Source organism: Eleginops maclovinus, chromosome 4, assembly GCF_036324505.1.
Source record: "Eleginops maclovinus isolate JMC-PN-2008 ecotype Puerto Natales chromosome 4, JC_Emac_rtc_rv5, whole genome shotgun sequence".
In the NCBI taxonomy this organism is placed as follows: domain Eukaryota; kingdom Metazoa; phylum Chordata; class Actinopteri; order Perciformes; family Eleginopidae; genus Eleginops; species Eleginops maclovinus.
This window is the reverse complement of record NC_086352.1, coordinates 23,237,363-23,357,603: the sequence shown is the minus strand read 5'-3', so window position 1 is coordinate 23,357,603 and position 120,241 is coordinate 23,237,363. Positions and strand designations below refer to the sequence as shown.

Below are 120,241 nucleotides of genomic sequence, written 5' to 3'. Positions count from 1 at the left end.
AAATAATCACTATGGAAATCAAGTTATAAACCTTGGTAGCTTGGTTACATGTAGCCACAAGATGGTGCTCTCAGTCTTAACAAGAACTTATTGCTCTACAGCCAACAGCAAATTATGTTTTTTGGATTAAGCAACTACTCTCTTGGCTAATTTTCTTAAGTTTTAAAACTTAAAAATATGTTTATTTGTTTTTTTAATTCCTCTAGAAAAATGTATGTGTATGGTGACATATACATCTAATCTCAAACCACTGATACAACGACATCCTGCTTTTTGTTGTGTTTTGGTGTTCTAGAAACATATGTGTCAGAAAGAGCAGTGACAATGACTGGAAGTAAACAGCTTATAATAATTGCTGCAACACTTCTCCCTCAGTTTTCAGCAGCCTGTCACTTGCAGATTTTGCTGAAGTAAAAGATGACTGTGTGCTGAAAGTATGCAGCTGACTGTTTTCGGGCTGTGGCCCTCAGAGTCCTCTGAGAGGCTTGGAGGGTCTCGCCCACATTAATCACCCTCAGCGCTGCTTGTTGGGATCAGAGAACCTCTGGCAGCTGATGGGGAAAGGAGCTGCTCTGCAGAACACTGATAGAGTATCTAAGAAAAACTACACTTCAGCCTTTCTGTTCAGATAAGTCAAATGTAATCACAGATCTCACAGAAATTCCCACAATTCCTAGATTTTCGGGAGTCAAAAATTGGCTTATCTGACTAGTTACAAAGAGCAGGAAATGAACATGTCTGACATGTTATCTCTGCTCTTTCCTACACACGTTGTGCACAAGTTAATATGATAATGATATCTCCATCTTATCTGATTGAGTCAGTAAACACACAAACACACACTTAAAGTGTCTCTCCTTTAAACCAAAAGTCAGATAGCTTTCGCGACAGCTATCACAAGTGTGAAATTAAGTGATTCTTTAACCGAGTGAAGGGATTTTCTGCTTCTATTACGCTCCCCTGGATTTTCTCTGAGTCACACTGACCTCGCCCAAAAACAACTCACCAGGGAAAGCAATGACATGGTGTGTGATGCCATTCTTTCAGACCTGTGAGGCCTGCTGATGTTCAAATGCGTCACATCTGTGAAGTCACTGTTTGACCTCCGACCCCTCATTCATGTCAAGCAGCCGGTTACCTGTGTGGTGTTACTGTATGGGCAGATACAGGCTGTGCCCATTTTCGAGCAATTATGCTTGAAAAGTAATTAAAAACAATATCAACAATGTCTTTAAAATTAGATAATAAATAGATGAACTCGTCTGAAGAGTATCTTCAATTATTTTGTAGTTGACCGAAGAAAGTGTATATTCTTCTAAAGTCATTTTTAAGCAAACTTGAAAAAGATGAACGAAGTATTGTTGTATGTATGTATGTTACTCAGTGTGTTTCCTCTCCTTTGTAAAACACTGCACATATTTGTGTCTTGGGCTGACGATTAGATAACATTCATTAGAATCAGGTTTATTGTAGTCACATACAAGAGACTTTTTCTTTGTTTAGATTCATTACAAATTGAAAAACCTAAGTTTACCTAAGTTAGGAGAAAATTGTGACGTACAATTATTTATATTTTGAATTGTTAGCATACTCAGCTGATTCATCGTTTATTAAATCAATCATACGTTTAGCCTTACTAACAACATGTATTACAACTCCATTAGGTTTGTCATCAGATCAAGACCTTAATTAATCCCTGAGGGGAGATTCAGTTTTTTACTCTGGTGTAATGTGTTACAATTACACACATAGGCCCGTGATACACACACACACACACACACACACACACACACACACACACACACACACACACACACACACACACACACACACACACACACACACACACACACACACACACACACACACACACACACACACACACACACACACACATGCACAAACAGGACCTATTGACATGCACTAATGAAGAGGTGGCAGAGCAAGTGTTCCAGTGCTGTGAAGCAGTTGGGGGTTCAGGGTTGTGCTCAAGGACACCCCGTTGTTGCCAGGGAAGTTTAAAGGAGTAGAGCTGGCACCTCTCCAGCTACCATTCCACACTCAGTAATGTAGTCCCATCAGGATTTGAACCGGCAACCCTTTGGTTCCCAAGCCAAGTCCCTACTACTGCCACCCTCATCACGCTAAAACGAATCCCACAGTATAATGTCCAGTAACTGCCACTGTGCCACCTGTAACATGTTTTTCTGATTATCCAAATGAACATATTACCGTTAAAGTCATCAGCACCAGTAATAGATGCAGAGAGTATTACACCGAAATTCAAGATTAGACATTGAGAGGTATTAAGCTTTAAGGATTTACATCATTTTGCCAGCAGGTTAATTATAGAGGCCCTGAGAGATAAAAAGTCAGCATCTGAAACTACAGTAGACACATTATCTTAATCTGTGCAACCACATGCTGTTTTCATTTGTTAGTACATGTGTGTGCATTCCTTGAACCCAGCCACTGACATGACATGACTCTGAAACAGGAAATGATAAACATTCAGCATAATCTCCAGGTTCTGTGGCTTTGGTTCAGATCCAGTGCATTAAAAAGCCTGAACTCTTTGAATTCCATTATAAAATAAACTTGAGTGCTGATGAGCTTGAGGGCATTAACTTTACACACACACACACACACACACACACACACACACACACACACACACACACACACACACACACACACACACACACACACACACACACACACACACACACACACACACACACACACACACACACACATACACAGATTGCGCATGTGACAAAGCATTCCTAGACCCCAAAGCGCCTTAATGGAACAATTAAAGTCATAAAAAGTGCCCAGAGTACGAGAGCATGAAATTGTTCCTCATTTCAATGTTATCAGAGTCATACAGAGTTCAAATCTGGGAGGAAACAAAACAAGACTTGGCCACTGACTGGGCCGTGTTGCAGCAGTTTCTGGCATGCCAATATCTACACGTATGTTCCTCCGGAGACGACGCATAGGAGGAGACGAGTGAGTCTTATGAGCTTCGCAAACAAATGCTCACAAACAAAGAGACGGGCTAGTTTTTGAGCCTGGTTCTGTTTCCTGTCGCCACAAGTCAGAAACCAGTGAGGGCATGTTGTTCAGAGGAGCGAGTCTAAAGTGTTTGTTAAATGAGCATACAGTAAGTTTCTGTTGGCCAGAGGCAGTGCAGAATAGATGAGTGTGTATGTAACCCCCAAAGTTATCGTCTCACTCCTCAGTAGTGCTTTTACCTCCCTTTACTCTCAGACCTCAGCCCTCTAACCCGGCTTAGCATGACGGCTGGTCTCTGAAGCTCGGATGGGTGTGTGGACTGTTGGCTGTTGGCAGGCCTCTCTGAGCAGGAAAACACACACACACACACACACACACACACACACACACACACACACACACACACACACACACACACACACACACACACACACACACACACACACACACACACACACAAACACCAATGCACGTCCTCAAGCACAAAATCCCTGCAGTTTCTTTACCTCTTCCAAATCATCTCCTTCCTCTCCCTCTCGCTCATTGCCCCTTTCAAAACTAGGTCATTGTCAGTTCATGCCATTAGTTTATGACTTTGTGTGTATGTGTGTGTCTGCGCTAGTTTGTGCACGTGTGCATGTGTGTTTGCATGCTCATGTTCAGTAAGCATTAATGCTTATCTTGCCACTTGGCTTAAGAACTTCCTCCTTACTGTTTGTTTTCATGCTCTGTGCCGGTGGATTGGAATCGAGTCTGCATTTGTGTAAATGTGTGTGTGTGTGTGTATCTATGTATGTGTGAGTGTGTGTGTGTGTGTGTGTGTGTGTGTGTGTGTGTGTGTGTGTGTGTGTGTGTGTGTGTGTGTGTGTGTGTGTGTGTGTGTGTGTGTGTGTGTGTGTGTGTGTGTGTGACACGATGATGATTAGGGGGTGGGGGATTCCAGGATTCTTGCACGAGGCAGCAGGCAGATGTGGGAGAGTTGAATCAAAACTTTGAATCAAAACTTTTCTGTTGGCCAACTTCAAAAGGCTACTTTCCCTCCAGTGTAGGTCTCTCTTCGCTCTCCATTCCTCTGCTGTTTCCTCATGCTTTGGCCGGCATCGAACACTTCTCCCTTGGATTTCAAGCAGAGGCTGAGAACAAAAATTTGTCATGCTGAGACTTTCTGTTGATTTTTTTCCTAGAGAACCTGTGGCGTCTTTAACAGCTCAGAAAAATACTCTATTGTTTTTATCACCCTGATATTTTTTGCTCATAAATGTGTTTTCAAACCAATGACATGTTTCAAAGGCTACTTAAATAACACATTATTATTTAATGTGCAAAAACTTTTTTTATGTGCCTTACTCTTCCCAAAGTGTTTGGATTTCTGGTATTTGATTGTTTACAAAACAGAGTCTGACCCTAAACATTAACATCGCTTTGTATGATAGTGTACTGTTCATTTATTTGACTCTGAATGAATTTTTGTCAAATAAATGGAATACATACTGTACTTGTTCATGCATAGCCAAACATGACATATAAAGCCAGATAAATGTTCCTTGTTAGATGTAATAACATTGCTTTGTGGTCATTTCCTTTGTGTTCATTGAATGTGATGTGAATTTGTGTTAAAGGGAAGGGTTACAACTTCTATAATTCTTTACATATGGGTTTTAAGGTCACGAGAATAAACGTTTAGAAAAGTTTGGGCATTTAAAAATTATTATTAACCTACCGCCTGATGGCAATGTAGCTCAGTTGTCATTTGCTCCAACACTTTGTCCTCTGATTCATCTCAATTATGAAATTGATTTGAATTTTGTTGAGACATTCATTGCTTCCAGAGGATCTTAATATTACCTACTTAATGAAGCCTTTACTTTTCAGTAAGTGCTCTCAGCAGGTTAACACTGTTAAATTGTATCTAACATCTTGTACCAGCACATTTTATACAGGCATTCAAGCCACCTTGAGGATCAATTCTAATAATGTTGGTAAACCTCTGACCTGTAACTATGCACGATCTTCGGCCCAAAATTTCAGTTTGTCTAATGCTTTAACAAACACCTGCAAAAAAGAATGACTTTGCTATCAGCTGCACATTGTGTAGGTAAAAGATGGTGAACCCGCAAAATATGAAAATGTTACCTGCTTAACGTCAGTATGTAAGCAGTGTCCTTGTGACTGCATCTTATTATGCTGATATTAGGATTTAGCTTGAAGCAGTGAAGTGTGTTTCTCTCATCCTCCTCACTTCCCCTTCTGTTCTCCCCTTTGTTATATACATTGAAGAAAGAAAAGTGTGTCAGCATTGTTGACCCAGTGTAAATCAATGACATTAAAACGTAAGTAGGCCGTGTATTAGTATACATTTCTATATGTCTATTTGCATGGAGTGTGTGTATAGCTCTCTTTACATCTATGCTGAGTCTCTTACAGATGGTGGCGGCGAACCCTCAGCGAGAAAACTCAACAGGGAATGTTTTCCATCCCTAAGATGGTCAGATTTGTGAGGGGGGACACTGACTCTGCATAAATCACATGTGGAGGGGAGATAAGTGGGCGGTATACCAGCCTGGATGGATGGCTCAAGCCAAAAATAAAATCCACTGTGCCCAACGTGGGACAGACCCTAAATAAATCTGTGTGTAACTCTGTGTATTGTGAACAAAATGACACATAATATTAAAATTCAATACAACACAAAAAGTATATTTGTGGTTACAGGCTACCTACCAATGGGGATATTGCAAGTAATGTGATTAATCAGCCTGATTCTTACATTTTGTTATTTTGCATGATAGCCTGAATTTGATGGTGAACACAAACTGAATAAAGTTATCTCTGTAAACCTTTTGCCCACCTCGATTACGGCTCTTGTGTGAATGGAGGTGCACAAACAGAGTGATTGTAACACCAGCTTCTTACTAATTACTAATATAATTAACTTCAGATTATGTCAAGGGGAAAATAGCACACTGAACTAAAAATCAATAGGTTATCACCAAAAACCATATTTTTACACTACTTTTTTGCTTTATACTGGGGTTAGCTATATGCCCCTGCTAGCAATTGTTATGCTATGCTAAACTGCTGCTGCTTGCTTTAGCTTAATGTTTAACAGATTAGACTGACGTACTTAAACGTGCGTGCATACACCTGTGTGTACCCCTTCATATTTAAGAGTGCTTATTGCTTACATTGACGATCTGGGATGTGAGGGGCTTTCACAATAATTTTCTCCATTCATGGGGGGTGTTTTAATTCAGTCACCTGTTTTCTGGAACAGGAGTGATGCTAGAGCAGTACAGCCGAACATTAAGGGTGAGTACACCAGCTATTAAACTCTGCTCCCAGGACACTTAGAGATGACTCATACTGTCGGCCCTGCGTGCCTCCTGTCCTCCTCCTCAAAGCTATGGCTTAAAGGAGGCATCCTCACCATGAAAAGGACCTCTTACAAGATTATGTGAACCGGAATATTCTGTACTGTTCTTCTAAGGAAACAAATTTTAAGGAAAATAAGTTCATGCAGTGCCTAGGTACACCCTAGGAAAATGATCCATTTGGAAGGGAAAAGGGATTCCTGAAAGTTATTTTGTGGTTATGTATGATTTTTTTTACTGCAGCAGTGCACTGTATATGTGTAGCGTGTGTTTAAGTGAAAGAGCCCATATGGGATAATAGAGGGCCAAGCCCAAACAGTTGATGGAATTCTATCATTACATTATCCTCATGACGAAAAAGCAACAGGCCAAACTCCAGATTCAGACCCCATTACAGAGAGAAAGAGAGAGTGAGCAGGGGGAGATGGGGGAACTCATTTCTGCTGCAGCTCATTTTCTTGAAATATTTCACATGAATATTGGCAGCTGTTGTGCTGCAGAAGACAAAAGGAAATGAACCGTGGCCGCTGGAGCCAAAGACAACACACAGTGTGAGAAAGTCTCGCTACAGTTACTGCTCGCAGCACAGCGAGAGACAATCTCAATCTAAACTTTTAAAAACGGCTTTGGGTATATGAAACACATGAACACAAAAAACGAGTTGGTGAAAGATGTGACGTAGCCAGAGAAGAATTACCTTTTGTCGTGGTGAATGTTACAGCAAGAGACAAGGCAATTATACTACACAAGTTCTGTTGTTATTAGATGATAATAAACAAGTTGCCTCATGTTTGGTATTGAAATACTCCACGGAAAAACATCAGACTTCACTCTTTAAAATGTTTATCCAAACTCTGTTTCAGTCTTGCTATTTCAGGCTTTTAGTTCAGCCATTTCAGGCAAGAGGAGTAAACATTCCCCAAAATGAAACCCACGCTCAGTTACTAACAGTAAGGGGATTAACCGAGAAAACGATGGAATGAGACGCAGAGGTGGGTGGGGGCAAGGAGGAAATGTGGGTTGGGAGAGTTGGTGTGTTACTGTAAATGACACCTCTTCTCTGTTGAGGAAGAGCAGAGGGTGACCCTGCTCTGCTGGGCATCAGTTTTCTCCCACACTACATCATGTTGACGAGAACCATAATTCAAAGCTTCGGAGAAACAAACTGGTGTTATCTTTGCCTTGTCATCCAAAGTGTTAGGCCTTAAAATATTTGCTTCTTATTACCAGTGTGTTAAAGGGCACTCCATCCATTTCAAACACAAACACTTACTAGGTTACTACTCAACATATAATGTTATATACTTCACTGCAGTAATCTCAGTTTGAATTTGGAGGCAGCACAAATAACCCAAAGTCTTGGTTCAATGTTGAGGTAAAAAGTCTGACATTTTTTAGTATTTATAAAATTATCATTATGACAAGGCTGACTATAGCTGTCAGGTAAATGTCATATTCCATCATAAATGTACTGTAATGATAAATAGCATTAAACAATAATTACTTAAGAAAAACGGTACTTACTGTAAGGAATAAGTTAGACATGAACATCATCAGTTTAACTCAAAGGCTAGAAAGAGGCGGTGTGGATCCCTTCAAAGGTTAAAAAAAAAATCTGATTTCCAGCATGTCTCAAACTCACGGATTAACATGTTGTATCACAAACCTGTAAAACTGACATGACATTTTTACACCTTGGTTTTTGTAAGCCAGCTGTCTCCTTGCTGCAGCTTCTTATGAAAGGGACAGCGGTTTATCTTCTCATTTATGTCTCGGCAAGTAAGCAAATAAATGTAATTTCAAAGTTTTACTGCGATAAATCCTACTGATGAAGTAATGGCTTGTTGTGATACTGTATAATTACAGGGCGGTGGTGGGACTTGGCCTGTGAATTGGAAGGCCAAGTGCTACCGTGGTGTCCCTGAGCAAGGCACCGTTCCCTACACTGCTCCCCCGGCGCTGTGCATAATGGCAGCCCACTGCTCCTAACACTAGGATGGGTCAAATGCAGAATTCTGTAATTTACCCACAGGGATTAATACAAGTACGTCTTTCTTTCTTTCTTAATTACAATGGAACAAATACGACCTTTTATATATTATGAAATTAAACTTTCTATGCACATAGTGTTGATTCAACTGGATTGCAATTCTTAAGGCTGTACTTTGTGTCACTGAATAGCATGGCATTAGGTGTTTGTGCATTTCTGCACACATAGAGATAATTGGCTGCTTTCCTTAGCCTACTATTGAGTATAAAAACATGAGAGGGGTTTCTTTTTTTTCTAACTCAAAGCAAACAGAGCACATGAGCATATTCACTAGCATGTGAAACTCTTTCTTTAAGTACATTACTTGAATATACTTATCTGCAAGGCTGCTTGGAAGTATGTTAATGCCAAACCTCAAGGGTATAAAATCCAGTGAGCTGTGACTCCCACCAACACACCACAAACCACTTTGCACTCTCACCTCAGCCCCTCACACCCAGGACTTGCTATGTTTCAGAGACTGATAAGAGCCTCCTTTAGAGAGAAAAGGTTGCAGCTCGAACACAACCAGGGAGAGGCTGTTTTACTCAAAACTATCCAATCAAAAGTGACCACTTCTGCCCTCTGCCACTCCCTCTGACTCTCTCATTCCTCACCTCAAGGCATTTTATCTTTCCTCTAGACCTTTGTCTCTTCTGCCCAGTCTGGTCTTCTCATACCATTTTATAGTAACTGATCTTATCTGACAAGTCCAGTATGAAGGTAAGTTACAGTTCTCATTTACAATATTTGACACCAAACTTACCTACCAGTTCTTTAAGTCATATATTCTTTAAATTATAAAGAGAACACTAATGTGGGTCCGAATAATTACTGCTACAATATGTATCATATTCGGATATCTGAGAAACTTTCCTGTGACAGAGCATTACATCCAAAGAAATAAGTCAGTAGTGGAGGTTTGATGAATCATAGATATATTTTGATGACATACACAAGTAGTGTCTGGTTGAGCCACTCTGATTTCATAAATTATGAATAACAGATGGTGGCAGTCATCGAGAGTCGAGTCAAATTTTATTTATAAATAATTCAAATGTTAAAATACATACATTGATTGTTTCAAACACTAATAATGAAGTAATTAAAGTGATAACAGACGTCCGGAGAAAAAAATGACTAAATTATGTGAATATTTGGATCATATATAAAGTTCTTTGTCATCAGTATACATAAATGGAAGTATTTACACAGTCAGATGAAAATGTAAATGTATTTCCTCATTATACAGCTAGCAAAAAGATGAATTGAGAACTTGGCAACCCTATAACCAGGAGAGTTGCAGGGCCAGCAGAAAGTTTGGATCATGACATGAAGATATGGAAGCAACAAGCATCATCATTTCATCACATACAGAAGGTCATGAGAAGGGAGGGGGAAAGGGAGTTTACAGAGGGAGTCAATTGAGAAACCAATGAAACTGAAGATAGTGCGGCCTCCAATATTTTGGTGGATTGGTTTATGGTTTACAGGTGATGTTTTGGGAGAAAAAGCTGCAGTAGCCTAAACAGGACATAGTAACTATATAAAATGAGGATACTTTTCAAGGTGACTGATTAGAAAATGTAGTATTGGATGGGGGTTATTAAAAGCAAATCTGCAGGCTTCTAACCTAGTTGCACTCTGGGTGCTGCTTGACAGTTGGTTGTCTGGAGGCAGACATAGCCTCTTGGCAGTAGGTTCAGGAGTAAACGTGGTCTTGTCAGCAGTGATGGAGAGGCCTTGCAGAGGGCAGGACTTTCCAGGGGAAAAAAAGCAGAGCAGTATTGTTGAGACTAAGTTTGAGTTGGTGGGCAGGCATCCAACTGGAGATGTCAGTGAGGCTAGTGGAGATGCGTGCCTCAACCTGAGTGTCAGGGGATGGAAAAGAGAAGTTGTGGCATATAATGATATATATACTACCCTGTGCACCAGATGAAATAATACAAGTAAGACGCCTGTTAAAGCAGCTTACAGGTCACCGCCATTTTCTTTACAGAAGAGGTGCAGAAAGGGACTGAGTGTTGCATCTTAAAAGTACAGTGGTGTGGATCAACAACAAGAGAAAATAAATTGTCTCAACCGTGCACATGCTACATCCTGTGATCATGTTTTGTGTAACGTTGGTCTTGATCAAAACGTGAAACTCTAATGAGCAACATCAACACATATGGTATGGATAAGTGCAGGTTGAGGTAGTGTTGAGTGGTAATGTGTAGGAAGAGAATGTGTATAATAATAAGGGAAGAAAAAAGGAAAACATCTGATAGTGGAAACGAATGCTGTTGAATATACAGTGTCAAGAGTTTTTAGAGTGATAGCATACTGGAGAACGCAGCCAAGCTGACTCTATATTTGCTGGGTGTGGCTGCAGACATGAAGCAGTGTGTGTGTGAAATATATCACTGCACTGGACAACATTCCTCATAATATACAGTGGGCGCAGACAAAATATGTGTAAGATATTATTCAATACTAAATGAATAGGAATCAGACCGTTTAAAAATATGTATTTATTCAGAGAAGACTGAGCTTTTGTAGATTAAAGTATATCTATCAAGATGTCCCTTTAGCTATAATTCCCTTTAGAATGCATTTTGGTACCTCTTTCTACAGTAAACAAACAGTTTGTAAATCATTCATCAACACTTATAAAGTTCTTAGTTGCAATGCATTCCCTTTCCTTGTTAGCAGCTGTTAGCAAGCCACAATATACAGTAAATAGTGAACAGGTGCATTTAAAAAAGAAACGAAACCATACAACAGATCTCATAGTCTATTATTTAGGATCACACTTTGACACAGATCCAACAGAGTTTTATAACCTCTGTCTTCTTCTTTCAAACTTCTCTGGGTTTATTAAAATGTAACCGTTAGATATCAAGCTAAAGGTCTACAGCTTTTCTTGTGCAATTTTGTTCTCCAGCTTTTGTATCGCGAGAGCAGGGGAAGAAAGGAGAAAAAAAGTTTGGGGGAAAGTTGATCAGAGCAAGGATGAGGAAAGCACTGTGAGAGAGCCACAGTGAGTTCTGCCATTCTCATCCTCAGGAATGCATCAGCTCCTATAACTTATCTGTGCAGAGGCAACACACAACTGGATGCGCAAGAGCAGACACCAAAACTTACGATGCGCATCTATTTATAGAAACTTAGCGAAAGGTTTTAGTAACTCTTCTTTTTCTCCACTGTTTTCTTCTAAACGTTTATTCAGCAGTATCTGCAGGAAAGAGTAAAGACGTCCTCTGTCGGGTCTGAGGCGAATCTCCTTTTCGGGAGACAAGGTAAAGTAACGACTCTCATGCGCAATTTTGTACGTTTTTCATTTTTTTTTTACACTGTATGTTTTTGCAACTACCAGCTTCTTACCTAATAACAGTATAAGTCAGAGAAAGAGTCGTTTTTCTTTTGTGCGCAGCATCTCATGCACTCCCCTTTTGCGTCTTTTCCAAACTTTTTTGTATTGTTTTGCAGCTTTGACTCCAGACTGCAGAGGTCGACGAGGCTACGAAACGAGTTTAGGAGACTTTTATTCTACCGAGGGCTGGAGTTGTATACACTTGAGAGTGGATATGCCGGACAGTAAGTGTCGAGGACGGCTGCTGCAGTTGGCCGTGGCTCTGGTGGCTTTGCTGTCCCTCTGCGCCGAGCTTGGACACGCTGCAGAGGTGGTGGAGACCGAGGACAGCGAGCCGATGGCCAAGCAGACCGACTCCAGAGCCAGCAGGGCTAAGAGGAGGGGAGGGTCGGACGTCCTCAGAGGGTAATGTGACTATGATAATCCCACTAAATCCAATTGTGGAACATTTTTCCTTTTCTTCATTGTCCTGCATGCCAGTTTCCCTTCAAACTTTGAATATAAGTGAGCGTCTAACTGTTTGTGTACAGTAAGAGCAGGTGTCTATTCTCACGTAGGACTTGCTGTTCCTTCAACAACAAAAAAAAGTGTAAAAGGCATACTAAGACCCATGGGTGACATTGTCAGTGATGGGAAGCTTGGAGCAACGTTTAGTAATTAAATACTGGCAAGAATATCACATTCCTGCTCACTGCAATAATAAATTAAATCCAAACAAAGGAGGCCATTGGTCGTGTGTGGCTGTGGCAGAGAGAGGGAGAGAGAGAGACTAACAGCCTAATCCTCTTTCTGGCCAAAAACACCACACCCCAGTTATGGATAAATCACATCTGCAGCTGTACACAGTGGGTCACTGCTGGAGAGGTTGTGTGTGTGTGTGTGTGTGTGTGTGTGTGTGTGTGTGTGTGTGTGTGTGTGTGTGTGTGTGTGTGTGTGTGTGTGTGTGTGTGTGTGTGTGTGTGTGTGTGTGTGTGTGCGAGTGCGAGTGCAGAAAGGGAGAGAGGGAGACAGAGAGAAAGAAGAAGAGAAAGGATGTCTGTGTCCACTGATGACAGCAAACAGCTGATGAAGGTCACACAGTAGACAGCTCAATGAGCATTCTCCACAGGCATTTTTATTTGACATGCTTTAAGTTAATTTATCAGAACATCTGGGTTTGGAGGCAGGAAGTGCATACAGGCTGCATACTGTGTCACGCTGACTTACCAGTAACAAGAATGTTTCAGAGATCCAACAGGCTTCATTATTCTCCGCCTAGTTCTGTGTAGAGTTACACTGTACAGTATATACTCTGACCTCCGGGTCAACACATGCTCAGTGGGTGGTTACACATTCACATATGTAGGCCTGTCACAGACCTGTAGGTGGCAGGATGGCCCAGGCGTTCATTTCCATGTCAGATGGAATGCTTTTTTTCACAGGTGCATCACCTTTCTTCAAACACCTTGTGCAGCATAATATTCTCATCCATCACCATATTTTTTTTTATTGGGAAGTGCCAAGTGCTGCATGCCGGGCCACGTCTGACAGTAGCAGTAGCACTAGCACACCAAAGTGTAACATATTTTAGTCCACTGGTTTCCAACCCAAGGGTCAAGATCCAAGGAGGGATCAAAGGAGGAATCTAGGAAGTCACTAGATATGTCAACACTCTATAGTTTATTTTTAAACTCCTTTATTGTGAAATGCTAGTTAAGCTTGATCAATACCAGTTCATCATATCCAATGCCAAAACCGACTTTAACAACTAAGATGTTAATAATATGTTTGAATGCTTACGTTTAGCTTGGTCTAGACTTCTTCTCTGGAATATGATCCAGTGATTTTTGGCAAATGTGGACAAATAACGATATTGAGTTTCTGGCTGGTGCCTCTTATCTTAAAAGGAAGGAAACAAATCACTTTTGATTACGTTTCTCACTACTCATGACACCCATGATGATGGGTCATACGTAAGTCTGGCTTCACACTATGTTGTCAAAAGGGAAAAACGTTGACTGTAGTGTTGTTACACAGGATGATTTCAGAAATGCATTTATGTGCTTTTTTAGAGGGCTGGGAAATCTTAATTTCAGTCACTTGGGAGAAGCTGTGTGTTATCGTGCTTATTATAGAAATTGGACAGAAGATTGTCATCTTTCAGTATGTGGATCAGTAATCTAGGGTCTAAGGACAGAGAGTGTTGCATGTTGTACAGATTGTAAAGCCCTCAAAAATACATAGTTGATTATGCTCTGTATGAATAGAATTAACTTGACTTGAGAGTAATTTGAACTGTGTGACAAGGATAATTGACCCTTGATGCTGCATTTTCCACAGACCCAATGTTTGTGGCTCAAGGAACAATGCTTACTGCTGCCCTGGCTGGAAGACCTTGACTGGAGGAAACCAGTGCATTGTTCGTAAGTATCACTAATTTCTCCTCTACTGTTGTAAATTCAGCTCAGGTAGAACTTGGAGCTCTTCATCGTTGTCACTGGTGGTAGTTTAAACAGTCCAGCTGTGTTTAATGGCGCCATCCAGTCATAGTATTATATGATTGGGATGGAAAGTGAGTGCATGTTTCATTTTCTGAAAATATCTTCTTTGGTGCAGATAACATCCAACAGGAATGTGATTCTTGCAAACCAGTCTTGAATATGTATTGATTGACCGCATAAGAAATTAATTTATCTCCATTTTTGAACTGAGCTAAATACCAACCATTTACAGATTTCTTTTATGCATTCAGATGGTTCAACAACAGGTACAAAAGTAAACACAGGAATTATTTCATTATTGTAATTAAAATAACCCTCAGTGTATATGAAAAATGTACTTTCAAATATTTCCCAATAAATGTACATCGGTATGAGTTAATGCTGCTAAGAGAGCTCTTAACATGACATAAAATAATTGGGAATTTGGTAATTAATTGTGGTCCATTTCCTCTGGCATTCTGGCAGTGGTTGTTCCTTTTCTCTCTCCCCCCTCTCCCCCTGGTAGACAGGAAAGTCTGAGAGGCTGTAGATTTGTGTGATTGCAGTCTGGCTGGTCGGCTGGACAAATGCCTGTTGCGGCTCTAATGACATTGTTTAGCAGTGGGGTTCGGGGAATAGGGGTCACTTGCTGGACTCTACCTGATGGGAGCAAGGGGCGGGGACCATGCCAACATTAGTCTGTGGGAAAGAGAACTACTGAGCGAAAAACATCTAGCGCCAACTCAAAACATACACTGGTACACAATAATAGCAAGGAAACTCACGGAAGAAAAGGCTGTTTGAAAATTGTGTGTTTTTTTTTTAGTAGTGGCCATTCTGTATGAGTTCTAAAATATGATACACTAGAGTTAAGTAAGCAACAGATACACAACATAGAATTTCTATTACGCACAATCAAGACAAACCGTGGCACAATAGAGTCAGAATTGGACTGCTGATTAATCTTGTACCTGACAAACAACGTTTTTTATGTTGTTTTACCAAATGTTCATCTTTACAGCGATCTGCCGAAGTTCATGTGGAGACGGTTTCTGCTCCAGACCCAACATGTGCACCTGCCCCACTGGCCAGATCTCCCCAGCCTGTGGATCCAAATCAGGTCATTCATCTGCACGTCCACTTTCCCAAGGAAAACTCTTTTGAAGCTTGCTCGATGGCTTTATAATATAGTGTACATAGATAAGGGAGTTAACTGGTATTTGACTTGATTGATGATGTATGTAAATAAGATTGTATGTCAGAACTAGGTGTTTCTTGAAAGTACGGCGTTGTCCACCTCCCTGGCTTTGCTTTTTGTTTTAAAGGAGTTTTAATCTGGAGAAAAACATTTATTGCAGGAACAACAATGAGAAGCACTGACAGATGTTGAAAACCATGCAATCGTAAATATGTAGCTTTCCTCTGTAGTATATGAAAAAGATTATCTAATTGGCTCAGATTATTTTTGTTCAAACCGCAATATGGCTTTTGCATTTTTCTCCTACGTTTCCGTCTCCTCATCAGGAGTAATGAGCACTAACTAGCATGGTATTTAAATATGAGATACTATGCCAAAAAACTTCCTGAAAAAATAACCTTGAAACTGCTTTAAGCAATCGATATATTGTGTGTTGCAATCACGTTCTTGAAAATACCGGTCAATTTCTTAGATTGTTTGTGTGTGTGTGTGTGTGTGTGCTTTGGAAATGATCCATAGTCAACATCTCCTCATTGTTGCTCTTCTTGCAGCTCACAGCGTGTCAACCCAATGTGCTCATCTGTTTGCACACCATAAATTGCTGTGAAATGATATCCCAGCATGGCTTTCAGAGTTCAGAGAGGATTATGTTTATGTTGTAAATCTAATATGCAGCATATGTTTGTGAACTCTGAATGTAACTTTTAACATAACCCTGTGTGTGTGTAATTCTGTTGTTGTGCCCACAGTCCAGAACTGCAATATTCGGTGTATGAACGGGGGAACATGCGCTGAGGACAACTGCCAGTGTCAGAAAGGCTACGTGGGGAACCACTGTGGGCAACGTAAGGATCTTTTTTTTAGCTAGTGTCCATTTCTAATTAGCAAATGTTAGCATGCTATCAAGCTCCCTGAGCCTGTTCACATTGTCATGGCATGTTCCTGTGAAAGCACTAGCATAAAAGTCAAGCTGGCTGGCCAAAGATCAGCCCCCCTAGTTTTGGCCATCCTTCCTATAAGATATAAGAACTTTGTACTTACCAAGATACTTGATGATGAAAAACACAGTGTCTCCAAAATGTCTCATGTCATCATTTGATGTTATAAACCATTTGTGTGAAATTGTCCTAAATACCATATTAATCTTTTAGGTACAGTCAAAAATGTGTTTGTGAGGTCACAGTGACCTTTGTGCCATTGATTGTTTTTCTCTCTTTTCTTCTCCAGCGGTTTGTGAGAATGGCTGCCTTAATGGAGGAAGGTGTGTGGCCCCCAACAAATGTGTGTGTACCTACGGCTTCACCGGGGCTCAGTGTGAGAGAGGTAAAGAGCGCCACACTCACATCTTACATCACACATGCAGTTCCTGTACTCTACGCTCACTACTTACTACTGCGGAAGTGGTTTTCAAAGAGTATGATGTGCTGCTTCTGCGAAAATGTGACTCTGAGCTGAATGGCTGTGGTTTTTTGTGACGAAAGACAATTCCTGCTTAGTCCTGCCACCGGCTCCATGAATGTGGTTTGTTGTGGAACATTTGCATGTCAAGCTTGGTCTACGAAATGACCAATTTTTCCACATCTGCTCTGAAGCACCGTTCAGGGGAATGTGATGTCTTTGTTAGCTGAAGACCTCCCAACCTCCTGTGGTTGCTCTCTTGCACATGTGAACAAAATATTCAAGGTATACAAGCACATACAAAGCCTGCTCTTTGCACTTTGTGTGAAACTTGTTCATGTGCAGACAAATGTTTGTGCAATTGATGTGTGTGTTTGGGGTCTGTGGTGGTGATGACTTGAAAAGGTCAAAGGGGTGACCTTGTAAAGCTAATATTTGGATTAGCAGCAGAGATCCTAATTAGTAATATCCCTTTTAATGAAGCCATGCTGGAAAGGCCTGTCAGTTGGGTGTGGATTGGTCCTTTTTTCACTTTAGTGCTTTCTTCAATCTTGCAACGAATAGGACAATATCTGGTTGTCTGGTGGGTAAGCGCCCTCGCTTATCTGCTGAAGCACAATTCTACATGCTGTGACTTTGGTTTTCACTCTTTCCTGTGGAAGCTTGGCCAAAGGGTTTGTGAGACTCATGAGGAATTCAAATCAAGAACACAGTATCTTGTGGATGTTTACAACGAACCTCTTAAACTCTCTGCTGTTGGTGTCTCTTGTTTAATTTATCTGATTAATAAATTATGAATGGAAAAAGATTTAACCCCATCTATTTTAATACTTTGATTTCCCACTTATGGTGAAGAGCATGCAAACTGCCACCAACTGTCCATTGCTTTATGAATGGTGTTTACTTGTTTGCTTGTGATAATGACTTCATAGTAAAACAGGCTTACCTTTTGACGCTCGTATCACAGTATCTATAAAATATTGGAACCAAAATGTTTTCAATGTTGGTACTTGTTAAGCTCTTAAGGTTTATTTAGAAAAGAATGCCTCATATTGTCGTCTTACTAATCATACAAGTTGGATCAATAATGAACAATATAATATTTTGTGTCCTGTGAATTGATCAGTTATTTGGTCCTTCATCTTGCATTTGGTTGCACTAATAGAGGTAAGGAAAGTAGGCCAACGGTTACAGTCATGTTTTGGGTTAAGTTACTTTCACTGGAATTTCCTTGGCTAGTATCCATCACCACCTCCCAAGGGAAAGCCATTGTGCTCTCACACAAACATGAGCACATGCACAACCCCACACTATTGTTAATGCAATTTACAGAACCGTGCCTCAATTATAGCTTGATCTTATCACTTTAGCAAGAACACAAGGTTTTCAACAAACACATGCTCTGACCAGGGGAGAGGTAGCTGCACTCAGGACTCAGGGGGTTTCTTTGGATGTGGAAAGATCCTGGAGCAATCAGAGCTCAATATTAATACACCACCACTGCAGAGCTGTATCCTGCCAAGTGATTGGTGATCTGCTGGCCAGTGGCCCATACACCAGGCACAGCTTACTGCAGTGAACATGCAGCCTGGTATATCAACGCGCTCTTTGTTGGTTACAAATGTGATTTAGGTTGGAATGTGGGATTGGTGAGATCCAGCCACGCTGCTGCTGATTGCTCCTGCTTTAGCTATGGAGTTCTAAGGTCGAGCTTGTAAGATCAACACACAACTAAACTGAATGTGTTTGTGTATGCATGTGTGTGCATTTGTGTGCACGCTTGACTTGTAAATCCTGAGAGGATGGAGAAATCTGCTGACTGGCCAAGTAGGAAGGCCCCACCCAGATATTAGACATGCGTGGAACCACACACAAACATACGGATGCATGTGCACACTTTACACATACAGTATGTTAAGGCATGTAAGGACCATCTGCCAGACGATTTTTGTGTGTGTTTTTGTGTAGTGTGTGTACAAACATTTTAGAGTTAATCAGGAAACCCTTCCCCACGGCTTCCCTGCTGTTCACACTGAGGAGTTGTGAACAGGATTCACTGGTCATTGAGGAGTCCGACCTTGTGTTTCCTCTGCAAAGACAAGAAATCACCTGCTAATGAGAGTCAAAAGAAACTATCCGCCCTCCGTCAGATGCATGTTTTTTTAAAGCAGCTACCAGGAAGCAGCAAAAACAAGTGCAGCATTTTTGTAAGTTTTGCTCTGTTTTGAGATCATCTCTGGCTAGACTGCGGATGAGGGGCTGGGACTTTGGCTGAAGTTCAGTGTGTGTGTGTTGGAGTGCATTTGTGTGTGAAAACATTTGATTGCTCCCAGATGTACAGGACATGGGTGGATCCCCCAGCTGTATGCAGTTCACAGAGAGACAGTGAGATGACAGATTAAATGACACCATTTTCTTCCTACAGCTGTCCGCCTCTCCCTGTTTACGTCAGCTGACTGTTTAAGTGCTGCGCTTGTCTTTGTTCTATTTCATGCTCAGATCTTTTAGTTTTTTAAGAGTTTGCGCTCCTCTGTAATGAGCAGGTATTATGTTATATGGATTATGTGTGGCAGCCTGACAGTAATGACACAAACTTTTTTCTGATGAAAAGAGAAACTTGGGTTATTTACACTGTCTGCTTATACGGGCGCCATGTACTGTAGAAACTTTCCATAGCTCCTGTAATTGCTTTTTCCTATAAAAGGTGTATAGTTTTCTTGTTGTAGGTAAGGTACGTAATGTAGGCTTTAAGTAGATGGTTGGGTTTATTTGTCTTAAAGCTGAATGTCATTGAAAGCAACAGTTGAATAAGTACTCATATCCCTTACTTAAGTAAAATATTCTTAAAATATTGCACTACAGGTACTGTGTTTAAGTAAAAAAACGTCCAAGTCCAAGTGAAGTCAAGAGTCATTGGTTTCAAGGGCTGAGTCGAGTTCGAGGTCTTTTTGGATTTTGCCTGGTCTAGAAAAAAGAATTTAAAAAATGTTGGCGTTGTTTTGAGCTCAAGTCATGTGATATATTTATATACATAGTTAGGCTACAAAGCATCATATTATCTGATTTGATCTTGTGATAAGCATGCAACTTAATCTTCAAAGTAGCAATTACTCACTTCTAGCTAGCTCTCAAACTAATATAGGTGATTCAGAAGTACAACGTTTCTATCAGAAATGTTGTGATGAGGAGGTTGCCCCAAAATGGAAATACTCAAGTAATTAAAAAGTACCTCAAAACTGTACTTGAGTAAATGTCCTTAATTCCTTTCTACTGCTGGGTGGATGGAGACAAAGAATCAACATAATTTGGTATCCTGTAGAGGCTGAGCAGGAGGGAGTGAGAAAGAAGGAGAGATGACCCAGTTCTGTTTCACTCTGGTGCCAGAGGCGGAGAGACCGTGGAGGCTGTGGTGCACGTGACGGGTCTAGGCTGGGCCCCGGTCCGCACGGGAAACGCACAATGTCTCGTTTGTTTTAAATGACTGCGCTGTTGGAACCGTTCTCCCTCTTTCCTCTCCCCTGTCTGTTGTCTGCCGTGAAATGTGGAAATGATTTTTGCTTTTGGATCTGGGCCAGATTCTTTTGGGAGGGATGAGTTTTTCACCCTTTCTTTCTCTCCGTCCCTATCTTTGTTCGCCATCTTACAATTTTTCACCTGATTAGATTCAGTGATATTTTTATATCAGTGAGGAGTATGCAACTAACGAGTGGTGTTTGGAGAGAGTGGATTGGAAGGTGGATGCATGCAAGCAGTGGGATCAAGGGAATGAATACTAAACCAGTTTGAAGGGGAGGAGAGGTGAAGAAATCTGGACGGAGGTACTTTCTTCACACTTTTGAGCTCATATTTATTAAAGCTGTTCAGTTTTAACTCTAGGCTGCTGTAGCAGTGTGGAAATCACCTACTGTGTTTCATAGACACGCCCAGCCTCTGCCGGCCTTAGGGATGATGACCTATTCCACCTATTGGGAATAATAATTAAAGCTAAAAAACACACTACAAGGTGAATGATATTATATACACATATATCATATTGCCTTAAAACTTACTACATGTTACTGAAGAATTGGTGATCATATAAAATGTGCACTAGACTGATTTTTCATTGTCTGTGTCTCCTTGCTTATTCTAGCTCGTTTCGATTACTTTCCACAGCCGCCCACACAACTCTAAAAGGTTTTCCAGACCCATTCCCTATCTCTGCTTTTCAGACACACACACACACACACACACACACACACACACACACACACACACACACACACACACACACACACACACACACACACACACACACACACACACACACACACACACACACACACACACACACACACATAAACGTACAATGCACCTGAGAGCCAGACTGATTAAAATGCCAGGAAAAGACAATGCTTTCTTTATGGTGTGTGTTACGGTCCACTCTGGCATCACTCATAATGTAAGTGAGTTGTAGACAAGCTACATTTCATTCAGTTTTAGCCTTTCTGTTTGTTTAACGTTTTTAACTCACAGAATCAAGTCAATGTTTGAGGTTTTATCAGTTTTGGCTTTAGCTCTCAAATGCATTGTTTAAACTAGTTTTGAAACTAAAAGACTTAAACCAATATAAGTAATTGATAGGGGCTGGAATGGCTATCATATTTGCAAATTAGCATTGTGTTTGAACTCAAAATGAAGAAACTAAGTAAAGTTTCCAACACAAACTCCTGCTTTGGCTTTGTAGATTACCGCACCGGGCCGTGCTTCGCTTCGGTGCACAACCAGATGTGCCAGGGCCAGCTCACAGGCATTGTGTGCACAAAGACATTGTGCTGCGCCACAGTGGGACGAGCATGGGGTCACCCCTGCGAGATGTGCCCAGCCCAGCCTCACCCCTGCCGACGAGGGTTCATACCAAATCACCGCACCGGGGCGTGCCAAGGTAAAGTCTGTTCCTCAGATTCTGTCTTTTTTTCAGTTTTCTGTCTGTGTTTTTCTCTGTTACCCCCCCTCCTCTCTCCTTCAGCTAGAAAAGTGCTGCTTCTATCCTTTTTGCCCGCTTTAACTCCTTCCCCCTCCTTGTCTGCATTCACCCCTCTTCCTCTGTCGTTCCCTCATCTCTACCCATCATCCCTTCTCCAGAGGATTAGTTCTAATTGGGTTGAATTGGGGTGGGTGGCAGTGCCTCCCACATGTGTATGGAATGCCCGCAGACACACACTGTGGCGGGACTGTCAGAGTCAGTAACACGGGTCAGTGGCAGTGCCACGTGGGAGAGCTCATTCCTGGTAACACGGCCCTCTGCCTGTCTGCCTCAGACCCAACAACATCAGAACCTCTGCAGGGGAGGCAGATCGGAGCCAGGACCCAGAGGAACATGCAGTGGTCTGACTGCATCAGGTCACAGCCTCCTGGGGAGACCCACATTTTTATCTGTCAAATACATTAATTTCATTTCATTTGATCATGAAATTTGTTTTTTCCCAAAAGTTTCCAAAACCTAGTGCTCAATTCCCTGATGACATATCGAACCTTCTTGCAACAAATCTTCATACACAAACGTCATTGTTTATGATCACAACTGTAACCTTCTGTTTGACGGTAGACCTTTCCTTTCTTTATTTCCATCTCTTCCTTGGTCGACTTGGCTTTAATTTCTGTTTCTCCTGCAGGAGACATTCCTCTCTCTCCCTTTTCTTTTCCCTTGTCACTCTGTTGATCGCAGGAAAGTCAGAGCCAGACTGTTAAAACAGACCCAATTTAAATCCATGCTTATCCAGGCGTATGCAGATTTCTATGTTAAAGTTGCTCTCCTGCCCCTGTACTGAGTTGCATTACCATCTCTGTGTCATTTTCCTTTTTTTGTACATTACACGAATCTGTGATCCCATGTTTGTGTTAGAGTGTGAAATAATTGTATACTTTGTATGTACAGATGTGGATGAGTGCCAGGCCATCCCTGGCATCTGTCAAGGAGGAAACTGTATCAACACAGTGGGATCCTTTGAATGTAAATGCCCCGCTGGGCACAAGTTCAACGAGGTCTCACAGAAATGTGATGGTAAGAATTAACCTAGCAGCCATCACAATAAACTTTGAAATGTCTGACTTTCAGTGTAAGCTTGAATTAAAGAGTAGGCTGGAATAAATCAATTTAAAAGTTTTTAATTAATATTGTGAAAATTCACATCCATCTATTTATGGTTAACCTTACCTCAGTTGTGGTATTCTGATTATTACTTTGTGGGGAAAGACCACACATACGCCACTTTGCCCTCCCATTGAAACAGGTTTAATTTAACCAAAATGCACCATTGCTAAATTCAATTCACTCAGGGGCTTTGCTGCTACAACCCTACTCGGTCTGGTATGCCCAGTGGCTTATGGAGGCTAATGCTAGCTAATGCTAGTACACATAAGTATTACCATATAATACATTTTACTCTTTGTCACTTTGTGTGACTATTTGGCATTTTAGCTAGCTAACATGATCGCTTTGAATCAGATTCTTGGTCAGGTAAGACAGAAAAAAAGTTGTTTTTGACTCAGTTGTGGATCCTGATTATTAACCTTAGACTGACTAGAGATCTGATTATCAACCAAGACTTCCTAATGTTTTCTTACTTGCATTTCGAATCAAAAACACACTTTTGAATGTGTCAGGTGTCAAAGAATCTGATCTAAATTCTTCCTCTCTGCATCACCTTAGTTCCTCCACACTTAAAAAATATTTGCTATGGAGACCTGAAAATTACAATTTCCAGACGAAGCTCAACTCTAGTGTAACAGACTGAACAGGCTATTGTAGAAACTCATTTGCAGACTCAGTGTGCTACTTTATGGCCAGAAATAATTGGTGGAAAACGTCTTGACTGTGTATAACGCATTTTAAACAGGTCTAAGTTACAGTTCCTTAACAGACTTGGTGCAATGGTGCTAACAGAAGAGCAGCTACGGAGGCCCCTGGATTTAATATCCTGTTACAATGCCTTATTTCCATTGTCATTGCCAACATGTGTTTTAGTCACTCTTGAAGACATTCATATTTCAGTTTAATCGTTTTCACCAACAGTTATGATTTCTGTGCAGTTTTTAACGAACAGGAAGCAATCCTCAAGTGTTTGGAAAAAATTATGTTTTCGTTTTTTGTCTTTTCCTCCGCTCTCTGTAGATCTGGACGAGTGTGCAAACATCCAAGGTCTCTGTGGTGTAGGTGAATGCTCTAATACTGTTGGCAGCTACTTCTGCAAGTGTCCCCAGGGATATTACACGTCTTTGGATGGATCCAAGTGTATAGGTGAGCCATCTGTCACACTAGCTGTCACACCTCTGCATAGTATAATCAACTGCATTGTATTTGCTTTGGTTCATTGTTACTAGGGTAGAGGAAATTTGAGACAAAGAAGTTGAGTGAAAAAGGGGGCGCCTATTTCTTTTTTACTTCTTCCACCCCATTTTGGTTCTTCTCCCTTCATGCCTGTGACTAAGAGCAGAATGAGCTGAAATCAGTCCAACGTTCCAGCTGGTAGGATTTAGGTCAGTAGTCACTTGTTTCTAGCTTCACAACAATGAACTATATTCTCTTTAAACTGAGGAGGACATGTGAAGAGTAAAGTAAACTCCAAAGTCTAACTCCTTAGACTTTGTTTTTTGACACACAGTTGGAAGAAGTGAAATATGCTTGTGTCTGTCAGTCTGTGTGAACAGTGAATAGAGTGTCTCACACACACATGCACACACAATCACCAAAAAAGGCTGCAAAGCTCTTAAGTTCAGCTCAGTTTTGACCAAAAACAGACCTACTTTACGGAGGAATTTGAGTCAGAATAGTCCAGTAGATATACACACACATACTCACATGCGCATGCATACACACTTGGATTACACACAAACATATGCAAACACACGCTCACATTACCCCCCGAGGAGAGGATGTTTGTGAGGAAGGAATGTCTGAGTCTATTGCTCCAGCAGCACAGTCCACTCCAACTCTTACAGGGCCCAACTGTTTTTCTTCCAACCAACTCTTCGCTTGCCTGTCATCTTGTCGAACTTAACCAAGCAATCAGTGGTATAGGCAGTCAGTTTCTCCATGTGAATGCGCTGGATGGGTTGGGTGTGAAACACGACATGATATATTTATGTTAATGGGGAACCTGAGTGTTAGTCATGCTGTTGCACAGTGCCAGAAACTGCAGGATGTAGGAAAGGTTCTCATAAATATGAATTGATGGCTATTGGAAATGGCTTCCATCGTCCAAATGATGGAAAATCTGAAGCAACCACCACTGCTTTTGATTGTTCTCCTGCCAATTTGCTCAACATGCAGACAACACATGCCATATTCCATACAGGACGGTTAGTTTAACTACCTGCTGTGCTGTTTCCCACAGATTCTCGTGGTGGGTACTGCTACGCTAGCGTGCTGAATGGGCGCTGCGCCAACCAAAACTCACAGCTGTTGACCAAAATTCAGTGTTGCTGTGATAGTGGACGGTGTTGGTCTGACGGATCCGCCCCTGAAATGTGCCCCATTCGTGGATCAGGTGGGGTAATTTACCATCACACATTGCTTTAAATGTCTTGTTCTCAGCTATCTGTCTCCATGTCTCAACACGGTGCTTACCTCCTATTGGTTTTTGTCATTTTAGAAGAGTACCAGAAACTGTGCATCCAAATACCTGATGGGACTGGTGGAGGTCAGATTCCTGGTCGTGTCCCAGGGAGTCCTGACCTCCCTGGCATTTACCCACTTCCATATCCTGGTCATACTCCTGGCCAAGTTCCCATTTATCCTGGTCAAATTCCCATCCAGGGCCCTGGCCAAGGACCGGGTCAAATTCCTGGACCAATTCCAGGGCAATTCCCCTTTCCAGGACAACTACCTTTACAGCCGCCACCAGGTACGCTTCTGCTGTCTTTTGTTGAATTCACATTCATGACGTGTGACAAGTGTGTGCCTAGGTAGTTTATTATTCTGGTCTTACTGAATGGATGTCTAATAATTAACCTGGAACTGCTCTTTTGTTGTTGTGTTCAAAATTCAATTTTTGAGCACGCACAACCCTCTAGCTAACCAGCTAGATGAAAAACTTTCACTGCTTCTTATAACTTCTGGGTATTTCAGTAAATATTGGGATTAAATATGTGCAGAAAATGTCCTATCTAAACAAACATTTTGGCGAAATCTTCCGCAATAACGTAATAGGATCTAAACCAAGTGAGTTTGGCACAGTTTTGTCGTTTCTTAAGAAGATCAAACAACTAAGAGCTTTCTTGCCCCAATGAGAATGGTATTGCTTTACTTCTGGATGCCATTGTTTTTTCAAGCACTTGGGATCTTACATTATTCTGTAATATTTTTCTAATTACCTAAGCTCCTTCAAAATGAATATCACAAAAAAAATCTAAACTTACTAAAACAAAAACTGTAAATTCGTCCTTATTTTTACGTGAATTATGTTATCAGGAAGTGGGGTTATCCTTACGCAGAACATCACCAACATGTGCCAGGCCTTCCGTAACCTCTGCCTGAATGGCAGGTGTATTCCCATGCCGAGCATTGGATATCGTTGTGAGTGCAACATGGGCTTTAGGTTGGATGGAAGAGGAGAATGCTTGGGTAAGTTCCTGATAGAATAGGGAACACGTTTCTAAACTGGACGAAGATGAAGGTGAAGAAGGTTTATAAGCTTTATGTTATTTCTCCAGATGATGACGAATGCGAGAGAAGCCCATGTGCACACGGAGAATGTGTGAACACCCCTGGGTCTTACATCTGTCAGTGTCCCGCTGGATTCCAGACTACTGCAACCAGGACAGAGTGCAGAGGTTACACACCACACACACACACAAACACACACACACACACACACACACACACACACACACACACACACACACACACACACACACACACACACACACACACACACATGCACAGCCAATCACAGCCAAAGATGTATGTGTTAACTGTACAATCTGTTTGTTTCTGCCAGATCTAGATGAGTGTGTTGCGAACGGTCGCATCTGCAATAACGGCCGCTGTGTGAACACTGTGGGCAGCTTCCATTGTGTCTGCAATGCTGGATTTGAGATTACATCTGACGGCAAAAACTGTCAAGGTTTGTAAAGTACTGATATCACATTTATTGACTTGAGACATGGGTACTTCTCTGTAATTAATACAGTAAATGTAATATTTACATTTAATAGACTGTGAATTTGTTAGGGGTCGTTTTAATACCAATGCCTGTAGGAGGCATGAGTGCAATAAATTATCATGGTATTGCTTTTATGTGTTTAAGCCCATTAACTACAAAATATGATCATTTTATATTACTACCAACCTTTTTCCATATTATTTTTATGTTAGATTTGTTTATTTATTTGTGCTTACCTTGCAGGCATTCATTTGTTTCCATTCATTTTAGTGTGCTGTTAAGTTTTGCAAATCTTGCAAACTTGCTTTAGAGTATCATCATTAGATCATCATCCATCACAGGAATACTTTTTTTCTTTTTAAGGGCCAAATAGCTTAGGAAGGTACTTTATAAATAGCTTCCAAAAACTAAAAATGTGCTGCGGTATCAAAGATTTTACCAGCCTTCCAATGTGGCGTTAGGAACAGTTATAAATATTAGTCAAATCTCACACATCAGTCAGATTATATTATTTACACATGAGAATTAAGTTGTATGAAATGAAGTGTATTCCTAATCATGCCTGTTGTTTTTGTCAAGCATGCTCCAAAATCCATAATTATAGAGTTTGGTTCTCAAAAGCAAAAAGACATTGTTCAAATGTCTTGTTTTTTAAGTATGTTGTGAAGAGACTACACCCCAATTGTGACTTTAACCACTACATTTCCATTTGTTTCCATTTATCCACAGACCAGGATGAGTGTCTAATCAGGAACATGTGCCTCAATGGTCTGTGTATCAATGATGATGGTAGCTTCAAATGCATCTGTAAACCTGGATTCCTGCTTGACGGCAGTGGACGCATGTGTATAGGTGAGTTGTCTGAAGGCACAACAGATTATTACCAACACATCTCAAAATTCTTATATACCAGGCTTCAACACTAGAAGATATTTGAAGTTATTAAACTTTTAACAAAGCTTGCAGATGGTTACCTCTCTTGCATGTTAGTGGCTCTTAGCAAACAAGCCAAAAATCCCCCTACAAGCATTGGAAAAGTCCCCCAGCATCCCGGCAGGCCAGCTGGACATGCATTTTTGGGCCCCGCCTATTTTTAGTTCTAGCAGACGGATCACCTTAAACTTGTTCAGTGCAAACTTGTCACATAACAATTTATTCACCATTTTGTCAGATATTACAATGATATGTGGAACCTTAGATGCAACAAAGTTTAAATGAATATAATGTACTGTAAAACTACAAAAACATTTCCGTTGAAAACTAGTATTTCTTTGCAGCCGTTTTGCTCCACATGGCTTCAGATGCAGACGTTTGATCTCTGAGACACTGACCCGGTTAAGTCATAGCCGAATAAATAAATAGGAGAGTAGGGAGTCGGTGAAGTGTCCTGATGTATCCAGTCATTAATGAAATGTGTAGTCTAAAGGGGCCCAGGGGCCTCATCATTTACATCTACAGTCTTTTCCACAACAGACCCAGACAGAACACACACACACCGTTATGCGTGCATGCAATATCATTGTTTATGCTCATTATGAAAATTATTGTAATACCCAGATGGGATCAAGGGGAAAGAAAATTATGTTTTCTTAGTTGAGGTCATAAAACTGAAACTGTGCAGACGTTCTGGTTCAATCTTTTTCTAAATGAATCAAGCACCTGAGGACTTTAATAATGTTTCAGCAGGAAATTGTAAATTTCCTCTTACCATTTATTTTGTAAAGAGAAGTTATTTTTTCTGCATCTGTTTTCTAGACATTGATGAGTGTGAGACTCCAGGCATGTGTATGAATGGCCACTGCATCAACACAGAGGGCTCCTTCCGCTGTGAGTGTATGGCGGGGATGGCAGTGGGCCTGGATGGACGGGTCTGTGTTGGTGAGTAAATGTTTTGTTTTCAGGAATATATTCATTTTTGAGACCATGGCAAACAGTAATCTTATAGGCAAGACAAACAAACTTCTTTTAGTATCCAGCATGTTTCTTCCTGTTTAAGTCAGAAGTCTGGCTGAAACTTCAGGAAAAGTTCTCCTTTGCTGCACAGAAAAGATACAACTTACTTTCGAGTTTTATTTTGTACTATTTCTCTGTCTTATAAAAGTAATTTGTACTACTGGTCATTGGAAAAGTTTTTGTCAAAATTATCACTCTTTTTCAAGCAACTAAAACCTCATAGTTCCCAAATGATTGTATGATCACACTGTTATATACTTTACCAACAGCTTATCCAACACACACTCACTATCATTAATGAGCATTGATGTGTTGATGAATGTTTTCCGGCCTGCTCGTGTTCCCATTTCCTGGACTGGCACTAGTAGAGCAGACCTGACAATGTTTTATTCTAAACATTGCTATTTCCCCCAAATTACACTGTGTATTGTGTTAAGTGTTGAAATACTGTGGTCTGGCCTGGGTGAGTTTTTCGTCAGAACAATTTCAGCACAGGAGGGTGCGTCAAATCACTGGGGGAGAGCAACAGTTTGTTTTGCCAGTGTTGTTGTTTATTAGAGCTGTTGACTCCCGCCTCTCGTTTCTCTCTGCTTTGCTCTTTTTCTAGCTTCTTTCCAGATCTCTTTGCGTCATCTTTGATTCTCACACACACTTGTCTTTTTTTGTCCCGAAACAGATACACATATGCGCAGTTCTTGTTATGGTGGCTACAAGCGAGGGCAGTGTGTTAGACCATTATTTGGAGCTGTTACCAAGTCGGAGTGCTGCTGTGCCAGCACCGGGTACGCCTACGGAGAGCCCTGCCAACCCTGCCCACCACAAAGCTCTGGTGCGGATATTCAAATCACTCCACCCTTTACACATATGGAGCAACCTCCTGGCACCTACACACACACACACACACACACACACACACACACACACACACACACACACACACACACACACACACACACACACACACACACACACACACACACATACATAGCTTAAGTTTAATTTAAAACGCACCCGTCAAAGTCAGGATGACCAGAAAAAAAGTGTCCTCCTCTCTGACACACCAGCTTAGATGTTATAAACACACACACACACACACACACACACACACACACACACACACACACACACACACACACACACACACACACACACACACACACACACACACACACACACACACACACACACACACACACACACACACACACACACACACACACACATACACACACACACATACACCATCCAGTGACTTCTTATTAGTCCTGCCAATTAAAGTTTCTATATCAAAAGACGCCAGAGCCACACCACATTAAGGAGAGGGCTTTTATATACATATAGGCTAAATGAGAAAGCGTAGAAATGGATAATGACAAGGTATTAAATGGTCTGCTTTGAGATTTCTTGGATTGTAAAATGTTCTCAAACACTGTTATTTCTTCTTTTTGTCAACCTAACTTTTGCTGTTTGTGCGTTTTGTTGCAGCTGAGTTCCTGGCTCTGTGCCCCAGTGGCCCTGGCATAAGTGGCGATGGAAGAGGTAACCAACGCAATCTCTCTATGTGTGTTTCCTTACAACAGAGTGCATAACCAAACAGAGCCAGAGATAATAAAATGTGGTTTGATGTTGAACAGTTTATTCTTTTCCTTCTCAGATATTAACGAGTGTGCCCTCGACCCTGATATCTGCCAGAACGGGGTGTGTGAGAATATGTTGAGGACATACAAATGCACCTGCGATGTAGGCTTTGAAATAGACCTGACGGGCAAAAACTGTGTCGGTAGGTTCACTGCTCTGTAATGTCCTTGTCTTTACAATTGTACAGCCCTGGTATGAAGAGCAAGTGTGATGAATTTCATGATGTCTCTCTGTTTCCTCAGATATTGATGAGTGTCTGATGAACAGGATGCTGTGTGATAACGGTCAGTGCAGGAACACACCAGGCAGTTTCACCTGCCAGTGTCACAAAGGATTCGTCTTCTCTCCCGAAACAGACGTCTGTGAGGGTCAGAGACTCTCTTTTTTTTCACAGCACAAAGCTACTACATCACTGCAAGAACTGTGTTCTATATCAGATTGACAATAATTTGCTGTTGTTGTGTATCCGACAGATGTGGATGAGTGTCAGTCTAGCCCCTGTATTAATGGAGACTGTAAGAACAGCCTGGGGTCCTTTGTGTGTTTGTGTTCAACGGGCAGTTCACTGGATACCACTGGGTTGGAGTGTATAGGTAAGGGTTCCCATTTTATATAACGTGCTCTTAAATTGTTATTTATTCAACATAAAAAAGAAAAAATGAAATGAAAAGTAAACATTATCTAACATTATAAAGTATTCAAAAATTGTTTGATTTGGTTTTAAAAAGAAGAACCTTTCTCACTTTTTATTGCAGAAAAAGCTGACTAGTCTCAAGTTTAACATTAACATTAAACATTGCAGCTGCTCAGTTAATAAAACGTTAAGTTACTATAATGTTTGTTCCATATAAACAGAGACTACTAAGAGCACCTGCTGGCTGAAGATAGTCAATAATCGCTGTGAGGTCAACATCAACGGGGCAACACTGAAGTCCCACTGCTGTGCCACACTTGGAGAAGCCTGGAACAGCCCGTGTGCCAAATGTGAAAAAGGTGAGGTGACATTTTGCACCATTTTAGTGAAGCACATACCTGCATTGACTGACAATGTGTGTCCTTCTTTGTCAGATCCAATCTGTGGTAAAGGGCTTGCTAGGGTCAAAGGAAATCTCTGTGAAGGTAAGGTCTGCTTTGATTGCTTTGTAGACGCAGCAATTCATTTGAGTATTGAGAAACATTGGACCTGTTGTTGATGATGCTCTGTTTGCAGATGTCGATGAGTGTCAAGAGTTTCCAGGATTGTGTATCAATGGAAAGTGCATCAACACACCAGGCTCCTTTTTCTGCCAGTGCCCTCCAGGAATGACTGTTGATGTCAGCGGCAGGATGTGCATTGGTAGGTATTGTGTGTGTGTGTGTGTGTGTGTGTGTGTGTGTGTGTGTGTGTGTGTGTGTGTGTGTGTGTGTGTGTGTGTGTGTGTGTGTGTGTGTGTGTGTGTGTGTGTGTGTGTGTGTGTGTATTTCAGCAAAGCCATGAAACGTCATATGAGCAGTAGTCACATTGCAGGCCGTTCAATGTCAGATAAGGCAAATTAAATTGTCATGCTACAAATTCTTTGTACTTTATGCAAACAAAAAACTTGTATGCCTCTCATTTTCCATGAATAATCTACAAGGGCGTCTGTCTGCTAAAACATTTACTCAGATTTATGAGAGGATGGATGCAACCTCTCTCTCATGGTTTGTTGTGTAATACATTGTGAGAGAAAAAACAATATTGTCAGGATTTTTCTGATTTTGTGCAGACCTTGCCTACATGTAGTGGTATTGAATTCATTTGACTGTTCATATGTCACTGTTAGATGTTTAATGAATATCACATAATAAAACATATATATTCTGATATGAAATGCATGCAACATGTGATTCCAGACCTGCGTATGGAGCACTGTTATCTCGCACATGAGGACGAGCGCTGTGCGGCTCCTGTCTCAGGGAAGCAGCGTGTGGACGCCTGCTGCTGCTCCTTGGGTGTAGCCTGGGGCCCTGAGTGTGACGAATGTCCGGAGAAAGGAACTCCAGATTACAACCAGCTCTGTCCTCGGGGACCAGGCTTCTCGCACAAGGGCGACTTCATCAACGGCAGACCCTTCCTCAAAGGTACTGTGCCCTCCTCAAACTGTATGACTGCCTGTGGAGTTTCATGAATGCTCTCTAATTCAGCTTTATCTGTGTGCTCTATACTTTAGATATAAATGAATGCAGAATGATTAACACGCTGTGCTCAAATGGAAGGTGTAGAAACACCATTGGCAGCTTCCGCTGTCGCTGTGATAACGGCTATGCTCTGGACTCTGATGAGAGGAACTGCACTGGTAAGTTGTACTATAGAAATCAGCTAAATAGCTATACCCTTAACAACAACAGTTTGATGGTTGATCCAAATGAAAAGGTAACAAAACTGCTGGCTCAAGCATCTCAAAATCCTCTGTTCAATACCACTGTAAATGGAATATAGGAGTATTTTGCCTACTGATGGTTCTAGAAAATCGTGACTGGCATAGTGCACTATTTTCTGACATTTTAGAAACCATATCATATTGATATGATTGAAAAGACTTTTTAATTGATTTATCTTCCTTAAATACCTATAAAAAATCCTCAAGGAATTAGGTATTCACGTACAATGTTGATAATATTGTAAGCTTACATATATGTTCCTGAGTTTCTGGGCTAGAATATTTGCTTTATATCTCAGCTCCACTGTATTCTTAATTCTTCATCAGTCTCTCTTTCTGAATCTCTCTGCCAACACTAATTACAGTAAAGTGGTGTAAAGCCATAGCCTACTTTGAGCTCTTTCAGTCTAATGGGAGTCTGGCTTCCTTTGACTTGTTGGAGCGGGTCCCTGTAGTCTGGTTAGCTACGTATCTGCTCTGCTTAAATGTGCACATTTTAGATTGAAACGCCAGTTCATTGGCTTTATTCTTAAATAATTTATAGGCTCTGAGTAAGTAAATTATATCTGGGACCTTTTAACCCCATATGAGTGAGATCCCAGTCTCTGTGTTAAGTGTTTCAAAATGTGGATTAAATTTGGGGATCATGGTTTTAGCTTTAGAACAATCTGCTTGAAGAGCTAAGTCCGTCTAAATCATCCGTAAATTCCCCTTTAATCTACTTTTATAGCCTTTCTTTCATGTAGTAACATATAAAATATTTAATGCTTTGTCTGCCTTACAGTTATATTTGTATTTGAGCCTCAATGATTTTTCTAGGGATCTTATCAGTCCCTGTCTTCTGTGTTAAATTAGTTTGTAACTGAGAGTGAAATCTCATGTTTCACGGCAACATGTTTTTAATAAGGTTCCTTTAATTGTATCCTTCTACTGCATGCATGAATGTTTGGGCTGTTTTAACAGAAGTTTTTTATCCTTCTTTTCCTTTAGACATCGACGAGTGCCGCATCTCTCCAGACTTGTGTGGACAGGGCAAGTGTGTAAACACAGCCGGAGATTTTGAATGCGAGTGCTTCGAAGGATACGAGAGTGGCTTTATGATGATGAAAAACTGCATGGGTGAGTGACAAATCCTCACACACCAAAAACACATACATTGAACCCTAGCGTTAGATTATTTGGTACAGTTACATCCAGAGACAGCTTGCCTAAAAAGAAACTATTTAGTCTTTGAGAACCTGATTGAAAATCTTGGTCTCCTTAACAATTCTTTCACACGCTCGGTTAAAGTTGCAGCATCTTAGACCAGAGGTTTGCTGACCTCTAAATCTCTTCAATTATGGGAAAGAGCATCCAGACTAACGCTGCTCTAATCTCAACCCAGCCCTATCCTCACACTCCCTCCTGGGCCGTAAACTCTGGATGAGGTGCTTAGGCTTACATGCCGAACCTGGGACTCACTGTTTAGACGGCTGATGTCATCTGAAATGTAATATGTGTGTGTGTGTGTGTGTGTGTGTGTGTGTGTGTGTGTGTGTGTGTGTGTGTGTGTGTGTGTGTGTGTGTATGTGTGTGTGTGTGTTTGTGAATATCTTTAAGTTTGTAAAGGGTCCAGTCTTTGCAGCTCAAGTGTCCTCACACTGCTCCAATGCAAAACTGCTCCATGAAGTCCCAAAAGATAATTGTTCTTTATGACATGTGAGAGACACCATCAGCTGCCCAGCAATTTGTTTTTTTTTTATGTCTAGCTATAAGACGTAATGTTCTGCCATCTGTGAAAATACTTTATGCACTATTTCTGTTCTGCCTTTGACACCATTTGATTAATTCTTGGGAAAAATACTACACTCAAAATGGAGAGTCTCAATACTTTTGTTGGCCTAAAGCTGCAATTAGACCAAAATTGGCAAAATAATTACTTTCAGGCTGTGGCAAAAACTGCAGAGCTGCAGTCAGTGGGCTAGCAACCCTTTTTGTTTGTCATTGGCAGTTCTTAACATTACTTCCAGCTTTGAAGCTGCTGCTCGTATTTTTCCACCGTGCAATTTTTTTAAAACAGCGATAAAATACCTTCTATGTTCTCCCACAGTCACTTCTAAATTGGAGTCTCACTATTGTGCAAGTCAACGTTTAACACAAATATCTACTGGTTGTCATCAGAAATTAATGACAAAACATTTACGAAACATATACAGAAACAGAACTTCCATCTTTTTACGCTGTTCTTCCACAGACATCGATGAGTGTGAGAGGAACCCTCTGCTGTGCCGCGGAGGTGAGTGTGTGAACAATGAGGGCAGCTTCCAGTGTGTGTGCCCCGATGGACATGAGATCGCACCCGACGGGTCAGCCTGTCTAGGTGAGTGATGAGGTCATCAGAGTGGAGAACCGAGCAAACGTTTTAAATTTCTGACTAATTTTTCTATTTATATCTTAAATACTAATCGTATTACCTTAGTTTTAATTATGTACCAGTAGGTTTTACAATAATGTAACCTTGTGCTTTTATTCAGATTTTTGTTGTGTTTTTTTTGGGGGTGCATTATCCTTCTTTCTAGCTCTCATGGGATAGTTGACAAATATTCTGCAATCTTGTGTAAACATAGGCAGCTTTTTGCATTTTCTTTAAAGTTTCCTTATAAAGTCTCAGCACTGTGCAGAAGAACAAGCAGGCTCCTCAAGTTACAATTGTGGTCAGTTAAGCACCTATTTGACTTGACTTGTGATTACAGAACTTTCTTCCTACAAGAACAAGACTCTTCCCATGCTTTGTATAGTTTCACAGCTCCCATGTTTAGTTTATAGAGTTGAGCTGATTATGCATTATTCACTGTGTGTCATTCTCATGACCTAATGCAGTGTGTGGAGGTTGCAGTCCATGACTTAATAGCACTTAATTAGCCCTTTACACTCATTTACTTTCTTTATTACCACCCAAAGTAATAAAAACAATGAAAGCATTACTGACACCTGCCCACCTCATCCCTTCTGAGACAATGGTCTTCATTATCTCTGATGAAGTAACAGGTGCTCAAATGGTGACAATAATTGGGTGGGACATATTGTGCTTAATTATTTCAAATTTCTTGTTGGTAATGTCCTATTACCTATCACTTTAAAGCACTTAATCCTTTGAAAAGCAGAGGATTTATCAATAATGAAAATAATTAGTGACAGCAATGGCCTGGCTCAATGGCACTTTCAAGGGCACTTGATTAGATTTAGGAGTATGTGACTTACCTAATTTACTCCAGCTAAATTTCCAAACATCATACTTGTGCCCTCAGCTTTATATGTTGGTTATCATTATTGATTTATACATGCCATTGTTCTTTCGCAGATATCAATGAATGTGACTTGAGTGACAGGCTGTGTAGGAATGGACAATGTGTCAATATGATCGGTCGCTACCAGTGCACCTGTGACACTGGATACAAATCAACCGAGAACAGAGTGGAGTGTGTTGGTGAGTGTCGAACATTTCACAGATTATTTCCTTCTGTTGTCAATGTGGTTATCTGAAGAATAAATGTTAGCTGTATGTTACAGCCTGTGTATTTCTGCCTCTCAGACATCGACGAGTGTACCATTGAGTATGGTGGCTGTGAGACTTTCTGCACCAACTCTGAGGGGAGTTATGAGTGCAGCTGCCACAGTGGATACGCCCTGATGCCTGATCTGAGAAGCTGCACTGGTTAGTAGCTTCAAATCCGTCTGTCACACTTAAACTTAGTTGGCTTTGACATGTAGTTTTAACACATTTTACTAAAGAAAACTGATTTACAATGATAGGTTTAACTAGTCAGAACATTTTCCAAAGATTGCACATGTGGTAGAAGCGAAGTTACTCCAAGGTTGTGTTTAGAGAGATTTAAGAGGAGGAACAGAGAGAGAATCACTGCTGTGATTTGACTGGCACATGTTCAAAGAAAACATACGTTGGACGTTAGAGAAATAGGTTTAGGTTAAATCTGATGATTGATCGTTTGGTGTTAGATCCAAAATGCTGTCAAATAATGGTAGAAAGTATTTTTTATCAATCATGATATTTCTTCCTTGTAGGGTAGTCACGTTTAATCATCACAGTCGGCTTTCCTGTATGTATTTACCGACTCCTGTGATGCATATTCCTTTAATTACCAGGCTCTGTACCACAGTGTGTAGATTCAGACAGAGAGCAAGGCAGCACACGGGTAATTTCAGTGTAGTTTAAAAAAACGTTACCATTGCTCAGCATAATGCTCACTTTATACCGTAAGCTATGTCCTGAATTCACCTAATTAATTTTTGAGTGACAAAGTAAATGATAGGTACAAATGCCCATAACTTAGCATTTTTTATATAATCTTAATGTGTTCTTTTAAAATAATTCTAGGTTAAATAAAACATCAACTTACAATCTTGGATAAATACTACTAGGAACATATTTTTCTGTCCTCTGCACTTTGTCTGCTCTCTATTCTCTTTTTTTTTTTACTCTCCCTTTTCAACCTCCAGATATTGATGAGTGTGAGGAGAGCCCAGACATCTGTGATGGAGGCCAGTGTACCAACACCCCAGGGACGTTCCAGTGTCTGTGCTTTGACGGTTTCATGTCATCTGAGGATATGAAGACCTGCCTGGGTAATGGATGCACATTTTTTGTTCAAAACACTGCAGAAGCTATATCTGTCTGCAGCTCAGGCCTTACAGGATCCAGAGTGTTTTCTAAAATATACAAAAAACGCTAAGCTCATTCGAAAGGTTATACAAGACATGAGTCATGAGAACAAGACTTTATGACTCATATATATTTAGTGTTTGTGAGAGAGAATACAGGGTAATGTTGTTGTTGTTGTTGATTTACAAGACAGTGAACATTGTGTTAGTAGGGTTGAGCAGGAAGGAATGCGTGACATTAGGCGTCTGGTTCCACTGAGTGAGAAAACAAAAACCTGCCATCTATGATGTTTTAAGGACTTTTAAATGGGTCTGCACAAACACATCCTCTCTTATTGGTGTATTTATGAAAAGTAAATGCATTTTAAAGCTCAATATATTTAATGATGTAATTCTTTTGTGACTCATGTGCATACAGCTTAACCAAAACCTGTTTGGCACGCCTGAACCAACAAAACGTAATTCATTGTCATGAACTTTTCCCTTATTGTATTTGTGTCCAGCAAATCAAAATTCTTGCTATTTCCCTGTACCAATCTTCTTTTCCCTCCTTGTATAGATGTGGATGAGTGTGAGCTGAATCCAGACATCTGTTTGAGTGGGAACTGTGAGAACACGAAGGGATCCTTCATCTGCCACTGTGACCCGGGATACTCTGTCCGCAAGGGAACCACAGGCTGCACAGGTATGCGAAACAAATGCACATTTAAGTATAGCTATCCGTGTGTGTGAAGTGAAAGCAAGCCAAATAGAAAAGTTATAAATGAGAAGATGTAAGTTGATTGTCTGGCTAACCACAGCTCTTAAATTAATCATCTTCATTCAAGTGCTCCTGTCTGACTTGACGAAAAACACGTTCACGCACACCCACATGCATCAGCGTCGGCATCAGGAGCAGTGAGATCACTATATAGTGTCAGAAGCATGCATCACATTGCATCTTTGTTTATTCCTAAATTGCCCCTTCATTAAGGTCAGTTAAACATTACGTGATTCTTGGAAGAGTTTTGCAGCATGTAATCCCTCGAAAGGGCTCCAGAACACATAAATACAAAGTCCTTACGGCTGGTAGGGTCTTTGCTAGTTTGGAATTGCTCCTCATTCAGTCAGAGTTAAGTCTGATTTACATGTTCACTTAAAAGTTTGGAGAGTTTGGTCAGTGACCTTATCTGGCCTCGCCTCCGTGATGGAAATGAGTCAGCAGCAGCACGTCTTCCTTCAGACGCAAATAAACAGATCTGTCTGAAGTATGATTAAAACTCACTCCTTCACTCACACACACTCTTGCTTGCTCATTCTAATCCCATTAAAATGTCCATACAGGGTTTTCCTTGTTTTGAAAAAGCTGGGGCTGCAGTAAAGCAGCTACTTCTGATTCACAGGTTTGGAATTTCAGCCCCAAAATACCAAAGAATCAAGACACTAATTCCTTGCAGGCTGGCAGGATGTCTTGTTATAGACAAGGAAACAAACATGCAACGCTTTTTTGGAGGGATCCCCTTCTGGTATATACTGACAAAAATGCATAAGAACTTGGTTGACAATGTCAGTAGGCCCTATGTGGCGAGGCTGGCATGCATCTTCCTGTGTGAGTGTTAATGAGGACCTTGAGGCCAGACCTGATCCAGCTGATGATGAATATCCCACAAGAATGGTTTCCCTTTTTTATTTCAAAACACTGAGAACTCAGTGGGCAGGGTGTGAGTATTTGTTTGTACATTTAAGCAATTTAGTGCCTTGCGTGTGTACTGAAATGTTAGCACTGGGTGGAGATGTACTGGGGGAGTTTACAGGGCTAGAGAGGATCAGGGTAAAAGCTTTAGCATGTTGACTTTATCATCTTCCTGCTGAATGACAAAACTGTGGAAAAATGTTGGCAACTAAAGGAAGGCTATCCAAAAAAAACCCAATAAAATACAACGTTATTAAACTCAACACAGTCAGGGGATTTTATTCTACAGTCCTAATGAGTTTGGTATGAGCTGAAGCTTAGCTTAGCATTAGCCACCAGCTAATGTTAGCCACCTATATTGCTGTTTAAATTACATTTCTAAGTAATCTTGCTAACTAAATGACCCTTCTCAACTAGTGCTATTGTCAAACTATATTTAAGTTTTACTATTACAGTATCTCTTAATTGTATTGTGGCTACAGATATAATCTAAACATAATCTCAGATGGTGCTTGTAAGACCCATAGAGAAGAGGAAAAGTGTGATTTCAGAAAAACTGTTAAAAATGAGAAAGGACAATATTCAAGATGCTTAATATTACTTGGATTGGCAGATATTTAAGTTTGTAGCTATTCCTCAGGGGGCCAGGTGGTCAAGAAAGGCACCCATTCTAGCAGACATAAGACATATCCTTGCAAAGAAACTCAATGTACTTTACATTTGAAAAAAATGACCACATGTGATCTGATATAAAACCTTCCCATCCCATTACTACTAGCGAGACAGGCAGGCAGACAAAGATGCAAACAGACAGGCAATCAGACAGGTATGCAAACTAGGAGACAGTTGGACAACCAGGTAGGCAGATGTGAAATTCTCTGCTATCCATTTTTATCCCTTTGTATGCTTTTTTTATTTTTTGCCCTTCATCTGTCAAACATTAGCGCTAGTTAAATCAAGCCTCATCTTTGACACCAGCTGTAACCACTGACACGCTTCTCGCATGCAACAACCTCTGTTTGCATTTTACATTTCCACATGAAAACGTGTGTGTGTGTTTAGTTCTATCCCTGTCATCAAGGCTTGAAGGAAATTATGTTTAATTCCGTCTGTAATTCAGGAAGATTCGTTTGCTCCAAACCCTTATATTAAGGCCTGTCATCAACTGTAGAGTAAATATACCGTACCCTCTCCCCAGGAAGACTGTAAACCAGCAGCACTAATCTCTAATTGACAGTGTTTTGAATTACTACCCTCACAAAGACAGACACATGCAGAGGAGTGTATCTCACTGGCTGATAAGTCCTAACATCTTGATCGAGTTCATAGCATAAATCCCTTGATGTACAGGAACACACACACACACACACACACACACACACACACACACACACACACACACACACACACACACACACACACACACACACACACACACACACACACACACACACACACACACACACACACACACACACACACACACACACACACACACACACACACACACACACACACACACACACACACACACACACACACACACACACACATGTTCAGGTATAGATATGGTCTGTTTTATTTTGAGTTGATACATGTAAAACTATAAAATATGTCACGTTTCTGATAATATCACTTCAGTTTCTCTGTGACACTCGATATGGTACCTGCTAGCTCTGAATCCTCCATAAAACGAACACACTGTTCACAATGTACAACTTGACACATGAGCAACTTCCCTTATAGCAGGCAGTATAGCAAGTGGGAAAAGTCGAGAATTCAAGACCCCTGCTCTTACAGGGCATACAGAACACTAAAAAGATTTGTTTGAAAATATTAATTTTAAAGTGTTTGCAAATCACTATATCAAGGCTGTAATGCTCAGTGAGGCTCAGGGCCAGGTATTGTTTGGGTCAGTGTTTCTCAGGGTTGTTTTGGCTCTCATGACCAGTCCTCATTGTTGTAGCACCATACAGGCTTTTTCCATTGGGCCATGGAGGCAATCGTGTCAGAACTGCCTGAGGAACATGAGCCTCGATCACAGCATCTTATCAGTGCCAGCTGCTTCATGGAGCACCCTCTTGCTTATACTCGACAGGATGTCAACAGATTTTTTGGCAGGGCATAATTTAATATTAGCCAATTTAATTGTTCCCTTTAATTGTTGTTTATTTATTAGAATCCAAATCCACATACAATAGATTAGCACATTTGGAGAGGTATTTCCATAACCACATTATCACATTAAGTACCCCGATATTTCCTCCATTAGCATAGTTTTACTGTAATTAAAATTACTTTATCTTCAAGTGTGTTTATTTGCAAAGTTGGCACATTAGTACATCGCATTTTTATAGAAATTATATTTTGGTTAGATTATATGTCCAAACTTGGGATGGTGAGCAAACCAAACTTGAGCATTAAAAGAGGGCGGTTAAAAAAGCCTCATGTTAGAGGTGCAGTGCCTGTGTGCAAAAAGGGAACTCTTTGCCTAAAAAAAACCTCAGAAATGATAGTTCAGACAGAATAAGACCTTGGCATTGGTATATTGTTCTCCCTCCTGGCCTTTCTCTCTGGACACACTTGCACAATGAAAATCCAGGGACTGGGTGTGCTCATTAAACCGCAGCAGGAAGGCTATTAGTATCAGAGATCATGAGAATGTGCCCAATGCCTTCTGCTCTGAAATACATGGATGAAGACAGTGACCCAGAAAGACTAAGTCCTGTCGTCTCCTGCTGCTGTCTCTATGTGATTCAAACCAAGCATCAACTCGCTCCACAATGCCAAGAACCCCACTGGAATGAGAATGCAGACCCAAATCATCAGACCATCAGAGCAGTGTCTAAAAGTATTTCTCTTTACATGGCTTCTCGTTTGTTTCCCCTCAGATGTCAATGAGTGTGAGATCGGAGCCCATAACTGTGACAGACATGCTACCTGCACCAACACAGCTGGTGGCTTCAAATGCCACTGTGCTCCAGGATGGATTGGTAATGGCATCAAATGTACAGGTATGGCTGACACTCAATGGGTCCATTGAAATAAGTTTTTTTTTATGTACTTGTTTCCTTCATGATGCATAATAAAAGACAACTCAACAACCCATTGCACGTCTTCTTTATAATCTTTAATAATTCAAGGAAATTTAAGGTGAGAAAAACGTGTTTGTAAATAAATTGTTCAAGTTTTGCTTAAAATTGGTCTGACATAAGCAAAACAAAGTCTAATACAGACTATAAAGTATTTATTTGTGCTACATTTTAATATCTAATGTGTTATTCCTTTTATTGGTCCACAGCTAAAACAGCCCCCAACCAAAAAAAAGTAAACTACTGTGCCCAGCCATTGTGGGAAATATTTCAAATGAAACTTATTCATATTATATTTATTATAATGAATGAGCTTATGGGAGCCAAGAAATTATAGAGACGTAATAATGTTCTATAGTTCATGTTGATCATGTGACGGGACATTATTGTGTTTCAGACTTGGATGAGTGCTCCAACGGGACACACATGTGCAGCAACAACGCTGACTGTCTCAACACCATGGGCTCATATCGCTGTGCATGCAAGGAGGGATTCTCTGGAGATGGATTCTACTGCTCAGGTCACAGGCAAAACCATTTTTTAAAGTTTTTTAAAAGATGTCCAAATGCATTGTGTGTTTACGGCCTATGTGTTTGATCACCATTACAGATAGCGATGAGTGTGCAGAGAACAGCAACCTGTGTGAGAGCGGCCACTGTCTGAACCTTCCCGGAGGTTACCGCTGTGAATGTGACATGGGCTTCATACCCACTCCTGACCAGAAGTCCTGCGAGGGTAAGACAATATGACACTGCTAGACTATCTGAGCTCCAGACATCGCAATTGGTGCCTACATCCTAAATGATGTTAAGTGATTTAATCTGTTCTGGTGTTACTCTGGTGAATGGCTTTCTGTTTTTCTGTCTGGGAAACAAATAGATGCCTTCAATGGAACTCATGGGATAGTATTTATGAAATGGGAAGCACACAATAATCTCAAGACTTAAATGGCTTTACTCATGAGAACATTTTCTAAAAGACTCACAACAACAACAACAATGGATTAATAATATTTGCCTTCTTCCATTTTCAAATGTGGCTTCATTCAGTGCCTACATTAGCAAAAAGTTAATCGGTCAGTCAAAACATGTTTTGGTTTCATTAGGGGGTTTAAGGCTCATGAAAAACTTTGCTGCCAACATTTTCTTGTCAAATAACATTATAGTAGCTAATGTGCTAACTGCCATTGCAATACACGTCATAGCACCTTTAAATATGGGAACAGGACTTGGCTCTTCCTGATACTATAGACACAAGGATAAGTTAGCCCAGACTTAAATTTTGTCTTGAGGTAATTCAACTTTTTTGTTTTTTTGGCTAGTGTTGTGTTTTCCTGAGACAGAAAACCTATGAACTGCGAAGGAACTCTATTTTTCAGTCATTGCATTATACATGTCATTAGATAGTGTTTAAACTTGTAAAGACTTACAAAGGATTTCCTAATGGAGTGGAAGCAGGCCATTTAGTCTGAATTGTATGCATATTCCTGAAGTTTCTGGGTTGAAATGATATGTGTTGAGTAGACTGGTCTGTAAACCTATTATTTTTTTCCATTTCTTGTTTGAGACTGCTGCTTACACTTTTCAGGCATATCCCTTGATACATAACCTTGATAATTTGCTTACATTAGATCCAGGTTTGCCTCTTTAGGTATAGAATAAAATATTGAGGTTATGTAAGATTGCATGTTAACGAAAATAGCTGAGGAGGGATCTTTTCCAAAACCCTGAGCTGAGCTTCTGTAGAAACTTTCATGCCAGGTAGCAGACAACTGTGAGTCATGCTTCCACTGATAAGACATTGCTGGATTCAATTGAATGAGCAGACTGACCTCATTGTGCTGATGTGTCAAACATCCTGAAATAACCTGCACTGTCCTCCCTGCCTCAACTCAGGCAGGACCGGACAGTAATGACTTATGCAGAGTCTAATGATGTGGAAGAGCAGAATTTCATAACCTTGGCTGCTGCTCTGACAGTGTATGTGTGCGTCTGTCTGGATATGTCTGGGCATTTTTTTGCCCCAGAACTGTCATTCTTTAGCAGAGGTGAGCGGCCTTCACTTCCTATTGCTGGCTGCCAATTTTCCACCATGATCCCATGATCCTCTAATCCCTCACAGCTGGGCCTCTCTCTCTCTCTCTCTCTCTCTCTCTCTCTCTCTCTCTCTCTCTCTCTCTCTCTCTCTCTCTCTCTCTCTCTCTCTCTCTCTCTCTCTCTCTCTCTCTCTCTCTCTCTCTCTCTCTCTCTCTCTCTCTCTCTTTATTCTCTCTCTCTATCTCTCTCTCTCTCTCTTTATCACTCTTTCCTTCTCTGTTTTTTTTACAGACATAGATGAATGCACCTTTGCTGACATCTGTGTCAATGGACGCTGCAAGAATATTCCAGGACTTTTCAGATGTGAATGCAGCCTTGGCTATGAACTGGACAGGAGTGGAGGCAATTGCACAGGTAAGACAAAAGTCCAACTGTCTGCTCAATGAAACTCAGTTTATGCCTCAACAAGCAAGGGGGGTTTGAAAGGGTGTAAAATAAGTGGAGCAACAAAAGTGAACAGCTCTCATCTCCCATGAGATATAGACTCCTGCTCCTCTTCGTGTCAATGACAACAATTGAAGACTGTCAGATATAATTGTTGAGACTGTTTCTTTATCTTTCTATCCCAGACATCAATGAATGTGCAGACCCGACAATCTGCATTAATGGAGTGTGTGTCAACATCCCTGGAAGCTACCTCTGTAACTGTCCTGCAGACTTTGAGCTCAACCCCACCCGGGTGGGCTGTGTAGGTAAGACTCAACAAGTTCTCCCTCCACACATTGTTGGTGGTCGATTTTAACTTATCATTCAAGTAGTTCTAAAGTAAGGCAAGGCACCATATCTATACCTGAACATGTATGTGTGTGTGTGTGTGTGTGTGTGTGTGTGTGTGTGTGTGTGTGTGTGTGTGTGTGTGTGTGTGTGTGTGTGTGTGTGTGTGTGTGTGTGTGTGTGTGTGTGTGTGTGTGTGTGTGTGTGTGTGTGTGTACAGACACCCGTTCTGGAAGCTGCTACCTGGATGTGCGTTCCCGTGGAGATGCTTCAGAGAGCTTGGACTGCTCCAATGAGATTGGAGTTGGTGTTTCCAAAGCGTCTTGCTGCTGCTCCCTGGGTCAGGGCTGGGGGAATCCATGTGAATCCTGCCCTTCTCTCAACTCAAGTGAGTCAACCCATCATTATTTAGACTTTGCCCGCTTTATACATGTTCATTTTTATGTTTCAGTTCAAGCTAAAATATACAGGGGTGCCACTGCAAAGATCTATATATACTGATATTATACATCACAGGTTTCCAAAGTCTGAGATGGTGGACCTCCCCTCAGACACTGCTTTAAAAATGGCAACCCAAGACCCCTTGCTTAGTTTTACTCAACTCCTGGATCCCTGTGGGAACATGATTATCATATTTGAAACTTAACAAATGAGCAGAAACACCCTAATATAATATAATTGTAACTTCAAACTACACTACAACTAAAAAAAAATGTCTGTCTTATGGCATGTATTAGTTTATGAATTTCAAAACTACAGTATCTTTGGACTTTCTCTTTTATTGTTTGATAACATATGCAATATTTTGAAAATACAGGAACATATTTCCACTAATCCAACTCAAACTTGTTCTAGTGATGACCAAATTGCTTCTATTGTTTTGTTTTGTTTTCCTTTGAGACCAACATGTTTTACATTATGTTGCTAATTTGTCTTCACATTTTTAGTCTCACACTGAGAGTGGACTTTTGACTTCCAAGTGAGCAGGGATGTAAACGCAAAATGGATTTTAAAGGTCAGAGTGGGATAAGTAATTTCAGGGTTTACTGGATTCAACAATCCTGTCAAACCCTTCTACAAGTTGTTTTGTACCAGGGTGCGAGTTAGCTGTCGACATTTGGCTTCAAGCTGCCTGCTCCTAACATGCGAAGAGTGTTTGCTGTAATTGTTGTAACTGGTAAAGATGAGACAGCTTTGTGCAACTTACTAGAAATTACCAACAGATGTTTTAAAACATTACAAGGAATGACTCATCCCCTGCAGCTCGGAGAAATGCTTGCTTCTATGACAAGAACAAACATATTTCTTTGTGCTTAGAAATTCTAAGGAGCTGCACTCATGTCAGGCCCACTGTGATCTGAGATCACTGATCAGAAAAAGCACAACAAAGAGTGACTTACCTCAATGTCTCACCACCGGCAAAACGTTGCTGTCAAATCCTGCAATGAAACAAACTTGACTGTGGTTTGTCTTCTGTGTCATTGTTGCTTGTTAATGTGTTGTGTTGCTGTGTTACAGCTGAGTACAAGACGCTGTGTCCTGGAGGCGAAGGCTTCAGACCAAACCCCATCACTGTCATCTTGGAAGGTCAGACTATCATGGCTGCAGTTGATTAGTCAAAGGAAAGACTTCCCATGTATTTTCTTCATCACTTTTCCTTGGAAACGTAATGAGGTTGAGGATTTATATGAAGTAGAAATGAGAAAGAAGGAACACAACAGTGCAAAGAGAATCTGACTCAACATGTCAACTTACCCTGACCCTCTAAACTTTAATGTTTAAGCAACTTTATTTCACAGATAGAAAATCAGCACACTAACAACTCAATGCTGCATGATTCAAGTAAGGATTCCTGTCCGAAACAGAATCAAACATCCTAAGGAAGTTTTCAAGTCAACTTAAATCTTATTGTATTTGTGGATGACGGTAAAGTGAACCCTATGCTGTAGGGGATAAGAAAGGAGGCATTCAAGAAACCATTAAGATTTGTTCTTTCTCTTAGGAACCTACCTAATCCAAAAACACTACTTGACTAATGTTGCATCTGTCCTACAGACACTCACACTGATAACACACACCCTGTCATCCACAATGCCCACTGAGTGTTACCTTTTTCCCTCTCACAGACATCAATGAGTGCCAGGAGCTGCCAGGCTTGTGCCAGGGAGGACTGTGCATCAACACCTTTGGAAGCTTCCAGTGTGAATGTCAGAGAGGCTACAGCCTCAACACTGACACCAGAGTCTGTGAAGGTACTACACACTGATGTGTTTTTCAATGCAACCCCACCAACACATGAACACACAGGTGACCCATTCCTCTCTAGCTCTTGCCTTTGGACGTTTCAGCTGGAAGGAAATTGAGTCCAGCCGCCAAGGCCTTCATTCAGCGAGGACACATGGAGAGCGAGGGAAAAGCACTGAGAGCAGAAAGACGAGGAAACATTGGACCCTCTTGTCCTGCATACGACACTGCAGCTCATTTTGGCTCAATATGACTCTGCTCTAGTTCTCCGTCTGCTGCTAACCCGGCAAAGCTCAGTGTGGATGATGAGGCAGCTGAACGCCTAACTATGTCCAGAGGAGCGAGGCTCTGATGTGGTCAGCCTTCTCCTCAGGGAAGAACATTAAGTCCCCTGAAGAAAGGCATGAGATGACGGTGGGAGGGAGAAATGAAGCAATAGAAGATAGGGGAGAAAAAAGAGATAAATGAGAAGGGTGTTTAGAAAAGGGAAACAGGAACAAAGAGAGGAGTGGAGGGGGCTAAGGGTTAGACAATGACATGTGGCTGGCGGCATTTTAATTAGCGTGTGTTTGTTGGCCATGAGAACAAAAGCGGGCGTCTGCGCTATAAAGTCCCAGACTGCACATCCACCATGTCCTCAGCTGTTAGCTGGCCAGGGAGGAACAAGAAATGTGTTTTCTGTCTGGCAGAAATGTTGTTGGAGAAAATATTTTAGGATAGGAGAGTATATTTAGTATTTAGTAGTTGTGACTGCGATGGATGTACAGTATTTTCACAGTTTCATCCCACACAAAGATGATGATTGCCTTGGGTTTTTTTGTACAGACAATAAAAACACAGAAATAATAATCTGAATATTTTGCAGACAAGTAGATGATCCATGTAGGAAATCAGTATCATCAATACTCCTTATTTTGCACTTTTCCACCTTAATTTAGAACACAAGTTATCTATAAAGTGTATTTATTTTGTATTAATTAATTTAACATTATTGTATACATGCGGCATTTAGGCTGGAGTCTAGTTTACATCTGTGTGAGGTTGGCAGCCTAAAATCAAGGCAAATCCATTACGTTAAAAGGGAAACATAGACAAACGAACGAAGAACATAGCCATGGGCAGCAGTAAAAGCAGAGTAGGTGATGGTTAAACAAATCAAACACAAACAATTACAGAGGAGTTTAGTCATATGTTTTTAATAAGTAACATAGGAACTTGAACTAAACACATTATATCAGACTGTGTTTTCATCAAAACAAATAACTCATTTCTGTTTGCCTTTTTCTCTGTTTGCAGATGTTGACGAGTGTGAACGACCAGGCATCTGTGGCCCAGGCTTGTGCTACAACACCATCGGGAACTACACCTGTATCTGCCCTGTGGACTACATGCAGGTCAATGGAGGGAACAACTGCATGGGTAGGTCTGCAAATGCACCATCATGACGGTATCAATCAGCAAAATGGTGGTGAAAGGCAGTCATGCAGTAGATTTTTTTTTCCTATTGACACACAGACATGAGGAAAAGCTACTGCTACAGGAACTTTTACTCTTACAACAAAACTTGTGATGGAGAGCTGACCTTCAACATGACCAAAAAGATGTGCTGCTGCTCCTACAACATTGGCCGCTGCATGGAATAAACCCTGTGAACAGTGTCCCGTGCCCAGTACCGGTGAGGTCTCAAAGAAGCAGTTTTCCACACCAATTGTGCAGAAAGTTTAAGCACTGTTCCTGTGATAAATCTTAAATGGATTTAATCTATTGTTCTCAAACAAGGCCTTAATTAGTATTAAAATGTATCTTAGAAATGCCTCAAATGAGAAATGGTATTTATTTTTCTTATTGTTTACAGAATGCCTCTGCCCTTAATGTTACACAGATCTGGGAAGTGAAACCAAACAACACATCATTCTGTTTTCAGTAGATAATGAAACCTTTTCAGTAGACCAAAAGAGTCATCTTTTAAGTATTACATTTAATTCAGAATAGTATAAAAATCATTTGGGAAAATGTAGCTGTAGGAGCCATGATAAGATAATAAAAGTGAGCGTTTATAACCTAATGTCTTATGTCCACTCAGATGAGTTTGCAATCCTGTGCGGCAGTGAGAGACCAGGATATTACATCGACATCACTACTGGCCGGGTCATTGGTAAGATCTGCCTATTTGAAGGTCCATGTGATTAAAAGGAAGGTTTGTTTTGTTCTCACCTCGTCCCTTGTTTCTTCCTCATGTGCTAGATATTGATGAGTGCAGGGAAATCCCAGGAGTGTGTGAGAATGGTGTGTGCATCAACATGATCGGCAGCTTCAGGTGTGAGTGCCCCATCGGCTTCATCTACAACGACAAGCTGTTGGTTTGTGAAGGTAAGGCCTTTTTTTGCATTTAGGTTCGACTGAAAGTGATGACACATGTAAAATGCAGTGAATTCTTCTCAGGTTTCATCAAAGACAGTGCCTTTATAATTACGGTGATGACACAGTTCTCAGATCCTTAGTAAGAAAAAGTACTAATACCACAGTCGGTACTCAATACTTTATGTAAAAGTCCTGCATTGTTAGGTAAAATATGAAAGTTTTATCAGCATAATGTACATACAGTATAGTAAGTAAGTACTTACATAAAGCTGTATGAAGAGAACTGTTTCCTATCATTTTGCTATTATATATGCTGAATTACTGGTTAAGTTGCTTTTTATTGCGGTAGATGACTAAGGTTCCGCTAATTTTACCTTCTTGTTATGCTTTTGAGTAGTTTAATCTACAGCAATGCAAAATATAAGATCATAATAAATACTTGTAGCATCGCTGTCCTGTGAGAACAATGTATTTGTAAAAAATCCACTCTTCACCAGGACAACAGGCCTGTTTTAAGCTTTTTGCAGGTGCGTTTCCCAGCCGATCCAAGAGGCATTTGATATGGATTATTTATATTACGAAGTAATAGTTTATACTATACTACTTTAATAATTTGCTCAGCACATAAAGAAACACTTCATCCTCCAGTTCATAACAAACATTCAAAGTCATCTGGAGATACATGGTTTCCACTTGACCGGAAGGGGATAAAACAATTGAATTTGATAGATAACTAGACAAATAAAGCAGAGTAAAAAGTACAATATTTAATTCGGAGCTGCTGTTCAGTAGAAGTGCAGTTACATGATTCTGAAATTCAAGTAAAATACAAATTATTGATTTTTTTTCAAAATAATCTTGATTTTCATCTCCTTCCTCTCCCTGTTGTGGTTAGATATTGATGAGTGTCAGAACGGGCCGGTGTGCCAGCAGAACGCAGCCTGTCTGAACCTCCCAGGTAGTTTCCGCTGCGAGTGTAAACCCGGATATCGCTTCACCCCCACTGGGCAATGTCAAGGTAAGGCTGTGATGATCAACCTCTGGCTTTAAAGGTGAACGATGTCATCACATTAAACAGTGAATTACTGGTGAAATGCATTGCTGCTGTCTTCCATGAGATGATTCTGAATTCTCTGGATCCTCCTGTGGCCTGACACTCTTTTGCTTTCTCAAGCTATTGTATCAAAGTCAGTCACACAAAAGGCTTTAAACTGCACATTATAGCCAGCCAAAGATAAAGCACCAGAGGCAGCGCAGTGACAGTCGGGCTGAGGAGGAACTCTTCATGGTGGGCTTGTTATTAGGGAAGTGAGAATGTGAAGCATGTGTTGAGCTGTTGAACATGTGCTGCTGTATATCTGAAACATGTCACTGTCAGACTGGAGAGTATCCTCCCCGATAAGTAAATGTTAAATCCACATCCTGTTTTGCTTCCTGAAGTCCTAACAACAAACCCCGGTCAGACCCCAGCGAGGGCAAACTGAAGCTGTGGCTGGAAACAATGATGACCACAAGGAATTAATTGCAGTGATTTATAATACAGTAATTTAAAAACCAATAATAAATAAATAATGAAGCATGCTGCAAGGCATACTTTGAAATGGTTTTAGTATTAAAAATGCGTTAATGACTGTTAAAACAGTTACATAATTATGATGTTGCTCTTGGCTAATGGCCAGTTTTATGACCTTCGTTATGAAATAATAAATGAACACCCATGTTTATCTAAAAACATTATCTCTGTAATGTTAGACATAACAAATTACTCACATGATTAAAATAATGTATACGGTATGATGTTAGGGTTTGTTTGGATCTACTCTAATTGTATCCATTTCTTAAATGAAACAACTTTCAGTGAATTATGTCCTTTCAACACATTGTGTAAACTGCCTTTTCAGTTATAAAAAGATAAAAAGCATCCAGTGTTTATTAAAGTGTGTATTTTATGAACAATATATATTTGCCACTGCAGATTTCTCCTGATTTTACCAAAGGGTCAGAATAAGATAATGCCTTAACTGCAAATTTGAACATAACATTTCAAAAAACTGTCAATACATGAAAGTAAGTGACCTATTATTTATATATATATGAACCGAGGAAGTTTGTGACTCTATAGATCAACACTTGCTGTGATGATGGTGGTTTGGCTTTGAATTTCACACTGTGTGATACTTGTATTTTCTCTTTTTTCAGACCGTAATGAATGCAATGAGAACCCTGGTATATGCAATCCCGGTAATTGCATTGACATGTTGGGGAGCTACCGCTGCATCTGCCCCAATGGCTTCAAAACAACACGGGACCAGTCGATGTGTGTCGGTAAGCTATTATCTGCCTTGTGTTGGACATGTCATGTGAGTGCTGTCTGAGGTAAAACTGTGATGACGCCATCTGGTTTCAGACGTGGACGAATGTGAGAGGCAGCCCTGTGGCAACGGAACCTGCAAGAACACGGTGGGCTCCTACAACTGCCTCTGCTACCCCGGCTTTCAGAACTCACACAACGGGGACTGCATAGGTACGTGCGACGACTCGGGAAGTGAGTTAGGAAAGAAATAAAGCATATGACATTGTTATGTTTGTGTGCTGATCAGATGTGGATGAGTGTTCCACACAGAGGGGCATGTGTAGAAACGGGCAGTGTGTGAACACCTTGGGCACCTTCCTCTGTGTGTGCAACGACGGCTATGAGCTCTCTCTAGACGGCAGAGTCTGTACAGGTAAGGAGCCACCATTTTGAATTTGTAATCTTTATCTAAATGAAATAAGCATACTTACAGTGGATCCCTTGTGTATTCCTTTTTTTCCCCTCAGATATCAATGAGTGTGCAGTGAATCCAGGCACATGTGGTGCAGGAAGTTGTGTGAACCTGGATGGCACTTACAGGTGTATCTGCCCATCTGGCTACTATCTCCATGAGGAAACATGCGAAGGTACAGCAGCCTGAAGTCCTTTCTTTATCACAGTCAACGAATATAAGCTTGGACATAAAAAAATCATGAACATGAATTTTTCAAGTAATTAAATATCTGCATGTGTGGCTGAATCTCACCTCAGGCTATTCAGAGAACTCCAGCTTACATGCACAAACTCTGCTGAGGTGAACAAGAAGAAAGTACACAGCTTCTTCTCTTCATTTGCCTCGCTGCTAGAAAACACCCATCTTCTCCCTTTCACATATGGGAGTGGGTCCAAGCCAGAACACTTGGATTGTTGATACAGTCGGGCTGATGAAGAGATATTCAACACATTCCTGCTTTGTGCCCTGTTCTTGGAAACAGGGAGGAGCAGCACTAAATTCTCAGCATCAGTAACAGCAGCAGCAGCAGCAGCAAGTCATTGAAATGAGCGAACATGTGACATAAAGGCTTTAACATGACTTTGTCAAACTATTCATTAGTGAGATTACATTCAGTTTTACCCCATTTGGTTACAATATGACCCTTGTATAACTCTATGCTCGCAGTATGATAGTAAAGGAAAGCTTTAACGTATTTAATAAAGCACTGCAGGGAGAGGAGTTTAAATATCATGAGGTGTTTGACTACATCCTTCTTTCTGTATCAGATATTGATGAGTGCTCCCATTCGCCCGAAATCTGTACATTTGGAACCTGTGCCAACACTGAAGGAAGCTTCATCTGCTTGTGTCCCGACGGTTTCCAGGTCTCTGCCTCCGGACGCAGATGTTTAGGTAATTTTGAGTGTGTGTGTGAGAAAGAGGGGGAAAAAGGCCATGAAACTATCTTATGCATCAAGTTCAAAGTGTAAATACTAGTGTATCTGTATAGTCTGTCTCTGAGTGCTAGTGGAGACAAAGCAGCAGTCAGAGGTTTTAGACTGCTCCTGCTTTTTCATGATAGCACACTGTGTTCCAGCTGGTTCTGCTGCTGCTGCTCAACCCGGCCAAGGGTGGCTCTGAACAGATCACTTTTCCATTTCCTCACTGTGTGTGTGTGTGTGTGTGTGTGTGTGTGTGTGTGTGTGTGTGTGTGTGTGTGTGTTTATGTGTGTGTGCGCGTGTGTGTGTGCGCGTGTGTGTGTGTGTGTGTGTGTGTGTGTGTGTGTGTGTGTGTGTGTGTGTGTGTGTGTGTGTGTGTGTGTGTGTGTGTGTGTGTGTGTGTGTGTGTGTGTGTGTTTATCTACATATGTGTGTCTTTAGGTTGGGTTGGGGCGCGCTGAGTCCTCTGTTAGGGAGTTCCCCCTCCAAACACTGAAGTGATGACATCATCAGTTACAGTTTGTATTTCACTTCTCTCTCCAGTGTCAGACGCGCTGGACTGAGGGTGGGGGATAAACAGGAGGGGCTGGGTGGAGAGTGAGCTACATGGGCAGTAAAAGAGACAAACTCCACTGTGAAAACTTTCGCAATTGTATTCAAACTGATGATAGACATGAAGAAAATGAACAAAACTCAGGATGACAACAACAAATTATATTATATTAAAAAAAACATGATGGGAGACAGATACACTTGTGGAGTCGGAATTAAATTGATTGCCAATTATTGCTTTGAATCATAATCATAAACAATGAGAATCTTTAGAAGAAGAATGAAGAATCGGAGGATGAAACCCTCTTTATTTGTCACATACATGCACACAGCAGAGCACAAACAGTGAAATTGGTCCTCTGCATTTAACCCATCCTAGTACTAGGAGCAGTGGGCAGCTACCGTGCAGCGCCCGGGGAGCAATGGGGAGGGGGGATTGGAGATGTCCGGTGCCTTGCTCAAGGGCACCACTGCAGGGCCCAGGAGGTGAACTGGGACCTCTCCAAGTAGCAGTCCACCTTCCATATTTCAAGTCTGTTTGGGGACTTGAACCGGCGACCCTACAATTCCCAGTCCAAGCCCCTACTGACTGAGCCACTGCTGGATGCTTTAACCTCACTCGTTACAGTTCAACTAAACCTGTGCCTATTTATTACTTTGACATTGGATCTCGCATTGACTTACATCCTTTTCTTTCAATACATATTGTAGTTGAGCCTTTAACAAGAATGTCAGTGCCAACAATTGTAGCACTGTAAATGTTGGGCAAAATACTTGAAGCTTCATTATTAGTGACAGATTAAAAGCCCAAATAAATTTAGTCAATATCATTGTTTTCTTTGCCTTTATTGATACCATATTGTGAAAAATTACAGGGCGAGACAGAGTGACATTAGTCACCGGCTGGAGTCATGCTTGAGATATTGCGATAACAGTATACAGTATGTGTCTAACCACTACGCATTCAGTCGCTAATCAGTTATATGCTTTAAATAACATAGTTGGAGTGGTTGTGCAAATTTCCCAAATCATGACCTCCAAATATCTGTCACCACCCCCACCACCATTAGATTTGTGTCACCAATGTCAAACCTTGTTAAGTGTTGATTTATCTCATAGCTTAATTTTCTAATTATTATTATTTTTTTTTTTCTATGAAATTATATGGCATAGCACTGACAATTCAGGGGAATCTATCGAGTGACCCCAATTTTTAAACATCTGTATCATATTTCAGTGAACAAACTACAAAGTCAGAATGACATATCCATATATCCAGATGCACATGTGCGTGTGCTCACACACATTTGCTCAGCAGCAATGCACAGAGCACCATAAATCTCTTCTGCGGAAAGGCTGACAAATCAGTTTCATGGAGGAAAGTAACATGACACTCTTTGGCATTTTCCTCACAGCACCAGGTGCTCATGTATGTGATCTTTGCCTCTTAGCCAGGTGTGTGTGCATGTGTGTGTGATCTATGTTGGTCAGAAAGCTTATTTGTGTTGGGTTCAGTGAAGGCCAGTGCTAGCAGGAGAGTGCGACCATATGCTTCTCATTATGATTAAGTGCCCCCTCGTTCAGGAGGAACAAGAGCACTCAGAGGCAGAGAGAAGCCTAACAAACACAGATCAATCAGGATTATAAGCCAACATCTGCCCTCACTGCCCACACCAAACCAAAAAATGTGAAAATGTGGTTGAACAGTTAAATACTTTGTTATTGTCTTGTCTTGTAAAAATTACATTAGCAAAAATATAAATTTATAGTGTATTCATTTGTAAATATTTGAAGATGTTTTATTGAGTAATTTGTTATTATTACCCAATTCTTTGGTAACCTCTAAGACAGCATCAAGATGTTTGTATAAACAAACTATTAACCATTTAGAAAGTATTATTCATATGTTGCAGTTTCATATCCATCCTGATAATGTCTATAGTCTATACATATATGTCCATATGTAATGTTTAAACAATAAGATAAAGTTTATAAATCATTTGGTCATCTTTACCTTGTACTTAATGTTGGATATAAAATGTTGATATGTGTCAACACAACACACAGTTAAAATAGTATTTATTATATTGTTGCAAAAAAATTGTCACCATTATAACCTATAAACATTAAATTGAGCTTTTATTAATCACAGTGTGAACGGTAAGGATAACACTGTGCACTGCACGATTCACTACGCCTTTAGTCCCTCTAATTTTTTGCCCCCTTTGCCCCCTGTTTTGTGTGTGTAAACCCTCAGATATCCGTGTGAACTACTGCTACACCAGGTTTGAAAATGGCCGCTGCCAGGCTCCAAAGCCTCAGAACACTTCCAAGGCAATGTGCTGCTGCTATGGGATGCCAGGTCAAGGCTGGGGAGACCCCTGTGAAATCTGCCCCACCAAAGGAGAGGGTGTGTACACTTCTTATCACATATACACACATATGCAGGGAAACACAAGACCTTGCACCAAATAATGTGTAATGGTATTCATCATGACTCTCATGCTTCCAGAGGGTTTTCCTCTTCTCTGTCCCAATGTGGGATACGAACAGGGAAAAGATGACGAGACAAAAGGTATGTGGGTCTTTGACATCGTCCTACATTTATGGTATAGTTGTGGGTGTAATTAATTTGGTATTGATGTTTTTGTTATAGATGTTGATGAATGCCTCAATGATCCCTGCATCAATGGCCAGTGCATCAACATAGACGGCTCTTTCCGCTGCGAGTGCCCCATGGGATACAGTCTGGACATCACTAAAGTCAAGTGTGAAGGCAGGTTTCCTCTTTGTTTCCCTGCCTGCTATCATACTTTACTGAAGTATTTACCGAGTAGATGTTCTATGACTCTAATACTTACGCACTTCATGGGGTTTTTCGTGCCTTTCTTGAATACAGACACTAATGAGTGTGCCATTGGCAATCCATGTGGTAACGGCACATGCACTAATGTCATCGGTGGCTTCGAATGTGCGTGTGATGACGGCTTTGAGCCTGGGCCAATGATGACCTGTGAAGGTATGTCAAATTATGCTTGCACTCTCATCATGGATTCGTTGTTGTTTATACTATACTACTACTAATACTATACTGTAACGTGTTGCCTTCTGTCACTTGTCCAGACATCAACGAGTGCTCGCAGAATCCTCTGCTGTGTGCCTTCCGCTGCGTTAACGTGGTGGGCTCGTACGAGTGTAAATGTCCAACAGGCTATGTGCTGCGCGACGACAAGAGGATGTGTAAAGGTAATACACTCATGCACTCCATTTACTGAAGAGTGTTGTTAGAAAAGCACCTCATAGAGACATGCTGGCCCCGTCTATAAAGTTATAGTACACAATATCTCTGTGAGACCCTCAAAAGTTCTTTGTCTGTCGGGCTACCTTAAACTCTCTGGAAACTGTAGCCGACCGAGTCACTGTTTACACCTCCGCTCTCTCAGATAGGCTGGGCACCATAGCAACGGTTGTATTTGGAGGGGAGCGCAGAGACAGGAGGAACTTGTCCGTGACTGTAGCATCACTGTTTACATTAAAGCTCCAAACAGACCACCAACCCTCCCACTGCACGCCTGTTAGCACTTCAGAGAGCCATGTCGGATTGGGCGGTAACATTAAACTCAAGAGGGCCGCAGTTTGTTTGCCCGTCTGTGTTACTTACATCACTGTTTTGCATTATCTTATTCTGAGTTTACTGTTTGTTCTCTAGATCAGAATGAGTGTGAGGACGGTATAGATGATTGTGCCAGCAGAGGCATGACCTGCAAGAACCTTATTGGTACATACATGTGCATCTGTTCCCCTGGATACACTCGGCACCCCGGCGGAGATAGTTGCATTGGTAAGAATATCAAACTTTTAGCTTGGCTTCAATGTGCATTATATAAATCTATTGTGAAACAGTGTAAACATGTAGAAAGCTAGTTGTGTATTCTGTATTTATTCTATTTAAGTGTTGTCCTCACATTTTTGCCATGAAGATCAAATGTTAAGTTCTGAACATTGGTTTAAAATACAAGCAACCAGCTGCATCTTTATATATTAGAAATTGTTTATTTAACGGGACCCTCTTTACAGTATTATAGGCTTTCTCCCTGATTTGTTTGTCCTTGCTAGATCTGAATGAGTGTACAGCCAAACCAGGAACCTGTAAAAATGGCCGTTGTGAGAACACAGTGGGAAGCTTCCGCTGCAGATGTGACCAAGGATTCGTCGCTAACCCCACACAGACTGAATGTATCGGTACGTATATTGTTAGAAATGTATACATATGCTCATACTGTATGTTGGTTTTCACTTTGCCCCCATACATATGTTTATAAAAGGTCCATAAAACCAAAAAGCTATTGAATCTTGGCAAACTGGGCGTTAAAGTAATTTCTATCTCAAAGGAAATGTTGCTATTCCATGAGACCATCTTGTTAAAAACCATGTGTCTGATACTGTCAAGATAGTGAAGAGGAAATCCTTTCACAGCCTTCCTCCCTAATCTAAATATATACCTCTGAATAGACGTGATGTGCTGAACTTGGTGAGAAAACCACCAGGGAGATTTCGTGAGCGCTGTGGTTCTATTGCTATCTTCCTCATTACAGACAGTGGTGATAGAGCAGTGTCTGTTATCTACTTACGTCTGGCTCTCCGATTCTAGCTCGTGTCTGGGTGTTTTGGTCTGCTTTCCCCTGGCCCAACTCTTTATTTGTCTTCTGTCTGTTTGTTTCACTCACACATTACTTTCTCTGCCTCTTCCTCCCTCCAGATAACCGAGAAGGCTTCTGTTTCACTGAGGTTTTGACCACTCTGTGTCAGATGACTTCTAGTAACAGGAACTTGGTGACCAAGTCAGAGTGTTGCTGTGACGGAGGCAGAGGCTGGGGCACAAACTGTGAGCTCTGCCCCCTGCCCGGGACCACACAGTACAAAAAGATGTGTCCTCTGGGACCCGGATACACCACCGATGGCAGAGGTATAAACAGCTGAGGAGACTGGAGTTTAAATTAAATATCACGGTGAAAAACTGAGAATTGATTAGAATGACTGCACATTTTCCACAGTTAGATATTTCCGTGACAATATTCTAGTTCAAGTGTTTGATTTAAAATTGTTGACCACAGTGGTAGTTTTGCATGATTTAGACCAAAGCTACCAGCCACTAGAAGTTTATTTATTCAGTTATTATACAGATTTCCTCCAACTTGCCAGGCAACTCTGTTTTGTATTCAGCTCAGTAACTTGCAGTGGACAGCTTTATTCATTTCAAAAACCTTTCTTGGTTTTAGTGGAGTCTACAGCATGCAGCTATGATATAAGCAGAATAAACCTTGAAGATAATAAACAAAGAATCATAGAAATCTGATCTGGTCTGTGTAAGCAGGCAGTGTGTTCTAAACTCTATAATGATGATAAAGTATCTTAACGTAAATTAAAGCAGTGACATGATCAAGATGATTGATTATCTTAACAGAGTTAATGTTCTGCATTCTGAGTTGTAAACCACAAGATAAATCCCTGCCAGAAAAGTACGACATCTATTGATATGCTTTTTAAATTTGTCAGCTTAATTAATTTTACATGAAACCACAGAAATGGTGTGTGTTAACAGATGCCTGTTGTTTGCTGATTTAATCAGTAGTAAAGCATTGTTTTTACTTTGCCGGTAAAAAATCTATACTTTTATACTAGACACAACACTGATCCACAACTTAATGCGTTGAATAATAAGGTTGTGTTTTTTTTGGCAAAGAATATTATCTCAAAGAAACAAACTACTCAGGAATATTCCCTGTAATTCAGTTGTGATGAGTTTATCTGGAGCTTACTTTCCTTGTTACCTTCCAGATATTGATGAGTGTCGTGTGATGGGCAACTTGTGCAAGAATGGTCAGTGTCTCAACACTCTGGGCTCCTATAGCTGCACCTGCAAAACCGGCTACACCACTGACATCAGCGGCACACAGTGTGTGGGTAAGGCTTAATTTAACCTCCAGCACCTACACTTTATGGAGTCTTTTCCTCCCATGCCTACCTCCCCTCTTCATTCCTGCTGTCTAGTAAAGACCCGAAACTACGTGGGTGGACTGCCCACACACTCCTCTAAAAAAATGCAGCCAGCGTCTGTCTGTCTCATCATCTCCCCTTTAGGAATTTATGGCTTCAGGATCAAACTCTCACTGTCTCACCATCACCCTCTCCCTCTCTCTAGATGTGGATGAGTGCATACAAGCACCAAAGCCTTGTAATTTCATCTGTAAGAACACAGAGGGAGCATACCTCTGTTCCTGCCCCCGTGGATACATCCTACAAGAAGATGGAAAGAGCTGCAGAGGTGAGTGACACAAAGCAAAAGAAAACCTATACATATTCAGGAGTAGCCCGCATTATTTGAGTTCAGCAGGGTGCTCTTGGAAAGAGGCAGTGAGCTGTACAGCGTATGACTGTCTGAAGACGCTCTTTCACTGACTTGCTAGTGTCAATATGTTTGTTCATGAATTTGTACTCTGCATCCCAAGCCTGTGACACTGTGCATCTGCTAGTGTCTCTTTTTATCAGGCTTGTTTGTGAGTCTAAACAAGTGCATGCTCGTGGTGTTCAGTTTTTCAAATCGTCTTTCAACTTTATTTACCGTAGCTGTAGTTTCCCCCTCTACAGTCCCCCTCTGTGTTTCCGGTGTCTGGTTCATTTGCAGTTCATTTGTAGGTCACTGACTGTAGAAGGACTGGAATTTGACTCACAGCGAATAGCAGCATACAGTACACAGATCCAACCACTGTATGTTGATGCAGAAGAGGAAATAAAAATACGTTGTTACAAGTTAAAGTCCTGTATTTAAAATCTTACCTAATAGTAAAAAAGTGTTGTTATCTAAATAAACCAAAAGTGATAGTACCTATTATGCAGGAAGAGCTTTTTCAGGACAATGTACATTATATTATTTGATTTTAATTTTTGATACATTTAATTTGTTCACTGCTTGTAGTTGAATCTTTGAATTTATTGATATTTTGTATTATGCATGGGCCCTGGTAGAACCCCACACAATACAGACTGTTGAGATCTTGTGCAATAAACGGCAAGGTGCAAAATATGGACACTTTTCTTTAAAAGTAATCACCATCACCAATAATCACCATCATCATCATCAATCATCATTTTGTGAATGTCTCAACAGCTTACATTACAAATGTCACTAAGTTCTAAAGTTGCTGCTCATTTTTTTTTAAATGTTTTGCCATGGATGTGTACTTACTTACCTACTTCATTCTAGAATAACTATGTTAGCTTATTCTGTATTATTATATCATTTTTGCTGAAACAAATGTAAAGTTCCCTGCTGTGGGACTAATAAAGGATTTCTGATTCTGATTAATCCATATATTAAAGCAACTTTAGTTATAAAACGAACGTAGTAAAAAGTAAAATATTAGTCATTTGTATGTGGTACAAGTTTCTGAACATTTTACTTATGTACAGTACTTAAGTAAATTCCACCACAACTAAAATATATTATGTAACATTTCTTAGCCTTTTCAATGTCTCTTCAATCTATGGCAGGTTTGATATTGTACAACTTCTCTTTTTGACAGATCTGGATGAGTGTTCGACAAAGCAGCATAACTGTCAGTTCTTGTGTGTTAACACTATCGGTGGGTTTACCTGTAAATGTCCTCCTGGCTTCACCCAGCATCATACAGCCTGCATAGGTAAGTAAACACATGCAGATTACAGATAAACTGCACATCCGAATATTTGTGTATTCCCACAAGCATCATGTCAAATACACAAGCTCTTAAAGGAGTCCTGAACCATCCCTTTGTCCGACCTTTGCTATCTCCTGTTAATGGACTCCGGCTGATATCACACTGATCTTATTAGGCGTCACCAGTTTGGAGTCATGGCAGCTTAGCAATGCTTTGTTATGGAACGTTGCAGCCGGTTTGCCATGACTACCACAAGCTTTTTTTTTCCAGACCATAAAACAGCTCCCATGACCTCACATGAAATCAGGGACAGGGAAACCTCAGTTTTGACTTAAGGAGTAACACCAAACTAATGACATAAAGCAGACTTTTTATTTATTTCAGCATGAGGAGGTTGGAGAAACATGGGTGTGACATTAGAACCACTTGTGAAAATCTCTCCTCAAGTAACTACTGCTGATGGGCTTTAGTATAGGAAACCAAACCCAAACTCCTCCTGGGCAGGTGCTCATTGCCAAGCCACATGGCAAGTCTTATTATAAACACCTTACATAAGTCCTTTCATTCTTTCTAATACAACTTTTCCTTATCGCTGCCACTGTAAAGAAGTATAAATCCTGGTATTCCTTAACACTGACTGACAATAATGCCTTCTTTAAAGCAATGCTTAAATCCATGTGAGCAATAAGTGCCACGTGTTGACTGTTTAGCAAACACAGATCTAAAGCTGTGAACACATGAGAAGACTGTAAAAAGACCTAGGAAGTTGCATTGGAAATCCCTCACTGTCCATATCAACCATCAAACGCACCGTCCCAAAATGACTATCTATAAAGCTGGTAAAAAGTCCCATCTCTCCCTCTGCCTTGTCAATGCCCTGCATCAGCATTGTGGCTTGCTCTTTCTGACACGTGTCCATGTTGATTGGCCAACAGTGGTCAAGCTGTAAATCCAAATCAGTGAATCAGATGTATTTCCCCCAAAAAAGCTGGTGTTGGAGGAAAAAACAAATGCTATTTTGATACTACACTTACTATGTTCTCCATTTAAAAAGAAACGTTCCAAATTGTGTTGTTGGGACTGATATGACATGTTGAGATTCAAGCCTTCTCCCCTTGGATCTGTATTGCTAAATAGTTTGAACTACCTAATTAGGTTCAGATTTTCCGTCACTACAGCCAAACATGTTTGTGATTACAATATTCTCTCTCAGGAAAAACTTGTAAATGGACATTGTGCTAGATTATTTTTCTCAAACAATTATCCCCAAAGTAAACCATACACTATTTCACTCAAATGTTTGTTATTACTACTTAATGAAATGAAATCAGTAGTAGAGAGATTGTATTCCTAAACTCTTGCAGGCCCTCAAATAAATGGAACCAATGTCGACTCGAATTTGACTATGCACTTTTAAATCACAGTTACAATAAGCCTTTATATCATGTTTGGTGTGTTACCCCTGTGTGAACCTTCCCTCTGTGCAGACAACAATGAATGTGCATCAGACCCCAACATGTGCGGCTCCAACGGGGCCTGCCAGAACACTCCAGGGAGCTTCAACTGCGAATGCCAGCGGGGATTCTCATTAGATCCCAATGGACAAAGCTGTGAAGGTCCGACAACATTTTCTAACAACTTGAGTATCAGCTGTTTCATTGCAAAACATAGGCTCTTACTGTAGTTCTGTTGTGTGCCTGTCCCTCACAGATATGGATGAGTGTGATGGAAACCACAGGTGTCAGCATGGCTGTCAGAACCTGGTGGGCGGATACAGGTGCAGCTGTCCTCAAGGCTACCTGCAGCACTATCAGTGGAACCAGTGTGTAGGTGCGTAACACTGCCGTTATTTTTCAACAGCAAATACACAAATAAGTTCCTTTTGGGACATCCTGATGCCTTGTAGCCAAAATATGTACCATGCAGCTTTGATGTTCTGGACTGGAGCCCAGCCTCGAGCCTTTTAAAAAAAGTCATCCATTCTTCATCTCTTTCCTGTCACTCTTAAGATATAAATATGTCAAAAAATGTTTTTCCTTCCTCTGGAAGTTCAACCCTTCCCTTACTGGGGTAAGGTCATGAGAAAGGAAATGTTTAAAAATAAATGCTCAAAAGATAAGTTATTTTATACAGTATACACACTTAAATTACAACCTATGAAGAACATAATTAGAAATAATTCAGGTTTAGATAAAGTAATGGTGTGGTACATTGTGTGTGTGTGCCCCCGAATTAACAGCTTTTGTTAGTTAAACCTTTATTTTTAGTTTGAATCCCTCCACATATTTACACATTCATGGCTGGCTTTCCCAGCATTGTGTGTCCTTTAACTGGAATGACCTCTTGTTTGTTTACTTCCTGTGACCCAGATGAGAATGAGTGTATGAACAGCCAGATCTGCGGGGGAGCGTCATGCCACAACACCCTGGGGAGCTTCCGCTGCCTCTGCCCTACCGGCTTTAACTACGAGCAGACTGGCGGAGGATGCTCAGACGTCAATGAGTGCTCCACCAGCCAAAACCCCTGCAAGTTTGGCTGCTCCAACACGGATGGTGGCTACCTCTGTGGATGTCCCCCTGGGTACTTCCGTGCAGGACAAGGGTACGTTAATGAATTACTGTGAGAAAACTCTCTCTAGATCGTTCTAGGTTACTGATAGCTTTGTATTTGTTTCAGGCACTGTGTCACAGGTCTGGGCTTCAGTAGTGGTGGCTCCAGTGCTGGACCGGAAGGTGAAGTAGATGATAACTCTCTGTCTCCTGAGGCCTGCTATGAATGTAAGATCAATGGATATCCCAAGAAGGGTCGCAAACGCCGCAGCACCAACTCAACACAGGAGGATCCTCAGGACGACTTGCAGGTGATCTGTCTGCCTGAATGCAATATGCACCGCTGTAGCTATCAATAAGGACGCAGAGACACATTAACAATTCAAAAGTTGTTTAGTAACTTATTCCAGACTGTTTTCCAACTTTCAGGCCAACAAAATAATAAGCGTATAAAAGGCTTCAGTATTTACTGCCAGAACTTGAAAGTATTCAAAACCTTCTGTATCCTTTGTGGTCCATCTTTTCTGACATTTTAGGGAATAAATCTGAGAAATCAGGTTCTCACTATTGCTCTATTGAATAAATACAGAAAACGTACTGTGTAGGACACATGTATTATTATCCATTTAATTCAGTTGGATCACGTTTCTCTCTGCAGCTGACGGAGAAGGAGATGGTCAGCCTGGCCAGTGTGGACATCGAGGACACGCTGCTGATCCACCTGAACATCAGTGACCTGAGCAACCGCGACCACATCCTGGAGTTCACCCCAGCCTTATCCACGCTCAGTGACCATGTGCGCTACAGCATTGACTACGGAAATGAAGAAGGCTACTTCAAGATAAATCAGAGGGAGGGCGTTAGCTACCTGCATCTGAGCAAGAAGAAGGCCCTGCCCTCAGGGGCGTACTCCCTTCAGATCAGCAGCGTGCCCCTGTACAGGAAGAAGGAGCTGGCTGAGATGGAGGATCGACACGATAAAGACTACCTCACAGGACAGCTGGGAGAGATACTGAAGATGAGGGTGCAGATCATCCTTCATTAACCATCACAAGACTGAGACAGGCAGATGTTGCTGGCAGCTGCTAATTCAGTGTCAGGCTCACAATTCCAAAAAAAAGCTAAAACATCTCTGACTCTGGATCAGCAGTCAGGAGTAACTTCTACTTGCTCCCACAGGGAGATCGGCTCGCCACCAAAGAGACAAGAAGGAGGGTGGGGGGGGGGACTATGTTATTTGATTGCCAAAGATGATTCTACATATCATAGATACAATTTCTGTGGAAAAAGCCAGCTGATTAAGGCGATATGAAAGATTTCAGTCAAATGAAGAACACATTGCCCTGACACACAACATCAGCAGTGTGTGAAGTACTAGTAAGATTGTGAATGTTTTTTCAGGGTAGGGTTTAACGTTGTATGATGATATGTGGAATCAAGTGCCACTTTGAAAGGGCATGAGGACTGCAGAAAGAACTTTTTAGAATTCAGCTTAGGTGAGAGGAAAGAGTGAGTCCCAATAGTCTGCGATGAATTCATTTCCTCCCCTCAGGTAAATAACCGAACAAACCTGCATACATGAAAGTAAACACATTTCTTCTTCCATAGTTATTAATTTACTGGAGTGAAGATGAAAGAATGTCATGCGAATATTTAGGAGAGGAAAGGAACCAACCATGAACTATTGAGATGTAGCCATGTCTGAGCTTGAATGACTCCTACTGCATATTTAAACTATGCTTTTCCATCTTCCCTACTGACTAGAATAATTCATATTTACTGGTGCTAGCAACACAACTACATAGACATCTGAATGCACTGTATTACTATACAAAACTCAGTAGTCAATTATACAATCCCATTGGTAGTTCTGAAAATGTCATGTCTTTGCAACAGTAACAGCGAGCTTCATAGCCTGTCTGCTCTCTATACTACATGTAAATTGTGTTTATACTGTAATAATCGATGCCACTTTTAATCTATGAAGCATTTGTAAACTAGAGGAAGCCCCTGGAATAGAGGGGTTTGTAATGGTGCTTATAATGACCAACTACTTCCTTTGTAAACTGTGTATACATACACACCTGCACACACACACATTGATGATGCCAAACCTGGGCCTTCATGATTATGCACTGAGGTCTTAGTGGCCACACATTCTCTTACAAATACAATCAGTGCTGCATTGCCACGGACCAGCCTGACACCAGTCTGTGTTCTCTGTTCACATCAGTGAGGGTTTAGTTGTAAATTCACAATAAAAACATATTTTTGGTGTATAAGTATTCACTGCTGTGATTCCCCCTTTTATCCAGATTTACTTTGTAATCCCTTTCACCTACAGGCAGCCACTTCATGTTAGAAATCTCTGGAACACACCTTTGATATGAGTGTTAACTTGTTGATGTGTGACACTTGTAAGGCCAAGACGTTGTCCTGTGCTGCCCTCATGTGGTGATTTGGAAGATTTGTTTTTACTTTGAAGAGGATCAAACAATAAGTATATGAGACAGCTCAATAGTGTGGCAATCCCAGGTAATAAGAAAAGACCCCAGAGTACAAAACAAACTTTATTCAATATTTTTAACATGTACATCTCCGAAAACATTTTGGAGCTTTCAGTTGCGCCCAGTTGATCCAAAACCTCCAGCACCACGCTCTGTCTCATCAAGAGTCTGAAAGAACACAGGCAGAAAGTAGATTTAATGATTCAAAAGAAATTGGAGGACATTCTGAGTTGCATCCAACTGAATATCTGACAATGTTTGAACAAGAATTGAAACGAGAAACACTTAAGTTGCCAGTTTCAGGTACACTAGCAGAAACAATTGCATTCCGTACTAAATCTGATCTCCATGCAGGGTTGAAGACCTTAAGAACTTTTACTGACACTAATTGAGAGAAGTTATTGAAATCAACTTCATGATTATTTGAAGATGCGGTTTGTGAAATTTGGAGGAGCTTTGGTTACTTAGCCTATCCTTGTTGATATAAATGGTGTGGTCAAAAAAACACTGGTGTCAGTATAAAAATAGCAGCACTACACGATATCTCAAAAGGTCATCAGGGCAAGCAAGACTCTTTTAATATAGTTCCAACTAAAACTGGAGATTGTTACTATCATGACCATCCTATATTGCAGGGTATTAAAACTGCATGCTTCTTGGCAAAGTGCACAACCAAACTGGAAACTCAGCACATGTATGCACTTATGTTTTTTTCTCAACTTGCAGTTTACCTCTCGCTCCTCCAGATCAGGGTAGCAGATCCTCTCACAGACCAGCTGAGCAACTCTGTCACCCTTTTTTACTGCAAAGAGGCATAAAGGAGATGAGACAGTGATTTTTACATTGCACATCTTAATTACATGGCGTCTATACAGGCTGTAATAAAAATCTAACAATTTGAATAGCAAAATATTTGAATGATCATTATTTTAGACGTAGAATTTATTCTCATAACTTTTAGCCAGTTAATAATAAATCTTACACAAACTGTAAAATTGCAAAAATAGTCCATTTTAGTTGAGAAACAATGACCTTTTATTCAGCTTGTGCATAGTAAAAATAATACTTTTGGAAAGTTTGAATGAATTTTAAAACAACCCAGAGGGGCCGATTTAAACAAGTTATGTTCACTCAAGTGAATACACAAAAGGAGCAATGAAAATGACAGCACTGACCATACAAATAAAATGTTGGGTAAGTATTGATGAGTTGCTGACTAAATTTCAAGACTCACCATCAAATGTGTCCTTGCTGAAGTTGAAGAGCACAACTCCCACATTCCCTCTATAGTCTTCATCTACAACTCCAGCTGAGGAGATCAGAGACAGAAGTTAAAATGACTGGCATGACAAAAGGTTAAAGCTATACCTTCTCATTACAAGCAGACAATAGGTAAAGACTCACCACCAACGTCAATGAAGTGTTTTGCTGCCAGTCCAGACCTGGGTGCTGAGTAAAACAAAAAGGCAAGGCATAGTCAAGACCTGTTGTTCTGCAATGAGTTTCATTATAATCTAAGCTTAAATTTACACACAGATCCAAACTCAAACAGTCTGTAGACACGAAGCAGGAAAAACAAGTCATGAAGGATTGCATCAGCATGACAAACACTCACCAACTCTCCCGTAGCAGCCATGTGGAACTGCTATCTGTATGTCCGTCTTCACAATGGCCTTATCCATAGGACCAATGGTGTAATCATAAGCACTGTTTAAATTTAGAGAAATAGGGTTTGCTGTTATATGACAATATATAACAAACACTTTGATACAGGGCAACATTCAGCAAGTAAATTCAACCTCTGTATATGCATAAGTGTATTGTGGTGACATTAACAGTTGCATTTAAACAAATACACAAAGATATTAAAAATCATTTTAGGAATATATGGTCACACACTGAACCTAATTTACTGCACGCAGCCGTTATTGTCAATTCAGAACAGACATTTTATTGAAAGTGCAAAACCAACCTGTAGAGATCATATCCCGCTGCTTTGGTTGAGCCTCTGGATGGTGTGGTAGCATGCTCAGACAGTTTTGCAAACCTGAGGACAGCTCTTTCTTCTGCTGGCTTTGTCTCGGTTCTTGCCCTCTTCGATGGAGAAATTGTAGATGCATCTGTAACTTCTAGAGCGGGCATGATGGCAAAGTTTTACAGTTACAACGGATAGTACACTCAATTGTTTATACGGTCTTAAGGCGTACTACTTACGAACGAGACACAACTAAAGCCGACTGCTACAAGGTATAACACCTCTCAAGCTTCTACCGCAGTTTCTTGGCGGTCCTACTATTTGAATCGAAATTCCCGCGCTAGAAGTAGCGCCAAATAAATTAGCCCCTCCCCTTAAAAAGGAAACTTCTGACAGATACTTCATTACACAGCGCAAACCGTGATGAAAGTAACACAAACATCTTATTCAAAAATGGCTACATAACTGTCATAAATGCATTTGGTGGAAAACCCATTCAATAAATACACAGGAACGTAAGTATATCTGTAACTATGCCAAGCCACTCGTCACAAAGTTCTCGCGAGAGTTGCGGCACGGCACAATCGCATCCTCTCATCACAATGATATGTAACAAAAGAAGATGTTAGCTTAATATCAAGCCTCACTTTACTTACGCATTGCACCAGAATATAGCAGAGATAGTGTTGGTGGTGTTAGAACTTAACATATTGAAACCATCCCGGTTTCATGTACTAAATGCTAGGCATGCTAGCAAAGCTAACATCAATAAGCACTTGACATGTTGCTAATAGTTACGTTATCCACACTTAGGTCCAGCTTGCCTTTGTTAAGAGCGACTGTCTGGATATGAAATGCCTTTCCTACGAAACGTGGAGCAGCATAAAAAATAGAGCATTGTAGATTAATGTTTCTTAGCCTTAGCAACGTTCGTGTCATGTTGTTTGCTAAGGTTGCCTGCAGCCTCACTGCGCTGCCGCTGACGTCCGCTCAGCTGATTTCTCTGCACTTCCTGCTCCGCCCCCTGTCATGCAGCTACTTACACTGCAACAGTGCAATGTTAAACAAAAGCATATATTGGTTATAAATATATATATTGAAATTTGAAAACATTTTTTGTCAGTTCAGCGTTTCTACGTATTGTTTTATTGTCCTTTAATTAAATAGATTCATTAACCAAAATTCACCAAAGCAATTGACATGGCTAATGTACATGTTATTAGTTTAAAAGAAATATTTTTCCTCTGTTATCTGTTATCATTACTTGAGATTGTACAGTCAGAGCCAGATCTCAAGTCCATTACTGCCCCCATTGGGAATATACCAGCATTGCCATACAGGATATAGAGGATTCAAATGTTGTCCTAATGCAACATTTATATAATTGATGTCCTCTTACTATTTTATATAACCATTTGCATTTAAATGAATTTGTATGAAGTGTCCAAATGTTTCTATTAGCCATACCAGACGGCACATGTTTGTTCTGTCTTTGAAACTGAGAGAAATTATGCAATAGGTTATCGCTATTTGTAGCTGGTCTTGCATAAACTTGCAGTTTTCAAATGCATACAATTTATACTTGTGTAACAATATTCTAAAAACAGGCGTCATTCAGTGATGTACAACTGTAGCATACAAAGTATAATTCACTTCAGCGTTACATAAAATGAAGTAATGTGCAAGTACTTATAAACAAAACATAAAAACACCTTAACTTGTGTGCCACAAACAAAAGGTTCCCCTTCCATTGACTCATTTCTCTAGACAAAGTATGTGACCTTATCTCATTGAATCACCCATTAAATGCCAGAGACAAAAATAAGATCAACTCAAAATGGAATGAATCCTTTATTTCAGGTTATCACAATTAGATATTTAAATAGGAGGATAGGCAAAAGTTTAAAATATACAGAAGTCTTCCTTTAAAATCATTCACTCAATTTTCCTTACACAAAAAGTGTGCTGTGGTAGTAACATTAAACATAATGTGGAACAGGTAAACAGCTTTATGAGAACAGTGTATTTTACACCCAGTAAAATAATCAAACTGTTACTACTGCGTTTTAAAATAATCGATGCTATTGATCATTTATGAAAGGAGGGTTTTTTTGCCCAGAAACTTCTGAATCCAGAAATCTACTATGTACATTTATTTTACAATGACTGCAGCAGGTTCCACAGTGACTCAGTGGAACCCATGAAAGCGACATGTTTCACTGCCTTTGTAAATTTCCATGGGGTGACTAAGTTAAGAACCCCAAGTATGAGCTTTTTATTTTGTATCTAATATCTGAGGAATAAACCACTAAATCTGTACTTTCCACTGCTGCAGTGTGCTTAAAACTTTGACTCTTCTTCTAAATTCATGTCCAGACTAACATTTTTTAATTGTCAATGTCAGAAATAAATGTCCCTTTATTGAGACTATCGTCTTGCACTTCACTGAAAGCATTTATACAGGAACACCAGGTGGCACTTCATTAAAGTGTACACTGGTAGCCACCCAGTGTAAAGGCAGTGTTGTAGGAAAGCTGGCAGTAACTTCACAAAGTGCAAGCCATCTTTAGTTTTTTGGCTGAAAATTACTTTATCATACCTTCGCTAAATACTCCTGCTAACAACTTGTTTTTTATACTTTTGTGTCTTAGCACAGCATGAATCGCTTAAATGCCTAATGCATGTGATACATTTTGGTTTTGGAATACAGGACTGAATAACATCATCTGAGGTTATGGTTAGCTTTATGAAAATGGTCCATCATTATGGTACTACCATTTATTTTCTTTGTAGCTACCTATTTCCTGCAAGGTGCTCAGGAGTAGAAAGTAAGCACACTCTTGTGGTTGCCTCTGATGAGCAGAGTTGGTGGAAGGTCCTTTGTCAGGATGTCTAGCCAGGCCATGTAGAGGTAATCAGAGACCGATTCCTTACGAGCAATAGGCATGCTCCTGCAGGGCATCAGAGAAAGAATGTCAGACACTGTTTCTTCCAAATTTGGCACTATAAATGTTATTCAGGGACAGTTTGTTCTACTTACACAATGATAAGATTGGCTGACTTGGAGTTTTCCTGAAGCAATTCATTCAGTCGTACCTGGAGGTTGGTCTGAAAAACAATCGCAGAAACTTTTTTTAACAATGCTTTTCAACATTATTTTGCTGTTAAATGCACAAACAAACCAAACAAATACACATTTATTTTTTTCTTTATATAAGTCCTAACTTGGTGTTAGTAGCTTTACCTTCTCTTCAAAGGAGCTCAGCTCTTCATCAGTGATTTTCCAAGGATGCTCTTTTCGCATGGCTTCTGCCTGAGCAGTGTCTTTAGACCCCTCGTGCAGACAGAAAGGCTCAATCATTTCCTCTAACTTCTTCAAGCTGGAGGAAAGCAGATATGAACATGAGCTTGCTGAAAAATATCATTTTTTAAGATAATATAATATGCAAATAGGGCGAGGTCATTACAGTTTACTATTACTCTAGCACCATCTGGTCTGCTGTCAGTATTATACCTGCAAAAACGCAATTACCTGTTAGAGCTGGGCAGGACATGTATGTCATCAATGACATTGATGTCAGTGCATTTAATTCTGAATTTTTGCAACAGAGACTTCATCCTGAAAGACAAAATATAATACACTGATTAACTTCCATAACATTGTTGGTAATTACTTTCAGCTAATGCTGAATGTTATCGCCATTGTTATTTTTTTTTTATTATTTGACTCACTCTTGTTTATCCTGCTCAGTGCGTCCAGGCTGTCCTGCGATGAAGATCCTCAATGTACAGTCTTTCCACTTCTTCCTGGTGGTCAGGATGTATGGGAGCAGTAGGGCAAGACCTGATGGAGGGAGATTTAGTTTTAACATTTTTAAACCAATTACTCCATTTAATTTTATTGTAAAAACATATGTATCTCACTGTGTCACATTTGCCAATGTAATATGTTTGCCTTTATCAGTTTATCTGTTTACTACCTCTCAAACACTTAACAAAGCCACTATACATTTAGAGGAGAGATCAAGCTTATGCCAGGACATACATTATTACTTTTTTGTCATGAACCAGATCTGAAATTGGAGACTTCTTGTTTACCTCTTATGTCCTATTTTATTATTTTTTTATATTTTAGGTTATATTTTATTTTATTTTATGGCATAAGTATCAAGGAAATTAGATGTGTCTCTCTGAACATATGAGTTATAAGCTTAATCTAATCTTTATGGCAATAAGCATAAAGGCGGACTGCCTAGGGGAACCAGAACCTACCTCCATCATCAAACAGCCACCACACATCAATGGTTCCTTTAGGCTGTTTCTTCTGGAACTGAGAACTGGCCTCCAACAGCCTCTCATTCATCTTGGCCACCTGCGGGGGCGGAGGACCGCACACTGACACTGAGAGAAAAAAATACAAGAAAGGACAAGTGGATGAGGGATAAGAACCGCAGGAGGGAATCTAATTTAAGTGTGGAGAGTTAAGTTAGATAGGAAAACTAGCTCAAATCAACATTAATAGCTGACTCTACATCAGCAGGAACAGCTGTCTCTCAGGTATAATGCTCCGATGAATGGGATCCAGATTGCATACTAACAACCGTCCCAGCCTGGCCAGTGTGTGTGGGTGTGTGTGTGTGGGTGTGTATGTGTGTGTGTGTATGTGTGTGTGTGTGTGTGTGTGTGTGTGTGTGTGTGTGTGTGTGTGTGTGTGTGTGTGTGTGTGTGTGTGTGTGTGTGACGTAGGGACAAAGACAGATCGATGGAGAGGCGCTGCTGTCTGGGTTAAAGGGCCGCTCTTAAGGGATGCTCTTCAAACTGGAACAAAAGGGACCATATTATTTGATTACACTCTCAGAGACATCTTTACTGGGAGTGCTTGATTCAATTACATCTCGATGGGAGTGTGGGAACGTTTCCAAAAAAAGATTTGTGCCATTTGTTTCATTTGTTAAATGCAGGGTATCTCAGTGCAACTAGGAGAAGCAGAGTGAGGTAGATACCTGCTTTCCTTAAATATTAAAAGAGCATACACATCTGCAAACCTAGCTTCAGATAGCTTTGATTGAAACCTTTCTGAAGTGTCAGCTAGGATTAGAACGCAGGGGCACGACATCTAGAGAGATATACCTCTTGTTGCGAGCACTTGCTGAGAGGATTTCCTGGACTTCCTGAACAGTCCTTTTGATTTCCCTCCGTTAGGCATCATCTCATTGTCCAGTGCCTGTTGCTCCTTTGCTGCCTTCAGCATGCCCTCTGGAAGACAGAATCAAAATTTCCGTTTTTTGATAGATACATAATCATTGTGTTACATTATTAGGGCTTATCTTGCTGTTGAAAAGATTTCTACAGAGGCAGATAACTGGTAGTTATTCTACCATCATATCTGTTAACTACCTGACCTTTATAAATGCTTAGTAATCTACAGAACAAAGTGCCCTAGCTTATCAGTGTTATTTAATCAACTGTGTGTTGTAAGAATAAAGGTCCAGCAGCCTTGCACACTTTTCTTTTCTTTTTTCTTTTGGTAGTCTAAAAATGTCAAATCCATTAACAGTCAGGTCAGGTTGACTTCTTCTCCCTACTCTGATCATCACAAAACAGGCTTATGAACATACATTTTTACACTTTCTAATCATTTATTTATTATTTAATTTCATGATACTATTAATGGCCACCTCTTTATTTCCAGTTAGTGTGTTTCACCCTAACCTACATTTGTGCAATTTGCTTAAATATTACTTTATGAACATAACTGTCATACTAATGCAGAAATTCCTGTAGATACTGACCTTCAGCTTCCACAATGTGTGAAACATCAAGGCCCTCATTCATCCTCAGCAGTACTGTCCCGTACTCAAAGTCAAAAGCATCGCTGTCGAAAAAGAGAAGACAATGAAGACACCAGTGCGACACATATCTACTATATTTGTACATTTTTGGTAAGTTTAGTGTCATGTGCTTGTATTTATTCATTTGTGACTTACTGCAGTATTCCCACATAACTCTGCACTGACTCTGTGCCTGCAGTCCTCCAGTTTCTCTGGAAACCTATCATCAATGTGTTTGGCTTCATACGACCGAGACCAGAAGCCTGGAAGGAAAAGCACAAAACTCAAGCATAAAGATAAAACCTTGAATCAGTTAAGGTGAAGCAACGCAGGCACAATGTTTCCCTGCGGTTGTAAAACCTGGATTTTTCATTAACTGGTGAAGGAAAGAAAACAACTCAAAACAACATGTCCTACACAAGCAGGACATGGAGCTGTTTTACTGCCAGAAATTATGACCAGATCACTGAGCAGATCTCACTTTGTCTGCAGGGACTCGTCGGATGCAGTGTTAATCAATTACAGCTTTTAATCTGCTGTGCTGTTTGAACCAAGCAATCCTGACAATAAACCAAGACCTTATCTCCACAGCACAATAGCCAGAGCCATAAGACTGTTTTTCTGCTTCTTATTAACTCTTTCCTCTTTTACCTGCTGCCCTAATGTTCTGCCAGATCCTTAACAAAATTCCAGAGTCATAACACAGCAACAGATACTAGCTGTTGTGAAGATGAAATGGGTCAATATATCCTATTTCGCCAAAGCTTAAATTCCCTGTCTCCCTCTGAACAAATCTCACAGGTTACACATTAAGCGGATGGATTTTGTATGGGTATCAGCTCTGGCTTTTTCCATTCTCAGTTCAAGAAATGTGTTTTAAATCATGACCATACTGACCTGCAGCAGACTCTCAGTCCCTTCCCTGAAGCTGTCACAAGCCACAGCAGCGTAAAATGCCTTGCGCTTGGTCTTCCTAAGCCACAGCTGGTTCTTCTCCATGCCAGCATTCAGTTCCTCGAGGGCCTCTGATCTCGGGCCCTGAAAGGATCACACCATACATACTTATGTGAGTGGAAGTGTTTGTGTGAGTGTGTTTGACAGAGAAAGACAATGAAAAACACCTATTTCATATTCAGTGGACACAACTGACCCTAAACTTTATTTTCAGGAAACCAGATAGTTGGGAATTCCTTCATCCCTGCTTATTATTCACTTGAATATCCATTTCATGTGAGTTTTGTACATCTTGATTTGAATAAAAGGTTAACATTTAAATGAAGATTTGAAAAAAGATGATACAGTATGTGCATCCTTGGTAATATCCACTGCATTTACCACTAATGAGATAACAATGTAATCTTACCACAAACACTTCACAGGTGATACAGAGTCCATAGTTCTTGGAGAAAGAGTGAGCCAGGTCCAGGAGAGCCGGTCTGGCCCGTGCTGAACCTGTGAGGGCTAAGATCTGAGGCCTGAGAGAGACATAAAGATGTTACTTGGAATGTTTGGTATTCAGGGAGTGTTCTTTGATTTAAATGTCTCAGCTAATTGTCCTACTAATAAGGAAACCTTTCTACCCGTTGTCATACACCCAGTGGATGTTTTATTATGTACAATCAAGTATAATTCAATAGAACAGTTCTGTATAAGATTGAGCTTTATGGTGCTTAAAGGTTCAGTTTTTGTCAACAAAACCAATCATTATAAACTTTATCAAGGTAGAATTTATTGCAGAGCTATTGCATTGAATTTTCATTAGATCGTGAAAGTGTACCAAATAAAAAGGCAACAGTTGTGCAAAGTAAATCTTTACCTGAAGTTCTTCACATGATCTTCAACACCGGAGAGAGACAGAGCGTTGCTGACGGCACTCACAAATGTCACCGCCTGCGTTGATGAACCCCAGTTTACATCTGGGCAGACAATGAGAGTCCAACAGGTTAGATCTAGCATGCAGGCATCATTAATGTACATCCAAACATGCAAAGACGCACATGCAGCTCACCTGGCTTCTTTACTGTTACATAAATGTAGAGTAGGATTTCAATGGCGTATGTGAGAAGAGCAGCCCACCAGTTAATAACGAACATCACAACACAGCAGAGCAATGCACCCAGCAGAGATAGCCACATGTTGTAGTATTTATATGCCGGTCTCCAACCTGGAAAAGCATAACAAAAGAAAAAACACATTGAGTAACTTTAGGCTGTTGGACAAGTGATGGAAGAGCTGTACAGTCAACATTTCTCTGAAAATGTATAGGTAAGGTTAATCTTACTTTGAATTTCAAACATTAAAATTCCTATTATATAATTCTGTCCTATGGCATGAAAATAACTGAGGTATATATGGATGGAAACATGTAGAATAAATTCAGCCTACTGATAGAATGTTTAATACGTTTCTTTGCCGGTAGAGAGACCCACCTGGAGACTTGGCATAGGAGGCATGGAAGCAGGAGAAATTGATGAGTGCATAAGATGCTAGGAAGAAGTTTGAGATGATAGGAGCGATGGTGTTGAGATTACCTACAAAGACATTAAAAAGGAAAACATTGAGTCAAAATAGCTGAGATTATTTTACAATGCATGAGAATAGTTTAGCAGTTATGGGTAACATTGTTGACACTTGCTTTGCTTTATATATCAGCGTTAGTCAGGTTGCTAGCATTAACAATCTTGCTATTGAAATATAAAAAAGCAGATATATCTTCTTGTTCATATTTGAAATGCTATTTGTTTCAACTTTAAGAAATAGCATAATATTTTAGTTGACAGAAATGAAAGACAATTTAACTGACCAACGAGAATGAAGGCCACAGAAATAATGAATGTGAGCACATAGCCCCGGATTGGCTCGTTGTTCTTGCCATATCCTTTGGCGAAGAAGTGCAGGATCGTGTAGATGTTGTCTTTGCACAGTGCCTGACAGGAGACAGAGGTTGATATCAATGCTCTAGGTGTAAATCATTGCAGAGTTCCTCTAAAACTTTGCATTACAGTAGCAGTCATTTTTACAAAAGTGTGGTGAGTGACTGACCTGGAACACTTTAGGAGCACTGACAAGAGAAGCCAGAGCTGATGAAAGGGTGGCTGAGAACGTTCCAGCAATGATGAGCGGGCCGAACCCAGACACAAAGGTCATCATCTGAACCAGGAAAAACATTAGAAAATGCAAGAAGGGCTCCTTCTGATGTGCAGATATAATGTAAAAGAGTGTGTACCTGATTGTTGTTCAACAAGCCAAAGGGGCATTTTTTCTCTGCACAAGAAGAGAAATCGTATCCAAGCTCACAAGCAGCGATTGAGGAACCATTGCATGGTATTGAACCGGTGATGATGTCAGTTATGTTTCCTGTGGCCTCCCGAACTACAGTAGCAGCTGACCAATTAGAGAGAAGAACAGATGTGTTGCTTAGTGTTTTGTTGATGACCTCTCACAAATACCTTAATTCCAATGATTGTATTTTTTATTACAAAACAAGCAACAAAATGAGCTTACTTACAGACACAGAGGGCTACACCCAGGTAGGTGAGACCAGTTATCAGGATGGCCAGCAGGGTACCTTTAGGAATGGCTGCCTGGGGATCCTGTAAAACAAAAACATGACTTGCATAATGGTGACTATGAATACTTATTGATACACAAAATAAAACAATGAAACAGCTTCTGATTCTAGCCAATGATTAAAAAACAAAAAATGTTATTTTATCCCCTCAGGCCTTCTGTTTAGAAATCACATCCATAGCACCTAATGATTTGAATGCATGGACTATATGCAATAACCTCTGAATGAAAGAGTTACCCGCAAGTCTCCAGAGATGTTGGCTCCAGCCAGGATCCCAGTTGCAGCAGGGAAAAAGATGGCAAACACCGAAAAAAAGCTTTCCCCTTCCCTAAAGTCTGGAGTAAAATTCTCTAAGAAAATGTTCGCTGTGAAAAAGGGAAGAGAGAAGGAGAAGGATCTTAAGGTAAAGAGTGCTCTGTGAATTAGTCAAACCTGTTACTATGAATGTGTATTGTTTTGTAGAACTTACATTGATAATTGAAGATGCCTAGGGATTTCTTTTCCTCAGTTGCAGGAATGAAGGTTCCTACAAAGACGTTCACTATAGCCACCAGCAAGATAATGAGTAGAACAATCTGTGCCTATGTGGACCAAAGATTAAAACAGATTAGTTATGGTTTGATGTTTTACCACAACAAACGCTGATATTGTCCAACAACCAGCATGATCTTTCACCTTGGCCTCCCACTCCATTCCAGCAACTGATATGGCCAACAGCAACACCACCGTAATACATCCAACAATCCTGATGTCATTTATCTCATCCACCATGATTGCAGCGTTATCCTAAGAGGGGAAAAAGCAGCACGGATAAGTGTACAGTCAAATATTTCAGAGAGAGACATTTCCAAAAGACCTTCACCGACCACAACCCACCTTGAGCAACTCCACCACGGTCTCAGCAAATCCTACCACATACATGGCTACAGCCACTGCATTGGCGAAGGCGAAAATTAAACCAATCGACCCGCCAAACTCTGGTCCCAAACTGCGAGATATCAAGTAGTAGGCCCCTCCTAATATGACAATATGAAGCACGCACATTATACAAAACACTGGTGGATGATTAATTGCTTCATCACTTCTTTATTGATTTAATGTCAGAGCAAGTTTAGAGGGCTGTAAAACAGAGAAAGGGCTTTAGGAGGTGACATTCAGGTACGTTTTGAGCTGTGTGTCTTTATCTATGAACTGTCCTCCCTTCTCTCGTTCAAAGACTTTATGTCCGGATGAGTTTGTTTGTTATCTTGGGCTATATACATTTATAAACAATCTTTTATAAGCTCTTCACAGTGGCTCTGTTGTATGAGTATCTTTTAAGAATCAAGTATTTAGAAAAATGTTGCATTATCTTACCTCCTCTGACCACACCATTAGTACAGATGGCAGACATGGAAAGGCCAGTGATGGTGGTGACCACACAGCTGAGAAGAATAACCACAATTCCCAGACCTGAAATGCACACGGATAAAAGCTCAAAATCATTGTTTTTCAACAACTACTTACAAAAGCACTATATTCAATTTGTCAGGCAGAAAACATTTTGAGTGCAAAATGAAACCTTACTCCCCACAGTCACCTCTAAAGAGAGAGAAAGCCAAAGTCCCAGAGGAGCCTGGAGGCTATAAGTTAAAGCTGTCGGCTGTAGCTGCTCAGCCAACTGCCTTCAGCTTCTTCTGCTCTCACAACCTTTAGTTACGCTGCATGAATAAAAACTGCTTTCGATCGATACTTTCTTAAACTATGAACAAACTCATGAAGCCATTCACAACACACACACACACACACACACAAACACACACACACACACACACACACACACACACACACACACACACACACACACACACACACACACACACACACACACACACACACACACACCGACACACAAACACACACGCACACACACAAGCACACAAACACACACTCCTATTTGTCTGGCCTTAAAAGAAGAGTTTCAGGGAGTTTAGATCATTATGGACCTAGAAAATGTTTGTATATTTCAAACTGTCCTCATTCAATCACGTCTTGCCAGCGACTGGAGGAATATTTATTATAGTATCTGTTATGAATGATATATCTGTATGTCTATTGTTTGCATTTGCAAGAAAGGCAGTTCAAAACATCAAATGACCATGTTTTTTTGTTGTTTTTTTTTGGGGACACCTAAATAAATATAAAGTAAGTAAAGGTATTAAAAACAAAATAAAGAAATAAAGGTTTGTCTTTTATGACAAACATATCCTTATCTCACTCACCCCAGCCTGCTTGACCAAAGATCCAGGACAGACGGATGAACAACATGACACCCCAGATGTTTAGCATGCATCTTATCTGTAAATCAGAAAGAAAAATGGAAACACGTTAATGTTAATTAGAGGAATACTTGAACATAGAGATTGTCATAAACAAAGAAGTATGTTTTAGGAGTATAACAACAAAGCAGCACAAAATACTGTTTGGGGTTATCTTCGTGCCAGCAGCACAAATCATCAACCAGCAGCTTAAGGAAATGCAAACAACTCCCAGACTCAGTATCCAGAGACCCTCTCGTCCCTGCTGTGTTATAGACACACATCTAGCCTTCTCTTGCCAGGTCAAAGTTATGTAAAGAGCCTGCTTCTATAAAGCGTGGGGAGTCCATCGTGACCCTACATAACTCACCAGGACGCCCCTTATCCAGCCAAACTTTACTGCTCCTTTGTCAGTGGGAACAGCAGACTCCAGATCCTCAGAGGGGGTCTCATCACTGCCCTCTCCATCGTCCTCCACAGTGTCCGGCACAGAGATCGCTCCATTCTGTTTGAAAAATGTAAAGGAAAGGAAACATGTACACTTGTGTCTAAATAGATGGGATGTATTTATGATAATTGTGCTTTAAGCATTATTGCTGTTGATATACATTTTTCAATGTATGACAAAGTTAGAAAGAGGGCATCATTTTAAGAGACGGCAGGTTTGTTTTCCCTTTCGGAGAGGAACCACGGTGGTTTGATATGGAAGATTGATAAAGCATTGCAGATACTGTCTATGAAGATTTTGTCAAGATGATGATGATGATGGGTGATCAATGGCATTTTTGCCTTGCACAGATTTAAACTGGAATGACACATAGTTTCATTATGTGCAGAGACTATGCTCAATCATCAGTCTGTCTTTTACCGTTTAGAAATGCTAATGTACTTCAACTTTTAAAACCCAAATGACCTATAACCCCAACTCTTTTGCAACACAAGGCAGTATAATGGCCTAATAAAAAAGCACTAAAAGCTCTTTAAGTTTGTCAGTTGCCGTTGATCTCCAGAATTTAACTTTCGGTGTCCTTTTTAGTTTTACAAGTCTTTCGGCCTTGATTTAATGATTGAACAGTCACTGTTCACTGAAAGTGATGATGTTTGAATGATCATTAGTCTTTAAAGATCAGATTTTTTCCGGAGTTCTTGACCTGAGTGAATGGACTGTGTAGGTGAAAGAAAATCAGCGAATTGAATTTAGGATTAGGATTAAAACTTTCTGCAGATGGTCAGGCTGAGGAAAAATATGCGAAACATGAATTTCGGGAAAAAATAATAAAATAACATATATGAAGAAGACCTGAATCCTTCACATTTACCAACTTCACAGACATACAAGCACTCACCTTCTGAAAGACATCGTGGAGCTCCTGCAGAGATGGTCTCACAGCCCGGTGGCCGCTCACACTGCCTGCATTGCGATAGAAGTCAATGTTGGGCAGCCGGTCCAAAGTGTCGTGACCAAAGGCACTGACCACCGAGGGCCGCACCGTCCGTAGCTCCTCATACACTGGAGGTTCATCCAGAGTAGCATCATAAGCGGAGTTAACATGCTCTCCCCCATTGAGCCTCTCCATCAGGAATACTGAAGGAGTATCTCAGATTCAAAACAGAAGTGATGGTCTTAAAGTCTTCAGTCATCCAACAGTGTTTCAAAAGGCAGAGAACTGCATCAACCTGTGTGGTTGACCTTGTGAAATAAAGTTTATGCTAGGGTAGTGTTATAGAAATATCTTCTGCTGCTCCCAAGTTGTGGTGCATAAATTGGGTTTGTCTTAGATGGCCTACCTTTATACCCTGCATCCCAGGGTCAAACACTGGCTGCCAGCTATTGGCTGACTCTTTGGATCAACCCTCAGAAAACTGGACGAGGGGTGTCAGAAATGTCCTTGCTCCATCGCAGGGGACACAAAGGCATTGCTTAACGATTAACCAAGTCATAAACGCCAAACAAGAGATAAAGGAGCTCATTCCCTGAGTTCTGGAGAATTGATTACTAATATTATTGTGTGCAGGCAACAGCACATGTTGTCCTGCGGTTGCAGTATATGGGGCCATGGATGGTATTTCCTCAGACCCGTTGGCCCTTTAGATGAATCATCAGGACATATCACTATGGAAGTTCCCACTAGAAGAATATAACTATGTAGGAAAAGTTTCAAGGTTACACATTCTTCATAGGGTGGAAGAAAAAGATAAAGCTAATATGGGATGATAGTGAATGTTATATTAATAACATATATCCCAGTTTGTTTGATACAAAGCTCAAACTTATTATATCTGTTCCTGTGATAAATCCTTTGAAGATTATAATGTTTTTGATAAATCCCAAAACAGTTCAACAGCACCATAAGGAACTACTGCCTCCAAAATGACTGGTAACACCAACATCAACACCTCTCTAAACTTGCCCAATAACCACATTACAACTTTCATGGAGGGAGGATTGGTTAAAGGGATTGTTGTGTTAGTGTGAACCAGTTCTTCTGAGCTGTACCCAATAATTGGCAACTGTGCGCATAAGTAATAGCATATAATCAATAGATTTGTGTGATAACAAAAGGGAAATCAATCTTAGATATTGGGCCCATATCAGTTATATAACTGATTACATAAACATTTCCTCTAATCATTCTCTTTGCCACAACGTTTTAACAGATAAGTTGTTGGGTCGGTTAGCACAGAAGAAATGGCTGTATTCATGAGGAAAATGGGAGTTAATATTGGACCATGAATTACAGGAATATGCCAGAGGCACTTTTTTATTGCCACATGACTTCTAAAGTGCCTTTAAATGTCCTCTTAACAGGTAAACTTCCTTATTACTTATACACCACAGTGATTTATGCACACATTGAAAGGCAGAGATATGTCTTGAAATCTGACCTTGGTTGTATTGCAGGCTGAAAAATAAAATACTCCAGCACGTGTTTTTATGTGGAAATGGAAAGGAGGCAATCAATTTCACAATGCTTATCAGATTCAGAACACAGTAGCTCAACGTTGATCTTCTACAAGAACGATACTGACTCATGCTCACAAAGAAAATGTTCCACATTGATTGTAATACAGCTTGTCTTTTAACCCCCTGCTTTTGTTTAACTTCTCTGTTTTAATCAGACTGCAACAGGTAGTTATGCTGACATTAATCCTGAGATTTTTGATGCATGGTTGCAGGGGTTAAATAAGTTCTTAGATCTTATAATTACAGTCTAATACATCATCATTTATATGTCGATTAGATTTAGTGTTATAAATCCGAACCTGCATGGTTACTAAAGTTTAAGTAACTAAAGTAAGTACAAGTATTTCAGAGAGTACATTAGTACAGTGCTTAAATTAATCTACATTTTTTAGTTCTTGTGTCTTGTTTCATGCTACACTGCAGTTGCCTTACTGCAGATACAGTAGAGGTCCTCAGGCCCTGCTGACACTCCCATAGTCTGTATTTGAGAATAAGGTGATACCTTTTTTATTTTGAGGGATGCTAGACTTTTGTAGGCTGTGCTTGAATAAATTCAGAGAGCAGTGCTCCTCTGAGATCTGTTGAGCCTATATGGTGAATGTTTGGCAGCAGCTGCATATATTCCAATTGGTACAGAACAAGGTCATATGCACAAAATCCAAAGGGCTCAAGATATGCAGATACAATCCCAATACAGGATGAATCAACCCTGCTGTTCTCTGCAACATAAAAAGTGATTAAAAGCACAAGTGCAGATACCAGCAGTCCGGATACCTAATATTACATCCTAAAGGGCTGAATAGGTGATGAACATCTCAGGCATACTCCCCAGTGTCAATCACAAAATAAAAGGAAATATTTCCAATCACAATTATAATCTTGTATGCTTTGTTATACAGAAACCTAATAAACATATCACACTTGTTCAACTAAAATCCTTATAGTGACAGATAAACAGATCTCATTAAGCTTTAAACAAGAAACATAAAGGTCAGTCAACATGGAACTCTAGGTGGTGAGTTAAAGGCTGGCAAACTAAGTGATCAAATATAAGACTAACTAACTGTCCCACAACCTGGACTCAACACAATTGATATTTCCTGAATGTGGCCAGCTGTGTCAGACGCCACTTTACTTTTTTTTTGGAATGGTTCGATTTAATTATTCACTTATACTCTTAATATTTGAACCCATTTTTGCAAGAAATCTGCAACAAAGTGTATTATAAAAGAAATAAACATATATTTTTGGCTGTTTCAAAATCAATTAAAAGTCAATTATTAAACATAACAGTTTATTACTCTCACTAATGACTGATATGAAACAGTGAGGGACATTTAGGTTAATCATTGTTTTATCCACCCATAGGAGGTTTTCAAAGATGTTAAACAGGGTCTAAAATCCAACCCAGCCTTAGATCTGGCCTCAGATTTGACATGAGTCTCTGAATTAAGATTCCTACATTGTGTCTGGCTTAACACCATGAAATGGTATTTGATAAGGCAGAGTTCCTGTCACCATTTTCTACATTTGCAGCGGCGGCAGAATCTTCTACATTATCCGATGATATTTTCGTAGTGTGTTAGGGTTAGGGTTAGGGTTACATAAAACTTATGCACAAAATATACCCTCTTTATTAATACTAACAGCAATAAAAAACATATTCTGCAAAATATTCACCTCTTCACTGACGGGAACGCCTCAAGCTATTTTTGGTAAATTACGGTACTAAAAGTTGCATTAATAGTAGATTACAGAACTGTTTGGATAACTTGGGTAATAGAAAGGCCATTATATCTCCTCATCTTATCACAAGATATCAAGGACGAGCTTGTGAGGTCCGAAGACCGCAGGTAATAAAGCTGATAATTGATAATCAGCAAAGCTAAGGTTCACTATTCAATTGACTCATTGGTCATGTAAGAAAGATTCTGCGTTGCATTATTATCCTTATAATTATGTGTCTCTATAAGAAGGAAATAAACAAAAGATAAATGTTTCCTATCGTTTTGATTGTTCCTGATATATATTTGATGCCTGCAGAGGAAGATTACTCAAAATAAGCATGATATAACTGTAGGCCCTTTTTAAAAATGGGTCAAAATTTGATGGGAGGAAGTTTTTGTCTCTATCTTTATATAAATCAACTTCAGCAAACTACTGCACACTGAGAAAAATACAAAGCAAAGCAGACACATATGTTAATATTTGATAGATTTAAAACCCCTTTTTACAAGTTGGTTTGTTCTTCGTCTAAGATTAATGGGATTCCAGGCACAGGAGGAAAATGGCTGGTTTTCTTTCCACTAAAATAGATTTCAGATAAGTGTCTCATATAGGTGACAAAGACAATGGTGAAATAATGATTGCATTCCTGACAAATGACGTGTCGAGAAAGGAATGCATGATGTCCTGGTCTCTGGGTGTGAGCTGGCCACATCGACTTTGGACAACGAATTCCAGAGTTTAAAAGCATAGAAGATCAAACAAGTTTTACATTTTTTATCAAGAGGAATTGTGGGCCTCTACAGCTGCCTCTGACCTAAGGTATAATGCTAATGTGTATGATACAAACACTACTTTCTGATTAAACGTGATCTACAGAATTAAAAAATGTGACCAAAAACATTTCAAAGTGAAGAAATTCTATTTATTTTACATCATTGAATCAAATGTATATCATGGAGAATTATCTACCACCATCTGTGCAAGCAACAGGTCAGGAGATGAACTATTTATCATCATGATATGCCATACACACACACACACACACACACACACACACACACACACACACACACACACACACACACACACACACACACACACACACACACACACACACACACACACACACACACACACACACATAGTTGCTCTAATCATGTTTCTAGATGAAGGCACATAAACCCATTGAAGGTCACAGTAAGGCAGATTCACAGCACTAAGGAGAAACCGTATACCATAGAAATTAGCAAAGGAACACTCAAAACTTTGAGTAGTCTGCCGTATTACAGGATCTCTGTTTAGGACTGTCCTGTCTTCCTCTGTCTGGCAGCAAGAGAGCAGGTGAGAAAGGGTGAGGATGGCTGAGAAAAGGGTGTTCACGTCCAGGGCTGACAGACATCCCAGCCCATTTTTCCATGTGACCTTTTCGTCTCCGGAAACGCAGTGATAGTTTATCCTTCTCGTTATAAAACTAGCAGCGAGGAGCTAGAGAGTCCTTTTAGTTTCCAATCCTTTTTCCCCTCTAACAGTTCTTTGGCTTGATCGCATCAGCCAACAATTCCCTTATTCTCAAACTGAATAATTGAGAGTCCATAAATCAACATAATACAGACATACTGTCAAAGGTAAACAGTTTCTTTTACTCAGACATGTAATTGTGGTAACATACTGTATACTATCACTCAAATACAACAGCAGTCCAAACTCTGAGAGTTGGTTTTGCATCATTTAGAAACAGTAACACCTTAGTGTAAATCACAGTTTGTTCAGTTGCATTTCATTGCATGTTTCCGCAGAAAAGACCAACCTGTACATACACACACAGCAGCAGCATTCCTTTGGATCACCAACAGATTGGATTTGATTAGTCCATAAAGCACAATCTTGAAACAATACCCTGTATCCAACCATTCACATTTCTGTGCAGAACAGCCATGCATGCAGAGGTGCAACCGCTCTGTTTCCCACTGTGAGTTCACATAAGGATTCTTGTCCCTGAGTCTTCAAAATACATCTGAATAATCCGACTGCACCTAAATTCCCCGCACTGTTCTAAAGCATCCACCTCTTATCCTCTACAGACATTCAACTTGTACGTATGGGTTAAAGGGAGCTTCAGCCATTTCTGTGTAAATTGATTAGCTGAAATGCACACCCCCTGGCAGAAGGGCGAAGAAAATGACAGCATCTGCATCTCACTCGCTCAGACACGCAAAACAGACATGTAATCACATACAGTAGAGAGGATCCACACTGGCTCTGAAGTAAAAGTGCACACACATACAAAAATACACAGCTTCAGTCTCTTAGTTCGGTTCATCACAGAGAGAGGTGTGTCAGGTGCAATGGTTGTGCAGGGCCATGGCTTGTTTGTGTTAGAATATGTGCAAGTGTATTGGCGTCCATGTGTCTACATTTCTGTGTTTCTAGGCATTTTTGTTTATGCATACATGAATACATATATGGTTGTGTGTGTCCCTGTGTTAAGTGAGGGCGTACTCAAATGTCCCTTTCTCCAGCCCCTCAATGCCATCAGCCCAGTTGGAAGAGGGCATACTGCTGTAAGGATCCAGCAGGATCCTGAAGCACCTTACTATGAGCAGCCCCAGGAACACCAGCAGCATCCCCACGAAGGCAAACGCTGTCTTCTGCTCCAGAGTCAGAGAGTGCGCCATCATGTCGTTTCCGCTCATGGCAGCAAGGGAGTGGTTGTATTGGACGCTACACATGGTAAACCAACATCAAGTTGCCTCATCTCGCCTCTGATGGTGTCAGGCGTTTAGAAGCCTGCATGTTACCTAGACAGGAATTACATGATGGCTTCAGATTAGTGCTGTCTTTTGGGCAGAGAAAATCCATTGAAGCACCTATTTGAATATTATGCTGCTTAATGCATATTGTGTGTGAGCTTTGGGGGAATAACAGACATCGGAAAGAGGAAAACACAGAAAATCTACAAATAAATAAGCTGACCATGAAACGTGAAGGGTTACAGGTATCTAAAAATAGCTTCTTTTTAATGTGCTATCAAACTGCTGCCTTCCTGCAGACTTCGATCTCTCTCTCTCTCACTCTGCACCTCTGGGAATTTTGCCGAAAAAAAACAAAAACAAACATGAACAGAAGACTCAAAGAGACTGCAGGAAAATGGATTCAATAACATGAGCCAATACCAGGGATTCTTTCCATTAAGTCAGGATAGAATTACAGTTTGTCGCAGTGCATATCCAGCTGTTTAACATAGGCAAAACGTTGAGGTATCAATGAAAACGTCACATCTCATGAAGATGTGATGTATGTTTGGTTTAAAAGAGAGGGCTCTCTACCTGTTGCGTGTGAGCAGATGCCTGCCAGACTGCATGATTCCATTATACAAGAAAGGGACAGTGATTGACAAAACTAATTCACAATATTGGTGAAGCCACTCAAGTGGAAGTCTGCTTCTGTCATCATTTTTCATCCCTAATCTTTCCTGTGAACACTAGCAGCAGGTGGCTTTAGTTTAGAGCAAGGGAGGGGGCTCGAATGAGAGAGTGAGGGTACATACAGAGAGAACTGGGAAAGACAGGCAAGGGAGAAGGAAGTAGAATGAGGGGAACACTGCACAAGTATGCATGGTGAGGGAGTCAGGGAAGAGAGAGGAAGGGAGGAAGGTAGGGTGAAAGACAGAGACTGCATTGACAGATAGTAAGGATGTATAAAGAAGAAAAAGCAGCCATCTCACCGTCATTATCCTTCCATTCTCACAGACCTGTTGCTGCTGTTTCTTGTGAACAACTCCTCTTTCGTGTAGCCCTGAGACACACATCCATTAAACCATCCATTGCTGACATACTGGATGTTTTAGGCTTACCTCTCATCCAAACAAAAAGCTAGAGAGAAACGGAGAAGCAAGGGGAGAGGCTGGATCAAGCTATGATATATGTCTCTTTTCAGAGATAGAGCTCCTCTCCTCATGCTCCTTTTCTTGCTGCCTCCTACTCATTATCATTCTGTTTCTCTATGTCTCCCTCCTGAAGCACGCACGCTTGCTCCTGCTGCATGGCAACCACTTGTTAGTCGCACTCCGCTGCTCTGTTGCCTCTGTCATTCACAACATACCCCTCCTCAGCAACACCAGGATGGATTCAGCAGCATAAACAAGTAATCCGCCTCTTCTTTTTCTCCCTCTTCATTCTCCCCTCCCCTGGCTTATTCGGCATTTCTAAAAATGACTCCACCAAAATGTGACAGGAATATCAGAGCTTTGCCAACACGAGAAATGCTGCCTCTCAATGATCCTGGTCAGTAAATGCTGCTGCAAATTATTTTAGGTGCAACACAGCATTATTCTTTAAGCCTGGTTTGATGATGTTTTTTTAATTGATGCAGTTTGATGATGTCAAATTGAATTAGCCCCACTGCTTAAAGGCTTACGAATGCAAGCTCCCTGGACAGGATGACAGAGAAGAGACTTAATATAGTAAACAAAAAGCAGTAGTTTAAAACAGACAGCAGGTCATCTGATTGCCCACTGTAACACAATGCGGCAGTGAAGGGTCTAGCCATCTGTTTTGATGTAATGAAAATTAATATCAGCCATGTGGTTTTAATCAAAGTGGTGCAGTGAGTCTGATTTAAGGATAAGGGCATGCCTTGAGGGAGAGAGTCATCACTGGTGTGTGATGTGAAGCAATTTCTGATGGGTGAGAGGAAGCTTATTTCGCTTATGTTTCAGTTTTTGGTGGTCAATAACAGAACGATTTGAAAACAGAGGAGAAAAGATCTTATTCACATTTATATTCATTTCAAAGTTATATGTTCCTTGTTTCAGCAGCAACTTTTCAGTCCTACTGCGCTGTTAATACTTGAATGGATTTGGGTAGAAATAGTTCAATTGGCTGTACTGTGACACATTTATTTATGTCTCCCAGTTATTTCAAGGACTGTTCTTGCAAATAGCTGAAGAGATGTCATATTGCAAAGACAATGACATTGTAGGACATTAAAGTATATCTCATTGCCCTCTACAATTTTAAAGATCAAGATCACAGCCCAATAGTGTTTGTTTACCACTGAAGAGGTGGTCAATTTACAGACAGTTGGAATGTGTATGTTATTATAAGCAATCCAAAGCAGCAAGTTTCCTGTCAGAGTTGATTGAATAAGTCGATTCATTTGAAATTATACAGAAGTTCAGTTACTCACAATACATGTTCCTTCCTAATTGTCTTTAATATGACTGTAAGCACTCTTTTATATGTGTGCCAAGATGTGCAGATGTGCTTTGGATTCTCTTGGCACTGGAAGATGAATGTAGACAATTTAAACCTGTTGCATAAAGCATATTAAAATACTTGAGTGTCCATAGGACAAACACTTAAAGCTTGTTATTCCTTTATCTCAGTCAGACAACAGGTCATGAGCAAACTGATATTGAGAACTATAAAATGAGGATTATATGAACTGCTCTAGTGGTATCCACTCAAATGTTATTGAACTCTACTCCCCACCCCTGAGTGATACACAATCTGTACAAGAGAGTACTAGAGCAGTGGAAGTGAGCTTTAAAAGGTTTAATATATGTTATACTTTATTGGGACTCCCCATTAGCCTTACTGCTGTAATTTTTGATCATCCTGTAGCCCAACACTTAATTAAATGCACATGGAGGTCTGTGTTTTTAAAATAAATATATAAATATTTCCAATATTGTAATTAAAGACAGATTGCCAAAGTGATGAGAAATATGTCAGGAGTTGACAATAAAGTAATTTAAAATGAAGATAAAAATGTACTGAACAAATCTCAGAAAATACCAATGTGTATGATTTAGTAGCATCTAGTGGTGGGGTTGCAGATAGAGACTGGTGGAATAAAGCTCCGCTCCCTCCTCCCTTATCGAAGCCTGTTGGAGAATTACAAAGGACCTCAGTTAATATAATAATGCAAAAGGCCCTCTCAAGAACAAGAATTATGTTTCCCTGTTCTGGGTTACTGTCGAAAGAGCAAAATTGTGGACTCTGAGAAAGACTTCTGCCTTCATGTGTTAATACTAAGGGCCCCTGCATAGCTATAGAAAACATCACAATGTCTATGTTCATGTGAAAATACATTTGTGAATATTATAATCCATTACTGCCAAAAGTCAATGTAGATGCAAAAAAGTACACGTTGCAACCTATCAATTACAGCCATGGATCCTGCTGACCCGCAATAAAGCAGGGAAGTTAATCTTTAACATACAGTTCAGTACATGTATTACTCTGTGAATGTAAAAGGTCAATAAACTGATAATACATTTACTTGATTGCTATTTTTTTCACAGATATATCTTGAGTCTTTCATTTTACATTTAGAGCTATTCCTATTGAATTTAATTTGACTGTACAATATTTAATGTTGCACTCCTTTCTTGTATATATCACATTCTATTTACATAGACTTCTGCTTGCGCTATTTTTTTATTTTATTGTTTTATATCTTATATAACTATCTTGCATATTGGAGGAGCTCTGGACTTAAAATTGTCATTGCCATTTTTACACTTTGGCTTGTGTGCTCATGACATTAAGGCCTTTGAAACTTGAATCACTGAATCTATTAAAAGATCAGGTGTTTAATATAAATGGTTTGTTTTGGTTGTGGAATCTGCACACATTTGGTGAGCAGATTCTCTACAAATGCTGTAGTATATTGTAGAAAGAAAATTATGTTATTCTCCTTGAAGGATACTACACTACATTTTAAGCATAACTGCATGAAAAGTACAAATTACTGGGTCAGTAGGAACTTCAAAGGTCTACTATGTGCATGGATCCGACTGCTTTGATGGTTGCACATGTCTATGGCTTTCTGTTCAGTAAAAAAAAAAGAAAGAAAAAGCAATAGCTGAGAACATAAGATCTTTGAAAATGTTTCCTTAATATGTCATATAAAGAGGATGTTCAGCTGGGGGACATTGGGTCCTGCATATGCTGCTTTCAATCATGTGCAAAATCTTTTCAATCAAATATTCCCTTTATATTTTTGCCAAATTCCACGGACTCCAATGCCCATTTTATTCCATTCACCCTTCATACTGTACATCAATGCATTCGCCGAGGCTGGCTGGCAACAGCTGCCAATTCTCGCGTTGCAGGCACAAATCCCACTCCACATTTTAAACTGCGTAGCAACAGCGGGGCATCTTGCGTTGTGTGGGGCAAACAAACCTCAACATGGAAGATGTTGTAATTATTAAAGAGGAGGCAAAGCAAGAGGAGTCTTCAGTATCGACCAAGTCTGAATCCGAAGAGGCATCTGAAGAAACACCCAATGGTGTGAAAACGTGAGTGAACATTATGTATTGTTCTGTCCGCCCTGTTTGTTCAACCGTTAGCTGGATTAGCTAAAATGGAGTCCTGTGATGCTAACTTGCTATTGTTAGCCAATAAGCCTCTTCGCACATATGTTGTCAATTTGTATCGATATGTATCCGTGTGGTATATGTTGGGTTTGTACCCAATATACAATTTGTAACTCATGAATCTAAATGGCATGCTGTTGCTATAACGTTAATCACGGTGCAAGGGACCAACCTTTAACGTTGCTGGATGCTAATCTGCAGACATATGGAGGTGACCATGTCAATTTAGTTTATACCTCGATTAGATGGATATATATATATGTCAAATAGCTGTTTAAAGAAAAAAACTAATTATATTAACAGCTGGCAAAAGCACCCCGGTAATGACTTTCTAAACACGTTTCATTATGTCAAACTAAATGGGGTTAAGTGAGCTGCACCGTAAACTAGTCCAAATCCATGTACAGTCTATGGTGCAAACAAACTACGTTAGCTAGCGAACTGTTTTACTATTCAAACCTTTTCAGATTCTTATTTTTTTTACACTAGATAAAATGCATTAATACAACAAATACGAGGCAATATAAAGGGCGTATTTTCACCATGCTTTGTAACAATACATTTTAACCAGCAGTAGGCCTATCAGAATTTCTATCATACAAATAAGTGTTGAAATTCATGCAACATTTCTCGGCTAAAGTACTACAGAAAAGGAAACTGTGCACTTTTCCATTCATGGTTCTGTATAAAAATATAACTTTTATTTAAGATTTTGTTACGCTACCTAAATGACCTTTATGACCATTTGTCCAGAAGGTAAGTAGTGTCAGGTTTATTGAGCAGCACCAAACAAACTGAATGGAAACAGGTATTATTTCAATGTAAAGAAAAAAAATGTAACATCAAAATGCAAAACACACAATAGGAACTTGTTATTGCTACTAACTGTTTGTATGACAGCTCTTTCAAAGCATAGACTACACTGTGTAATCCCTGAATGTGGTTTTGAGAAAGATTGTTCTCTGACTTTTAGCATTATGCATTTTGTAGGAATGCTGAAGAAACTAAGCATCCCAAAGAACAACATGATGGTAAAGAGAAGTCCTCTGGGAGCAGAAGAGGAAACCGCTTCCATCCCTACAAAGACAAACATGGTGGAGAAAAGAAGGGGGCTCATAGGAATCGGGTGTTCATCAGCAATATCCCCTATGATATGAAGTGGCAGGCAATTAAAGATCTAATGCGTGAGAAAGGTAATGTCCCCAGTGATGGGGATGATGTCTCCTCTTCTCTCCACTTTTCAGCTTTTCAGAAGCTTTTGACCTCTTTCCGTCCAGTACCAGATGGTGCATCCTGCTTCTAGCAGTAGTCAGTTAGTGTGTAGCTTTTTTTGGGATGTATTTATCGCATACATAAGGGAATCAACATAGTTTGACATAAGGTATTGGAGTTTTAATACATTTCTTTGGATGGACACCAATTTCGTTTGGACTGATATGTCTTTGAGAAATGGAAGATGAAATTAGTTACATTGTCACTTGTTCTATGGCATTGTCAGCTCCAAAATGTAACCTCAAACCAGTAGTAGAATTGATTGTTGAATGATTTTGTTGCATCTGTTGCAAGGTGAATCTTGATAAATTAAAATATTGTAATGTTTTACATTTTTGAATTATGGGGCCTCAATAAGCCTTTTGAAAGGTCAAAGGATAGTTCAAAACTCTTAATGCCATGAATGGAATCTGTTGATAAAACTGATCATGTTGAAGCTTTTTGAATTTCCCAGGTTTAATGTAGCTGTGTTTCTCTCTGGCCTTGGCCTTTGGGTGTCTCAGTCACTGCCCAGAAAGGCATGGTGTTGTCTGGTGGGATGTTGGTCTGGGCTGACTGTTGATCATTAATTGGACATCTCCATCTTTGGCGGCATTGCCAAGGCCAACGGCGACTTGAAGACTTGGTGACTTAAATTCCTTTGTTCTTTTGGTATTTTTCCTTTGTATGTCTCATGTAGTTGGTGAGGTTACATACGTGGAGCTCTTTAAGGATGCAGAAGGAAAGTCAAGGGTAAGTGATGTGGCCAATTTGCTGCACGAGGTTTTAAATGCCCTCAGCAGGCTCTCATTAATCAAGTGTTCTTAGGTTTTGATCCTTTGGGTCTTACTAAGTTACCGAACTGGAGATACTGTGGGTTGTGTTTAGAGCCTGATAGATGGCTAATGATTGATATCATTAAAGAGGGAGATGTCCTGTTGACTTTGGTAAAGTAGCATAATGAACTCATTTAAGAGTGCACTGCTTTTTGTTGTTGTTATTTCAATTGGTGTAAAAGTTTGTTCGTTTGGCCATTTTCCAAAGGGAAATGTGGGTTGTGTGATTTGTGTTATTTATTGACCCTCATGTCTCAAAATCTTACTTTACAATTCTGTTATATGTCACAGATCTCTCTACAAAGGAACAAAACATTCTTGAAAGATTCTGTTTTTGCTATTGTTATGTTTCTATATTAAATGGCAAAATTGCATACTATAGAAGTAAAGTTGGATCACGGCTGTGGTAAAATTTCAAACCTAAACAATGTAATAAATAAACATGTTAAAGTATTTTCTTCTACCTTTTTGTATTTGTGTCTAGTTCAAAATATCAAATGTTTTTACCAAAACGTAATCAATTAAACCGGTATTGTTTTATTATCCAAAAAGTATTAACTGTCAACGTTGAAACAGATAATGATAAGGAAAATGATCTTATTAACCTTTTAATATCTGTAATGTACTTTAACACAACCAAAACCCTGCTGGCTCAAGCTCGTGGGCAAAATGTGGCTGACGTGCACTTTAGAAAATATTAGAAGCATGTTGATACTTTAGATTTATAATGTTCCACTGCTTTGTTTGGATTTTAACTGTATTTCGTTCCCTCCCTCAACTTTGGATACGTGTGCTCCCTGGACTCCTACGCTGCCACCTGGTTAGGGTTGTGGGTAAGACATCAAATCACTTTTTAAAAGACAGTGTTTTTAATCTTTACACTTGCATGGAGTTAACTTATTCCTCTGTTTCCCTGATTCGACAGTGTGGTGGAGTTCAAAGATGAGGAGTTTGTGAAGAAAGCGATAGAAACTATGAATAAGCATGACCTGAGTGGAAGGCCACTCAACATCAAAGAGGTGGGAGCAAATTATGCAAAATAAAAACAATGATTATTTTACTGTCTTAAACTATTTGTGTAGGCCACAAGAAGAAAACATCCTTGTGTTTTGCTTAATAATAAAATGTCTTTTTCACTGTAGTGGCACAAAGTGTTATTTGTCACTTTCTTACTTGATTTGAGGTTCTCATTTTACAGAAGTAAATAATCCAAAGATCAAAGAGTTGACTTCATTATACTGTAAATTACACATTTTCTGTAGCTTGTATCAATATAAGTTTAGAAAAATGTGTAATATTTGTTATAAATAGTGTTATAGTTGTACTTTTTAAACCAGATCAAGTATTTAGTGAAAATAAATGTATAATAATAATGCAGTCAAACGTGGAGTTACATTTTACAATTGTCTTATTAGTTTAACAACCCTTACGCAGTGTACACACGGTTCCGTTGCGTTGACGCTTGCCGGTGGGCGTGTCTGGCGCTTGGGCTTAACGCGACCAACAACCAATCACATTAATCTCCCGCCCCCGACACACATACACATGGTTTGATTGGCTAGCGCTTGTGCTGACATATTTGCATAAACGAGATTTGATTGGCTGGCGTTTCCGTCAACGCTTGAAAAGTTGAACTTTTCTCAACTTTCACCACACGCAGCCAAAGCGAAGCAACGGAGCCAAATTGCAGTTCGGCAACGCTTGACGTCACCTCATTCAAAGTGAATGGGAAGGTGCGTCAACGCAACGGTGTGGACGGGCCGTTATTGATTCTCCTTGATCATTTTTGATTTGGTATTAGTCAGAATATCCAGGAACAGAAATAAATTGTTATGTTTTTTGTTTTAAGGACCCCGATGGTGAACATGCTTGGCGTGTGCTGCAGCGCATAGGTGGAGGTCAACAGGGAGGACGTGGGCATGAGATGGGGCCCGGTGGGATAAACATCCCTCACTCCATTGCCAACAACCCTAACATCCCACCTGAGATCATCCATGCACTGCAGGCTGGACGACTGGGCACCACCGTGTTTGTGGCCAATGTGAGAACATAATAGTAGTAGTAGTGATGGTAGTAATAATAATAATAATAATAATAAACAACCACCAAATCCAGCTAGTGATGATTATTCATGATGATTAAAAACATCTGTATCGAATGTTTTGCAGCTGGATTTCAAAGTGGGCTGGAAGAAGTTGAAGGAGGTGTTTGGTATCGCAGGTGTGGTGAAACGAGCAGATGTAAAGGAAGATAAAGACGGCAAGAGCCGCGGGATGGGAACGGTTACTTTTGAGCAGTCACTGGAGGCTGTGCAGGCCATATGTATCCTTCACAAGTGCATACTAGGAAAAACAGACAAAGCAATACAATACATTTTGTAGCGCATCCCTCCTTGATTCTGTGCTCAGCTATGTTCAATGGACAGATGCTGTTTGACAGACAGATGCATGTTAAAATGGTACGCTACTTTTAATTCTTGTGAAAATAAATTCCCATATCCTCTGTACAAATGAAGTTACACCTGTGTTGTGTGGCTTTATAGGATGAGAAATCCGTCCCCCCTGATGATTTCCGCCCGGTTGATAAAACTCCTCAGTTACCACGTGAGTACTTTGCTGTCTCCCTTTCGGTTGTTGATATTAAACACCTGAACATAACATCATCTGAGAACAAATAGGATGCAAGTCAAATTGCATATATATTGTACAGTGATGTAAGAAAGTCCAGAATGTGTTGATAAATAAGTATGCTAATGAAAGTATGATGGCTTTTAGCCCCCTCATTTGTACTTATTTGCTCGCGTTAAGGCTTCATCCTTTTTCCCCTTGTTTAAGCAGTTTTTCATTTTCTATGAGACTTTTTTTCTTAACCGAAGTGAAGGTCAAAAAACATAAAGGGTGCTGAATACTGTACAGATTGCTATGCCCCCAAAGGCTGATTCGGGATATTGTGCTATATAAATAAAATGGACTTGACACAGGTGATTACATAACATCTATTCTACCCTACAGCGAAGTTTGTGTACCTTTTGGGTGAAAAAATGCCCTGTGCAGTACATCTTCCATTCTTGAGAGGGTTCATTGCTGATGTAGTAACAGATCACATAAAGATAAATCTTTGCACAACTAACTTAACAAATGTTGTATCCAGTACACAATATTCAAAATGTTTCTGTCCCTAGCATCATTGATTAATGATTTTGTTTTTTATTCATTCTTAAGTTATACCATTGTAACTAGTGACTTACTTAATTCAAACGTTCCTCTGTTTCTTGTATATTTCTTCTGTAGGTGGCCTAGGTGGTATTGGCATGGGACTTGGACCAGGAGGGCAGCCTATTAATGCCAACCGTCCGAGTGGTGGAGGAGGAATGGGCTCCATGGGTCCAGGAGGTCAGTCATCTCTCAGATTTCTGTGGTTATATTTCGGCAGGAATGCCAACACACATGACGTACTGTGTTGCAAACCAGTCTGTTTATTAAAGGTCTCTTGTCATGCTATATTTTAACAATATATTGTAGGGCAATATCTATACAAAACTTGTCTGTGAAGTGTTTTACTCAAAATACCAAAACATTGTAGCCATGCCTCATACCCCTCTATCTCAGCCCTGTTCCTGAAGTGCTGACTCTGTGACTGTCGCTTTAAATTTTTGATTTAGTTGAGTTGAGCTGAAGCTGGCCACGCCCCTTTGGAGCGTCACGATCCCTTCCTGAAGAGAGAAGTTTCTAACGGAGATACTCAGCTAAACACTGCCGTGATTTAAACGCCATATTATGTTCCAAACCACATCAAGCATTATTTCTGAAAAACTTCTCAGTGTTTACCACTAGAACAGAGACATTATATGTATTATATATATACAGCAACTCTAAGTCCCTCCTGCAGACATCCTGCTGAATACACAGACAAACAGAGGTACTGCAGAGGGGATTCAGCTTGTGACTATATATTGCGGACGATTGGTTGAGACGTGTCACGTGGGCGGGACTTTGCCAGCAGTTCAAATGTAAAGCCTGCCCACATTTCGGTTATTACGTCATAATCGAAGCAAATCTGGATCGGCTCGTTTGTACCCCCGTTTTTAGAGATGTGGGCAAGGAGGAAAAGAGAGAGGGTTGTATTTTCTGACACTGAGTCTCCTTACACACCGTGGACACACATGCAATAGGGGAACTTTAAGACGAAGCTTATCATAGACAATCAAATGCATCTCCACTACTTGCCCAACACACAAGGCAGCATTAATCAGCCACTTTGAACACCATTCTATAAAAAAAAAACAGAAATCCAACATACACTCATGTGTAAACCATTCATTTTCATGGCTCATCTTTTGACCCTGCAGCAACCTCAATTTGGGTTGTAGCAATAAGACAAGAAGAGATCCTACCAGCTGACTTTAACACGACTAGGTGTTAGGATGTGACTGTACAAAGGTACATTTGGCACAATGTCAGTGTTTTAAAAGTCAGGGTACACACAGTACATTTTTTAATGGGGTTGTATACCCATTGGATAAAAATGGATACATTATGTGCTTTGGCATACCCTGACGGATATCATCTTTTTCCATAGGTATGGAGGCTCAAGGTTATGGTGGAATGAACAGACTTGGAGGAGGTACGGTTTTGCTAAAATACGGTCATATTTTTGTAGAGGAAAGGAGAGAGCAGTGCTGAAACTTGGTTTTGCTTTTAACAGGAATGGGTGGTGGTGGTGGTGGCGGCTTTGGGGGCATGGATAGCATGGGCAACACGGGTGGCTTTGGAGGGAGGGACATGGCACCAGGTGGCAGGATGGGAGGTAAGTGAGCATATTCATTCCTACTGAGCGGAGATGAGCTTCTGCCAGGATGTTGTTCTACAAACATTACTTTGCGCATTTTTGTTATTGGTAATTTAAGCCTAATCTTACATTTCTCTCTGTGTTGAGATATGTACCGCTCAGGAATGGGTGGAATGGATCGAGACTTTGGCCACAGTGACATGCCAATGAATCGAGGATTTGGTGATTCGTTTGGAGGAATGGGTAGGCAATATGCAAGTTATTCTCTTCAATTAGGTTTTGAGTGGATGCTGTTTTGAGATTGCGTTTGTGTTTTTTTCCTTCTCTATATAGGCTGATTGTTTCTGTGTTTGCTTTGAAAATGTTGTGTCATGATCTAAACTAATCTGCACTCACTTGCATTCTCTTCTTTAGGTGGAGGTTTTGGAGGAGGCATGGGCGGTGGTGGCATGGGGCATATGGGGACTGGATTAGGTACATGAGATATTCCATCCACAGCTTTTTCTAATTCTGTTGTGAATTAATTCCTCCCATGAAACTATATATACGTGCTGGCCTTTGAGGTACTTGTACAGTTAGGACCTGGAGAAACTGATGAACTCAGTACAGGCATTGACTCTCCTCGTGTTAGATAGATAGAATCGGAGGATGAAACCCTCTTTATTAGTCACATACATGCACACAGCAGAGCACAAACAGTGAAATTGGTCCTCTGCATTTAGCCCATCCTAGTACTAGGAGCAGTGGGCAGCTATCGTGCAGCGCCCGGGGAGCAATGGGGAGGGGAGATTGGAGGTGTTTGGTGCCTTGCTCAAGGACACCACAGCAGGGCCTAGGAGGTGAACTGGGACCTCTCCCAGTAGCAGTCCATATTTTCTAGTCTGTTTGGGAACTTGAACTGGCGACCCTACGATTCCCAGTCCAAGCCCCTACTGACTGAGCCACTGCTGGTCGTGTTGTTCTTAAACTGAACATGAACACTGCTGTAGGACGCATAGTGAAGTAGGATCAGTGGTGCTCTGCATTACACACTTACACTAAAAGCCATAGCATTCATGCTTGTGGCCAGACAGGCATGAGAAATAATACAATGTGCATGTTATGTGAGTACATAATGAAGATACTTTTGTCACTGCATTTCTACCAGCATGAGACTGGTTTCCTTTAACTGTGTATGCAGATGATAGCAACACATCAATCAATGTGTCTTTCATGTAAAAAAAAAAGAAAGCACAACTCATGGTTGAATTCAAACTGAATAGCATTACATTGATGCATGCATACAACAGGCTTTAAATAACAAAAATGTATTTTATATCATTGTGCAAATACATTTTAATCCAGATTTCTATTACGATTTAGCCAGCACTTTGGCACTTTGCATTGCTTCATATGACTTTTGAAGTTGTATACATAAGGCAGAATAACATGTTAGAGAAACTTTTTATTGTGCATTCACAAGATCATTTTAATAATTTCTCTTGAGACCCTTTTTTTGTGGAGTTGTCTGGTTATTAGGATTAGGTATGAGTCCAAGGTCTGATGTTCCTGTACAAACAGTGTCACTGTGATATTGGACTCTAACTTATGTTTTCAAGTGATACAATGCCAATTCCCTTTGCATTGTTACTACACACTTCAGTGAAATGTCATTGGATTAAAGGAATGGAAAGCCTAACGTGAGGTAGATGAAGGGCATCATGATTAGTGTACAGCAGTTTAGTTATGCAGGTATGAACATATACAGTACATGAATGTAAGTTGCTCCCTTCATTTCTGAGCATGTGTGCCTCTGTGTGTGTTTGATCATTTCAGGTGGTGGGATGGGAAACATGTCGATGGACCGGATGGGTTCCGGCTTTGACCGCATGGGCATGTCAGGAATGGACATGAATCGTGCCTTTGGCGGCTATGGAGGTGGGGGACCGGGCCACATGGGTGGAGGAATGTCTGACAGGGGATCTGGGTCTAAAGGAGGCTGTCAGATCTTTGCTCGGAATGTAAGTGCGGGTCAGATTATACAGAACGATGCTAGTCCGTTTAAGGATTGGAGTTACAGAGCTCTCCAAACCTCCCCCCTTATTTAATGACAATGTCATTGATATACATAAAACATTTTCTGTATGCAGTGACGCCCCAGTAATGGCTAATGCTTTGATGGCAAACAGCCCATGCTTGCCGGGCATTAATATAAATGCTAATCATGCTGTAAGAGTTGTTCATGATTAGTGTGTTGATGAATTGATGGTGCTGCCCTTCACAGGTTTTGAATGATTCACCAAGACTGACATGTGTTATTTAATAACTAAAGTGTTTTGTTTTATTTGTGTGTTGCAGCTTTCCTATGATCTGACATGGCAAAAGCTGAAGGAGAAGTTTAGTCACTGCGGTAGGTATTTTTGCTTAGTAGGAATACAGTCTCTATTGCTTTATTTACTTGATACTCAAAGACTCTTTTCTTTCTTTTTTTTAACATTTCATTATGAATGCTAAATCACAGGATAAACATTCATCAACACTTTGTCAAACATGGATTTCATCATGACTTTTATTTTTACTGCAGGCCAGGTAATGTTCGCAGAGATCAAAATGGAGAATGGAAAGTCAAAAGGCTGTGGAACGGTGAGGTTCGACTCTCCAGAGAGTGCCGAGAAGGCCTGCAGGTTGATGAATGGAACCAAGATCAACGGCCGAGAGGTGGACGTCCGTATCGACCGCAACGCATAAAGCTTTTGTAGAAGTCCGCTAACACACTTCCACATTCAGCCCCCTTGCCAATGATCTTTTTGTTTTGTTTTAAAAACACAATTACTTCATATCTCCATGTGTCCACTTTTTTTTGTTTATACTACATAGCTCTTGTATTTGTTTTGTAAACCCTTTTTAATTTCAGGCAGTTACTTGAACAAATAAACTTTTTAATTTTTAAACCTGGTGGTTGTAAAATCTCCTGAGATCAAAGTCTCTTAAGTTCTTTCCAGCTGTAAAATGAACCTGAAGTGCTGATCTGCTCATCATTATTGCTCAACACTGCCATGCAGTGGGGAAATTCAACATTAATCGCAAAGGCAGCTACTGGAATAAAGTGAGTACAGAGTGGACATGGACTTTTATCAGGCGTGAATACCCAAACTAATCACAGGACGCTATTCAAATACCCAGATCTCCATGATAAGGGCAGTTTTTGCTAAGTCGAATAATCACTTTTGACACATTGCATTTGTTACACAGTTTAGATTTGTGTCTAAAGTCCATCTGTGCTTTGTAGGCAGTTGTAAACACAACTGATAAAAAATGTAGGTAATTCTAGTTCTACATTTACGGTAATCTAAGGCAAGTGGAAGGTTTGTTGATAAGGGCTTGCTCGTGAAAGCTTATCAGAGTTGTGTAGATGTTGCATCTTTGTTTAACTCATCCACTTAAAAAGAAGGACAAAGCTTAATGACTTTAGTTAATACTTCTATTTCTTGACTGGTCAGTCGTGGATTCATTTGAACTCCTATGCAGCCTCTTTACTGTGTATGGGCCTTGAGTAAGACAAGACATCACAGAATGTGATAACAGGTCCTTGTTAAGGCAGGTCTGGATCGGACAGGCTCACACAAGAGATGATCTTTGGCACATATCCACCTTTAGTGAAAAATACATTATATTATTACTGGGGATCATCCTCTTCTTGAGATGTGACCAGCACACATAGACAATGGCACAATATCTTTGAAAGTATGTGACCATTCTTCATTTGCTTCAAATTTGTTTTGTTTCTGGAATGTTTGAGTCTGTAATAAAATATGGTTCAGTCTTTGGATAGGTCTCAGTCACCACACAGTTTTATGGGATTATTCCCAATAATCCCCAGCTCGTACAGGATGGCAAGAGTGGCAAACAGGACATAGCAGAAAAGACAAATAATTCCCAACTTCCAGTCCAGCTTCCATCCGTTAATGTGAACGGCTATAAAGAGGAAGACGATGGAAAATAGCAGCGTGAAGGAAATGAAGATCAGTCCGCTGCTGTTGACCTCTACAGGGTTGTTGGTATCCACAAAGGCAGTCTTGATGAACCAGGGCAGGCCAAGGCACAACATGTCAAAAACATTAGAGCCCACAATGTTGGACATGGCCATGTCAGCTTTCCCTAAAAAAACAGAAAACAAGTTCAAGTCTCTTTTCATACATAATGAATGTACAGAAAGTATTTCAGTGCATTTTGTCCAGTTCTGAAATGGCTGATCATAAAGGGTGTCCGCAAAGTAAGGAAATCAAATGTTTACCTTCTCTGGCTACCATCACACTGGCTATGGTGTCCGGTATACTGGTGCCAGCAGCAAGCAGTGTGAGGCCCATAACTGTATCAGGAATGCCAAGGGTCTCCCCTGTTTAAAAAAAAGAAAAACACATTAAGAATGAGCCCCCCTCCTCCAACAACCTAAAGCTAAGGAGAGAACATCAGCTGATCCTTACTGTTGCTATAGATTTAATCAATAATCTGGAGCCAGGGTCATAGCAGGATTTTAGAAATACTGAGGTCATAAGACTAAATTCCCCAAGCATAGCAAGAGATCGAGTGTATCCCCTTGATTGAAAGCCATTGTGGGAAATGTATTTTCAGTTAAGTCTATGCTCCAGTGATACCAAACTATTAACCACACAGTCACATTGTAACTGCAGACTGGAAGTGTTCCCAATTATATCAATAAATGTACTGTATGTCTGAGTTGTACCTTGGCCCCATGCCTGCATTCACAAGACTGAATTCTCCTTCCATATCTGACAACTATAGGATAATAATCCCTTTATATTTAAGTAGACCTACCACCATCATGCCTGCTTCTAGGTCAGTTACATGTTGATAGACCCGTGCCTGTGGCTTCTTCTGTTCGTCTATGGCTCACATGACTGTTTCCTTAGGGGTTAAGCAGGCAGTAATCCCGGTTTACGCACATGGCTCACTGGAGGTATAATAGCCCCCCTCTTAACTTTCCAGGACAATGGCATCCGTGGAATTAGCCAGCAGACCAACATGTGATTCTACTCTGCGAATAACATTTTTTTTCTCACAAGTCTCAAACACTTGTGATCCACAAAGGCCTGGTGCGTGACCAGCTGATTTACACCTACAACTAAAGTGAAAACACTGGGGGAAGGTACAGATTTTTTACAAACTCATCACAGGATAAAAGAGTAGCAACAATGATCTTACCGACAACAGTGACCATCCAGACCAGAACGTATGTGAAACCTGAGATCCAGACAGCTGACATGAGGAAGGTTATCATGAACCATCCCTTCCAGAACCTCCTCCTGCAGTCAGGGATGGTCAGGAAGAGCAAAGTGATGATGGGCAGAGACAAAACCCAGAAAATCCGTTTTAGGTCGCTCTCCGGCACAGCAAACACGCTTTTATGCTCTGCTGGAACCCAAGCAGACAAGCAATGCTATGAGTCGTATTATGTCAATTCATCAGGGGTGTCATACAGGTCAAACAGACAGGTGAATGACTCAGGGTAGACATGCTGAAAATAGTGAAAAACATTGCACTAAGCAGCGTGTTTTACCTTCTGGAATCTCATTAAGGCCATGCAGACTGAGGGACAAGTGAGAGTATCCTGAGTCGTCATGGAAGATCCCACTGTCAGTTCTGGAGCGACTGTGGACACGCAGAGAGGTGTCTTTGCTCCAGCCCAGCAGAGTCTGTGTCTCAGTCTTCTCAGATGATCCATGGCCAAGACAGGTGCAGCAGGGGCTCAGCTTCCTCAGGACAAACTCACTGATGCGCAGGTCAAAGCACAGAACCACGATGTAGACACCATAGACCAGCAGCAGGCAGGCAGCGTCATACCTGTAAACAGAACATACACTCAGCCTTGACATTCATTCTTGACCTTGGGGACAGCTTGGAGAGGTAAACAAAAACCAATGACCTTCTTCCGAGAGTTGAACTTGGTCATGTGAGCAAGTCCCATCAGCTGAAGAGGACTGTGGAATGTGGTTTAAAGCTCCAGCATTAACCAATAAAGCAGGTGATTTAAAATATATATTTCCAATAACAAGAATCAAAAGATTAAAGCGATTAAATTGGCAGCTGTTTCTATTTTAAATAATGTAAGCTTGTACATAGCTAGGTCTACGACTTGTTTTTACTTGTCATTGCAGTTTAGTATTGATATCATTATTTATTTTATAGCTATTATGAAACTCCATTTCCTGATCATAATAAGGCTGTGCTTTATGTGCTACCACAATTAAGTAATTCCAGTACTTGTGGAAATCTTTCATAAGCACTTGACATACCGCATTTGCTTTTTATAATTTGATAATGTCCTATTTAAGGGTCCTTTATTGCTCTGTTCTGTCAATAAAATGCCATAGTCATAGTACTGTACTTTACCATACTTGTTTTGTGATCTGTTTTGATCTGTTCTTTTTAGTGTCACAAGAAGCAATAAACATCTGACTTTGTCTTGTACAACCACCTGACATGTAGGGTTAAGGTCTGAAGATCATGTAACCAGATCCCAGAGCACACTCACCAGTACACTTTGTTATCAGAAATGATGGCAATAACAGCAGAAACACTGATGCCATATGCCAGGCAGTCTCTGAACAGTGGCCAACAGGTGAGGCGTCCGGCCTGATAACGGAAACAAAAATAAATGGTTAACAGCTTATACAACACAAATGTTCACATTGACTCTCCGCTTTGACCCAGTAAAGGTGCCACTTTTATGTACCAGTGGTAATAAGTGGGCTAATCTCCTGTCTGAATATTGCGAGTGTGTGACTGTGTCAGAATGTACCATAGAGGCCAAGAGTCCACATGCTGCGCAAATTCCTAGCAGGTTGTAGACCGCTGATCCAACGATGGTGCTGACCCCGATGTCTCCCTTTGTCACAAACACACCTAACAAACATAAAGAGCACAACTTAGGTCTGAGGACAGGAACAACTTGAAGCATCGATTAAAAGAAGAGGAAGTGTCTTAAGGTCAAATAAGCTACTGAAAGTTTAAAAAATAATGAAAAGGTCACAGCCTCTTTGTGTTCACATATGGTGGTATAGTGACATGGTGACAGTGATGATGATGCTGGTTGTAATGATTGCTATATTATTGCATGATTACCCAGAAATGCTGTGACCAGTTCAGGTGCAGAACTTCCAGCTGCCATAAAGGTGGCTCCTGCTACATCCTGAGACAGTCCCAGACCTGAGGGACGCAGGAAACAAAAAGAATACATGGCAATTTATATGTGTGTATAAACTTACAGAAATACCTAATTATAATTAATTGAATTCCACAAATGCACAAACTACAACCTCAAAAAATGACCAGGCAACTATAAAGGAAGCTTCAAGCTTGCATATGTATTGTGTCTAAAGTATATGGTATTGCAGTACATCGCACTGGTATGTTATCTGTCAACTCCTGTGATTTTAATTAGTCAGACAGAAAAGGAACCTTGGGCCCTCTTGTGTCGGGCCTTTTTCACTTTTGGTAAAAACGTTTTATATTAAATGTTCTGATTGATTGAAATGAATGGACACATTAAACAATGATGAAAGCTAACACAGGTGAAACACCAAAACCACAGTTATTTTCATTCATTCAAATCCAAGTGAAACACTATCCAAACAGTTAACATATACAGCATATAACATTAATGGACTTTTACAAACTCTGTCCATGTATTTAGAGTCAGAGAATATATGCGCAGCCTTATCCTTTGGAGTTTGCCTATAATCCTCATTACTCCCATAATTACAGTTCATGATATGATGAAATGATTTTCATGTCACTTACGTTCACTGATCACTTCTAAGGAAGGCAGGAAGTAATCGTCGCAGATTATTGCTACAGCCAGAAACATGTAGAAAATAATCATGAAATATATGACTAGCCCTCCATCCTTCCTCTCCTGCACCGTGAAAAAGCCCTCAGGAAACTCAGAGGACTGTGGTGAGATGCATTCTGTTTCATTCTCTAAAAAAAGAGCAGGAAACAAATGTGAAAAAATCTGTTACCCAAAACAACAAGCTTGTTGATGGATTACAGCACCCAGATAATTTGAATTCTTAAAGGCAGTTACATGGTACTTAGTGCCAACAAAACAACAAGACTAGAGAGAAAAACACTGTCACATTTGCTTGGCACAAATAATTGATTATTCATACTATTTAAAGACGAAAATGATCCATGACATTTGTGAGTACACACAGATTATGGTGATGAAACAAAGAATTATAGGAGTATTAGGGTTATTAAAAATACTAAATAGTAAGCTGAACAAATATATACATATACGCACAAGATTTTCTTACCAAGAGCCCGACGCACCCTGGTAGAGTGGGTTTCCTGAGCAGTTTGTGCTGTAAATGATACAAGATGGACAGTGCAATATAAAAATATTACCAATCCTAGAAAGTAAGGTATAAAATCTTTTCTCTTCTTTCTTTGCATAGCTGTAACCTTATTCATTTTCAATTGAGTAAATAAAAAGTTAAATTAGCAATTAGTCCAAGGAGTCATTCTTTACTCTAAGACTGTATGCCTACAAAAGACTGAATATGGGCTGAAACTGCAGCTAACACTACACTACTACAAGCTTTGGCGAGAGAGAGAGAGAGAGAGAGAGAGAGAGAGAGAGAGAGAGAGAGATTATTGGGGGGAAAGCATCTTTTAAGGCCTGGCGCTGCTAAGAATGGGGGATCACGAGTTGCGATTCATTCCACTCGACTAGAACACGCTCCAGCCTGAGGCGCGTCAGGGGTGTATCCTCATTCTTCACATGCCCACCTTAACACACATTATACACTGTTAAAATGCTCTTTCTTTTCTGGTAACATACATTTGACACCAATTTATATCCCAGTAATTAATTTCAAAAAGGGACATTTAAGGCCTGAAGCTCTACAAGCTAACAACATTGATGCTTGATTGTATCACTAACTGTAGAGATAAAATCAACATTTAATTTCTTGGATTTGTGGCTATAAATGAACGGTCAAAAGTTATTAGACAAACGAAAAGTGTTGCTGTTTGTTGCAGACTCTACATTTTATTTCACTTTATATATGAAACGATCAAAGAAATAATACAATATGTAGGCAATATTTATAAGAAAATGAAACGCAACAGTTGATGTGCAGCATGTGGTCACGATTGCAAATTCAAGCCCGACAGGGTGAGCAGGGCCCAAGTTATTACACGGCTTAATAAATCCATAATCTGACTGACACAAAATATTGACGTGCAATAATTTAGTGTAACCTTTTGCTAACTCGCTTTTAGGGGATTTGATCTGCATCACAGACATATAGATAGCTAGATTGATGCTATGTTGAGTAAAGTTTTTGCTAACAAATTACAATACATTTACGTTACTTTCGGAGTCCTTTTTGTGTAGCCTACTTGTATAACTCACTAGTTTTTTGAGTAATTTACAAATAGGTATTTTAATAAGGCTAAATCAATGACAAAACACATTGGCATCATTAAATACACTGCAAGTGGCACTATTTTGCCTACTTAGCCAATGTCATTGCTGCATTCAGGTGATCTTCGAAAAAGGTCACATTTCTTGTGGTTCGTATTCGACCAGCACTGTGAGTGAATTTTACAATTCCCCGTTAAATTCCGACACCACATGAATGCAGCACAAGTGTATCCGCCTCTTTATTCGGATCAGCGTCAAAATTGTATTAGTTCGTTTTGGCCTATGGATTTGACCCTTGCTCCACCCTTTCACCAAATGTCAAACCAGTAGTTTACCGTAATCCTGCTACCAGTCAACCAGACACCGAGCCCAAACAATGACGTAATAAACGTCGTGATCCGCAACAGAGCCGTGCCTAGCAGTTTGTGAAAAGTTTGCACACCTTAATTAATCAGCGAGTTTATTCAAAACCCTATCAAAATGTTAAGGCCCAAAAGAAAAACACACCTCGGGGAATCGAAAGGTGCATGCTTAACCTGGCTAACATGCGGGGATATCCACGTTAACTCATGCGGCCTATATTTTACCTTCAGTGAGCTGTTTGAAGACTTTCTGCTGTGTTGGGACGAAAGAGGCTTAGAGGACTGACTACCCCTCGCTCTGAGGATGAACGAACAGAGAAGTTGGACCGGAGGCCGATTGAGGAGGATTTAGCAGGGCACAACACGAGACTAGCAGTCACACACACACTGCAGACACAGGCGAGTACAACAACACACTCATTCATGGAAGACGTCAGAGTCCATAGGCAACGTAGCGCTGAGGTTGTGCGTGTGTGTGTGTATGTGTGTGTGCAAACCATATGCCACACTGTTTCTACCTGATGTCTGACTTTATGTTTTATTCTGCTCTTGATTCTAAGAGATGACAGTTTATTTCATGTATGTGGTTAATATTGCTTGTTGGATCCGGAAGTGTGCTCTTGTTATTATGGCTGGTTGTGCAGTGATGTGCATATTGACATTTTCTTGACTTTGTTGTCATTAAGAGGGTTCCATTCCGCTTTGCGAACTGTGTTTTTTTTTTTTAGCTGACTTTCATTGGTATACCATAAAGTAATCATATTTTATTTTCACCTCATTTTACTCGCAGTACATTTCAACCGTAGTTAATTTTTACTTTAGAAATAGACTACATTGTAGAAAAAGTAATGATAAGCATAATTTATATTTCATATAGAGTTCATATTTTTAACGATACTTTTACTCAAGCATTATATTGTGGTAGAATTTCAACCCTGTTTAGTTTATTAATGACAATCTATAACAATGTACAGTAGATTTCACGGTGACTTCACAATGTAAGTGCAGTTACATTGTTTTGATAGCCTATACTAAACTACTTATAATATTAAGGTTCCTATTATACTCTTTAAAGGATGAATTTTGTCACAGAAATGTGTGTGTGTGTGTGTGTGTGTGTGTGTGTGTGTGTGTGTGTGTGTGTGTGTGTGTGTGTGTGTGTGTGTGTGTGTGTGTGTGTGTGTGTGTGTTGTGTGTGTTTGTGTGTGGAATGACGAGGTCGGGCTGGTTTGGACATGCCCCAAGTTTCCCTAAAATCCACAGATCAGGGGACATGTGTGCTCAGGGGAGACTTAAAAGATGGATACTCTGTGTTCACTACAGAAACGGACCTGCAGAAACAGTGGTATGTTGTTGTTTTGCTTAGTTTTTGTCAAAGGCCTGGCACTGAATAATGAAAATTTAATTTGCTGAAATTGGCAAGTTGTTGCCCATTAAGTATATTTTGCATTTGGACTACTTCAGCCACACAAGGTTGAACATGCCTCTCTTGTTGTGATTGGTGGCTTTGGCAATAGCAAATATTGATTCAAAACATTGTTGTAGAATTTCAAATAGTATATACTAATAGTGAGTAAATGGCACCCCTATGTGGTATAACTAGATTTGTTTCATTGCTTTTTTTAAGCACTGGTTTGTCTTCTTCACTACTTTTTGGCATTAAGGAAATGTGAAGCTATGTGTGACCATCTTTGATGTCGTGCAGAAGTTTTTTTTTATAATCAATGAAAAGATAAAACATTAAATAAATGATCATCATAAATTCAGACAACATATGTAATATAACTATGAAATTGTTTATTATTCCATATATAGATATATGTGTATATATAGCCTATATTTAAAAAAACTCAGCACAAATCTCATCCTGCTTGTTGTCACAATAACAGTTAGATAAAGATAATTTTTATTTCAAAATATAGTTTTTCAAATGTTGTTTTATTTAACAATACCATTTCCCCCTCATTACTGTTTTTTTTTCATATGATAAAATCATCTGCATTCATGGCATGCATGTGTTATATCAGCTCTCTACTGCAGGTCAGGGCTTCTCAAATGATTACAAGTTCTCATGAGTTTTCTGGCCTTTTATTTCTGAGCGAGAGTAGCAGTTTGTTATTGTCTTTGACCAGACTCTTATCCAACCAGTAGATGCCAGTATTGAAGCAAAAAGTCTTAGAGAATATCTTTTAGAGGATATCTTATACTGTGATTCCTAAATTCACACCGACGTGTTGCTGGAATAAAACACTTTTCTCTGCAGTCAATGTGTTATTATGGAGGTAACAGTCTGCTCAACTTACTGCTGTGTGTATGTTTGTTTTTGTATGTTTTGGAGAACTAAGGTAAAAGACAAGCTTGGCAAAAAAACACCTCTCCATGTCCTTTGTCATTGGAAGCCTCTTTCAGTATGTGTGTGTGTGTGTGTGTGTGTGTGTGTGTGTGTGTGTGTGTGTGTGTGTGTGTGTGTGTGTGTGTGTGTGTGTGTGTGTGTGTGTGTGTGTGTGTGTGTGTGTGTGTGTGTGTGTGTGTGTGTGTGTGTGTGTGTGTGTGTGTGTGTGTGTGTGTGTGTGTGTGTGTGCTTTCACTGTAAGAAGATACAATGGAAACTCAACAATGCCCTGTTCCATCTCAGTTGTCACTGGTATGTAGCTGTGGAATAAAACTGAAGTGCCTCTACATTTCTAAACACATGGGACAACTTAGTTATACTGTATGATGTGCTCAAATTTAAACTGTTTCCCACTTTCATGTGACTTGTTGAAATAATGGTTTGAAGAAGACTGTTTGTCTTTCAAAATAAATAACCACGAGGTAGAGTAGTTATACTTGTCTGTTTGCTTTTCACAACGGTGATCTCAGCCACAGAAGGGGAAGGAAACGAGTCAAGCTTGAAAAACTGGTAGCTTTGCTTAGTTCATCATTACACAAGGGAGAGTAGGAGCTTTTATAAGCCTCACAGGATTGCTCTGTTGTCGAACTGTGTCCATGGAATTATCCTTATCACTGCTTATTGCACCTTGACTTTTTGGATTTTGTTCCTTGGCTCTTGAAAAACAGCACAGGTCTGTGTGTTTTGTATAACTCAACTTGTTGAATACCAGCACCCTGCCCTCTGCAAGGAGTGCTCAGTGTTCAAGGTTCAGGAAGATAACGATAGGTGAGTGGCTGACGCATAGCTGGTGTTGTGTTACTAAGGGCTATCAGATTACAGTAGACTGCAGCCTGGGTGAAACTGTAGCTGTATTCAGACCGCTGTTGCTCGGACAAACCAGGAACTGGGACTAACAAAGGAGTTTTAAAGAATCTAACGGAGGCTTCCTTTTTAAGAAGAGTGTTACCATGGGTAAGAAGACACAACACTGGTTGCTGCTTTTGCTGTGTTTGTCAGGACTTTTTCACTACTCCGGTGCCTTGGTGTTTTGGACAGCCAGAGTGGAAATAAAATATGTTAACAGCACCAATGATCCTGTGGATAAAACCTGCGAGTGTGGGGTGTTTGGTTCTGACTCTATCCTGGAGCCAGCCTCAGGCATTGTTACGCTTCCCAAGGGAGACCCCAAAGGCTGTGGCTCAGATCCTGTCTACAACCCCAGCAACAGCTCCGTGCCCTGGATAGCCCTGGTAAAAAGAGGCAACTGCACCTTCAGTGAAAAGATCAATGCTGCCAAACGTCAAGGAGCTTCTGGTGTGGTGGTGTATAATGTGGACAACAATGGCAACACTCACATGTCACACCCAGAAGGAGAAGGCATTGTGGCCATTATGATTGGCAACTCTCAGGGAATGGAAGTTGTTAATTTGGTGAAGAATGGGACAGTTGTGGAGATGTTCATTGATATAGGCAGCCCTCACGGACCCTGGATGGACACATACTGGCTTTACTTCCTGTCCATCGCCTTCTTCATTGTGACAGCAGCCTCCATCGCCTACTTTGTATTCATATCTGCAAATCGTCTCTACAATTTGAATAGGCACAGGCGCTCTGAAAAGAAGCTAAAGTCTGAAGCTAAAAAGGCAGTCGGGCGTCTACAAGTACGCAAACTCAAGTCAGGGGATGAAGAAACTAACTCTGAGTCCAACATGTGTGCTGTGTGTCTTGAATCCTACAAGACAGGGGAAATGGTGACAGTGCTAACGTGTGATCACATCTTCCACAAATCCTGCATCGAGCCCTGGTTGCTGGAGAGGAGGACCTGTCCCATGTGTAAGTGCGACATCCTGAAGGCCCTGGGAGTTGAGGAGGAAACTAAAGAGAGCCTTTCTGCTGAGTCACCACCAGAGGTCACTGTAATCACAGTGACGGGAGGAGATCCCCTGTACGAAGTCCCACTGACTGACCCAATGAGCCCTGACCCAGAGAGACTTCAGCATCACTATGACAACAGGGCCTTCGAGGGAGACTCTGAGGCTGGAAGAAGATGAACAACAATGGAAACAGAGCAGCAACCAACTGGGACATAGTCAAATTCCCTGCTTGAAATTTCTTCTGGGATAAACTGAACCAGCACAATGGAATCAAACATTAATGTTCCTACGGCAGAAACAATGTTCATCTTGTAATGCAGGCATACTTTAATATATTTTCAAAAGAAATTCCCAAGGATTTAAAATGGTAATGGACCTTGTGTAATTAGCTGGGCCCTGCATTCTCTTGGGGTATGTCTGGGTGTTTCACAAAGTGACCTTGAGATGGTTAGAATTGATTCTCGAAAACTAAGTAGTTGTGGAGTGATGCTGGTGTCAAATTACTGCTTTGCATAGTAAACACACCAGCTCGACACTGACCAGGGAGGAAGTGCATTTGAGGATTTGAATATCTTATTGACCAAATAGCCAAATTGTCTCTAACACTTGTTGGTTCACATTGCTTACATTCCCTCCCAATTGACCATTGCCCTCAAATTCCCTGCATGATTTATGTCTATTGAATAATTTGGGCTATTTTCTGTTCTATTTTAAATTGCAGTATGTTTTTTTTTTTTTCCATTTTCAATGTTGGGATGTCCGGCTGGATTTAAAACACACTCATATGAATACACTCATTACAGGAAATACAGTATGACACACACTGCACTGCGATGAGTCAAAAACATGAGGGGCCAGGAGCGTTTGACATGTATAAATCCTTTAGTTTGTTGGCAACTTTTGATAATGTTGCAATGCTGTAAATGTCTAACAACTTTAGATGATATTCTTACAGGAAATGACTGTCGGATATGGGCAATTGTGTTATGGGTTTTGAAATTTTGCAGGTTGAAATGTATTTATCAATCATGTCAAGTTCTGTATAGGCTACATTTAGGTTAATACATAATTTATGTAGAGTCATTTTCTTCTCAAAACAGCTGATTTGAATGTACAAGCACACATGGTTGTTCTTGAATAGGTCTTCCATGTTTTTCTTTTGGAAATATCTGGAATGTTGTTTAATCATGTACTCTGGTCTACCTCTGAACCATCACATGTGTACATTATGGAACAGCTCTTTAGATCCTTGCAATTCCACGATTAAGTGTGTCCCTCTGTCAATTAAAAAGCAAAAGGATTGTTTATTTTTTTGCTGGTTGCTGGCACACAATGTATTTTTCTATATTGAATCATTATTACTACTGTTTGACAGATTCCAGGAGTCTTAAATTGTTCTGTAAAAATGAATAGTACTTGCTGTATTACATCACATTGATACTTATTAGAATACAATAAATCCCTCAAAATGAGGCCCACTTTATGAGAGTATGTGCTGGTATGAATGGTGTTTCTGCATGCCTGTGTGAAGGTGGAATATGTTGTGTGAAAGAATGTGAATGTGCAGGTTTGTTTCTCTGCGTAGGTCTATGTGGGGTTAAGTAGTGTGACTTTAGGAGTTATGGTCTTGTTCCACATGACTCAGGGAGACAAGTAATTACTTCTGCGCAGGTAGGAGCCGATCTGCACACACCTTGAGCTCGGGCTGTATAATCATCATATCAAAAAGTAAAAGGGCAAGACCGAGCAAGCAGAGATATGCAGCTGGATGGCAACGAAATAGGAATATTATTTTTCATTATCCTTCCATTGTGTCTTTTAGAAGTACACCCACTGTAAAGTATGTAATGAAATTGAAAGACTTTTAGACATCTGTGTGAGGCTGAACATATTTCCATATCAGTAAGTACTTTGGGCATTTTTGATTATAAAGAAATTAATGAGATGTCTGTCCATTTGTGATTCTTCAGCATAATGTCTGAGTTAACCAGGTGGAAAAAAAAGTGATTCAACAAAAAAAATGTCTCTGTTTCAAGATTTTTTTTACAAGGGCTGAAAAGTAAACAGTATCCAATATTATCAAGACCAAGGTCCATTTGTGAAACTGTCAAGTGAATTCTTAACTTGTAATCATTTGAGAAGGCCTGACCTGCACTAGATATTCCCTTTGTCACAACTAACTTATTTCACACAAACTATTTAGAATAAAGTGTTATATTTTAGATTGTCAATATGAACTCTTCTTAAATCATGCCTTGCCTTCAGTTTGTCTTAGGTCATAGGCCACTATGGCCAGATAATAATTTTCCTTTTCACATCCTGCCAAGTCTCAAAATATCTGCAAGGTACCCTAAAACTAGAGAATGTATCACTGCACTGAGAGAGCCTTTTTAAGCAGGTACAGAAACAGGGCATGCATTGAAGGCGGAATGTTTTAGTGAAAGCACTTCGGATGCCACTTGAAATGTAGCAAAGTAATCTTCTTTAGTTGTTGTTCAAATCTTTTTAAGGCGCTGGTGGCGAAGTCTGTAGGGGTTTGACTTGGGAACCGGAAGGTCACCGGTTAAAGTCCCCAAAAGAACAAGTGCTACAGACGTGTCCCTGTGCAAGGCACCGTTCCATACACTGCTCCTGGGCGCCGTACATATGGCAGCCCACCGCTCCTAACACTACGGGTTAAATGCAGAATGTAAATTTCCCCTCTGTGGGGCGATTAAGGGGTCCTTCTTCTTTCTTTTACCTAGCCCAAGTAAAATAACAAATTTACTAGTAGTCTTCACAAAAATGTACTTTTAATACATTTAATATTGTTAAAGTTACAATATTAAATGTAAGATCAGACTTCCACAGTTGTCAACTACAGTTCAGTAGATAACCGCTGAGGAAGTAAACCCTATGATCAGAGAAGTTGCTCTTGTGACTCTTATTCACATTTGGCCCACTTCTATAATGAGTTCAACTGCAAACATATAAAAACTATTCTGCATTTTTATGAGGTCCTCCTTGAACACACTCCCTGGTTTATAAAGACTGAGTCCTGAGCGTGACCTGGGTCTGGGTGTTCCCTCTCCCCTCTGTGGGCAGATGCACTGGATTTCAGACCAGTGCTGTGAGCTCAGCATTCATAGGTCAGACGGTTATAGTGGTATCACTTGAAGACAGAGAATCAATACTGAAACTGGCCAGGCTGGAAACAACTGGAGAGCTCTGGGTTTAGAGGCACACTCTGCTCAGCGGTGGCGCTCCCCTTGATTTATTGCAGTTGTTAAGGAGAAAATTGAGTCAGAAGGTTTTCATTTAATGGCATACAAGTCTATGGCCGTACTCTAATACTGCACTTGACCTTCAATTCCTGATAGGAATCAAAGAGTGGAATTAACTACTGTAGTGGCCTGGGAGCTTATCTGCTCCTGTACCCTCTAATCACAGTAAATATCTCATGTTTTCTGAGGTGACGTATAAACCTGGAGGCTTGGGACTGAATTAAGAATATAAGAAGTGGGGCCATGTTTGTCATTAAATAAACATGAGGAAGGCATTTTATCTTCAGGCTTTAGGCACATGTTCCTTCTGTCCAGCTGAATGTTTCATTATAGCCCTGCAACTCCACCTGGTGGAGGAAACCCCTATTCACATGGATTTAAATTCAGTCCTAGCAAGCAAAGTTAAAGTTGTCACAAGCCAGTCCTGTGATCATTTCCTTTTTTTGTTTTCAGGTGCTGGAGCATTTCTTGCTTGAGTGGAAGGTACAGAGTAATAAATCCAACCATAATGAAATTGAGTACTTCACTGATTGTATACTAAATTCTATAATCTATCTATAAGTGTATAAATGTGCTTATGTGCATGTCTGTCCTTCTGTGCTGCAGCTTCAGCAGAGTGGGAAATAAAGTCTTTGTAATTAGATAGCTAGTAAATAGTAGCTGGTCTTGTCTCAGACTCTGTTGTCCCAAGCTGAGTAATCATCCTAATGAATGGAGGGAAACCTTGATTGCTAAAGTGCAGTGAGAAGTAAATGCATCCCTGCAGTCATTAAGTGTAACAAAAAACATGTCTTTCTCCTCAACGCTTACAGACATATAAATCCCCCCCCCCCCCCACATTCTTAAAGTTTCATTGGCTCAGTGATGAGGTGCAAGTATTGACTATACCAGTCAAAACTCCTTTTACTCCCAGCAGGGTCTTTGGGCCAGCATTATCTAATCAGGAGAAGTCGACTTCACATTGTCTGCATAATGATACCAGCACAGCAGCAGCAGTGTCTCAGGTCCGTCCAGGGGAGGGTCTTAGCTTCTGCTTGATGTCGTCAACCCTTCCTTCCTCTTGTGTCCCTGTGGGAGATCAGATAGTGCTGAGAGAACCGGACAAAACAACTCTCATCCTGTGTCGCTGTCGATACTGCCCTGCACTGTCCTGTCCTTTTAACATGTTGGTCGCCCCCCTCCCCCATTGCTCTCTTTTTCCAGCTGACAGACAGTAAAGGGGTCAGGAAAGCCAGCATGTTAATTTAAAGGAAAAGAGAGGATGTCCTTACAAGAAGTGACTCTTCCTCTGAATCGGGGGAAGGAAGCGATGTCACATGGCTATGCCTCACAGTTCAAAAGACCTTACAATTGCCAAAAGAATGGGCCTTAGGTCGATTTGTAAATGTTATCATTCATTTTAAGGGCTGGAACTGGTTTTGTGTAGCTGCAAAGTGGGCTGAATTGATTCAATTCTGCCATCTACTGGATGAATATTAATACAGCATTGTGTATACGAGGTGAGAAATCAGCAAAACTTGTTTATCGATTTCTTGGTCTCTGTCTATATATCTTTGTGTTTTGTGGTGGTCATAAATGGCTTATAATTTGTCTTAGAATTGGATTTTGGAGCTTTGTTTCAAGTAATTCAAACATTGAATTGCCTCAGCTTTTTAATCGTTTTAAAGACAATTGCTTTCCTTTATCTAATGTGACAGCAAACTTAACTTTTCAGTTTTTGGAATTGTTGGTGATTCAAATAAAACAAAATATTGTTTTAGATCTCGGAAATAAGAAAGGCAATTTTTCACTAAATTCACTGTATGTAATCCATTCATTTCATAAATAATATTTCTTTTAAATATGAATGAATAGTAATTATAGATCTCACCTTCATTTTCTGCGTCTCCTGCTGTGCGGCGCAGGGCATATTTGGTATTCTCTCCTGGCAGCACAGATTCAAATCATTCCCAACATTAGTGCATGCAATTACTTTAGTCCTTACCCAATCTATCCACCATCTAATACTCAAACACACATACACACACTTCAGAAGACAGGGACTGAGCCAGAGAAATATAAAACAAGCTGCTCTATGTGCCTCAAGAGAACCCCACCTTTAAAGCAGAAAAGGTCTGAGAAACATGTCTGCATTCACAATCAGCCTCTGTCTCAGCCACAGTGATGTCTCAGCACTGAGGCACACCTGTCTGGTAGTTATGAAACCTATCTGCTCAGTCTACATCCAACCAATACTAACCCAGGGTGGTTTTCCCTATCAATAGCCCTATTTGTACTTCATAAACTTAATAAAAATGAATTGTCAGCAGTCTCAAAGATTGAGTTGTGTATCACTACACGCTAGAAAAATATCCTCTCGTCTTACTCAGACTGTTGACGGCCCGAGGCAAGGCTTCAACCAAAGTTTCCTCTCTAGAAGAAACTGCCACTCAGCAGTTTGACAAAACGAATCAATGATCAAGCTGCTTTTCATCAACTCCTGCCATTTTCTGTAATTCAATTCATGCACATCTTACCAGAGGCTCACTTTTCAGAAATGTCAATAGTTTGTGAAAGTCGTCATGTATGTGTGTGGGTGTGGGTGTGTGTGTGGGTGGGTGTGGGTGTGTGTGTGTCTTGCTGTTTCCCAGCAGTCCATCCATCGAGTCTGATTAACTCCTTGTGTGTCCCATTGCCTGTGGCGATTAATTAATGACCCATTTGCTTAATTGCAAAGAGCCAGCAGGACAAAGAAAAAGGCAACAGAGTGAACACTGGGGTTGATGTTTGTGATACGATTTTGGCGTAAGGGAGAGAGAAGGTATATGTGTAACATTTCTTCAGTGTGCACAAATCCCACAGCGTTAGCAGCAAATAGGCTACATGATGCTGTGTCCCTCTTGTCTTTTCCTGCTGGCCTTGTCTTTATTTTCTGTGCTGTTTTGCACGTGTGAGTCTCCATCTATTGTGAGTGTGGGTTTATGTTTGTCTAAAGTGACACAACAGAAGCTTCAGGTTTTTCTCTTTCTGTGTCATTCTGCTGAATGTGCTTTCCTGGACGCAGCACGCATTGTCCACAGTAACCGTTCACTCGGACCATCTGTCACAGGCCTGCCTGGGCTTCCCTACACAGTTTGTCCACAAGCTGTGACTGCCTTTTGGTTTAGCAATAAAAGTCACTCAAAGGCTTGTCCTAATTTTTGTACACCAAGGGTCAGTGCTAGGACATGGAACTACTCCAGCTGCTTTTTTTTAAACAGATAGTTTCCAAAATTAGATTTGATTTGATGCAGATAAAAAGTATCTTGATATAGTACCCGAATATGAATATGTCCGTCTTTTTGATCCTGTTCCTCCATTTATGTAGGCCTCATATTGTTATTATTATTTGTAAGTTATGTCATTCATCCAGAAATAAGGAAGGAATAAATATAAAATGTTAATAATTTTATATTTATTATTTAACATTTTGATGAGCAGAAACCAGTCAGATA

At 40.3% G+C, this 120,241-nt stretch overlaps 6 protein-coding genes across 9 annotated transcripts; 3 read left to right on the top strand and 3 right to left on the bottom strand.

Annotated features, from left to right (window-relative positions):
* The first annotated feature begins 11,450 nt into the window (after positions 1-11,450).
* fbn1 (fibrillin 1) lies at positions 11,451-67,743 on the top strand. The gene is given in 67 exon segments (XM_063881437.1): positions 11,451-11,699; positions 11,890-12,178; positions 14,093-14,175; positions 15,254-15,352; positions 16,180-16,275; positions 16,658-16,753; positions 21,555-21,752; positions 22,746-22,871; positions 23,982-24,107; positions 25,204-25,356; positions 25,462-25,713; positions 26,280-26,432; positions 26,522-26,641; positions 26,809-26,934; positions 27,703-27,825; positions 28,729-28,851; positions 29,603-29,755; positions 30,412-30,465; positions 30,581-30,706; positions 30,807-30,932; positions 31,038-31,157; positions 31,420-31,557; positions 31,633-31,683; positions 31,775-31,900; positions 32,437-32,664; positions 32,754-32,879; positions 33,954-34,082; positions 35,197-35,322; positions 36,304-36,429; positions 36,535-36,657; positions 37,461-37,586; positions 38,182-38,307; positions 42,186-42,308; positions 42,784-42,906; positions 42,996-43,121; positions 44,714-44,836; positions 45,052-45,174; positions 45,417-45,584; positions 46,715-46,783; positions 47,323-47,448; positions 48,737-48,859; positions 48,956-49,071; positions 49,073-49,115; positions 49,524-49,595; positions 49,685-49,810; positions 50,697-50,819; positions 52,001-52,126; positions 52,209-52,325; positions 52,402-52,527; positions 52,622-52,741; positions 53,376-53,501; positions 56,338-56,490; positions 56,593-56,655; positions 56,737-56,856; positions 56,980-57,099; positions 57,204-57,326; positions 57,790-57,921; positions 58,197-58,322; positions 58,840-59,046; positions 59,919-60,044; positions 60,283-60,405; positions 61,664-61,780; positions 63,265-63,393; positions 63,488-63,607; positions 64,147-64,378; positions 64,454-64,637; positions 64,985-67,743. Coding segments are annotated over 66 exon segments (8,730 nt in total). The 5' UTR covers positions 11,451-11,699; positions 11,890-11,987; the 3' UTR covers positions 65,372-67,743.
* Positions 66,884-69,822, bottom strand: dut (deoxyuridine triphosphatase). Of its 3 annotated transcripts, none has more exons than XM_063881439.1 (7): positions 69,633-69,822; positions 68,806-68,962; positions 68,449-68,540; positions 68,238-68,282; positions 68,068-68,142; positions 67,565-67,635; positions 66,884-67,001 (listed from the first exon to the last, which is right to left on the bottom strand). In XM_063881439.1, the coding sequence occupies exons 1-7, from the start codon at positions 69,745-69,747 to the stop codon at positions 66,945-66,947; spliced, it is 612 nt and encodes a 203-aa protein (XP_063737509.1). In that variant the 5' UTR covers positions 69,748-69,822; the 3' UTR covers positions 66,884-66,944. The 3 variants fall into 3 exon arrangements, with proteins under 3 accessions (XP_063737509.1, XP_063737511.1, XP_063737510.1); XM_063881441.1 differs by having other exon boundaries at positions 69,465-69,682; XM_063881440.1 differs by lacking the exon at positions 69,633-69,822 and having other exon boundaries at positions 68,806-69,344.
* Positions 69,823-70,646: 824 nt separating this feature from the next.
* Positions 70,647-82,279, bottom strand: slc12a1 (solute carrier family 12 member 1). Its single transcript, XM_063881438.1, has 26 exons — positions 81,854-82,279; positions 80,878-81,012; positions 80,472-80,547; positions 79,567-79,662; positions 79,087-79,226; positions 78,886-78,996; positions 78,680-78,791; positions 78,448-78,575; positions 78,148-78,232; positions 77,866-78,023; positions 77,682-77,789; positions 77,443-77,566; positions 77,069-77,170; positions 76,648-76,803; positions 76,456-76,555; positions 76,003-76,114; positions 75,537-75,677; positions 74,796-74,902; positions 74,601-74,683; positions 73,939-74,064; positions 73,081-73,209; positions 72,541-72,652; positions 72,341-72,427; positions 72,053-72,188; positions 71,849-71,916; positions 70,647-71,759 (listed from the first exon to the last, which is right to left on the bottom strand). Exons 1-26 carry the CDS (start codon positions 82,082-82,084, stop codon positions 71,624-71,626), a joined length of 3,099 nt encoding a protein of 1,032 aa, XP_063737508.1. The 5' UTR covers positions 82,085-82,279; the 3' UTR covers positions 70,647-71,623.
* A 10,017-nt stretch (positions 82,280-92,296) lies between these two features.
* myef2 (myelin expression factor 2) lies at positions 92,297-102,392 on the top strand. The gene is made up of 17 exons (XM_063881831.1): positions 92,297-92,509; positions 93,578-93,780; positions 94,539-94,591; positions 95,500-95,507; positions 95,600-95,693; positions 96,524-96,715; positions 96,843-96,996; positions 97,083-97,132; positions 97,217-97,277; positions 97,965-98,066; positions 99,253-99,297; positions 99,379-99,480; positions 99,610-99,705; positions 99,877-99,936; positions 101,278-101,462; positions 101,800-101,851; positions 102,026-102,392. The coding sequence occupies exons 1-17, from the start codon at positions 92,400-92,402 to the stop codon at positions 102,187-102,189; spliced, it is 1,731 nt and encodes a 576-aa protein (XP_063737901.1). The 5' UTR covers positions 92,297-92,399; the 3' UTR covers positions 102,190-102,392.
* Positions 100,887-108,052, bottom strand: slc24a5 (solute carrier family 24 member 5). Of its 2 annotated transcripts, none has more exons than XM_063881829.1 (9): positions 107,781-108,052; positions 107,263-107,442; positions 106,585-106,668; positions 106,262-106,365; positions 105,995-106,095; positions 105,020-105,303; positions 104,665-104,874; positions 103,736-103,837; positions 100,887-103,599 (listed from the first exon to the last, which is right to left on the bottom strand). In XM_063881829.1, exons 1-9 carry the CDS (start codon positions 107,935-107,937, stop codon positions 103,277-103,279), a joined length of 1,545 nt encoding a protein of 514 aa, XP_063737899.1. In that variant the 5' UTR covers positions 107,938-108,052; the 3' UTR covers positions 100,887-103,276. The 2 variants fall into 2 exon arrangements, with proteins under 2 accessions (XP_063737899.1, XP_063737900.1); XM_063881830.1 differs by having other exon boundaries at positions 100,888-103,599; positions 104,665-104,871.
* Positions 108,053-112,185: 4,133 nt separating this feature from the next.
* Positions 112,186-114,978, top strand: rnf128a (ring finger protein 128a). The gene has a single exon (XM_063881399.1). The coding sequence runs from the start codon at positions 112,600-112,602 to the stop codon at positions 113,680-113,682; it is 1,083 nt and encodes a 360-aa protein (XP_063737469.1). The 5' UTR covers positions 112,186-112,599; the 3' UTR covers positions 113,683-114,978.
* Positions 114,979-120,241: the final 5,263 nt, after the last annotated feature.

What these genes read in the sequence shown, in the direction of transcription:
- slc24a5 (XM_063881829.1), bottom strand. Translation starts at nt 107,937, where the DNA reads ATGAATAAGGTTACAGCTATGCAAAGAAAGAAGAGAAAAGATTTTATA. An exon ending in CCTTAATGAGATTCCAGAAG is followed by an intron (nt 104,875 to 105,019) that starts GTAAAACACGCT and finishes CTTGGGTTCCAG; the next exon opens with CAGAGCATAAAAGCGTGTTT. An exon ending in TGTGATGGTAGCCAGAGAAG is followed by an intron (nt 103,600 to 103,735) that starts GTAAACATTTGA and finishes CTGTTTTTTTAG; the next exon opens with GGAAAGCTGACATGGCCATG.
- myef2 (XM_063881831.1), top strand. Translation starts at nt 92,400, where the DNA reads ATGGAAGATGTTGTAATTATTAAAGAGGAGGCAAAGCAAGAGGAGTCT. An exon ending in TGATTCGTTTGGAGGAATGG is followed by an intron (nt 99,706 to 99,876) that starts GTAGGCAATATG and finishes TCTCTTCTTTAG; the next exon opens with GTGGAGGTTTTGGAGGAGGC. An exon ending in GGAGAAGTTTAGTCACTGCG is followed by an intron (nt 101,852 to 102,025) that starts GTAGGTATTTTT and finishes TTTTTACTGCAG; the next exon opens with GCCAGGTAATGTTCGCAGAG.
- rnf128a (XM_063881399.1), top strand. Translation starts at nt 112,600, where the DNA reads ATGGGTAAGAAGACACAACACTGGTTGCTGCTTTTGCTGTGTTTGTCA.
- slc12a1 (XM_063881438.1), bottom strand. Translation starts at nt 82,084, where the DNA reads ATGGAGAGGCTCAATGGGGGAGAGCATGTTAACTCCGCTTATGATGCT. An exon ending in CCGTGGTGGAGTTGCTCAAG is followed by an intron (nt 78,997 to 79,086) that starts GTGGGTTGTGGT and finishes TTCCCCTCTTAG; the next exon opens with GATAACGCTGCAATCATGGT. An exon ending in TGTGGCCTTCATTCTCGTTG is followed by an intron (nt 77,171 to 77,442) that starts GTCAGTTAAATT and finishes ATGTCTTTGTAG; the next exon opens with GTAATCTCAACACCATCGCT.
- dut (XM_063881439.1), bottom strand. Translation starts at nt 69,747, where the DNA reads ATGACACGAACGTTGCTAAGGCTAAGAAACATTAATCTACAATGCTCT. An exon ending in ACACTTCATTGACGTTGGTG is followed by an intron (nt 68,143 to 68,237) that starts GTGAGTCTTTAC and finishes TGATCTCCTCAG; the next exon opens with CTGGAGTTGTAGATGAAGAC. An exon ending in CAGCAAGGACACATTTGATG is followed by an intron (nt 67,636 to 68,067) that starts GTGAGTCTTGAA and finishes GCCTCTTTGCAG; the next exon opens with TAAAAAAGGGTGACAGAGTT.